We start from the raw sequence: 144,179 nt of genomic DNA, 5'->3' as shown, positions 1-144,179 counted from the left end.
AATAAGTGCAAAAAATTATGACCTGCACAGCTGCTTTTCTTTTGCTGTGCAATTCCTTGTTCCTTTTCCATCTAGCCTACTTCCATTATCTCCTTGTTTATTTATTTTTATGTTTTCTTTTTTATATGTATGTCTTTGGGTTCAGGTACTACATTTACCCTGTGACTGCACAGCACCTAACACATCAGGGTACTGACCTAGTGAGTATGTCTTGTAATTTAAATGCATTATCACAGCAGTTGTTGTGGTTATTGTTGCTCTTATTAAGACAGAAATGCTCTTTGGCAATTATATTCATTTGATAGATTATTTTTTTTTAGTCATTGTATAATGGATTCATGAGTAATGATTTTCATTACCCTGGTCCCCAGCCCACTGAAACATTAAACAGACATTTTTCCTTTAAGAGTATAGTTTGGTAAGCAACCAACTCCTAATACATGAACTAGAGGAAATGTAGTCAAGAGAGCAGAAGCTCCTGTATGGCTGGCAGCTATAGATATACCTTTGAAACTGGATTTGCAGTTGGACTAAATAATCCATGCAGTTTGCTGTAGCCTCAGGCCCAGTTTTTCATCTAAATCATGGTGCTTACTCAGCATTTACAATAGAGCACCTGTATGTGGGATTTCATCAGAAATATGCCAAAGATCTCATTCAACCAGTAGGTGTCAAACTGGATTCAGCCTAAAAGGAAATCAAAGTTTGTCATTTTAGCTTTTAAAATGGCAGTGGAGTAGAAAACATATCAGGATATGTGTCATGTTAATATTTGTTAGAGGCTGGCTCATTACAGACCAACATTAAGTAATGAGCATCAGATGCTAACCTGAACTATGGCTTAGTCAAAAGCACAGATGGCAAAAGGCAGTCAATGCTATTATCCTTAGTCACCATTACCATCATCATTTCATCACCACTACCAGCCATAGGGAAGAATGACCTTGTGAGGGAGGAACTGGTCTGGGATTGACTCTGGGTTCAGTGCCCAGTTCTGCCGCAGGGGCTGCATGTGACAGGATTAGATGCTAATATCCTGGTTCACAATGGCAGGGGATTTTTCTGAAAGAAACAGGAAATAAACAGGTACTGAATAGCAATTCAGTGTAAGCAGGGCTGATTGTGTGTGAAATGAGATGCTGGAATAGTTATTCAGTATATGCAAAACCAGCCTTGGCCCCAAATGAACCTGCATGAATGAAAAGCATTAACAGTGGTATTAAAAACAAGACCTTCAGCTCTCTACATACTTCAGGTCTTCATTTGCAAAATAAGACTAATATACTGCTTTAAATAATTATTATGTCTTCTGTCTTGTCAACTTGGAAACTTTGGATAGAGTGTCTTTTCCAGTTGTATAAGAAGAGGCGATGGACAAGATGTCCCAATATCAGCTGGGAAATCTAAGCACTGCTTCCATACAGATAGGATAGAACAGAAGAGAGCAGAAGAGGTTGGTTTCAAGTGAAAGGGACCTACAATGATCATTCAGTCCAACTTCCTAACCACTTAGCACAGAATTTCACTTCTTTTTGTTTCTGCCCATTGGTTCCTGTCTTGTCAGGGCCTGGCATTACTCCATCCTAGGTGCAGAATTTGACCGTGTTATATTTCATTCCACTAACCACTGCCCAATGCTCTGATCTATCCAGATCCCTCTGAAAGGCATTTTGTCCCTTGAGAGAGTCAACAGCACCTTCCTGTTTCATATAATGAGAAAATTTCCTAATGGTGTGCTCCACTACAGCATCAAGATCATTGATAGATGTATTGAACAGAATTGGCCCTTGAATCGAGCCCTAAGGCACACTGACAGTGACCAGTATAACCCCAGTCACTAAAACCCCTGGAGCTCTGTCCTAAGTCAGTTCTTCACCCAGCACACTGCAAACCTGCTCATCCCACAGTTATCAGATCCACTAAACCTGACTTTCCCTTTTGGAACCCATGACGACTGTGCATTCTTTAAGTACCTTTCAGTAGTACCTGCTATAATCTTCTCCATAACTTTCCAGGAACTGAGGTTAGACTTACAGAGCTGTAGCTCCCTGGGTCTTCCCACATGCCCTTCTTGTAACTTCAGTAATGCTGCCTACATTCCAGGCAGTAGGGACCTCCCCAGACTCCCAAGACCTTGGGTAGGTCAAAAGAAGTCCTGCCATAATGCCCACCAACTCCTTCAGTATGACGGCTGCTTGAATCCTGTCAGGCCCCCTGGATCTGTGAACATTCGGCTGATATATCTCATCCCTTACGATTTCTTTGTCCTCAGATGGAAAATCACTGCCCCCACACTCATGGTCCTCCAACTCAGGGGATCAGGCAGCCCAAGGTCTATCAGTATTATTAAAGACTGAGGCAAAAAGAAGAATCGAATGCTTCCATTCTTAATTCATCCCTATTAGTCAGGTGACCATCTTCAACATGAAGAATTGGTCCCATGCTTTCTTTAGACATCCTCTTGCTATTAGATGTACTTAAAAATGCCCTTCTTGGTATCTGACACAAGACTGGCCAGTTTCAACTCTAACTGAGCTTTGGCCTTTCATATCTTCTCCCTGCATATACAAACCACAATTTTGTAATCTTTCTGCAAAGCCTGACTTCCAGAGGTCATACAGTTTCTTTTTCCTCAAGCTCCACGAGCAGTTCCCTGTTCAGTCAAGCTGGTCTCTGCCCTGCTTGCTTGACTTCTGACACAATGGATTGCCTGTTCCCATGCTCTGAAAGGGTGGTTCTTAAAAACTGACCAGCACTTATGAATTCCTAAACCCTCCAAAGCAGATTTCAGGGTACTCTTTGAACAGCTCAAAGTCTGATCTCCTGAAGTCCAGAGCAGCAACTCTGCTGTCCTTTTCTCTTCATCTTAAATAGCCCCACAGTGGATCAACTCTTTCCAGCAGTGCAAGTGGTCCCATCCTGTTACAAGTGGTAACAGAGGCCTCAGATGCAATGGCTGCACTACAAAAACAGTATAAACTCGGCAGGCTGTTGCTGGGCTGCTGGAGAAAGCACAAAGCATCCCCAGGAGCCACCACTCCAGTACCACTTGGACACTGGTGGCCCTGCAGTGCCCAGCTCCAGGCTGAAAGAGTGCCTAGGGGGTGGCCACAGGAACACAAGCAGGAAGTAGGCAATGCTGCTCTTGTGGACACTCCAGGTTTCACAGGTGCCATCAATCCCAACAGCCGGGTGCATTTGCAGCTTGAAATTCACCTTGAAAAGCACTCAGCAGACACCAAGGAGGTCACCCACTGGTTCCTTCAGCACCTTGTATATGTTGGGCAGGTCCTGCATTGGCGGTGGGGTGGGCACAGACAAAGACTTGACACCATTGTGAGCACCACTGAAACATTCCTTCTCCCCCATCTGATACTCCTTATTGCCACTGTTCCTGTCAGACCAAAGCTTCTTTTTTCTGGCCAGCCTGCAGACGTAAGTGAGCAGGACCAGGGCATCCCTACCCATGGCAAAGGGGGTGGAACTAGAGGAATTACATGATCCTAAGGTCCTTTCCAACCCTAACCATTCTATGATTCTGTGATTCTATACCACAACAATGTAAAGCCACAGCTGCAACACAGAAAGGAGCGTGGCTTCCTCCATGGCCCTGATGTGCTCAATGTCCTGCAGCAGCCGAGTGATATCCTGATGTAAATATTCCTGATGCTGCTGCATCCTTTCAGCCATGGTCAATTCTATCCTGGAATCAATATTCAGTCTGTGCTCGAGAGCCAGCACAGCCAAGTCAAGGGCAATTACCGCAGCCATAGACTGGAGGAGTGGGAGAAAAGGTGGCTCATCAGGGCTGTGTGGAAGGGAGCATGGGGCTGGAAGGCCCCATGATGACTATGTCTGATGATTGCAGTATTTTATAAATGGCTTTCCACAGTACCCACTAAAATCTTCTCCATAACTTTTCCAAGATCTGAAGTTACACTTACAGGGCTGTAGTCCCCTGGGTCTTCGTGCAGACCCTTCTTGTAACTTGCAGTAACACTGGCAGGGACCTCTCCAGACTCCCAAGACCTTGGGTAGATGAATCATTGGCCATAAACTTTAATAATCATCAGTGTAGTGCTGAATCCATGTGACATACCAAATCTGCAGCTAATGTGGGTGAAGCTTTAACTGAGTTTGAACAGCACATCTCACCTGGCCTCCCTTTATTGTTTTTGTGACATTTACTTTGGTGTACTCAGCAGGGTGTAATGGAGGCATTGTTCCGGAGGTGCAGATGCTCCCCTTCTTCCCCAGAAAGGCAAAGGAGAAGTGTCTGGTCCCACCGGTGGTCGCTCGCTGCGAAAATGGATCCAGGCTGGGGCAACAGTGGAAACAGTGGAAAGCATGCGAGCCATCTTGGGCACATGCTCAATACAGGCACCACGCTCCAATGATTACTGTGGATGAGCAGGAAGGAATCAGCTGAAGCAGCAGTTGGAGATAGACTGCTGAAAAGAATTGAAAAGAGAGCAAACAGGAGTCCTCCCACAGCGCTGGGAGGGGGTTATCTGTGGGGATTCTGATGAGGGTAGTTCTAAAGGGGTGAAGGAGGAGCTGGAAGAAAACGGCTGCTCTTAAAACGCGAATGCAGGGAGCCCAGTCCCGTCCGCTTGGCTCCGGGACAGGACAAGACCCAAGCGCGCCCCCTCCCTTCACTTTTTGGCTATGGCGGGGACACGACACAAGTCAGTCACCCCCGCACGCTGGGCTGGGTCGGCGCGGGAGGGTCCGAGGGGCTGGTCCTAAACCCCTCCACGGCCAGGCCCTGCCGCCGCTACCTGGAACCTTCCCTGGGCAGAGCTGGCTTGGCTGCGGTGGGGACAGAAATGCCCTTTGGGGAACAGCACCGGTAACAGGGCTGCCCCGAGCGAGGTCAAGGACAGCCCACCGGTCACTCCCAGAAGCTGGTGGGGTGGCCGGGAGGAAGGGTCAGGGTCCCCGAAGGACACAAAGGCGGGCGCCCCCCCAGCGGCGGTGGTGTTCACCCTCTCACAGGACCCAGTGGGCTCCTGAGACCAGAAGCCACGGTTTGGGGCAGGGGCTGCCGGCTCCGCCTGGTGAACACATCCCCTAGGCTCAGAGTGAGTAAACCTGGAATGTGTAACTGACCCCGGGGCCCACATGAGTGTTTTAAACAAAGAGCAGGCAGAGGAGTTAGGAATTAACTCGTCACGGAAAGCTGTAGATACGGTGGGGGTAACGGGTGTAGCAGAATGGCCTGTAGCTCCAACTCAGCTCTGGGTAGCTGGGGAGAAAGGAATGGTAGCCGTGGGGTGGTTCTGAGCTCTCACAAGGAAAATCCATGAGGATTTGACATACTGTCAGGCAAGCCATGGTATCTAACACCCGGGCCTGGCAGCAGCGAGCTACTAGCGGCTCTCTTGACAAAGTGGGCTGAGACCCACCAAACCCATAACTGCAATGAAAGCAGGGCCTGTGGTGGATGTCCCTAAGTTACGCAGGGAGGTGCAGAATCCAGCATTAGGACTTGTTAAATTTCGTCCCATTATTCATTACCAATTACTCCAATCTATCTAGACCCATGAAATCTCAGAAGAAGAATCCTTCCTCCATAAGTTCCAGCCTGACGTGCCAGAACTGGGAGCTTCAGATGACTCAGTAAACATTTCAGGAATCAGGAACTTTTGGGGGGATAACTGTTCTGTTTCCCCTGTCCTCCATTCCATGACCACAAAGCAAGAACATCTCCTGGTGAATTTATGGGGTTTCTTTTCTTCACAGAAAAGTCCTAATCTTTTAAGACCTTAATTTAACTTGAATCTGAATGCTAGACTTTGAGCATTCTTTTAATTATTTATAGGCAGAAACAGTCTTTCCTCACTGGCAACATCCTAAGACTTCAGGGTATTATTTGTGATCATTCCTATTATTGTCTGGAACTCATCAGAACTGTTAGCAAACTTACAGAACTCGACTTCACACCTAATATAAATAAATGTAATTTGTCTGTAGACTAATGAAACTAGCTCTCTACACTTTATACATTAAAGTTTAAACAAACACCCTTTGGCATGTTGTAAGCATTTTTACCTGAAGAACAATTCCTTTGATTAAAGCTAAGCCATCTTACAGATCATTGATTAATAGGAAGAAGAGCGTGTCAGGAATCTCAGGGGAGAGTGCATATTGAATAGATCTCAGATATTGCAAAACACTCAAATTTTTCTTTTTTAAACAGGTACAGTTTTCTGAAAGATGGAAATTAATCAGGTTTTTTCAAATAAATGTTCTTTCACTCACTTGGCTATCTCAGTAGTGCTACGTGGCCTTTGAAGACACAGCCCTTGTTTGCCTAGAGCTCTTTTAAACTGACTCACAGGTAAGCAGGCACTAGGCTACAGGTATTATGCTGACCTACTGGCAGCAACAGGAGGTGCTAATTTTTCATCTTTTCAAATAGTTGGCTGTTATTCAGCTGCTGAAAGAGAACCTGGTGTTTCTTGCTGTTTCTACAAAAAGCTCCTCTTGGTTGTTCAGGGTGCTTCATTTCTTGGTTGTATTGCATACAGCCCTTTTATACTCTTTTGTGGCTAAGATACACTTTTTTCAGTACTGCATGCATGGGAATGCTTTTAAAATCATCTAGAGATTCGTTACATTTCAAGCCAGAAAGGACCATTAGATTGTCTAGTCTTCACATCACAGGCAAACTATGTCACACTTACATGGAGCCTAAAGACTTGTTTCTGACAAAAGTATAGCTTCTACAAAGCTATTAAAGGTTGATGAACATTCTAAGCAATGAGAGAAAATCCACCTCTCCCATGAATAATCTGCTGTAATGGAAATCACTACTAAAAATCTGTGTTGTATTTTTCAGATTAATGTATCAGCTTTCTGCTTCCAGACATTGATTCCAGAGCAGTCCTTTAGAAAACCAGATTTTTGTTCTTTATTAAGATATTTGTACACTGCCACCAAGTCTTGTTGGTGAGTTTTTCTTTGTGAAGCATTTCCTCCAGGTCTCCCATAATTTCTGTGTTTCCCTGTAAGTGTCTCCAATGTCTAAACAACTTTTTAAAATGAAGGTGCTGTTAATCTTAACTCTAGCATGTGGAAGTTAAAATCAGTTCCTCATTTCTTCATCAGTGATTTCAAGTGTAAGAAATAAAAGGAGTTTTGGAATAAGGACTTTATAACCCTTAAGCCCATAGAAGAATCCCATTCAGTGACATTTCCCTCTGTGCATTTATTCCTTGAGATCTATCATTTAGCCAATGCTTAATCCCTTTTCAGGTATTCAATACTGATATTATGGGAAGCAACTTTTAAAATAAGGGTCAAATGCAGTGCTAAGTCAGATGTCATAGAAATCTAACCCTTTATAAATAATTTCATAAATCTAAATTAAAAATCAAAAAATGCATCAGGTATTTCAAATATTTGCCATAAAAACATATTGTTTGATTTTATATATTTCACTCCTTTTATTTATTTTCAGATTTAATCCTTCATCGGTTTTTCAGATGTTCCACCTTGTACAGATGGCAGGATAGCCGTTCTCTATGTAATCTGTGTTATTCCTCTGTTTTTTGGAGTATTAGCATAAATGGTATTCTTCCAGACATCTGTCATTTCCCTGGGTTTCCTTAATACATTGCTAGCCAGCTCCTCTGGAGATCTTAGGAAAGTTCTCCAATTTTTAAATAGTTCTCTTTTACAGACACTGTTGTCTCCCTTAGTCTCTAATGCTAAGGCATACTGGACAGTAATTCCTCACACTTAATGCAATGAAGTACCTCTTGTCCCTTTCCATATTCTCCAGAGCCCATTTGCCTTTAGCAGCCAGCAAAAGTGTCAAGATACTTTCTAGGCCATCTGCACATCTTGTCAAAATTCTTTACCCGTGGTTCTTTTTGTTGCTGGTGGTTTTGGGCAAATACAGACTTCAGTGGTTCAGTCTGCTGCCAGAACATGATGCAAGGGTCTTACATTCCTGTTTATTAACTAGGTTTATTAACCAAAAAACATTTCACCAAACATTGACTTTTTTGCTTTGGAGAAGAAAAATCACACACTATGTGACCTGAACTATAATCTCAGACTTCTTTTTCCCACATCCTCCTGAGATTTTCATCTCTGTCAGATGTCCTTGGACTCACCCAAGGGTTCAGAATTACTGGGAGGTTATACAGAAGTGTATGCACTGCAGGGGCCACACATTGCAGTTTATTCCTGCTTCAGGTAAAGGCAAACCCAGTCATGGGACTGGATGCAGGGGCAACGCTGTCAGATTTACTACAGATAGAACCATCCATTGTGCTGTTGGGCAGGGAGCTGAGATGAACCAAACAAGAAGAGACATGAGATTGTGGCTTGATTTGCATTGGCAAAATAAAGTCTCAAATGAAATTTCATAATACTGCATTTAATAAATGCATCCTGGGAGATGGGCCAGTATGTCTGAAGGAGAAAAGCTAGTCAAAGTAGCAGTGTTGATACCAGCATAAATGGGTAGCCAGAAATAGACATAAGCTGAAGTCCCTGATGTGAGAGGGCACACTGCAGTATCCTTGCCCTGGCCATCATCCTCAGCACTTCCTCTCTGTGCTGTGTCCTGCATAACCTGCATACCTTTTGGTACGCAAAAAACACACCTTGAGACTTAACATCGGTCTACACCAGTCTCTGTCATCCTTGAAGAAATAGCCTCAGTTGCAAAGGACCACTTTTTGTTTATTTCTCAAATGACATTGAAAGTGTTTGGGCAGAAGACAGTTTCTGAAAGAGCACACAATAGACTGTCTTGAGTGCTTATGCAATGCAAATAAGGATTTATGTGGGGAGGGAATCAGGTTTGTTTTTCATATTATTTAGTTTTGTTTGCTTGTTTGTTTTATTTTCTTGTTAAACCAAAAATATTTTCCCTCTCATTTGAATAATCATGATTACTGCAGTACCACCTCTGACAGCTGGAACCATTGTTTAATAACAAAATAAATAGAAGGTAGAAATAATGTGAAACTGCTGTTGCAAGTATAAAGAAAAAGAAGGTTCTTTTACACTAGATGAGTGAAATGAGTAAATGGGTATTTATTGTTTAGACACATAGTACTCTTCATGCATATTGGAAGTGACCTCCTTCCAGATCTGTACCTTTTTTCATGGTGTCCACCAAGTGTCTTATACTGAACCAATTAAAGTGTGTGAACATCCAGAAGGCAATATAAAAAAAAAAATAGCTACAGTAAAATAAAATGTGTTTACAAGCAAACAGGAAAAAGCAGTCAGGTTTGAAATACATCTCCCTCTTACTAAACTAGGCAGCAAAAGCTGTATAACACAATTAGATTATCACAAAGCTGTTTATCATTAGAGTGGGAAGGGAAAGGAAGAAATTTTGAGATAACTTTGCAAGCGGATTTTAACTTTTTATAATATATATGCCATTCTTCATCATTCATGGACTAAATTTCTATTCTACTTCACTTGGAAGATGTTAGCTACAAGATTAGAGGACTTCTGATGAGAAACAAGCCTCGCATTGTGAATAAGAGGAACAGAGTCCTTAAAATTAAAACAACTAAAAATACCACTCTGGTATGAATGATTATGACTTGTAGGTTGATAATTTTTTGGCATTTATCCTCTACATTTACTTTCTCAGGTCTGACTCTGTTTTCTGTGTTTGCAACAGATTAAACTTATCTTGCTGCCGTGATCAGAATGGTTCTGTAGTCATCAGCAGCATATATGAGTTTCCCAGCACTTCTCCAGGCAAGAAGCAGGACATCATACTGGGACTTCGCTGTCCATGCAGGTAATTGTACTGGTACACCTGAAGTCCTGTTTTGATCACTGCTGGTGTGCATAGTCAGTGTGAGATCTTCACTTCACTAGTCACCTGTTCGATGACTGCAGAAAAACAAAGGCTTTGTAGTAGCCTTTGTATGGCTGAACTTCACTTTCAAAGCAAAGAGCCCAGTAAGGAAATACAACATCACTTTTTATCTCAAAATAATTGCACAATAAGTTAGAAGATGTTGAGGATGTGTCACAGCTCTAAGTAAATCTGAGATTCTTTTGGTGTTCCCTTTCTTCTGCCTATAGCAAGACCCTGGCCGTTACTGTTACTTTTCAGAAAGAACCATATTTCCAAGGTGTGGATATCCCCATACGTTTAACATTTTAGATCCTATACCCCCCAAATGCAGTCAGATCATCATGACTTTTTAATTTAATGGCAATGGCCTTAGATGAGATCATCCACTAGATAATTAAGCTGCCACAAAATAAAAATGTGAACACAGAGGGAAAAATCCTGCTTGCAGTGCATCCAGCACTGCATTGTTCTTGGATTCAGTCTCCAGCCTGGTTTCATGTACCCCTGCTTCCCTTGACAAGGCTGTGAAGCACTACAAAAGCAAGTTAAATATTCACTAACCATCCCAGTCACCAAATATCCTAGGGCTCTATAGATATTCTGTCAGGGGAACATACAAATGAAAAACCGACCAAGCTGCAGTGCAGCTCAGTAGCAAAGTGCTTACAAATTTGTCATACATACTCTCATTTATTTTGGCCATCAAAACTTTCTCAGCTAGTTAAGTGGTTCAACTATTTGTCAATTTTAACACCAGAAGGTATTTACCTGTTCATGTAGTTGACATCTACAATGTTGATGAGGTCAGAGGGCCTAATACTACAACATCTGTATAGAAGTTGTAATTTCCAGGTGACTTTTAGCTATAGCACATCATCTGTAAGGACATCTTGCTCTCTTGAAAGACTTCAAATGGGGAAGTCCATCTACCACAGACCAGTTTAAGGTTTTCAAATATGTAAATAAAATACTACACTGCATACACTGACTCTGCAGACAGACTAAGAAAAAGAATGAACCATACTGTATATAATTTGCCTTGGTTAATACGAAGGAAGGTCCATTGAGCACTGAACGGTCTTCTGAACAGAGAGACACAGCAAGCTCCAGCAGAAAACCTAAGTGAAATACATTGGTGCTCACATAGGAGCAGGCCTTTGGTCTTAAGCTTTCCACTGCCTGTGTCCATCTGACAGATTTACCTTGGGTACCTATGTACCTATGTGTAGAGTTACTTTGAGAATAGCATGCGATCTAGCAGCAACATGGAGTTAAAATATACCATCATTGTCAAAGGATTCTGTCTTCCTTATGACTTCTGACTTGTCTAATACCCACAATTTTTGTTTCTTCTCCTGAGACAATGTGTACTGACATTCAGTGCTCAATCATTCCTCTCTCAATAGGCACAATAATTATGAGTCTTTTCCTACCCAATGTATAGGGTTATGTTCATGTCTTTGAAAGTTCTCACCTGTTCAAACACAAATGGGTAGAATACTGAACACCATAGCACAAGACACAAAAGTCGCTAATATATTTTCCGTTTTTACACATTCCTCCCTGCCTTCCTAAATCTTACATTCATCAACTTGCAGGTAGTAGAATTTAATTACTGAAAAGCATCAATCACTGGTTTTAGGTCCATTGTGAAAAGTAAATTAGATGTCCTTATATATTACAAAGGCCTTTCCTTTGTTTTGCAATACAAATGAGAGCACAGACATGAAAAGCACAAATAGAAAAAAAGACAAGAGAAGACTTGGACTGTGAACATAAATGTCATAGTTATACTGGCGGACACAATACCACCTCTGGAATTTGAACTTTACTAGTCTGACATATAAAGGCACATGAGTTAGTACATAGGTCAACAGGAGCTGAATGCAGTCTAGCAATCTCATTAATGTAAAAAGAATAGAAAGGCCAAGAATCACAGAATCATAGAATCATTTAGGTTGGGAAAGACCTTTAAGATCATCATGACCAGCTGTTTTAACCTAGCACTGCCAAGTCCACCACACTTGAAAAATCCCCCCTTTGCCAGGGCATTGCTACTCAGTGAATATAAGAATAGCTGAACTGGTGAGACCCAAGATCAACAGGAGACAGGGTCTGAGGTTACAGATGCAATAAGGGGGTAACCTAGGGAGGACTAAGCAAACGGCAAGAATAGACTATACTTGTCCATGATACTTTCCCAGCCACCACCTATTTTTCAGCTCAGGGAGTTCATCAGCCAAGTCTGATGTCTGCATAGTTGGTATCTCCCAATGTATTTTTCTTCCATTAATGTGCCCAGTTTCTCCTTGGTCCCGCCTAATCCTTTAGTATTCACTGAATTCTTTGGCAGGCAGTATCACTGACATATGAAGAATATGAAGACGTATTACTGACATATGAAGAATATGAAAACGTATTACTGACATACAAAGATGTATCACTGACATGAAAAATAACCTACTTGGTTGTTTTGAAACTTGTTCTTACTATTTTGCTTTGATGATCCCCAGTACTTCTAGTGGAAAAGACAGGGAACCATCAAGCTCCATCCATCCTCTCCACCTCACTCCTGATTTTATAGCCCTCCAGCATGTCCCCTGTAATTTGTCTCTTTTCCAGAAAGAAGAATCTTAGCTTACTTAGTTATTCCTTACACAGCACACGTCCCATATATTGATAGCCCTTGACAATCAAGGACAATTGAACCTTTTCCCAGTTTTACTATGTTCTTTCTGAGATGAAAAGAACAGAACAGTATAAAGACGCAGACATGCCATACATTTTTATAAAGGCATAATCATGAGCTCTGTTTTTTTCTCTATTGTTTAACCAATAGTTCCTAACATTTGCAATTTTGTTGTTGTTGTTGTTCAGTGCTGGGCACTGGGCTGTCATTTTCATGGAATTTTCAGTTATATCCCCAAATCCTCTCTCTAAACTGGTAAAGCTTAGCTTAGAACCCTTTTTTTACAAATGAAATCAGTGTGATGTCTTTCCTACGTGCATCACGTTATTTTGTCACACATTTAATTTCACCATCTATGCAGGTTGTGCACATTTTCATTCAGATCTGTCTTTTCAGTTATGTTCTGTTCTTAGCAATGTTTCAACAGCTGCTAAGAGCATAGCACACCAAAGCCTTAACACAGAAACTAGTATATCCATTGCTAGGTTCACTAGGACACCTCCCAACCAAGAGGTCCTACTGAAACATCAATGTGGTCAGAGAGGAGACATGGAGCTCCAAGAAAAAAACCGGACAGGGAGATAAAAGAATGAAGCTGAAAGAGCTTTCTGTCTCTTGGTGATTAATAATATTCCTCTTTTGGGGAGTCTAAACTGTAACTTGTTCAGTCATTTTATAAAGGAGAAAGTGAAATTCAGCCACGGTGTGCACATGGAAGTCCTGTCTCAGGTCTGGGAATCAAAAAGAGGAAAAACCATTTAAAGGTTTAGGGTCCTTATGATGAAGTTTCCCTCTGGGCATATCTAGCTTGTGCCACTGCTTTCCTTGTAAAACTTGATAGTGTTTTTTACTGAGGTTATAGGAAGTGTTTACTATACCATTATATATTGGAATTTTTTGCAGCTATGATAAACAAAGGCCAGAAGTTCACGAGGGAAACTCTACCAGTAAGACACAGAACAGAGATCTCGAGCTTGTATATTGTGCGTTTAGTGAAGAGACATGGTTATATACAGTTTTATAAGTTTGTGCGCACTCACAGCACTTTGCTGATCACAGTAATGCAGACCTATGCTATGATGTGTGAAAGCATGATCTGGTTTCTAGTCCTAGTTTAGGTGTTGTCTGCAAGGGACACTTATATGTTTTTACTCCTTTTTTTTTGCTCATATCCATTAAAATATCTCACCCAAAAGACCTGAGAAGGGTATGTTCTAAGTTTATTTTCCACAGTTGTAGGTATTCTTATTTCCCTATTTCGGCTCCAGATGAAGAACTTCCACCATAGAATTCTGCCAGACAGCTCTGTGAGAGGGTTTAAACGTTGACGGTTCATGCAAAGAGAACTACTTTTCAGCAACTGTTGCAAAACTATTTTTTTACCCAATATGGCTGCCCATAGCTAAATTCCACTGGGCTTCTCTAAATGCCTTCCTCCCTTTGTCCCATCCCCACATGCTTCAGAGCGTCGCTTAACATTTCATTTTCCCTGAACTACTGAATACCACTGCCCACTGTCACAATTACTGCTTTTCATCTTTCTCTGCAGCTTTGCTGAACTCTCTTTTCTGTTAACACAAGTAGAAGCATTTGCAAAGTGCTTAGGGATTCATCTGCTTAGCAGAGTATACATGTAGGATCATTGCCACTGTTAATAACCTTCTCCATTCTTGGGGAAAAACCTGTATTTATTTTGTCTAGAGCCCATCTTCAGGAAATAAGATGACACAATTCATCATGATCCAAGCTTGCATTGTGTTCTTAGGTCAGGGAAAAAAAGTGATGTAGTCTGGGAAGTCATCCTAAAAGCTTCTTAAATACAAATGATGTCAGGGCTTCAGGAGAATTTCGCCGGGGCAGGGTCTTGCCAGCTGTGCCCCATCCCTTTGCCTCAACAGGAACTAGGGGAGCAGCCAAGGGCACAACCAGCTCAGGGCATCAAGCACCTTCCTGGGCACAGGGTTACAGCCACACTGGGATGGGGGTCAGCGGGGCTGGAATGGGGTCCTGGGCCAGACACAGGGTTGGGAACACCCCAGGAGACTCTGGCAGGCACAGTCCATCCCATTGGTGCCCTCAGGACATGGCAATGTGCCCTTGGGTGAACTCCAGCTAAACTCATCTTCTACTCTCTTCATTCTTCATCCACTCTGCCTCTATTAAAACTCCTGAAAACTAGTACCAACAGGTCATAGCATACTAATATTCCTCCTGGTGTGTTGGCAGGCCAAGCTTTAACTGGTGCGTGACTGAGTGTTTCAGTCCTGGCTGCGTGTCCTGATATTAACTGGGTTTGTCATGCTACGTAAGGGACGTGATCAGCAGCTGGCCTCAGGCAAAGGGAAAATAATCAGTCTTTTGGAGAACTTTTCCAGTGGCTGCCAAGAATTTTCTGCATGAGGAAGCCTATTAACAAGCATCATGTGAGAGAATGTTTACAAAAAGTCAGAAAATGCTGACCCAGGATAAGGAAAATGTCCCCTCTATGTAGTTTCACAGCTGAATAACTCTCAGATATTTCATTGAAGGGATTTATAGATAAGATTTACAAAATAACTGGAAAAAAGTGCTTTTAGAACATTTACTCCAACAACAGCCCCGTCCTATATGGTAATTTTTGAGCAACAAAGGAACGTTCCTGGAGTGTAATATGTGTGCAAAGTGAGATCTCAAAGGTCAGATGAAGCATCTGACCCCAGGAGCTGCTTACTCACTGCCTCACCTTGTGACTGAGCCAGCGTAACGATAGGCTTGTGAAAGCCTTGTGCACAAGTTAACTTGATGTGATCCTAAAGGAAACTCAATAAAACTTCAAGTTGTGTAATGAAAATAAACTACACAATTACCAATGGCAGCTATTCTATTATTTATAATCCACAAGGAAAAGGGCATTTTAAAATTCCTTTCCAGGAGCTTTGCCAGAGAAGCAAATATTCTCATCAACTATATCTTAATTCTGTTACAGTTTTGCTTTTTTAGGCTATAAGATTATGTTCAGAGCTGAAACATGGAATTTAAGTATTTAGGCTGACAAAGTCATTCTCCTCACAAAAATATATATCAGAGATTTTTTCTAAGACCAAACTTTTGCTAATTATATCAGTTCAACAATTGCCTTGTACTCGCCTCCAAGCTTTGACATGACTGAAGCAAAGCAAGTTCTCAAGTGCTTGCAGGTTGCCTGCCCTAAGCCTGTCACCAGGAATTTACCAGACCCTTGGCAGAGCAGTGCCGATGACCTGTCATCTGATGCTGATGCACTTCTGTCACCCATGTGATTCCTTTCTTGTCACTGAGCTGGAGGAGGGGGAACAAGCTTAGAGACTCATCTGCTGCTATTTGTGCTCAACTGCTGAGATTTTTATTGGCCTCATTTAAATCCAGATGAAAAAAAGAAGAACTGAACCAGTTGCGACAGAAGAGATTAGTCCAACTTGTTGCCACATGACATGCCTGAAGTTAATACTCAGCATCACTGCTTTGAAATAGTGACATTTCCATTAAAAAAGCTGGTAATCAAATCACCCTGAACTAAACCATCTGCCTTTGTAACTGAGATTCTATCTTCAGTGGCATTTAACATAAACTGTAAACCCAGAAAATGATTTTTCCTTTTATGTATTACCTTATGCTCATAGCAGATAGATTTCAAAAAGTGGTATGTTTTACCTCACTTTCAAACTTCTCCGCCTTCTGCCTGTCTGTGCCTATGGACACTGATGCATGTGTCCTTAGGTTCTCTGTATGCATACAGTGGTGATACTATAAACAAAGTTTCAGAGCAATTTGATACACATCCTTCAGGTGAGCTCTGCTAACTAATTGTGCCTGCCTCTCCTAATGTACCCAGTTTTCAGTCCGGCAGCTGACAGAAATAAAAGACTCCTGATAAATATTCCTGCTTTTCTCAAAAGTACCCAATCTGAAATTTCCTCCACAAATTATACTGGACTGAATTTTGAGGAATGTTGCTTGGTTTAGGTAAGAAAAATACCGAAATCAGTGCTTTATGGCAAGGGAAATAAATAATGAAACTGCACAGAATCATGTTTTCATGACCTTTCTGGTGCATCTACTGATGAAAAACAGTATAAATGGTCTATACCTCACACTGGTCACACAGACACTGAGCAGTGTTTCAGTAGGTAAGCAGCCACATGCTACCACAGCTGCTCTTGGAGCTGTGGGTACAGAGATGACAGAGCTGGTGGGAATGTGCCCTCAGTGGAAGATGCATCCTTTACCACCTCCTGAAGAAAGGTGTCCGCTGAGCAAGAGGATATATCCCCTGGGTCTGCACACCCAGGGATGCTCCACTTAGAGAGTCCAAGGCAAAGCTGAGGTAATGTTTGACATGGTGTTGGACATGGATTGAGAAGGTGAAGAACTCTGCCCCAAGAGGTGGTGTGAATTCCCTCATGTGGGTTTGCAGGGGTGGTAGGCTGCCCCCCCCAGAGAGCTGCTGTTGTGAAATATTAATGATTAACACTGCTAATGACAGGGAGGAGGCCACAGGAGCAATTCTAAGTGACCTGGTGAGGTCAAAAATATTGGCAGGAAGTATCAGCCCCGAATGGAGGAAACTCAAAGAGCAGCTTCAGAACTGCACCTGGAACAGCAAGCTTTAAACTGTGAAATGGCAGCAACAAATGCAGAAAAATAATTTAGGATATCACAATTGTATGGTGGTGCCTGTTGCCCACTGACTTCTAGAGATTTTCATGTACACAACCAAGGTACAGCAATTCTGCACTCTTTCTATATATGCAACACATATATGAAGCAATTGGAGCTTAATGGCAATAATTAATGGTTTTGTGAGAAAGTTTGAAACATATTCAGTGAAAACTTGTGCAGATTAATTATTCTTACAATACTAATTTTAAACTGCAAACTTAAATAATTTTCAAAAGTATTTTACTTTCTTCATAAACATGAAATCATAACTCCCACATCTCTACTGTTACATAATGCTCTTCATGACAAAAGCTTTGCTTCTGTGAAAACAAAATAGTCTTCTTCCAGGAAATCTGGTTCAATCAGAATTAAAAAGCAGTTGAACACACACCTGGTTCCTACAAAATATTTTAACAGAAATCTCCTGACAGCTCTCAGACTCCTACATGGCATATTATAAAACTAGCTTATTTTGCTTGTTCTGACCAACAAACACCTGAATGTAGCATCAGACAATATAATGTCTGTGTTATCATTATCTCGATGAGCACAAAAGATTTAAATTAAAAAGAAAATAAAACAATATTGGCATGAATGTCTATCTTAAAAGTTACACGAGTGGTTATTCCTAACAACTGTAAGTTTTCCATCTGAGCCTTATTCTTCAAAGCAAGTTCCACACACACGTTTGAATCTGTGAACAAGTCATGGCCAACACTGGCCAACAGAACCCTGGCCCAGCTTGGCATCGGAGTAACGCAAAGCATTCCTGCCATCACCAAGGTCAATAAGCTTGGTAGTCACACTGAAATGTGTTTGCCTGGGAGCCTTCTCAGGGACTGCTCTGGCCATGCCAAACACAATCTGGTGTTTGCAGGCTCTGCATGGAATTAACATAGAAGAGATTCCAGGCTCTTGGCAGAGACATGCTGGAATCTGGGATGTGCCACCTCATTCCATCACTTGCTTTTTTACCTTATAGAGGACATCATTTTTCCATTTAAGAATGCAGCAAAAGCAGTCTGCAACATTTGACTGGCTGATAGAAGCAGCTTTTCCAGAGTGCAGCATGGCTGAGGCCTCAGCACAAAGCTCATCATCCCCCTTGCTCCCTATTGTATTTCTCACTCTGTACCAAAGCACTTTTTTTGCTCCTGCTTCCTACCCACTTCCCACACATTTCTGATACCCTGATATAAATATGTACAGTTTCATGGGCTGAAAGGATAACATGGGCTAGGAGGCCTAAAGCCCAACCTGCTGCTCAAAGCAGGATAAGATGGCAGATCAGACCAAGTTGCTCGGGACTTGACCCATCTGGTTCTCAAAAATCTCTGATGGAGACCACACAGCCTCTCTAGTCAACCTGTGTCCCACTGCTTGCTATCCACTGCTTGCTATCCACATAGAGAAAAAGTGCCTAAAACGCAGGGGTTTGTGACAGTGGCTTTCCCTCAGAACTAGATAAGCATATATAGATAGAAGCTGCACTCTCCTTTCCATCCAGTGCCCCAAAGATCACTACTAAACAGCCCATTTGGTATCCTCTGGACTGAGCTCATGGCAGTGTGAACCCTGTGTGGCAGCCTTGGGGGATCTGTGGCCAAGAGCAGAGCTGTGTCAAACCTCTGCACACCCTGTGCCATGCTGTTTCTACCTGACACCTTAATACGTCCATTTAGAAGACAAAACTCTGTGTCTTCTTCTCTTGCTTCTCTGTTTGTCTTTGCTACACTGAAGGTAAATGGGAACCAAGACAATGGTCACGTTCAACAAAATCTCTGGGATTTTGGTGCAAAAGCAGTTAAATGAGCAATGTCAAGATAATTCTCAACTTAAGAAGCATGGAAGACACAAACAGGTGGTTTTTAAGGACAGCAGTTATAAGAGTGATAGAAATTCACAGGCCACAAGGCTCAGCGCAGTAGGTATATTTTCTCTACTTTGGAACAACAGTTTAGCACTGTAAGAAGAGAGGATTTCCACAACTATTTGTCACAGGGTTGGCAAGAGACAACTGAAGGAGGTGCACAAGAATCTGACTGACCTTTTGCAACCAAGACCACACAAATGCATTCAATGCAATTACCCTGTGTTATTGTGATGAGAGAAAATTTAATTTTATCTCTGGACACAGACAACAAGTGTTCCAATACCTTTTTTTTTCCCAGTAATAATGTCTGAGGGAAACTCTGAGTCATCCAGAGAGGGAAGAGATAAATAATATCCACCTTGAACTCCAGAGATAGATGAGAGCTTTCCAACTTGATGTTGGGAACGAAAAGTCCGTTTTCTTCCTATAAAAGAAGGGTAGTATTTTGTGAAAAAGAGTGAAACAGGGGGATACAGAAGCCACTCAATACCTAACTTGTCAGTTATTGCAGTTATGCCTTCCAGCATCTTCCAGAGCAACTGGTTGCAGCCACTGTCAGAACATTGGACTAGTAAATCCTCAGCCTGATTCAGTATAGCATCAATCTTGCATTAGAGACGTGCTGCAGGGCAGGCAGATTCATATGAATGTTGGTAATGGTTAGCAATATTTTGCTGTGCATGTACTCTGTCACAGGGACTTGAAAGAGAACCACAAAACAGGACACTGACTTGTTTGCCAATATGGGAGCAATTCTACAGGCAACTTTGCTGGCTATACAAGCCTCTCCTACAGATTAAGAGCACTGCTATCAGGCACACATTGTGCAGCATAATGGGTTTGAGCCGAGAGTTTGCATAGGTCTTTTTGTTATTTAGCTTCCCTCTGATTCTTAGAAGCAAGAAAAATCTCAGGAAAGGTGGATTGCTTTAGTTGTTAGAGCACGGAGTAAACCACAGTTGCTTGAGGTCATTTCCCACAGTCTGTCTGGCTTACCAGTGAATGCCTGACAGTTGCCAGTGAAACAGCTGAATTTGTTGTATTTTTTAAATGGTTGAAGACAGGAGCTTCAGCACAGAGAGATCAATTAGCCTGTGGGAATGACATTTGCAACATCCTAGATCAATTTGAGCTTTTGCATGTGTGCAAAAGATCTGAAAATGTGCAGCAGGCATTTTTTGAAGGGCTTGGATTTCTAAACCCAGAAGTAGCAGTTCCAAGGAAAACACAGATCCAGCAAACTATCAACATAAAAGTCTGAGCTATTTGTGATATTGGAAAGGAAAATAAAAATGAAGAAGGCTTCCCCAGTTAAAATCTCTAGACTACTTCTAGAGTAAAAGTCATACCCAGCTGAATGCAAAAACAGAAATGCCAAATGGTCTGCATTTTAGGATCAGAAAATCAATCTTGGCCTGTGGAGGGGACTCCGGGGAGCCTCCCAGGGTGTTAGGGGTGCCCAGCCCTGGGCCTGAGCCTGAACTTTGTGGCTACAGTACTCCCTTCTGCATCAGCATGCCCAAAGCAAAAGGAAGGGTTTGAGCAAAAAGAGAGGTTACCAGAAAACCTGCAATTTAGGAGCTCTCGCTGTCTTCATCAGCCTAATTCCTGAAGATCCTGGAGTCTAATAGTCTTCAGCACATGCTCAAAGTCTGGTTTGAGGCTGTCCCTGTAATTTGTCCCCACAAATCCTACCAAGATATGATCTGGGTAAGTCCTTAGTGGCCTCCCTTTGGTCACATCATCTGTTACCCCAGTGCAAACTGCAATCTCAAGCTTAAGTTGAGATATTTAGAAGTGGCTGCATTCTTTATATGACACACTAATTATAGGAAAGCATCAGTCTACCCTGTATGGTCTCTGGGTTAAACTGATCCAATCCAAATTACATTTAAACAGATTCAAATGCACAGCTTTTGGCTCCAGTACAAATGAACAAAATTGAAATAATGCCTCCTATAAAGGCAACTGCTCTTGCCAGTTTCTTTAACAAGGCCCTTGTTGGTTGGTCCTGATTTCAACCTCAAATTTCACACCAGTGTGCGTTTATAGGAATTTAATGAAAAAAAAAATGCTTTGGGCTTTGAGCGGATTAAGTACAAGAGACTTGCACCATCAGAGTGCAAGAAACATCAATGATTTGACCTTTCTAACCATTGCACCATCTTGAAGAATTTGTAACCTTGGCTAAGTCAGCAAGCTGGGCCAGGAGCATTTTAGACTAGCCAGCTGGAAACGCCACAGAGAGACATAGTGTCTATGCCTGTGTAGTAGAGACAGCAATAAGATGGAGAAGCAGCATGAGGAGGTGATGACAGTGCTAGAGAAGAGAGAAAAAACGACTCCCCCCATGGCAACCATTCGTGGCTGGTAGAGACCAAGTCATGATATTTCTTACAGTAACAGTTATTACTCTGCCTATGTACAGATAAACTAGTCCCAGTTAAAAATTGAGAACTCTGTTTGTTTGGTCTTTGACTTTGTGAAACACTTCGTCCTTTTCCTGACTCTGAAAAACAATTAAATAGGATTTACACCTTGGCAGATGTGGAGCGAAGCCGTTTCCAAATCATGGGAAGGGTGCAAAATTATTCTACGGGCTTTGATGAGTGAAAGTAGAAAACCAAGAGGCTGGAAAAGGTTTACACACTGATGAATATGGGGCAGAATTAAAGGGAATGAAGAAAATTCCTGGAAAAGTCAATGCACTCTCCCCAGACTATCAGATATTTTGGTTCACTTAAGCCATGTGTTTATATTACTATTATTTCCTAAGTTCACCTTGGTAAAAACTAACTGACTGTCTTGGTACAGTGAGAAACAATTGAGCAGGATAAAATGAAAGAGAATGAACAATGACCTTTCCTTCTGCAGAGCCCATTGCTGAGAGAGGCAGGAAGAGATCTATCTGGTAATGTTTATCTGACTAAGGCAATTTACTGGATGATAGCTTTCCCCAGAAGATCTAAGGACAAAAATGGCATAATATCAACTCACAAGGGACCCACTAATATGAGTCCTAAAATGAAGCCCTCCGTGCTGAACCAACTGTATATTTCACATATAAGCCATGCCATTGGGATGTTTAATGTTCATCTGGAGAGCAATAGACCAGTGACAAGAAAAATAAACAAGAGCTAAAGATGAAGATGTCCTTCAACTGAGAGTGCTTCACTTTAGGAAACCCAATAAAGTGAGTGAGAAACTGTGAAGCATGATTGCATTAAAATAGGCAATATTTTCTGTCTCTTCAGTGGGATGACTTGGGTATTTTATGCCATAGGTTTCCATGTAATTACGAGAACAATGGTTTCAGCTTGCTGTGTACTACTGATGACAAAATCTCATTTCAGGGGGAGTGGAGGCTTAATCTGTAGCCTCCTATATATGTCCAGGTATCCTCACTACTGTGCTGTAGTGCCCCTCTGTCCTTTCCTCCTCATGCATGCATTTCCTGACATTTCAGCATATCAATAAAAGTGTTGCTGAATCTGGCTTTTTCCTTTAGAACGTTTGATTTTTAACCAACAATTGCTTTGTCAGAAAAACCCTTGCAAGCACCACCTGAAATGTATTAACAATTGGGTTAATCTAATAAATACCTTTATTCTCATGCAGCTCATGGACACAATATGCCAAGCTAAACAATCCAAAAATACACACAAAGGTTTGTCGACCTTGTTTTCAAGCCCCTGCCTAAATGCATCAAGCCACTAGCTCTGGAGTAAATATAATTAAGCGAGCAGAGGTGGAAGGCTATGGCTGGTTTCATAAGGCATGTACACACATAAACACCTATAATGGTAAATAATCTTTTCCTAGGGTGAAGTAGGAAGCACAAAATGTCTGGAGGCATAAAATGATACAGTTTATGTAACTCCAAGGTTTTCAGAGTAACTGGTTCCTTTGAGGTCACTTGCACAGTTGCTTTTCCTGTAAGTTTTCACTTTTCCATAAGTATTTCAGCATTTCTTATCCCAAATTGTTAGATTCCTATTCTGTGAGGTAAAATATATTTCCATCTGTCCTCTTTACTTAAAAGTTAACCAGAAGTCAAAGTGTCAAGAGTAGCTCGAGGGGTAGAAAATTCAAATATTTTTCTGTTCTAATTTTAAACTTGGAACTTGTGGCCATTCTTAAAATTAAGGTATTGATCATTATTTCCAATCAGTCATGCTACAGTCCTTATTTTCATGCCAAGGACTTTTTTTAAGCGTGTCGAAAAGTAATCTGCACTATTACTTTCAATTACAGTTTAATAATTTATGAAATTACTTAGTATCATACCTGCAATATGTCAGTCAGGCTTCATTACATTGCAATGAGGTCTGATTTAACACAGTCATTATTGCTGCTGTTAAGGGTTTGTGGGGGAAAGATTCCTGCAACTGTATTAATTTTAGCCATTTTAGACTAAAATAAGCAGCTACAGATAAATGACAGTATGCATTGGGGTACTTACGCATACCTAAGACTATGATGTCTCCTAATTGCAAATACTTGCCTTTTGGAATAGCTCCATGTTTTGCACTCCATTAGGGAAATGTTCTCCTACTTTCTTACAGCAGTTTGTTTTACAAGCAAGGATGAGCTATGGAAACTCATGAGGAAGGCAAAGACTTGCATAGCATTCCCTGGCAGCTAGCATGCAGGCAGCTTAACCAGCACAAAGACTCTTTGCAAGTGTTGATAATGACATCATCTTCATACAAAGCATTCTCAGGTCCGTTCTTGGCTTTAGGCTGGCCCCTGTGTTGTGGTTATACTAACAGTGGGTTTGAGTTTATACCCCTCATGTATGGTATCATTGGTGGCACAAGGTGAAACAGTGTGCCAAATAATAAGGAAAATGTTTATTCAGTTCAAAGAAAGTTTGAATGAAACAACATTTGGGAAGGAAGATTATGAGGCTTTTTCCTTGGCATTAGTTCTCCAATTTACCTTTAGGTGGCCAGAACTAAAGCTTTGCCAACTTTGAGATCAGGGGTTATTCCAAACTTTGAAATTAACATAATAAAACAGGGTTTCTCAGGGCATGTTCTGTTTTGTATCGAAGCATGAAATCCTGCAAACATGTAATTCAGGCAAAGCATCATGCAGTATGCAGAAAGTTGCACTTCTTTTTCACTGGTAATATGAAAAGCTACTTTCTCATGTCTCAGTCTTTTCACAAAAAGGAATCTAATTTTCCTGATCATGTGCATAATGCCAGGCCAGAACAAGGACTGCTGCCTTGCCCTGCATGTACCCCAGACCAAGGTAAAGTAGAGGGAAAAAAGCAAACCAAAAATGCTCTTATTTACCCAGGATTTCATCAGGAACAGAATTAAACCAAAATTTAACTCCCCCAAATAATTGGAAACAGCTTTTACTCCAAGGTTAATGCTTCTGACTGCAAGCCCCCAAGGCAATATTGTCTTCAGTTTGTATTTGATACAGCTCCAAGAGCAGCACATTGAAGAAATAATCAGTGTAATTCTTTGCTGTTGCTTTCAGCTCATTAGGTGCTTTTTTTCTGACTCAAGCGCCGGTGGCTGAAGATGATTTGAGGCATCAATCAGAGGGGCTGTTCGGGTGCTGTGCTGCTCAGGAGTCACAGCAGCCTGGCAAGATAGGAAGAGTTAACTGAAGCTTCTGCTGGGGAGAGAGATGGCAGACTGGCGTGCAGAATTAGAGTAGGAGCAAATATAAGGGGGAAAATGAATCATAGTATTGATGTCTGAAAAGAACAATATTATGACTATATGGATTTAATGACTGTTGATATCTAGTTCAGTGACAGGTACTCTCATCCACAGGGACAAAAGTACACTGTGTGCTTCGAGGAGACCTGGAGGCAATCCTTCAACTCAAATCCCATGAGAGGATAATATGCTATGGCTCCTTTTATGCTGGAGGTGGCATCCTTTCTAGATCCCTTCTGAGTATGTCAGTTGATGATAACAGCATAATTTGCCTTAGAAATTTTAATTCCCCACACACGCCCTTTTCCTTACAAAGAAGAAAAGCGTGAATGTTCCCTTTGAGCTGTCCTGAATAAATACTTTAACAATATTAAAAATGAGAAGTGTATTAAAGCTTTCTGAGTGAATTCAAAACCATGTAGGGCACTTAACTAATTTTAAAAGGAGGGATGTTATAACGTTCAGTGCACACACTGCGTGACAGACAGGCATCATCAGTGTTTAAAACAGGCAGAGTCTATCTGTGGCTACAGCCAGATATATAATCTCTCTTGGAACAACACCTGTCTGCCTCTACCCTGTCACAGAGGAAATTTAGTGAGGAGCAGGTAGAGCAGTCCTGTGACATCATGGTTCTTCTACAGGAACTCCTGGATGTCATTAACTGTTGCACTTTGTTTGCCCGTATTTTATATTCAGCATGCATTAGCGGTTGCTTGTTTTGAAGTTCTCCAGGGTATTCTACAACGAAGTTGCCTGGTAGCAGAACAATCTGTGCTCCTCAGATATGCAAGTGACTAATTTTCCATCAATCAGAGATGAGACTTAAATAAATAAAGGTACTTCATGGGGCTGCTGTGCCTAATGATAAGCAATTATATAAAGTCAAATTAAGGCAGTTCTTTGTGAAGGTCCTGTGAAATTGGTTAAGCAAAAAGAATAACTGCACCATTTCAGTGATTCATCCTATTGCTCATTTCAGTGGGAGCATTATCTCAGTTAACTGATGCAATTAATATGAAAATGAGGAAATCATTGTTTAAGGAGATGAGGAGAGAGAGGGGGTCTTAATGCGGCAGCAGTGAAGAAAAAGAGTCACAGAGATGGAAATTTGCATAGGTCAATGGTAATGTAATGCATTTAGCACATATTCAAAGCTTAACTTGCATAGTAATACAGATCCATTAAATTCTCATTATGATGACCTGTGTCCAACACAATTCAATTTTTCTGAATCTTAATGATAAAAAGTTAATTACGTAAGGTGAAAACCTTTTGTACTTGGTCTTAAAATAAAGCATTGAAAGGGCATTGAGACTATCTTTTAGATATGGCAGGTAGTTTCACTTCTGCTTAATTCAATATTTTATTAAGCATGACAAGATCTGAAGTTTGGCTTCTGTGTGCAGTGCAGATTTTTAATGCAGTCAGTGGCAATAAATAAGCCTTTGTCTGCACAACTGCAGTTTAGCACTAGCCATTTTCTGCTTACAGGCTTCAGTTACAGATTGCATTCCTATTTTATCCTGGTTTTCTTATTTTTAGTAACCAGAAAGCCTGTCCAAATTTGGGAAAGAGGGGAAAAGACATCTTTCCCCTCTCAGCGCTGTATACGTATTCTAGCTTTTTTTCCCCAGACATGTCTAAGCCAACAACTCTTAACATGGTACAGTGCAAGGTCTCCAGCAGCTGTTTCTTGTCATTACCTGATTTTGATTCTCACCACAGCTACAGGTGGAAGATAAGTGCCTGAGTGCTGCTCAGCCTCACTCCATTTCCTTCCACTTATCCCATATTCACAGATAATGGTCATCCTTTGACTTACTCATCCAAGACAGGGAGCAAATGTGCCAGTTTCCTAGTGCTCTGAATCATACTTTGGATTAAGCAGAAGGTGTGGAGATACGTTATAATCAGATTCAACAAGGCAGGCTGCCATGTGGAACAGCTTGTTGTTCTTAAAAGAGGGCATGCCAGAGTGGCACCTTCCTTACTCCTTTACGTTAAAGCCACCATATATCATTCAGGCCATGTCAGGCTATTTTAAATGGTGATTAATATGCATTTAATAGATTTATAAGGCACCTTTATTAACATCTGCGTAATGTAAGTAAGGCTTAGTGCAAACGAAAGCCAAGTCCTGCACATATTATTCTCCTTGTCAGGGTCTTTTATCCTGAAATCTGCATTATACTCACTGCAGTACATGACTGGTGTTTGTGGAGGAGATCCAAGTGATGACTTTAGCTACCTATCACAGAGCCAGATCTCGGGATTCATTTGACAAAATGCAGATATCTGCAGAGCAGATGCCTGTACCTGAGCTAGACACGCAGGGCTATTCGTGCAGGAAGTGAAAATACCTAGGCACAACACATCACAGAGCAGACAGCCACATGTGGTCCTGGGCAACAGCCCAGCCCCAAATATGCAAAGCTACATGAAAAAAATATTACACTAATTCTCTAAACCCAAGCCTGATATCCAATCCTTGCCTCACTTTTAAGGCTACAATTCACAGTAGTTTAAATTGCCAAAGTCCCCTGAATACTCCGAAGTTCTGTTTTTAACTTCCTCTAGTGTTTATCTGAGTCCCTGAGCAGCTATTTGGCCTACCAGGGAGGCAGTTCAGCTCTCTCAGACAGCATAAAACTAATCCAGCCCCTGCCCATGCATACACACATGTACATGCACAAGTGGGCACTGGTTAGAGCATCACCAGTGCTGGTGCAAGGCAGGCCACAGGCGCGTCTCTTCCCAGCACTGCCCTATGCTCCCTGTCAGATCTCTCATCGCCCATGATTCAGTTTCTTAGCACCACACAGGAGCTGCACTTTTAAAACCATTTCAATGCTTTGGAATGCAGATAAGCTTCAACATCTAAAAGTATATAAGAGTTAGGTAGCTGAATATTTTGTTGGGCCAGAATCCTATCAGAAAATAATTGATCTCAGTAGGAGTTAAATGTCCATTGTGGCCCAGTCTTAGGCATCTAACTACCTTTACAGATTTAGGCATATGTGCTTCAAAGGTCTACATTTTTACAGACAGTTTTCAAACCACAGTTTTATGTTTTAGAAGAGGTAGAAGATAGATGCAGCACATAAGCTGCAAGGTTATTCAGTCATTCTGCCTGCTCCAGCTGTTTTCATCAGCCTTCTTTCTGGCAATTTGCTGACAGTTAGTTGCTGCCCCCCATGAGGTGTCTCCATGTGTGGCTGGTCAGTGAACAAAATCTAGCTGAAAAGTAACTCAGAAGAAAAAAAGTCACTCATTAATACCTTGCTTTTAATCTTTCCTGGTTTGTCATTTCGCAGCATGGGAAAAGCAAGCAACTCTGGATGAAGCCATGTGGTCAGTCGTGGAGTATGTGGAGAGCTGTAAGAAATGGTTATATAAAATTGTGATTAAACCTACAGGAGAAAACTTGTAGATCACACTAATCTTGCTTAAGGGCAGCATATTCACCAAACTACTTCACAAACAGCACTCTAATAAGCTTCAGTTAAAGAAGAAGAATCAATAAATACTGCTATTCATAGGAAATAGGTATTATGTGAGGAAGAAGACTGGATTTAGAATAGGTCAGTTTTCTCCAAGCACAAATGAAGATTCTTTTTGTGAAAAAAGAAACATCAGGTAGTGACAAATAGAGGAATAATCCAATTAAAATTTTACTGGTTTCATTGTTTATGAAGATCTGATGAAATCATTTTATCTCGAGCACTGATATTTACCAAAAGGGGAATTCTGTTTCTAATAATAGAGAAAATCCACTTTTCAACACAAACACCATTGCATATTGCTAAAAGAACCTCTAATGTGACATGTAAACAGAGCAACAAGCAAAAGCAATGCTAGGAAACCCTGATGACTATAAACAGATATCAAGAAATTCACAGTACGTGCTGTGTGATATAAAATCTTTGAGATTAGATTGATTTCCTTTATTGTCACTATAAAGCATCAGAAGAGTCTGTGGATCTTTTGCTTTTAGGATCTTTTTAGCTGTACACGTGTTTTGCAACAAACAGCAATAATTTGCCAACAGAAGAAAACTGGAACATGTTCTGTGATTCCCCACAAAAAGTTTTTCAGAGGACATATTTTTATAAACCATCAAAATCCTTTTCTTTGTGTCTTGTTTCTGTGAGCTGCTACTGTTTTGTGACAATATCGTGACACATTGCTGTCTAATTTCATCTGCAGCTTCCTTGTAGAGGGAGGCTCTAGAGCCAAGCACTTTGCTGGTATAGATGATCCACTGGGACCTAAGAAGCTATACTAGGGACATGAGAAGAGTCTTATGAGTGCTTTGGTATCGTGTTTGTAACCACAGTCTGTGGACAGGGTAGAATCTGTTAGGAAAGAAAAATCTTTGAAGTTTTCTTTCACAGATTTACAGGTTTCAAGTCCTTCTTGAACTGGACTCTGGCAGTGGACATCCAGTACAGTTAGTTTCATGCAAGAGTTGTGTGAATCTCCAGGAGTTAGTCTAATCTCTTTGTGAGACACTCTTTGCCCTTGCAACACCTGATAGCAAGAAGCTCCTCAGCATCTGTGTTTTAGGCTGTATGAATATGTCTCCCTTTCCACCTCTACTTTTATTCCTGTCCACTTTCTTTTGCACCAAAAGCTCTCCAGTGGTCTTCTCTAATGACCACTATGGTATCCAGGTCAGCTAAGGACAGTAAACTATTCCAATATGGCTGTTGGTTCTTCAATGCTCACCGGCTTCCACTATAATCTGCAGTTGTTCTTACATAGACTGGCATCCAGGTCCATCTGTGTTTACCACGCCTGTTAAATATCTTTGATCATCAATGACCCTGAATGGATTTGCCTTCCCTAACTTCAGAGGTCTGAAATTAAGCCTTTTGTCTACACTTCTTGTCTGTGCTCTGTCTTGTCAGATAGATCCCTCTAGAGGGGTATTCAGATCACTTATCTCAGGCACCTATTTTAGAATGAGATTAATTGCTGCTTGTGAACACATTTCCCTCTCCATTGATGAGGTGACTGACTTAGGCTAGATATACGGGTTTTTGATGGCTAAATTTAGAAGGGATGACTCTCATGCTGGGTGCCTTCCAAAAGTCAACAAAAAAAACCCACCCAAAATAGCCCAATCCGACCCTACCTTGCATTTCCACATTGTTACAAGTATTAGAAAATGATGTAAGTCATTGGCATGGGCTCACATTCCCCTGTTTCCTTAGCTACTGATTCTGCAGTGCTGAAATCAATATAGGCTCCATGCAGAATTTTCTAAAGCAAAAGATGCAGAATCATTATTTATGTTATAGGACTAATAGGACACACAGTCCCTAAGTGTGTAAGCAAACCCTCTGGAACAGCCTTCTGTCACTCCCTTCAGTATCTGCTCTCTGTTACCCTACCCCAGAGAACTCACTCGCCAGCATGTAGATGCAAAAAGCTTAATTCAGCCATTAGAACCACATTCAGATTTCAGAACTCCTCAGAGCTAAGAGGACAGATCCAGAGACTTAGGTGAGATCCATTTCTGTTTTAATGCCATCAGTAAAATAATGCTGAAAAACACTGTCTCCTGTTGCCACTCACCAAGGCCAGGCCGACCCTTGTGCAGCTCTGCTACCTGCTAATACCCACCCTGGGAAGTCAGAGCCCTTGCAAGCAACGTTTCTCAGGGCAGTGTCTTGCATGTCATAAATAGGATATCTGGGTTTCTAAAAAAGCTCAACTTGCTTCACTACTGAAGTCCTGGAAAATCAAGGAAGACAAAAAATGGCATCTTGCCAGACTGTCAGTTGCCTTCTCTGCTTGTTCCCAAGCTTTTGCTTTTGGCAAGAACACATCCCTCTTCTGCAGTGATCCCCGCATAAAATTTAAGTAATCATCCTGATTGTTTGCTAGACTAAATTTTGCTGGATATGCATACAAGAATGTGAAAAGCTATTTTTGTGCAACAAATCTTGCTCTGTTCTAGCTCAACAATAGAGAGGAGGCTAGAGCAATGGAAAAAAAGTTAGTGCTGTGGGAGAGGCAAGGGGTTTTATTATTTCACTTACACCAGTATAATGCATCTGTGTCCTTTGATGCAGCTCCTTCTAATTTACATTGGTGTAAGTGAAATCAAATAAAACCCATTATGTCCCTGAACCCCAGTAGGCGATCAATGTAATGCAGACTTTTACAAGCCCAGTTTCTTTCTGTAATAGCAAAGGAACAATATGGGTTTACAGAAGGGCCAATCTAAAGATAAACCTCCCCTCCCTTCTCTTTCTTAGGCTGCAATCAGAAGAATCTAAATGGCCATATGAGTATGAAGACTAAGGTCAAGAAGGACGGCAAAATATCAAGTGAAAGCCTGGAAGCTGCACCTGGAGATAATCTTGCAACTGAAAAATGCTCAGTGCACAGATCATCTACCAATTATGCAAAGATATGAAAAATCAGAACATTAATTAAGATTCTTTTATTACTTCATTAATAATGAAGTCAAATTGAGTTATAACAAGTTAGGATATGAAGATGATTTCTTTGTATTGTTAAACATACTTGTTTCAATTTTGCTGCCTCAGAATTGCAGTATAAAATGTATTTCAAAAATAATAGATACATTTGTAGTAATTATAGGATAGGGGCACACTCAAAACGTTTTTAAAATCATGAACTCCCCAGACTCCTTTCAGCATCTTTTGTCTCTGCTTATTTTTCTCTAGTTCTCCTTCCCTAACACTGTCATCTTCACTGTGAGTCGGCAAAACCCCCACCATGTCTGGTGCCAAAACCTCCTCTGCAGCTCTGCAAGTTAAAATAGTCAGTCTGTAACTCCTTATTTCAGCACTTTTCTGATCTCCTCAGGAAAAAAAAAAATAAATGGTACAATGGATTCTTTCCTGGGATACCTCCAGGGTACCTCCAGGGGCTTCAGTGCAGCTGAACATCAGTTTGCCTCAGATGAAAACTGCCATTCTCCATTCTCTTTTTTCTCATTTGTTCCTTCTTTGGTCATTTTTCACTCTGCTGCTCTGTTTAATGCAAGACATGTTGTAGGGACACTGGTTGTATGAAATACATGATGTTAAACAAATTATATGCTAAACAGTCAAGAGAGTGACAATGCCCTTCCTTGCAAACATCCTCCTGAGTCAGTGGAAGTGGCTATCATACAGAATATTCAGAAGTCAGCTCTCTAATGCAATGGCAGTTCACTTGTGTTGACAGCCAAAGATCCAGCTTTCTGGAGCTGGGAGTGACTTGTCTTACATTATGAATTGAAATGAGGTGAAGGCATCTTAAAAGTAGTGACTTCTACAGACAGCTTGGATGTGCTTTCTGACAATGCAGCACAGGAACCTCCCAGATGAACTGCTCTGCCCCAGCACAACAGCCTAGGACACAAGTAAGGGAAGAAGCTATCTCTGACAAAGAAAGGGTGGTGGTATTGCCTATGGTCCCCTCAGTCCACAATTTCACCTGCACAAACAGAGGGAGATAAAAACCCAGCTGCCCAACGATGAGGCACAAGTACTCCTAGGAAAGAGATTTCCTGATTCCCAGTCTTGAATTTCTTCTGAAATGAAATACTGTCTGCTCCCACAGTCTCCTGCTTCAACCTTTGCTTTTCATTGCAGATATTGAAATCACCATTCTGTCTTGACACTCAAAGATGCTCTAATCAATACCACTGGAAATGTCATTTAACTTTTCACTTGGGCGAAAGGTGATGCTGACATTCTACTTTTCCTGAGTTTCCCGGGAGAATATTTAATCTCTCTGACCTTGCAGATATTTAAGGAACCATTCACAAGATAACATTGCATCGTGGCAGCCAGCAGGGACTTTCTCACAGACAGCATTTTGCCTACAGGGACCACAGACAATATATGGATTCAGATAGAAAATAATAATAAAAGGGAACACATTACTGTTCTTCATCAGTATCACTCAGGGATGTATTTTTATTTCTGCCCATTAGAAACAATGCTGTTGTGTTTTTAAAGCAAAATGACTGTGACCTATGAATCTGACGATGAGAAACTGTGGTGGTAAAAGCAAATGAATACGATTTACGGTTGCTGAATGCAGACTAGCCCCTGCCATCAGTAATACTTCATGTTTCTTATCCCTTTGGAGGGGATGTGAATGCATTCTATGGATATGCTATCAGATTTGGGGGTCAACAGGGATGGCAGTCACTGGCAGGTATATCTAAAGAGCTCTGGCATAGGCCTCAGAGGAAAGCTGTTTGCTTTGCAAAGCAACAGGAAGAGATACAGGGGTTAAATAGCAGAGAGCAGTGGGACCCTAGTGGAGCTGGTCAGGTGTGGGCACAGCAGAAAGCAAAATAAATTAAACTCCTCCAGCTGGAAAATAAATATGAAGCAGCAAGTGAATTTGTGCACTTCATGACTGAGCGAGTAAAGCTTAATTCTCTAATTATTACCTCTATTCTACCCACTGAGATAAAGAGCAAGTTAGGAGAGATAATCAGGTTCTAAAATACTGTGCCCTCTTGAATTCAGCCCAAATGTAACAGTCAGCAATCATTCCAAAACTGATGCAGTCTCTTGAAAGATCTATAATAATATAATATTTGCTATTTTGTAATTTTAAGTCAGTAGCAAGTGAAGAAAAGCTTCATTCTTTATTTTTTTTAACCCACTTTTCATTGCTGATTCAAATGGTTGAAGTGCAGGTATTGCACAAAGGTCTGGTTAAAGCATTCTACATTACATTACTCTAAATATTCATATTCTTCTAATTTAATCTAAATTCTGGTAATACCACCCAGATGTAATCTTGCATTCACAGTCTTTAGTTACGTCAATGACATATTGTTTTAGGATTGATCATAAAATTCCCTGGTTTCACAAAGGCACTCTGTGCATGTAGCTACTCTACAACAAAAAAGAAGGAGGTGAAGTTCTTTTTAGTTTTTGCAATATGAAAAGAATAAAAGATATCAATAGAATAATTCAAAATGCTACTTGCAGTCACATTATGCGTTAATTATCCCGTGACCCTTAAGAGTGCCTGATAGCTAAATAGCACTCTAATCATTTGTTTCAGCACTTCAAGATTAAATTTTATTCATTCAATACCTGCAGTAGATAAAAGAAAAAATGGAAGAGATTTGATTTGGGTCTATACAATTAAGAAGAGTATCAAGGAAGCTGATCAGTTCCTCCTTCTTATCTCATCCCTTTCTTCATGAAAAAGAGCAGTTAAGAAGTAAAGGTCTGACTGAATAGCATTGAAACTGAACACAAAGAGGAAGACATGCAAGCTCACATAGGAGGAAGTCAGCCAGAGGTAGCTACTGTAAGGCAGTAAGTCAGCCGGCAGAGCTTCAGTTTTGAAGAGGTGACACAATTCTCATCACAAACAAAATTGTTACCACAGGAGACCCTTTTGCAGAAATTGTTACCATGTGTTTTATGCAGGGAAAGGGAACAATTGTATCGCCTCAATAGCCGTAGGTGACTGGAAGAACTATCGCCACTCTTCTGAGCGATGGCCATATAAAGAGGCAAGGGTCGCAGCTTCCTTAGCAAAGCCATGCCAATTAATGGTGCTTAGAGAAGCACGAGATGCTTCTTGGTGAGGTGGCTGTAGGAAGAAAGAAGTCTGAAATCGTTTTTTGATCACAACAGAAGTGGATCTGCAGAGCAAATTGCTCCGTGCTGCACAGTGCACATCTCTGTAGTTGACTTTAACAAGCTCTAGGCTGAGCTTGTAGGTTTGGCTCTAGCATGAGAACGGTCAAGGTGTGCTTCTGGAGAGCACCTTCCAGTTCAGTTTCATTTCAAAGGACCCCATTTTTATGCCTCCAAGTTGTCCTGTGATACTAATTGAAGTGGATGAAATAGGAACAACTGGGTAATGCAAGGTGAAAAGATGCACAGGTTCCAGGATAAGCATCTTTTAAATTATTTTAAATATTAATTAATCTGAACAGCCAAATACATGGCCATGAGTTACTCGGTGCAGTGTTCCAGAGGAGGTATCATATGTCCTCCTCAGCACAGTAAGAAAGCTTTTTTTCATTTCATCTTCTCGTTGATTCATGCTGCTTTCCAGACTGGTAAGTCTGAAGCCTGTACTTGCTCTTTGCTCAGTACTTACTTTGTCAAATTCCTCAGGGTTTTCCTGAGCAAAAGCTGAAGCAGTGTTCCCCAACCTGTCCCCACTTGGTATGCAACATGCTGGCCAGGGGCCTTCAGCTCTGAGCTACAGGCACTGCTGTGGGGAGAAACAGGCATTTTCAGAGCAACCTACCAAACAGGGAGTCAGACGTAAAACACAGAGGCAAACAGCCCGATGCTGACCATCAGCTACAAGTGATAGGTGAGGAGGGTTCTCCTGCTGCAATTCGTAAACCTGGAGCTAAATGTTTCTACCCCATTTGCAAAGCATTAAAAAAAGCAAGGGAGTTTCCATCTCACAGGATCCAATAATCCAATTAAAGCATCCTGGCAATGTAAAAGAGCCAGGTTCAAACCACTCTTCTGGATGATTTGATTTTTGTCTCTTCTGTGCTGGGGATCCCTCCCATGGGAGCTATTCATTGTGCACACAGCATTAAACATTTAGCAAAGACTGAGACCTCGGCTTCCTAGATCTCAGCTGAGTGCACTTACCAGAGGGGCATAGACTCAGACCAATATAGTATTTAACTTAGAATTGTCCTGCATTGAAGATAGCCGAAGCGCTCCAGCAGGAGGAATACCCATGGAGAGTGGCTGGTATCACTTTTCTGGCACATGAGACACCAAAGCCTGCTTCAAAAGCAGAAATATGAGTCAGGACTTCCCCTGTTCCAGAACGCATAAGCTCATTTTGGGAGCCAAGGACTGTAACCTACAGGTTACAAGTGATCTTGCATCCCTTTGCCTCAGGTCATGTTGTTAAAAATCGTGTGAGAATGGCTATTCTGACAAAACAACTCTGCTCCTGCATGGGCAGTGTGATAGAGTACGTGCAGCCTAGTGCACTTTCCCCTTCCACATTTTGGGTGAATGTAGCTCTGCTGTGCAGTCCAGACCAGTCCATTGCTTGACAAATAAATAGAGAAAATGAATTGGACAAAAATTGAATTCTTTTCTCAGTAATTATACAGTTCCCCAAGGTTTGTGATGCTGTCAGTCACTGCAGGATTACAGGTTTTCAGGACAAAGCAGGTGAATGAATATGACATCAGTGTAAAAACACCAGGACCCACTCCCTGCTGCATTGTTGCAGTGACAGGTATGCATTTCTGCCATAAGAAGAGTTACATAGACAGGTTGTGCTGACAGGACAATACATATATTTTGTGGAGGAAGCTAAAGCTTCCAAAAAAAAAAAAATGGTCCTTCTATTTCTTTAAATGTAAGTGATTACACAGATAATCTCGTGTCTCTTTGAATCACAGTTTACAGGTCCTCACTGAATTATTTAATCTCAGCAGGCACTGTGTTGTTCTAGTATCCTGATGGGCATGTTCTCCCTGGCATATGTTGAAATTCAAATTCACTCCCTGCCCTGTGCCAAAAAAAATTATCTAGATTGTGAACTGGAGCTGTGTATTTGTTACTATCAGCTGACATTTGAGGCATGCTAAGAATTCTCATTATAGGGGCTTTAACCCATGCACTCACATGTCAGGTCTACAGTACAGGCAAAACAGTTCTGAAAAAATACAAATTCTCCAATGATTTGCCCTAAAAAAATAAACTTTATGTTAAATTTGCATTTTGTTATTTTAAGATTGTATTTTACTCTTCTAACTTTTAAGAGAAAATCACAGAAGGCTGCTTTAGAGATCAGGAAATCTCAGCAGCTTAAAGAAGGCTTTGCTGGGTGAGGTAGTGAGCTTCACTTTTAGATCAAGTCTGACACAGAATGGAATTTGTCTGGACTTCTGAGTGCTGCACATAAAAACTTAGTATAAACTTTGTCCTATTTGAGATCTTTCTGTGTTAATGCTGACTGAGGCATTAACCAGTTGTAAATCTGCCGCATAAAGTTTTCAGTAATATAAACTACTAGAATATAGAAACTCACATTAATGTAAAATTCAGGTTACAAACAATAATGCTTAAAAATTAGGAAACAGCAAATTTATGGCAAAGTCAGCCATTAACTCTCTTCCACTTGCTCCATTATATAGATTATAACAGGATTTTTCTGCCTGTTATTTTATTCCATCTTTATTCCCATTGATTGCTATAAAATAAGAACATTACAGCAAATTATCTTTAATCATAAGACTTACCTATTTTTTGTTCAAATAAAATAGTATAATCCCATAAATACAGCTGGGCATGCACCATATTTCTCTTATACAGAAAACCTTTGATTAAAAGAATCCTAATCCAAGATAGAATGAAAACCAAAACAATAAGAGGAATTAAATCCCGAAAGAAAATCAAATGGAATGGGCATTTTGATATTAAAATTAAATAATTTTATCTGGAGTCTGACTTGCTGCAGGATGTGGCAGTAACTAGAAGTTCATGTGAGTGCAAAATACATTTCAATACATTCACAGAAGAATCTGGTGAGGTCCAGTGAACACAGAGATGCCTGCTCTGCCTCACAAAGTTTCCGAACAGAAAATTGCTACAGGCTGATAAAATGCTCTGTGAAAGCACACCAAAGTGCTTCCTGAAAGCAGAGCAGTTAAATTTTACCCTGGACACCTGACATTACTGCTGTCAGAGACAAGACACAAAGTTCTGGCATCTGTGGGTGGGATTGGTGTGCTGTCCCCTTGAACCACAGCATCACAGAACGGCTGGGTTGGAATGGACTTCCAGAGGTCATCTGGTCCAACCTGCCTCCACACCAAAGCAGGTTCACCTGTAACAGTTTGCAGAGGATCATGTCCAGGCGGATTTTGAGTATCTCAAGAGTAGGAGTCTCCAGAACCTCTCTGGACAGCCTTTTCCAGAGCTCTGCCACCCTCACAGTGAAGAAGTTCTTCCTCATATTCAGATGGAACTTCCTGTGTTTCAGTTTGTGCCCGTTACCCCTTACCCTGTCGCTGGGCACCACTGAAAAGAGTCTGGCACCATTCTCTTGACAGTGGCCATTAAGGTATTTGTACACACTGATAACATCCCCTCTCAGTTATCTGCTCTCCAGTCTAAACAGGCCCAGCTCTCTCAGACTTCCCTCATGAGAGAGATGCTGCAGTCCCCTAATCATCTTTGTAGCCCTCTGGTGGACCCTCTCTAGTAGTTCCTTGTCTTTCTTCAAATGGGGAGCCCAGAACTGCAGCCTCACCAGGGCAGAGTAGAGGGGAAGGATAACCTCCCCTTGCCTGTTGGACACACACTTCCAAATGAGCTCCAGCATACCACTGGCCTCCTTGGCTACTAGGGCATGTTGCTGCTCATGGTTATCTTGTCCACCAGGACACCCAGGTCCTTCTTTCACAGAGATGCTTCCCAGCAGGTCAACACCTGACCTGTACTGGTGCATGGGTTTATTAATTTCTAGGTGCAGGACCCTGCACTCACCTTTGTTGAACTCCATTAAGTTCCTCTCTGTGCAGCTCTCTAGCATGTGCAGGTCCAACTGAATGGCAACACAGCCTTCTGGTGTATCAGCCACTCCTCCCAGCTTTGCATCATCAGAAAATATGCTAAGGGTACTCTCTGTGCCTTCATCCAGGTCATCAGCCAATAAAGTTGAACAAGACCAGACCCAGACCCATACTGACCTGGGGAACACCACCAGCCACAGTCCTCCAATGGGACTCTGCACCACTGATCACAGCCCTCTGAGCTCTGACATTCAGTCAATTTTCAAGTGCTGATCTAATTTCCATTAATTGCATTTTATTAAATTAGAACAATATGGAGGGCAGGAAGCAATCAAAACATAGAAGTGAGTTATTCCATGCTGAAAAGACCAGGACACTCCATTTTCAGTTAGCTTTCTAGAGGAGGATAACTCATCACTTTCCAAAGTAAAAGGGTTACATGAGGAAACATCTTACACCCAATGTTCTCTATCAATCAGCTTTGATTCATAGGTCTAGCAATTAGCAATACAGAAACTCTTGGAGTGAGACAAAAATTAACATTTTTGGTTTTACAAGACTGGATTTCCTTTGATCAATGTTTGTAAATGTGGAAATTACATAGAAATGAAAGCAAACTGTAAAACTTCACAAATAAATTTACATGCCAGTGACAAACGTCAAAATAATTGTAGGTCTTTCAAGAAAAGAATGTCCAAATTTAAGACTCTACTTTCATAGTTAGACTCCCAAAGACATGGCCTTGTTTTGCTTAAGGTCCTGTACTTTCCACATCCATTCTGAAAGGTGAAACTAGAGGCCATGGATAGACGTACATGCGTACAAATGTGTACATTTTGCAGTAGCTGTTTCAGTCAGTATCTATTAGGAAGAAACAATGTGCTTAATACATTTAAAAAAATGGAAACAAGACATATCCAGAAAGTCTTAGAGCATTAAAACTAAGGTGCGTGAAGTATCCTAAATGGAGAAGCAATCTGGAGTGTTTTCATTTCATTCTTATTACTTTTAGGCTTGTGGGCTGTATGGAAGGTCTCAGTGTTTAGGGGTCTCTGGCATTATGCGTTAGTCATTATTGATAAGTGTTTACAGTTCTCCAGGTGGAAATAAAATGTTAAACAATATTCAGCACTATTGTCACATCACTGGATAAGATATTTTCCATCTCCAGAAGTTGAAAGCACTACAAGTGGATAACAGCCCAACTTTCCACAGGCAGGAATTTAAGAGCTTGCAAAATACGCAGGGTTTTCTCATTGAAGAATCATACCATTACAGCTAATGGAGAAGCAGAATGATCTGTTAGAGCTATTGCAAAAATGATTTCAGCTATAAATGTTGAAGGCAAAGAACAGGAACTCATGAATGTAAAACTGTCTGTGCAACCATAGAGACATGCCTCTTAGTGCTATTGGCTTGGCCCCAGAAAACGCCATCTTCAGGACAGAAATTTATACTCTGTTGCCCAACTATTTTCCTCCAGAAGATGATGATGAATGAACAGAAATGACTCAAGTTGCAATAAAAACATTATTCAGTTGACCACCTTAAAGAGTTCCAATTGCAAAATAAAAGAACAAAGCAAAATAAAATGGCTTTCCATTTCAGCCCTTGCTGCCAGGCTGATTCTGGGCTTGCTCTACAGGTTGTTTCAGATAAAATGTATTTTTAAAAGCCTTAAAAGCCTTTGAAAGAGAAACAGGTATACAGAATTCCTTTCCCTCATGTGAGCACCTCTGACCATGCTGGTGCAGCTCTTCCATTTCTGACCTAAATAATGTTCAATTAATTTCTGTAGCTTTAAAGATGAGGGTGGAGAAGGGTTTCTTCATCTCTAACATTGAGATGGAGTACTCATCCCCACTCCCCACTGCTCTCCAAATCCAAAAGGGTACCAGGGGTATGGTCTCTCTGGACAGGAGACTGGTCTCCTCACTGGTTCTCCTGCTGAGTTCTGTGTGAATGCTGAGCCCAAGCCTGGGACATACATGGGAACTGATGATGAAGAAAGTTTGTCAGCTTCAGCGAAAGACCATACCATGACTGTGAGCAATTGAAAAGGTGGTGATTTACTTTCACAGAAGGCAGGTAAAATAGAAATAAAAATCAGAAACCAGGATGATCTCAGGATTTTGTGCTCTGGAGATATTTGACAAGTCTAAACCTGAAGGACATGGTGTATGCCTCGTATAGTAAGTAGTTGAGAAGGAAATGCTTTTTCAGACTTAAAAAAAACCAACTGGTACTCTAAAGAGGGGCAAAAATGGTCCATTTATGCAGCCAAGCCTTATGCATCAACAGGAAAACAAACTAGATGTTGACATTTAACACTTTTGTTGGTGAACCCCCACATATGAAGCACCCACAAATAAAAGCTTCACATCCATTTTTAACTTCACTTTTTTAGGTGATGAAACTTACTGAAGCAAAAATAAAGCAATGAACTAAAGTAGAAGGCAGCAGACTGAAGTTGTTAACAGGCTAACAGCATGGCCACTGCCTAAAGCCAGAAATAGCTGATGGATGATACAACAACAGTCAACAGACAAATCCTCATTACAATTGTAAATTTTGCATCCCAAACAATTTACTCTCTTCACTATCATCCCTACACTCACTTTTCGCAGCAGACGCACTACCACCTTTCAGTGCTGGCATGGCAAGCTTATTTTGCATCCCTGGCACATACTGTAAACTGAGGTTGCCACTGTCAAAGTAGAATGATGGTTCTGGAGGAGCATCATGGCAGAGGGACCAGAGGCAATGTCCAGGTGTGTACTGGCCAGCCTACAGCATGCTGACAAGAAAGGCTGCCTAGTGGGGGGTTTTACAGGCAAAATAAATAGGGGAAGGGAGCACTACAGGTGCAGTCTGTAACACATGGCAGAGAGAATGCGCAACTACAGCATGTCTGGATGAACTGTACTCTCAATCCTCGGTTCACAGGGAAAAGAATTCTTCAAAAGAATACAATAGTATCTCAGCAGAAAACTGATGGAAAAATGAGGCATTCAGAACATTCAGACACAATGAAGTTTAACACCAAAAAAATCCTCTTGTCCGTTGATGCATATAAATACGTGGTGTCATCTTCTTTTCCACCTAGCACTCTTTTGCATACAGTCACATAATTATAGTCTATGTAAAGGTGCCTGGGCAATCTTTACTCTTCCTTCCCTAAGCATCCAGGGGTTCTATTTGCAAACTACAGAATGCTTTTGATATGTAGGATTGGTGTTGCTCACATTACAAATAGATGAAATGGAATATAACATGCAGAGCTAACTTCCAGTCTGCTGTAAACTCGCTGGAATCACTAGAGTAACACAAGTTGCAAACGTGGTCTGCATATAAACAAAGAATTTTTTTTCTCAACTCGTGTATTCTGGTTGGGCACTGAGAGTGGCTTTATAGCAGAAACTTAACTTACCTTCCTTTAAAAGTAAAGTGGTGAAAGTAACTCTCTAGCTGCTTGATTAATGAAAACAGTCTTCAGCGTGAAGCCTATGACTAACATGTTCAATAGGTCTCTCTTTATTGATAAATTACCATATATCTCCAAGCATGCTATAATTAGGTAATAGCACAGAGTTGTAAATCTAATTCAATTTTTATTGATGTACCTCAGCTCTGTAGCCCATCCTGTGGGACTGAGAAAACCAAACAGTTGTTTTTATACCTTTCTAATTTCAGAGAAATACATCCCCTGCACTCATAGAAATCTTCCAGCTACAAGGTATTGCCAAGTGCACCAGACAGGGAACTCATTACTCTCGCACCATTTTTTATTACTTCTTCACCTATTTCTGTTTGTTCCTGACTTCTAAGCTCACAGGAAAAAATGGGAAGGTACTTTCGCACTGCTTAGATGTTGCTGCCTGAGCTTCTGTTTTCCATTTCATTTGAGCTTGGATTCAGCTCACCTATAAATTCATTGACATGTTGAATCTGCTTGAAACACAAAGTGCCTGTGGAAGAATGGACCGTCTCAACTTATTAAGGTCCTAAACAAAAAAGGTATCAACCTCCCTATTCCAGCTGGAAGGACTGAGCTTCCTTTTTTTTGGTTTGGGTTATTAGCCTTTGCTTTATAAGAAGTTTGCTCATGTGCTCAGCAAGGTAGCCTGAAAGGAATTAAAATTCACCGCTGGGATCTAATTATCTCCTCCTGCATGTCATTTTGTACAGTGCAGAAGAAGAAAAAATAAATAAAAAAAAGATTATAAAAATCTACACATTGGAATAGAAAAATTACTGATCCAGATACCCCTCCATTTATTTCACATGGAAGAAGTAATAACCTGAATCATTTTAAAGGTGAAATTCAAAGATGAAGCAAACTTTTGACTAATCCTAGCTTTACATATTGCCCCAACCCATGAACCAAAGCGTGTTCGCCAGTCAGGTTCCCCTCCCAGTGGCAGAGTTTCAGCTAACAAACCTTTTCTTCATTACCCTGCATAGTTCTTTTGCCTTTCTCTGTGTTGCCTCTGCCCGTAACCTAATTGTCTCCCCAAGTTGCTCTGCAGCTAATTAGGGTCAGACATTTGGATAATGTAAAGCAATTTATTCTGTGGACTTGCAAGAAGCCAGGACGTTGCTACACACAAGTTGAGAACATGGGCACTCTGTGTTTCTATTTTTCTCAAGCACTGGGCTCCGTAGCACACCAGGATTCTTGGGTAATAGGTTCCAAGGGAAACATCAAAAAAGTAGTTTGACTGGATTAGCTTCTCAAATGTTACAGTACATTGATATATCCTTACAAAGGCAGATTTCAACATTTAATTTCTGCATGTCTAAGTTCCCTCTGAGAATTGGAATTCATTTTCATCTCTTGCATGAATGCAGAGGGATGTTTACTAAGGTTTATAATGCCAAATATTTAACTATTCCTTCTTATGACAGTGAGCAAGCTAAAGACTCTGATAAAACTATGGATTTCTTCAACAGTCTATACTTAGTCTGCTACTATTTCACTTCAAATATTGATTTATTTATTTTTCTGAGTTGTCTGTGGCCTCTCCATTATTCCTTGCCTATTACTCTTTGGAAATCTGGCATATTTTTCCACCAACTGGCCAAGTTTAAGGGCTGATTTACAGATAAGTCAGACTCTTCAAAAGCTGTGGCTGTTGGCCGTCAAACTGTCTTCCTCAAAGCCACTAAAACTGTGTTCCCTTCTGTTGCTATATCTAACTGCTTGTGCATAAAAATATATGTTCCTTAAGTTATGGGGTGTCAGAAGGCATCAAAGAAAAGGATTGTAGTAGGTATTAATAAGAAGCTGCTGACAAGATGGCCATTGGCAGAAAACATCACCCTTTTGTATAAGACAGAGGAAGCTGGGATTTTACTTGCTGAATAGAAAGACATAGATAAGAAATAATTTTTATTTGCCATTTTATTATCTGAACTCTGTTATTTCAAGACCTGTATCCTGATAAACAGTAGCAATAAGACAGGACTGGGTATTTTGAATATTACTGCAGGGCTTATGTTATGACTTTCTTAGTATGCAGAACTATATCTTATACTTTCATCACTAGGCAAATCTCAGCCTTTGCCTAATTTATGGAAAGATAAAAACATCACTGGTTAGAACCAGCAGCTTTTTTAGAGGGGAATGCAATAAATCCACAAAACTACATACTTTTCAATTGGCAATAGTAGATCATTTGAAAAAATAATGGCTGTTTACATCTGGTCAGCATCTGTTAAGCTCCATGTCACTACAGAATGTGTAAGATCTTTTTCTGCTAGTGTTTGCTAAACTTGATGTGATTTAATTTCAAAATCAAGCAATGCACATCTTAAAAAAGAAGAGAAAGAAAGAGATAATCTTCTTTATACCTGCCCTCGGAGGTACCTGTACCAATCATCTCTTGTATTAAATACAGATGAATTACTTGACCCTTTCTACATGATTATCCAAACTCTATTTCAGTTCTCAGGGACACTGTCCTTTAATGAAAACCACTATGGACCAGAATATATTTTATATCCTTTATTTATTATTAGCTGATTTCATTGGGTAGAGACTGTGCAAAATATATAACAATTTCTTTGGTCAAGGGCAGCTTCTGAAACTTACGAGACTAACAAGAGATGACATGGGAAAACTGGCATGCCCAGGATCCCATGCTAGGTCAGTAGCAGCTCTAACTCAGTCAGTCCCTATGCCCCAGATCAGTTCTCTGTCATCCAGGATCTCTGTTCATGGTGAGGTTCAAGTAAGTGGCTGACTTACAAGCAGTGGTTACAGATCTTTTATCTCTCACAACAATCATGAGTCCGTTCTCTAATTTACTTGATTCTCTTCACGTGAAAGCTAATTACAGTGATGAAAAAGGCCACCATTCTACCCATTAGCATCATCTGATTTTCATACTTGCTAAACAACCAGCTTAATCTTTTGTCACTTCAAGTATTGTAAAATTTCCCCTTTGATAAAGTACAGGTGGCAGAAATAGATATGAAATATATGTCTGCTGCATTAGCAGCCATAGCATATTTTTTTGACATCAGTGGCTTCTCAGCATGGCAAAGCAATAAATCCTTTGTTTATATGAAACATTTTCATCCAAAATGCCTTATTATCATGTTTATTGGGTCACTTTCACCTATTTTATATCATTGTTATTCCACTTCCCGCAGGGAATCACTGCTGATTTGAAGCACTATTAGATAAAGATGAGCCCATACCATACCTCAGCATAACTTCAAGTTTCCTTTATTTTGTGAAAGGTTGATTTAGCATTAGATCAAGCATCTCTTGAGACCTTTTCATAAAATTGAAGTTCTATTGAAATACCATGTTTTGAGATAATCACATGCCTTAGAAGTCATGGATTATGTGTATCATGTAAGATATTAAACCTGTCAAGATGTTGGTTTTAATATGCCTTTTAGTTAAGACCATATCTTGACATGAATTATTCCTAGCATAGTTTCTCACACACTGGTTCAGCAAGCAATCATCCACTACATCCATCATTTCTGTTGCTGTCTCACCATATGTCTCAGACAGGGTGGAGGGGGGAAGTTTCCAGTTAATCTTTCTCTTTTTTTGCATTTGTTATGCAAATCACTTAAAATTGAATGATGTGGCAATTTCAATCAGCATTGTCCTAAGGAAGATGGAAGCTTTAGGACCGAGTGAAGTTTGATCGGTTTACTGGGTGTCTTGGCGGTGGGTTTTCTTTTCTTTTGCTTGCATCTTTACAAAATCTTACAGCTAATACAAGCTCTCATGATAATCTCTCGCCTATTTCCTCCTCAGAGATGTGTTTGCAGAAATCGGTTTTCTATTATCTTAGTGAGAGGCTTCTGCTTCTGTAATATTTCAAACCTTCATCTGTCCTTGGCTGCCATGACATTCATCCATCTGATATAAATGGAGGGAAAAAGTGCCTGCCAATGAGTGAATGCTCCTTTTAGTTAATTTGTTAACCAGGCATAAAGGGTACTGTGCTCACTGGAGCTGCATTGGCAGCTACATCCTCAAAGGTTTTCTGTCTCCTACAGGCAATGAGTAATACAGGGTGGCAGGACTCATGACTGGACATTCGAATGGTAGTGCTTTTGCTTTTAAGAACAATCTGTTTCCATCAGCTGTGAATTAATCCACAGAACAGTGGCACTGCATAGGTTGCTCTTGGCTCTCTGAAGATGCATATAATGAGATAAACAATGGTTTGTTAAGTTTTGGATTACTTTTCTGACCTCATGAAAAGTTCCACATACTGCGTCCCAGCACTGGGAATTGTCCAGCTGTAAATGCACATCAGAAAGCACAGAAGGCTCAAATTTAGGAAGCAGAGCCTTTAGGAGCCTGAATAAAACCTTTGCACAAAACCATCAAGGCAATGACACCTGAGTTTCTCAGCTTTATAAGCCAGGATGCCTGTGCAGTCAGGCTTCATCTGGACACAGAACAACAAAGGCACAGGGAGAAGGGACATCATGAGGTTTTATCCTTGTAAAGAGTCCGTGCTGTGCACAGGATCCCAGATAGTCTCTTAGGCTGCCCGCACTTTTTTTCTCTGTAGACAGCAGCAGGGATCCATGGAAGCTATCATCACCAGCAACAACTGGTTTTGATCTCATACTTTCTCTGCAATTAAGACATGTTTTATAAGCAGCTCTTTGTTTTGAGGGATCATGAGGTCAGCTTGGAGCTTAGCTGATAAGACAGATATAGCAGCTTACTGAGCATGTTTCCATCTTTTCATTTAGCAAGAAAAGCTTCCTACTTCTGATAAGGGTTCCTCCTACACAGAGCACTTACACACAATCCAATTAAACAAAAAGTGGATACAAAGAACATAGGGTCAGGGTGGTTTTTTTATGCATCCAGTGTTTTTTCCATATAAAAGCATGCAGATATGTGTAGGAGCAGGGATGGTATGAAGATTTCCTTCTGCCAGGTGACTGTACAAACTGCAAGGTGATACAGTCGTATTTCCTCTTGGTCCCTCTTTGATCTACTGACTTATGAAGGTTTTTCTTTGAGTGTAACAGCTTCAGTCAGAGGCACAACAGATGCTCTCTACTCCCTGAAGCTCCACTCCAGTTCCTGTACCAGTATCGTAGTGGTTGGGCCTTTCATATGGAGAGGTAAGAGATTTGGGTTTGAACCATCCCCAGTAAGGCAGGAAGCTAAGATGGCGTCTCTAAGACTCTTCACAAGTGATCCAGCTTTCACTGTAAAACAGACAAATAAACAAAAAATGTAATGTCAGGCAGCTGTGGAGTTTAGGTTTCTCAATATGTAAGTAAGAGCTGAGAAAATTACTTCAAAATTACAGTTTTCAGTATATGCGCTTCCATTTTGCCAGTTTTAGGCATCTACACTATTTTTCCAGGAGATCCCTCTACTGTGTCCTGGAAAGCAGTCCCATTAGTTCCTTAGCAGAAGAGTCACAAACAGTGCATTCTTCACTGTCGACAGAGAAGTGGCTGTTTCTCAAGCTGCCTGGATATTACCAGTGACGAGATTTTGCAGCTAAGAGTATTTCTGTTATTCACTTGTGGTTTAGTGCCTGTGAGGGCAATTTTATCCAGCATAAAGTAGTTCTTTGGAACTAAACTGTGCCACTGCACCCAGCAATTACTAAGGTATTTTCCTTGCACATCTGTACTTTGAAGCTTTGCCTGAAATGCTCCTGAGTCACATGTGGGGCTCCAAACCCCTGAGTCTTCATTAAAATACAGCCTTGTATTTCACACAAAGAATATTGGGCTGTTGAACATGTAGTCAATAGCCTCCACAAATACCTGCCTACATCCTCCCACCTCCAGTCACTGAGCCACTGAGAGTCACATTAGTGGACTGCAGCTCAGAAACTGTTGACCAAAACCTCTGTGGGTCATGCTGGTATTTGGGTCTCAAAGTATTTACCTTTCAGGCATAGAGCAGGTAGGTGCAGAGCAGCCTGAGGCAGAGGGGTTGTCTCCCACAGCAATCCTGTGCAATATGGAGGAGGATGCACCATCTTTGTCCTAGATCAGTCAGAAAATTACTATCTCCCTTCACTAAAAATATGGGGGGGGGGGGAAAGCAGGGGGTATTTTACTGTTAAAGTAGGGCCTGCGGATATGACCCAACCTTGATTCATCTCTTACGAAAGATAAAAAGAACCAGATGCGAAAGGAAAATGTAGAATAGTCTTTGGCCAGGAACCTCAGCTGAGGACAGCCTATGGAGGACTGCATTTTACACCACTCCTAAGGGGAAAGGACACTCCTTTAGCCGAAAAAATAATGACCAGTCTCTGAAAACCATATATTTTATTTTCCCTGGGTATCTCACAGATGTTTTACAATGGCAATAAAGTTTTAATTTAAAGCATCAATGATGCAATCTTTCAAGATGTAATGCTTGGTTTAGTCTCTGGCAGCTCTTTGGTCCAAATCTCTTGGTCTTCGCTTTTCATGGGCCATTAATGAATAGATGAACTGCAGAAATGAAACTTGATGTATTAAATCCATGCCATTCTTTTGTCCTCTTTATCAGCTCTGTCCAGACCCAGGTAGTAACCGGAATTTTCCATAAACACCTATTGCTTGTTCCGTATTTCTTTCCTCTTTGGGCAGTTGTTATTTTAGTCTATGGATAACTTCTGCCTACAAGACCTCTTGCATGGAGAGGAAACTTGCTATGAATACTGATGTTATATTGACTCATTTTATTTCTCAAAAAATGCTATGACTTTGCATAACTCGTGATCTGGAATGTATTGTTTTGTTGCCTAAGGAAATATTAATCACACATTCAAGAAAGACAGGGGAACAGAAATAACAAAGATGAAACTGGAACAAGAAATGCATAAAGCATTGGAAAGATGTAAATAAATTAACCAAACATGCCTGTTAAATCCTAAGAATAGCAACAATTTTACAGAAATAATTGCATACATGCTAAAGCAAAATGTTTCTGATCATGACTGTTGTGTTCTGTTTTGATAGCCTAAGATATTCCACTGTCTGAAGCATCTGAAGCATTGAAGTAATTTTCCTTTCAAAGTGAAAAGAAATATCAGATGCATAAATAGAACTCATAATAGAAGTTTTTTCTACAAAAAAATAAAAAACAAACTAGAACAAAACTAAAACTTGGGTAACTTCTTTTAAAGAAGATCATGAAACCAGATTTTGTTTTAATCAGAAAAAAATGCTATGAACATTTTTAGCAAAAATAGATATTATTTTAAAAATCTCTTTACTTGACAAGCTATTTTCTTTGAAATATGAACCCAGAAATTTCTCAACCATTTCAGTATCTGATATCATAAAAGGCAATAACTTTTGCTTGGTGGCAATGTCTCTGTGACAGCCATTTTGCTGTGTGAGTTTCTTAGACTCGCTTATCACCTTAGAATTTGGAAGTCATTTAACAATATTAAGGAAACACAAAACTTGTCTTCCAAACACAAGAAGGGACACTAAAACAGACAGACATAGTTAAGCCAAAGCTTCAAAAACATCTACTCTGTTTTGGATGGTGAGTTTGAATTCTTCCAAGCTAAGCACAGGAAAGACAGAGGATCTGAAATTAATGGGCCTGTATTAATAGCTTAATCAAGGACACTCTGAGGAGAAAACTACAGAAACATACACAAATTCACTCGCAGTACTGTTCCCCATTGAGGCTGCCTTCCCCTTCCCATCAGTGTGGTGGGAGAGTCAGTCAAAGCTGGCACTTGTCCTTCACCACCCTGACAGAGGGTAATTTACCATACCAATGTCAGGAGGAACCACCAGCTGCTAAAAAGGACTGGGCAAAATATCTCCAATCTTGTAAAAACTGCCCGATCAAGGAATCTCTGTATAACCACATGGAGGTATGATTTCTGTTGAAACAGCAGTCAGAGGTTGTAACCAGGGACATGTTCCTACTTCCCTGTGATGGTCCCCTTCCTTCCCTTCTGGGGCAAGAGATTCCAGGCATAGAGCTGGAAGAAGCAAGACACAATAGCTTGCAGACCTGTCTGAACACCCTGGCAACCCACTGTGTGGTCAAGGTCACACAGAATCACAGCATCACAGAATGGCTGGGGTTGGTAGGGACTTCCAGAGATCATTCAGTGAAACCCCACCACCACCAAAGCAGGTTCACCTAGAGAAGTCTGCACAGGATCAGGTTCAGGAGGGTTTTGAATAGCTCCAGAGAAGGAGACTACACAGCTTCTCTGGGCTGCCTGTTCCAGTGCTTTGTAACCCTCAATGTAAAGTTCACCCTCATATTCAGATGGAATTTCCTGTGCTTCAGTTTGTGTCCACTGTCCCTTATCCTGTCACGAGGCACCACTGAAAAGAGTCTGACACCATCCTCTTGACACCCATTCTTGAGATATCTGTATGCACAAATAAGATCCCCTTTCAGTCATTCCTTCTTCAGGATGAACAGGATCAGCTGTCTCAGACTTTCCTCATAAGAAGACTTTCCTTATCTTCACAGCCCTCTGCTAGACCCTCTCCAGTAGTTCCTTGTCTTTCTTCAACTGGGGAGCCCAGAACTGGACACATACTCCAGGTGCAGGCTCACCAGGGCAGAGCTGAACTCCATTAGGTTCCTTTCCACTAACTCTCCAGCCTGTGCAGGTCCAACTGAATGGCAGCACAGCCTTTGGGTGTATCAGCCACTCCTCCCAGCTTTGCTTCATCAGAAAATGTGGTGAGGGTACTCTCTGTCCCTTCATCCAGGTCATCAGCCAGTAAAGTTGAGCAAGACCAGATGCAATACTGACCTGGGAACACCACTAGTTACCCACCTTCAACAGGACTCTGCACCGCTGATCACAACCCTCTGAGCTCTGCCATTCAGCCAGTTCTAAATCCACCTAAGTGTCCACTCATCTTACCCACACCTCCTCAGCTTACCTATGAGGATTTATGGCAGACAGTGTCAAAAGCCTTGCTGAAGTCAAGGTAGACAACATCCACTGTTCTCCTGTCATGTACCCAGCCAATCGTTCCATCATAGATGGCTATCAGATTGATCAGGCATGATTTCCCCTTTGTGAATCCATCTTGACTACTCCTGATAACCTTCTTTTTCTCCACATAATTAGAGATAATATCCAGGATGAGTGGACCTATCTCCTTTCCAGGAACTGAAGTCAGGCTAACTGGCCCTCATTCTTGCCTTTTTTGAAGGCTGGAGTGACATTTGCTTTTCTCCAGATGGCACAAAGAGGCATAGTTTCAATTCAGATAACACAATCAACCTCTTATTTCCCTACGTTATACAGCAGCACCAGAGGCACACGTTGTCTCAGTTTGACATGTAGCTTACCTGCTTCCGTGCTTCATCCAACACTCTTCGTCTATAGGAATTTGAACTTACAGTCTTCGTCAGCATACAGATGTTCTTCGTCTTCCCCGAGGCTGCTAACATCTCATCAGTTAAGTCAGGATGCCAACCAAAAAACAAGATTTTTTTTTGTTTTCTGAAGCTAAAGGGAAAAAAAACCAGCAGCAATGAAACTTAAATTATGCATTTTATCCCACTTATTAGCCACTAAATTTCATTGTGCAGAAGCTTCTAGTGTATATCACTGTTTCGCTGTCTTCTTTCTTCCTTCCTTACAAAGATATGAGCAATTCACATCCTAGCTAATATGGTGCTGACCTGTAAAAAACACAAAGAACATGCTTAACAGAAAGGAGAGAAACACTAAATCAATGTACATTTATTTTGTTTGTCTCAGAACACACAGACAAATACACACAGACAAATACACACACACAGAGGTTTCAATGCTGTTTTACTAAAACAAATCTTTAGACCCCCATCAACAAACAGCCGGTCACTTATTAGTAGGAATCCAAATGGATATCACAGAGCCTGACTACTTGTGCTTTTGAGATGTAAATATCAAAATTGCTTTTGGGAGAAGTAAAATGTAAAAGCAGTTAAAGTTCAGGATTCAATTTTTTCCTCTTCTTTTGATAAATGCATTTACATTTTAATTTTCAGTGTTTTCAATTTTCATCAGTGAAAGGCTGCATCTCCGAATGAAAAGTACAATAATAAAAATGTTCTCCACTCCATAATTTTCTTGTAATTCACGGAAATGATCTGAGGGCATATAGCTCACGACAATATATATGATAGTGTTCGGTGCAGAGAACTCAATTGTTAGGGCTGCAATTTCAAACATATGTATATTAATGAACTGGCTGTGGCTTCATTTTAAATTCCTATAGACTTTTTTGCTGACATAGAATCATCACTGCTGTAATCTTACAAATCTGCAAAGATTGTCAGAACTGTGCATGTTATTTCATTTATTCGATCAATATAAGTGTCAACGCAAATTACACTGCAGAAATCCATGTAATAGTCCTATTTTTTTAAGTCCATATGGCACCACAGATTATGAAAGGAATGGAACAATGCAACATGCTATGTCTCACATAATTTGGCAAAGCAGCATGGCTTTATTTATAAGAAGAATATACTATAAATCCTTTTCTGCTTTTACTGCAATCAGTTCCCTTTCTGCGCTCGAAATGCCAAAGATTTTGCCAATGTAACAAAAAATGTCCAACCAAACACTGGAAACTTTATTGGTCTTCATTCATACCATGGGATAGATTTTAGCTACACACTTTAATCAGTCTGGCTACTAGAAGCCAAAGAAAAAATTATTGTAACTTGCCAAACAGACAACAGCAGCTACAGTTAACAACTGTTCAATGCAGTACCCATTGTAAAATGTAAGATTGGTGTACAGAGCTACAAAAAACATAGAGGCTCTATTCTCAGAAAAGCTGGTACATCAATAAATAAGTTGAGAAACCGGAGAATAAGGCAAAATACGTAGGAGGTCAACAAAAGTCTGGTAGATAAAGCTCAGAAGTGAGGCTGAAAAACAGCACGGGATGGAGAACACATTCAGCACACTGCTGAAGAATAGAGACAGGCTGCAAGTAATAACAGGCTTCCTTGGGGGAGCTGTGATTTCATCTCAGCACGGAGAGCTTGCCGCTGTAGGGAAGTGTCCCTCTGCCCATGCTAAGGAAGCCCAGGGAGCTGTTTGAAGGCTTGCTCTTTGGGGAGACTGCATCCTTCTTTATTGCACATACTGCAATAGGGTTTTCTTTCTGCTTGCAGCAGACCCCTTTCCCTGCTCACGTTCTTTCTTCATTCACTTTCATTCTTCACTCTTTCCCTCTCTAAAGCTTTATTTCTCCCTGCCCAGGTTTGCAGATGATCCCACCAGCACTCCTTGCACTGATTTATGTCTTCTGATCAAGTTTCATTGTTTACAATTGATCAGCATTCTCCTCTACCCACGACTGTCTGGTTTGTTCTCTTTTAATGCGGAGAGGTGGAACTGAGAGAGACCTATAGCCCTCCCTCCTTCAGCTCTGGTGCTTGTGAAGGCAATTCCCATAGGCTTTCTCCTCCATCTCCACATCATCCCATCTGGACAGAAGAGAGTATCTTTTAGAATAGGAGGTGAAAATGTCTGGCCTTAGCAATCCAGTGACTGAGAGCTGGCTGCTTTCTGGAAATACATCTAAGGATAAACATCAGGAAGATCTGTTTAAACCAGAAGTTAGTACTGGCATTAGCATGGTTGGAAAGGAGGCATGAAAAACATAAGACTGGAAACAAACACACACTAATAATTTGGTCTAGGAGTCTAACTTCTTTTGAAGGAATAGTCAATAAACATAAATAATATACATAAGAGTATGCAGCATAATGCTTGCTTGCTCAAATCTAGTGTCCTCAGCCCTGATACCATTTCAGACATGAAAATCATATGATCAGTAAACTACTTTAAAAATGGGAAGAAAGCATATTCACTCCTGCAATAATTATTCCTCATTATATTTACATCATTACACACTTTATTCTAAACATATGTGTATTTATTCACATAGTGATATTGTCAATATTGTTTTCCTGAGAAAGCATCTACTAAAATAGTGCTGAAACCTGAGTATTTTGGTGGAATTGCATACATAGCACTTGTTCACTCACAAGATTAAGTCCTTTGGAAACTTAGTCAAGATTGTTGTGTTCACTCATCCTAAATTTATTTGACCTTAATCCATGCCTGATGATGCACTGAAGAAGCCAGAAGGGACACAGCAGACATAATAAGAGATGTGCCTCATGGCAGGGAACAGTTTATTCTAATGATTATTTATAAACCCCTTCAGTTCCCCAAGATGTGCTTTAGCAGTTGATTATGGTGTTTTTTTTTCAGTGTCTTAGAAGCTGTTCCTAATAATATAGGAGATTTTTCTAGGTGTTAGAATTGTTTACGTTTCTGATTAATTTTGTACCAGCTGTGATACTAAGAAGAGATACTTGCCCCTAGTCACAGCCTGTACAGCCAGAGATAACTTCACTGCTAAACACCTACCCTAGTACAAGCAGGCAGTTGAGAGGGTTTCAAAGATGAAACTCCCTTTGATTGCTCCAGATACTTTTTTTCCCCAAGTTAAGGCTGCAGGACTTGGCTGTGAGTTTGCAAGTGCCAGGGAGCTGAACCAAGTTTTACTACTCCATTACTCATGTGTCTCTATTTTTCCCCAAACCCTCTATATAGCTGCCACAGTTCCACTGCACCTTGCAAGAGATGGATGAGCCAAGAAACACCTCTTTAACAATACATGTAGCACTTCCCAAGTGCCAAGTCATCTATTTTACGTAGGATATAAGCAGTAGCTCTGTGTGCTACACTGCAGGCCAACTGTCCTGTAAATAAATCCTGGTCTTTCCAAGCTCACTCTCTGCGCACATTTAAACACATCATCCTGCAGGACTCGGGGCTGCATCATCATGCACAGCAGCTAGAAGATGGAGCCTGCAGTCACAGGCAGCCTGCAGTAAACTACTGGGGGCATCAGCATAGACAGCTTCCCAGAGAAGTTAATTACCAAAGTCAGGATTAGAATCTGACCACTTCTGCCTCAGATCAGGACATTGCTGCTCTCTCTTCTCGCACAGGTTTGACCCTGGGATTACAGGAGCTGAGGTTTCCCTTACCATCCCTGGCAGCTAGCCGTAATGGGCAGTGAGTCCACAGTGGGGTTGAGAGGACAAGGGAAATGAACACTGGTGTTAGCCAAGGCTTGCTGTTACCTGTATATTGCATTCTCCACTGCAAATGCTTGGCAGAGATGTTTGTTTCTTAGGAACCATTGAAGCTATTTGCAAGCTGCTTGTACCACAAAATGACTGATTGTTCCTATTCATAGGCAGGGCTAATTTACCTTTCTGCCAAAGCAATTTTCATGGAAAACAGAGTTTTAGACAACAACTGCAAAAGATACCTTCTTTGTAGAAAGACACAACTGATGAGCAGTGACCTCCCTGACCCCAGCCCAAAGATGTAGCTTTTATTCAGGAGTCAGAAAAAAATCTATAACGGGTGATGAGGGAAATCACTGCATCCTTTCAGGGTTATTATGTGCTCTTCCAGCACCTACTTCTCCGAAGGGCTGGATCCTGCAGCATGACAGCAGTCACTGTGGTTCTGTGCATGATGCAATGTCACTGCTGGCCTGACAAGGTGAGATAAGCTACGTTGTGCTGACTCGCAGTCCCACACACTTGCTGTGACCATTACATGCACAAAGACACCGAGCATTCAACTCACTAAATCCTGCGGGTTTTATAATACTGTTTCATTAGTGGCCATGCAGCGGCATTCTTCCAAAATCAGGTTCTCCCACACTTGGGCAAAGCTATGCCACAGTAAACTGCAGGAATGGGTTTATAGCATGGAAATAGCTACCACAGTCCTGCTCCCACTGCAGTCAACTGCAAAACTACCTGACTTGAGTACATGGGCATACGTGAGGCTGAATTAAGCCCATTCCCTCTTCTGCAGCACAGCTTCTTCCCCAGTATCCCCCCTTCCCATTTAAGCACAAGCAGAGAAGCTTCTCACTGTCTCCTCAACCTGCAGCCTGTGCAGAGCATCTCAGCTATGAATACCTGTCCCCTCCATGACCTTCTGCAACCCACAGTACGTCAGTACCATGCCCTGGCTTATCCCAGGTAAGAAGTGGAAAAAAAACCTACTTAGAGGGGACTTTGGTTTTGTTAGTCCATAGCCTCTGGATTTGGTGGGGTTTTCTGGTTGCCATTGAGCTGACTCTCACAGCAAACAGCATAGATTAAGTTATGCGCTCTGAGCAGGGATTTCTCATTTCATACACCATTTATAATTTTCTGCAGCGATTCCACAAAGTCAGTATCTCTCCATAACACAAGGATGAGAAGGATGGAAAATACAGCTGAAAAAGTGACAAACCTGCAAATTGCATTTACGCAGAGTTCTGGTGCCACAAAGCTTCCACAGCAATTTTATGGAAACCTAGCAAATTCAGTATAAATAAATTTGCAGTTTAGGAAAGTTATGCATTTATGGATTTCAGCACAGTGCTATATTACACTTAGCCGAGATGCTAAGTATCTTCACACAGAATGGAAATGAAATCTGCTGTTCTATTTTGTCAGATCAGGGCTTTGCCTATGGTACACTGGGCACAGATTTCACTGCTCTTCTCTCACAGAAGTTGCAGTAGCAGTGAAAAATCACACAAACAAAGCCCACTTTTGCAAAGGTTGCAGACACCAAGTACATCCGATTGCTCCGTAACTGGCAAGTGAAGTCTTTTTTCAGTTTCTCTGGGGTATTCCATCCGTTGCTCATTACCAGAAAGTGAACAGAGGCAATTATAGGAGAACCCCAGTATATTTTGGTGGCATCCCGATTCCAGTGAAGTAAGCAGCAAAAATCCCACAGGTTTTATTAGAGCCACAAACTGCTCCTTTGTACTCAGTGACTGTTTTTATAGCCAGAGCCAGTTGCCAAAATGCTGGTCCTGATCCCACTTCCATAGCTGGACATTCAGGATTTACAGTGACCTAAATGAGTGAAGTCAGGATGGTGTAAACAAGAGTGGAACTGTGGCCATCTGCTGTAAATTTCCAGACACCAGAAAGCAACTGAAGGAGAGATTTTTTTTACCAGCCTTTAATTCCTAATGGGCAAAGGTTTACAAAGAAAAGTCTTATCGTGCCTGTCACCCGTACCTTAAGTCAGTAGGAAATAACGTCAGGAGTATACACACACTCACAAACACACACATATGAAAACATATAATTGAATTCAGGTTGAAATGATTTTCATTTCAGTACAGCATATTGCTATCAGATAATATATATATATTATTCTCTGTCTAGCTCTTCCAAAGGAAATAATACCAAAGGTTTAAGAACATGCATTGGCTTCCTTCCTGATAGGATTTAAAATGTTCTTTTCCAATGTAAGTGCAAAACCAAACATTAAGGTTGAAAATCAAGCACACTACTCACGCACATTCAAAACTGATGTGAAAAATCTGGACCTGCTGAAGCCAGTGGCACAACTCCCATTGACTTCTATGGGGCCAAGATTCCATCCAGTGCTCCTAGGAGAACATTCAATTGGCCACATTGTGTGTCTCATTTAATGAGCTACACAAACAGACATGATTTATTAAGATTTACATCCAACAAAGAAATCAGTTGAATTGTAGAAAGTATTTAAATTAATGTATCCATAACAATAGGACCTCTAAATTAAAGTACCATTCCAAATCTTATATTTGGTACTGCCTGACTTCTTGCTTTCCAAAGAGGCATTGCAGTAAGGGAATTTTGAACTTGGTTTCCCACTTTTCCCAGCAGCAAAGGGATCAGCTAACATGCAAATTTTATCAAAAGCTTCCTTAATAAATAAATAAACCCTTCAAATCAGAACATATTAAGGCACAAAATGCACAGAGACATGGGTAAATTATTTTGCTCTTATTTTTCTCAAACCAATTCCCTGCTTATTTTTAACCCGATTACAAATGTACTGGCTGCCAGTAAAATTTGGATCCAAATTTTTCTGCTAACCAAGTGAAATCATTTGGATAGCAAACTCAGAATTTATAACATCTTAATCAGGTTGCTTTCTGACTTTTTAATAGCAAAAGTAATTGGGTACATTAAAACTGCTATTCCTTAAAGTCAAGACAAACATCATAATAAAATCCCCATTTCTTTGGGGAAAATCCTAATATGAGAATGAAACCAATAGGATTTTGTTGAAATTACTTCAGTTAGCAGTTAACAGATTAATCTACTTTCTGTGAGTTTTGTTGCATCTTAGGTAGTTTCATAGGAGGACTGGAATTACATATTCTATTACACAGCCACTACACATCTTAAAAGGCTATGAATTTCTTCTGACTTCATGGTGGCCAGATCAGACAAGCAGATCATTCCTATATGGCAAAGTTGGAATATTCTACTCATTTTGCTTTATGCAGTATTTGGCCTCAAGCATCTCAGTAAGCAAGAGACTAAGCTGTCGTGCCCTGCCAGTCACCACAGGCTGGTCACATTCTCCTGTGCCCTGCAAGAGCAGTGCATTGACTGGCAAGGGAAAGGCAGGCAATACCAGCACCCTTTGTGCTACAAATGGTGGGAGAAAGCAGCCGAATCACAACACAAACCCTTCTTACTCCCAGCATGGGCACCCACTGATGTGCAGGCAGGCTCTGTGCCACACTATGGGTCAGAGGCAATGCTTCTGAGTGCAGCCAGGGGCCCAAAGATGGCCATCGGGCAGATCCTGAGCATATAGAAAGCATACACAAAACAACCACTGACAATTATTGTAACTTCCAAGAGCAAATAATTGCCACCCCCACCCAGCCCCAGACAAAATATTTCCAGGCAAATTTGTACTGAAAGGGAATAAAGTCTGACTACTGCAGGCAACTGTCAGAAACTCTAAATAATGAGATTTGGTTATAGGCATTTCTTAATGCAGAACAGCAGTAGCAATGAATATGCTGGGACAAAGCACGGGTTTTTGTTCGCTTTCTGTGGAAGAAAATAAATGGGGAACTTCATATATTCACTGGTTCCAAAGCCAAGAAAAAATAATCACAACCACCCAGCATAACCCATTGCACAAGCAAGTTGTATAACTTCTCCTGAGTGCTTGATTAAATAGCCTCCTTACTTTTGCCATAAACACATAAAGAGATGCTGAATTTACCACATTCCTTGATAAATTATTCTTTTTCTCCCTGCTAAGAAACTGCATCTTTTTTTCAAGATTCATTTTATCCAACTTCAATTTGCAGCCATCTTGTTATGCTTTTCTCAGCAAGACTGAAAAATCCTCAGTAAAGAGCCTCGCTGAAGAACTGTGCTGCATTTTGCTATTCATTACACATCCTTCCTTCAAGCCATCTCTCAAGTTTCCCTTTGATAAGGAGTTCAATCTGTTTGCAGCTTTTCACATCATGACACTTCACGTCCAGCCACTGGATCTTGTTTGCAGCCCCTCTGTGCTTCATAGCCCTTCCAGTCCTGACCTTTAAATAATATTCCTGTCTGTCTTGCATATGCTCTCTCATTTGTGTTGCAAACTTCACAAACCCAGAGCCTCCCAAACACCCTATCAGTATACTGTAACCAGCAAAACTCTCACTGAAACTCACCTGTTAACCACCAAAATGGGGTTTTTGCTGTGTTTCTACAATAACAAGAAACTTTTACAGCAATTAAATCACATCAACTTGTGGACATACAATGCCCTGGATCTCCCCTTGGAGTACCATGAAAAATACAGCCCATCACCATAATTACTTATATTCCCTTTCTGTTACTCTTCCCAACCATGACAGCTTCCCATCAGCATGGTGCAAGGGACAGTTTGTCAGCAGAGCTGGACAGGTGCTGCTCTCCCATCTTCACCCATCTCCTCCTACCTTCCACAGCTTCACCTGGCCGCAGATACCTAATACCGTGCCTCACACTGTAATTTTTCTTCATCTGTTGGGGGTTTTTTTCACAGTGGAAAGAGAATACAGTTTATGAGTTGGATTCTGTGGGGTTTTCTAAATATCACTAGAGGAAGCCAATATTTTACCGACTGAAGGAAATTTATAAACAGCCAATTTCTACATGAAACAGATGGCTTATTAAAAATGAGCAGTCACTTCTCTAGCACACACAAAACCAGTTTTAACTTTTTTTGTATTATAGTATTACTGGCTTTGTGTACGTTACAAGAAGAGTAACAGTTCTCATAGACCCATCACATTAAGCAACAAATTAAAAAAAATCAGATGTTTTTGTTACAAATTGTAAAGATCCTATTACCTTCACTTAAATGTGTGTAACAGAACTAAGGAAAACATCAAGCTAGTGCTGAGTTCATGAACAACTGCATTCATTTATTGCCAGACATTTGCAAAATTGACCCAGACCTGCTAGACAGAAAAATCACCACACTGGACTTCAGAAATGACTGCTGATGCCATGGCACCCCTTTTTCACCTAACTCAGGGTTTAGATCGTTCACCCACGATGTGGGTAACCTAAGTTAGCCGGAGATGTAGGGACTTCTTTTCTTCTTAGAAAGTGAATAAAACCTCATAGCACATGAACAAAAACCTCAGTAATTCAGACTGCCCACAGATGTAGCCTAAACAAATAATCATGTATGAGACAGTCTTAACTTCATAATTGCAAAAATGAATAAAGACATTTTCCTGCTCAGCTGGACAAAAACCTAAAGGACTTTCACTTTTCATCAAAACTTTCCACATAAAGCTTCACACAAGCTTCATATATACATATATATGGACATATATGTATTACATATACACTATAGGTGTGTCATTTGAATACAGCTTTAATTTCTGAGAAGTTAGGGAACTGGAACTTGTTTTCCCTCCATTTATCACATCTAATCAGAACACTGGAAACAGCACACCAGTCTGAGGCAAAACCTCACATGCCCAAGATTTCCTAAGACATGAAAACAAATTAAAAGACAAACTTGCGTGTTCCTTAGCCAAAGACTGTGGCTGTTCATCTGAGTGAAACTCCTGAGCTAAATCCTGAAACTTGTAAGATTTCCTTTTCTTCATCAGTGTACGTATGGAACAAGCAGCTTTGAATATATTTGTTTGAAACTGAAGAATACTGCTCCCTAAGGATATCAATAAACCTAAAGAATATTAATACATCTATACCTAGGTGAAAGGTATGACAATTCATCATCGGAAATCGCTGTTTGGATTTTCTTCACAGACACAGAGCAAGCAAGCATTGAACTCTAGAACTGCTTTCAGCAGAAAAAGGGAATCATTGCAAAACCTGTATACACACCAGCAAGGTAAGATTTTTTGCAGCCAAAGATTTGCATGTTTGTTGATTATCTAGTGTGTAGGGCTTCCAGAAGCTTTAATCAAGCACCCTCCATGACTGAGGAAAAAGTTGTCACCTTAGTCATAAATGTACTTCCGTAATGGATAGCTTCCCCGATCTTCCCAAATGAGCCTACACTCTACTTTTCTAGAATCACGTTGCTAACACTATCGTAAGATATTGGTATATTTAAGCTAAGTCTAACGTATGCTGCAGTGCAGACGTTCAAAGAAAGTAACCTCATTACTTTCTAGAACTGGGTCTCTGTCTTGATGCTTATGAATAATGAATTTGCAGTAATTTCATTTAGAGAGAAGCATAGAAAGGTCACTTCAAACATGGGAAATCAGGCAATGTGATTCTATCAGAAATCATGTTGAAAGGATTCATTTCTTCAAAAATAAAATAAAAGAGCAACTAGAAATATTAATCTTGTTCCAAAGAAGTTTGATAGAAAAGAACACATAAAAGACACCCCCAGCCTGTAACAGATACACTGCCACATTCAGTCTGAGATTCAATTAGACAAATAAAACACATATATATAGGCTGCATTTTATTTCAGTTGTTGCTTCCCTTCCATTGGATATTACGTGTTGAAAACTGCAGCTGTTCAGTGCCATGCTAAAGGAAACGGCACACGCTCCCACTGCTGCAGGATGTTGTCCAGAATACCTCAGGACACCGTGGCATTATCTCACCATCTTTTCTGGGCGTTAGGAGAAGAGTACAGGGAAACAAAGTACCAGCAATCCTGATTTTTGAAGTGCCTGTAGCCAGTGGGATAGCAACTGAGGGCATTTCTAACATCCATGTTTTATCAGATCATCCTCTTTAACCAATAGTAGTTTTAGATGCTGATGTGTGCTGCACATCTTTCAGTAGCTTGCCTTTCCTGTGATAAAACATGGTATTTTCTACCTTATAGCTACTCCCCACTCTAAGAGGTTGTCATTTTTGCATTGGCCGTACCAGATAACATTTATACAGAGTAACAGTGATTGATATTTTTCAGTCTTAAAATATTAGCAATATGGCAAGCATCTAATTGCTCTGCTTAGTCTAAAACCAGAAATAATATCCAGTCTGAGCTCAATTAAAAGCCAGACAGTGACAAAACCAAGAGGATTTGTGTGTGTGACAGTGCACTTGATTTATTGCCTCAGATTGCAAGTAGTAAAAAGCAATGTCAGTACTCATTTTCAGGTGACAAAAGATATAAAGAGGTTATTGTAAGGACTCCAACAAATTTCTACAGGTCTGATTTGAGAGAAGATAGTAACATTAGCTGTTATATAGGGGTGCAGCAGAAACACAAGAGACTCAGAATAACTGTCCATGGAGAAGCTTCTCTGTAAGCAGCTGAGGGTTTCAACCCTCAAGAACTGTATACACTCAAAACACAGATTTTCAAAGCTTTTATCTAGTCCTGAGGCATTCAAGCTGCTAACAAACAGTGAAGTCCCCAAGGCATGTAGTATTTTGCTTCTAGATGAGAAACTATGATCAGAAATTAAGAGCTCAGCACTGAGCTCATGCTTAATTCCCAGCAGGACTGGCACAGTGAGGTCCCTTGTCTCTCCGTGGTTTAGCCCCACAAGGTCATGCACACTTGCAATATGTACCCCAATCAGAGCAGACAGCATACCCTTTGGATCATTTAGAGGGGCTGTCAAGGGAAACATACTCAAACCCCTGATGCTTACACAACCCATTTCTCAGAGCAGGACCCCAGCATCCAGCTCCAGGGTACTCAGAGGTGAGCCACTGGTAATAAAAATCAATGGCAAAACCTCAGCAGAGTCACATATTTCACACTTGTCTCTTTTATGCTTTCACTAGGCAACTGAAAAACACAGTTAAGTCAGTTAGGGTGGGTTTCACCTTGTCTAATTTCAGCTGCCTGAAAGTTAAGTGACTGTTCAAGGGGATATTGTCAACGCAGAAAGACACAAGCAGGGAGCAATTTATCCCATGGATCTCAGACACTGACCTTAGGATCAGACAGCTCGCTGTCTGGAGGTGTCTCTTTCTGTTAGGGATTGAGGTATGTCTGTGCTGCAGGACACTGCAATCCTGTAGTCCAGCTCGCTCTGTAATGAGCCCAGAGAAATACTGGGGCTCTTGGGGCTCCCCACCCAGCCCCTGGGCTCAGGTTTTCCTGCAGAAACAGGCAGGGCATGCAGAGGGACAGCAAAAACTCCAATTTTACCCAAAAATACAGTTGGGTTACAGCTTCATCTGAGGATGAAGACCATTGAGGGTATTGCAGTACTATACATTGTAATATAAACACAGCCCTGATTCATAGCTTAGGTGAGGACCATTTTAGACAGGTAATGAGAGGAGATGGATCCAAAACTTAATTATACATACATTAATGACACTTTTAATGCTACTTATGAAACAAATGACACCAGAATAAACCTTCGACACACACTCTCTCACTGTCTTTTAGATTGAACCCATGCTAATGGGTTTTAATAATTATAACAAATCTGGTACTTGATTTGAAATAACCATGTTGCAAAGAAATATTCATTGAAATGTCACTTAAAGAGAACTTTACATAAATAAGAAGCAAGCTGGTCATATTTTGTCAATTTTTTTCTTCTTTTTTCAACTAGAATTGGCCAAATCAGAGATGAAAAGAAATTTCTTTCCCATACTGTTTTACTGTCTTCTGAAAATAAGGTCTTAACTGGTGTTACTTTTCAGAACTGTTACATGAAATTGTGTCAGAACTAGAAGTAAATACATTCTGCCTGCACATACGTACTATTAACATGGTCACATCAGTGTTGAGGTGCCTCTACTAGTGCTTTACTTGCCACAATTAAATCTTTAACACTGTGCTACCCCAAGTGTTTTGTGGATCCTACACAAAATGATTGGTATTTTGCATGTTACTTCCTTTAGTGAGCATCACAAAAAGGTGGACTACATGAAGACTGCTCTATTAAGTACACATTCCCAGTTGTTACAGTTTTCTTTTGAATTGTCTCAAGTTTCTGCAGGATTTATGAGCTTAGGCACGGAACTATCTGCATAACATAGGGTAGGTGAGAGAGGAGATGTGAACTATCAAAAAGCATTAATTTCACTTTCAAATGCTTGCTAAATAAAATGCTTCAGAAGGTACTAGAATAGCTACTCTATTGGAAAACAGGAATTTAGCTAATGTGTTTTGGTTTATAAGATAAAACTAACAAATGTCTGACATACAGCAAACAACGAAATACGGGCTGAATACCAGTTATTCTCAGCAAATAAAAAACACTCTCCTAGACCTGTCTTCTGTAATCCCAATTTATCTTAGTAAAGCAAGTCAGGACCTTCAAGTGATAAATGCTCCATCCCTGGCAGTGTTCAAGGCCAGGCTGGACAAAGCCTTGGGTGACCTGGTCTAGTGTGAGGTGTCCCTGCCCATAGCAGGGGGATTGGAACTTGGTGATCTTAAGGTCCTTTCCAACCCAGACCATTCTATGCTTCTATGGACTCCTAGAGAACAGAAATACTTTTGCAGCCCCCTCATCCAGCCCAGTTCATAGGTACAGTGCTGTCACTGAGCTCTTGATCTCATATAACCTCCATGTCTGTACCACCAAAATAATACCCTAGCAGCCTTTTGTCTAACAGCTACAGGAGTTTCGTGCCAGGTTAGCCAACAGAATAAATGAGCTTGAAGATCTTTGGTTTTCAGTTACTACCAAAATTTGCTTTTTGAGAGAAAAGGGGCAACAGTGGGAAATTCTCTCCCTTATTCCTGCCCTTTCCCTGATTATTTGGGGTCTAATGACACATTTGGACTGCACAGAAAGCTTGACACTATGGCTTTGCTCTTATATCCACTGTCTTTGCTGCACTGGACATCCAGCACACATACCTGTTACACACATACAGTGTTACTGTTCTTAACACATCAACAGATGTAAAACTTTGCTGATAAACCTTGCAATAAACATTGTGTGTACGGCCCATACTCACAGAGGTTTGCTGAGGAGAAAAAGAGCCCAGCTTCTGTGGAGCTGCACCCCTTAGAAAATACTGACTAAGAAACAATCAGGTAGGAAGGCAATTGGTTTTAGAGCTTAAGGAAAGAAGAAAAATAGGTGCATATGCTGCCATTACAGCTTTAAGAGAACATTCTCTCTTCTGGGGATGCAAATAGAACAGAGCCCTGCAGGCCTGCACCTGGACTGGCCCTGCTATCAGTTCGTCCCTTTGAACCTTTGTCTGGCAGATGCTGTATGGAAAAAAAATAGGTTTGTACCATCTACCTACAGCATGTGCCATTGAGGGTTCACTAGAGCAGTTCTGATTTACCGTGCCTGGTCAGTGAACGGTACACTGAGCCAGGCAAGTCTTTGCAGCCAGGCGCGAAGCAGGACAGACAGGAACCTGGTGAGGCAGATCATTCTCAACAATAGTCTCTAATTCAGAATGAAGTGGCAGAAACAGTACATTATGGATATTATCACCATTATCTCTTGCTACCTCTAATAGGTTTTTATATCATTTTTGCTCATTTTTATAGCTTGCTGGCTCAGAACCGACATTCTTCGTAATTCAGTGGAAGAAATACTTGATTTCAGATCCCCTTGTTCTAGCCATCCACAGAATGGATGAAATGGGGATGTCACTGCTGAGGTAGAACAACTCGTTCTTGCACGATTCAAACTAAGACATTTCTAAGGCACAGTATTTTTATACACAAAGGGATAAAGGAAATTTCCTTTCCCATTTCTTTTGGTCCGGATTTTGTTGTTGGGTTGGAGTGTTTTTCATTTCTTTGTGCTCATGGAAACAAATATAGAAAGGAGCAAACTGGGCAAAGCGCAGTGTTCTTGAGGCTGCAAGGAGGGATTCAACAGTGAAAAATCTCTGAGGACAACATAAAATGGTTATACAAACCCCTGAACCAGGATCTGTAGGATTTTCCCAGATGACAATTGATAGTCTGCCTCTTTCAAACTGTCTCAGGACACGGAGCACAATGATACCTCATTATGGAAATATCACAAGTTGTCCCTGTGTTTTTATCATCTGAAATTGAAACCTCCTCTGTAAGAAGGCTAACAGCAGGTTAGCAATCCGTGTTTCGATAGAAACCCTGCTGTAAATACACAATAGTTTTAAATCACCATTATCCTGGGGGTGTGCCAAGAGCCTGCACTGGGGCAGCTCTTGGGCAGCAGGTGCTGCCTTCTACTTCTTCTTTCAGCAGCTTATTGTTCTTCTCATGTGTTTGCTGCTATAAGCAATGCCCTCCATTTCTGCATGTTCTGCAGGGATGCACACCCCAAGGAGAGAGCACAGGGAAAGAAGAGAACAAGGGCCAACAGGCATTGTAGAGCATGGGTGGGGAAAAGCAGAAGCTCAGGGGCAGAGTGGCAGCTGGACTGGGAGGAACATGACAGTAGAGAGGCATGAACAGGGTCCTGGGGAAAGAAAGCCAAGTTTGGAAATATGGTGCAAACACAGGAGTTCAGTGGGAAAATGGGATTGTGCACAAAGCATCTAGCACAGATATAGGAGAAAAGCAGGGATACAGCCACCAGCAGCACACTGCAGTGCTGATGGACACCTGCAGCATGGGGATTAGGAGCTCACAAAATAAAGTAAAATATACATACCGAATGTCATTACTGACAGAGGCAGTTTCAGGTGTCACATCCCCTGCTGTTTCACACCGCTAAGTCTTTATTAACCTGCCCACACATTTGCCTTGCATACCCCACTCTTACCTCTGAGTATTCTGCTGGCACTGTTCTTATTTCATTCAGTATTTATCAAAATGGTGGGTGTTTGATCTGTTGTGGGAAAAGAACAAGAACTCACTGGGGAATGCAGGTGAGTTTTCTGCCTCAGTTTCTCTGTATTCTTTGCTAGACAATGCATTATTCTCTTAATGTCTTTTCTATTTTTTAAGGTAAGTACAGTTAATTCCTTGCAGTATCTCTTTTCTTATGCTGTTTATTGCAGATAGTGTTCTTGCTAACACCCTCAGTACTGCTTCCAGCTGGGCTGGGCCCATATTGCTTTGTATACCTCCTGTATTGCTCCATCTCTTCTAGATGAGGTCTAACCAGAAGCAATTCTGGGTGATGTGACTGACGGTAGTCACACATGCCCTGAAAGACTGTACTCACATACACATGTTCAGTTTTGGTAGGAGTTTATATATCATCTCTAAATGTTATTATGCTACTTAGACAACTGCAAAGACTTGTGCTTGAGGAGGAAGATAGTAGGTTTGGGATTAGCCTCATTTACTGTGGGTGTTCTGTCTGATCTTAGACAGGCTGTCAAGAAATCTCTATTCCCAACACAGTCAAATGTAACCTTTATCTGTAGGAAGTTCTGTTATGCCAGAGACATAGAAACCTTGAGCACAGTCTTTATCACAAAGCTTTAGCCAACACTATATGCAAACTGACCCCCAGCTATCAGAGGTCTGAAACATGAGGTCCAAAGCCTTGGACTTATCCTGGGGATCTGCAGGTTGGTTTGGGGAATAGAAAAGGTACAGGTTGTGTGGGCATATGTTGTTTTCCACAACTTGCTGCGATGGTCAGTGCCAAGCCTTTCCATACATTCCCCATAGGGGATTGCCACTGCCTGCAGGAAAATGGAGTCACAGGGAATGAGTTGATGTTTCTGAGATGGAGCTAGGGTCCTCAGGATAGCTGGAGACAGTAGAAATAATTCCATGCTGCTATACTGCTGTACAAGAGCTTGTTTGAAATCTACATATCTGACTGGCAGTCAGGTGCCTATTGTGTAACCTCTTACGTAGTGTTTGAAAATGTAAGTTAAATAAGGCAGGGTAAAAAAGATTTTATCCTGCAAGGACTCTACAAATGAAAGAGTCTCATAGGAAACACTGACAGGTCCTAGATATAGTCCTTAGGGCTTACACTGCTAAATTCTGTATGTAATACATGCTCACACTCTGCTGTTTTCTAAGGAGAACTGAAACACATACAGGTTTTTAGCCCCTTTGGGCAAGTGGTGTCACTCTAATGCTTCCTGTATATTTCTCAGAGATAACATCCTACTACACTATGCTGCATTTCCTCTGGATTGCCTGTATGTAAATAAAACCATCAGCACCAAGGAAGAAACAGATGTATCAGCCAAATACTGTTTTCTTCTCCAAGTTCTGGAAAAAGTTGTTTTATATGAATAAATATTAATCTGATTATTACTTTAAGATTATTTATTTCATCTCAGATCTGTAAGCTTATGTAAGAGTGTGTTTAAGATCCATTGCTGACTGCTTTTTTTCTGCACGCAACCATGTTTTGCAAAAAGAAATAATGAAATTCTCATCATTGTTCCTATTAAAGTGGACGTTGAAGGTTTGGTTTCATCTGTTGAAACTGTTATTGACATTACCTTAAGGCCACACACCACTGGTAGTTTGCTTACAGATCCCACAAAAACAGTACAAGCACATTTTTAAACTGGTGGCTTCTCACACCACTGGTTTTCTCTTCTAAACGTAAGACTAAACTCTGATGAAAGGGATGTACATGTGCAGTTGCTAGAAAAGAGCTCACATCTGGACAAAGCAATGGACCTGTGCCCATAGATTTCTTCCAGGTGCCAGTAAATGCACCAGTCTATGTGTATTTTTCTTATAGAGTTACTACCATACCATTTTTCATAAATCAAAATACGTATGAATCCTGTCCCTAAATCAATCAGCTATAATTTTCAGCCCCAATAGTGGCACAGTGTAATAGATACAATTTGTTGCCAATCTAATTTCTTGATCACAGTTGACTGTCTTGGACAATGCTGTGAGTCGTAACAAAACAAAGCATTTCTATTTCATAGTAATGCCATGGTACTTTACTGACAGTGAAGATTGTTGCTGAGAATCCCGATTATAAAACTGACTTCATACAGTTCCATCCTAGGATATGTTTTTCAAGTTATAATTATCTACTCATGCATTCATTCAACAAGAACTTTGTCTTCACATGAAAAGATATATTATTATACAGTTTAAAATAAAATGTGGAACTGCATCCATGTATTTTAGTTTTTCTTGCAATGCCAGAATAAACACAGACATGCTAGCTCTCGAGAGGAAGCACAGATTAAAAATGTGTGTTATGAAATGTATTTCATGTGAATAGATGTCAAAATGTGACACAGTTTCACCCCTTGACTAAGCTAAAGAATTCATTTAACATATTAAAATGAAACTAGATAGATTTCAATGGGTAAAATATTAGCAGAGTATGAAATTCAGATTATTATTACCTGCTATCCTACAGAGACTGTCTTGTTTTCTACTTCAACCCACCATCCATCCTGCTCACTTTTAAAAATCATATAGTTTGAGAAATCTATACTGGAGTGGCAGATATAGCCTGCACATGCGTTTGGGTGAGCTAGTAATGCAGAGCTGTTAAATCAAGAGAGCAAATCTTAGGAGCAACACTGCGCATTACAACCTCTGCATCACGCAGCCCAGTGCCGTGACTGCAGGGATACTGCAGGGTGAGAGCACACCAAAGGTACAGTACAGCCCTGTTTACAAGCTCTTCACAGTACTTGGATAATAAAAATTATGGTTAGATAGAAAGGAAAAAGAAAACATTGTTACCCTGTGCCGACATTTCCTACAGCAGTGTTTTCTTTCAAGGATAAGCAGAATGTGATGTACTTTTTAAAGAAAAGGAGAAAGAGCTAAGACATCTGCACACATACAGCAGGTAGCTTATTTGGGAGTTCTCTACCTGTGCATGGAAAAGACAAACATAAGTGCTTACAGTAGAAGCCCCATTTTGGAAGCATTTTCCACCAGAAGGAAGTATGTCACAATACTATCTCATGGACACTAACCCCACATATGACATGTGAAGAAGCTAGAGAAAAGTTTGATAATAGGAAAGCATACTGAGTGTAGCTGTTCCCTTCATGAACCTGAATCCCATTCAATCTATTAGGTAAGGGCACAGATAGTTAAAAAATAGCACTTACTGGAGACTCAGGTGCTCAGCTTGCTCAACAGTGATAGAGGAGAAACTCTCTAGCCAGCGGCCATTTATGCCTTCCTCCTGATTTACTTACTGAAATGTTTTTCCCCACCGATTAAGGTAGTTAGGCATGGTTTTCCATGCACCTGCTTTGGGGACTTGCACAGCCCTGTAACCAGTTCAGCTGCACAGGGGAAGGCTACAGGAAACTTGGGTTTCACTGTATAAATTTTTTAAGCATTCATTGGGGTTAGTGGCATCAGACTACATTCTAAGAGAGAACGAGGCCAAACAATGGTTTCTAAAAGATAGGAGTATTTAGGAAGAACAGACTTCTTCTTTACAAAGAGGAAATGATAGAGACAGAAACTGCTTTCTGCTGGGAAAAAATGTACCACATATGCAAAACTGGAAGATGCCTAGGGGAAAAGACAAAGTTGATATCAACGTGAGTGGCATCTTGGGGAAAACCCCAGCTGACAGAAGGAGGCTGCATAGAGGGAAGAGTGCTGGGAACTACTAGACGACTGACTGGCACATATGTGGTTTCTGGTGATTAAAATAAGCCATTTAAAAACAGACCTGCTTGAAAAGCAAAAAAGTAAATTACATTATACTGGATGGAGCAGCTACCAGATGGTCCAGTTACCAGAAGCTACTAGATTTTGTCTGGGGGGGAGGGTGTTGTTGGTTTTGTGGGGTATTTTAATACACACATGCGCTCACACGAGCAAACGCTCATGGGCCAAACTGGACTGTAAAAGCCATCTGGCACTGCCTGTGTAAGTTTACTACATTGCTAAACCTCATTCTCTGTGACATTATTTATGGTTAGAGGACTAATTCCAGTTTCAGCCAGGCAACTAGGCTGCAGTCTGGAGCTCGAAAATCAGAGGGCATGGAAAAAAAGCAGTGAGCCATAGGGTGGATTCTCAGCTGTGAAGAGACAATTTCCAAAAGGAAAATGAACTTCACTTTCTCTATTCCTAACATGAGTAATGGGATGGTAAAAAGAAAATTCCCCTCATTCTTTGCTATAATTCAAGACCTGTAAAAACCTCCCCCCACCCTTTACACACAGCCGGGCTCCACAATCCTTTTCCAACCAGGATTTATTTTTTTACAGTCACACATTGCTTTTGTCTGTCTTCTCCAATTCCTGTCCTTCAGGACTTCATAGCATTTGGTAAGTTTCTGTTCTCCATTCACTCATCTTCTTCCAGCCCAATTCCACTTCCCTGCTCTGGCATATTAAGGGGGTTGTGATCATCTCCAGATGTATCCAAAAAATCATAGAATCATAGAACGGTTGGGGTTGGAAGAGACCTTAATGACCTACCACCATGCACAAATGGCATCTCTCACCACAAAGCATTTATAAAATACACTTATATCACTCACTATATTACATCTCCTGTACATCTTTTTCTTAACGTCTAAGGAAGAAGTTTAACAATGTTGGCTTGAAATGAAAGGCTTCAGTAACAACAATAAGATCCTAAAGGATCTTATTCTGGTAGTAACTGGGCATTATTTTTATAGAACAATCAAGGCATTCAAAAGAAAGCTGAACTTTCACTGATGAAAGAATCTATCATTGTACTAGAGACAATGTCCTTGCCATGGGGTCTAATTTGGCAAGTGGCTCAATACAGTCAGAATTCAGTTTAGTTTCATTAAATACTCCCCTTGGCTGCAATGCAGAACTGGAGGGGGAAAGGGGGCTGTGTAGAGAAGGAGAAATAAACAGATCTACGAATGTGCAGCAGCAATCTGTATAGAGTTAATTTTCTAGCATATTAAAAGCTACTGTATCATGTATGTTAGGTACCTCTTCCCTCCCAGCTGAGACTGGGATATAAGGATGCAACAACAGTGTTTCAACACTGTTCCTAGACCAAAGTCCACAATCCAAAATAAGACTTAACACAGGGTACAAACATAGCCCAGAGTAAACACTTGACCCATATTTACCTTACAGTCCCTAAAATTCACTCGCAAAGCTTTGAGTTTTGTGAATGTGAACTAGCTCTGATCTACAGAGCATCTTGACAAAGCTTAAAGCACTGCACTTAACATCCAGGCTACTAACATACACCTGTAAGGGCAGAGAGGCCCAGGTTTATTGAATTTATCTATTTAGACTTGTCTTTCTGTACTTCAAGAAAATTGAAGTCACTTAAATTGTGGCTGAGGGCATTTACACAGGGACTGGATGTGGTTCAGTTTGTTTTCAATATTCTGAGATGAAAATTTAGAACTCTGAATTAGAAGGTAATGAAATTTAAAATACAACAGGAAAAATACTTGAGAAGGCAATAGTGGAAGTTGCAGGCTCCCTTGGGTAAGGCTGCTAATACTTTGTAACCAATTCAACCCAAAATGTTCCTAGGAGAGTAGCAAGTCAGGGAAAATACTATAAAGAACCAATAACTCATTCTAAAATTAATTCAAGTCACAGATAAAACCCAGAAACGCTCTGATCACAAAAGATGACACCTGCAATGCTTCTTAGCTATTTTCCCCACAGAAACACTCATGAAAAGTAAACCAAATAAACTAATGTGAAAGCTAGGATAGTTCACTGTGATTTTCATAATCCCTTTTCCTCTCTCCCCCATCTTAAATGCAGATCTTATGCTTGAAAACACTGTTGAGGAGGTTGATCCAAAGAGATTCAGCCCAATTCTCTGCAGAGGTCAGGGCCAATAGCTCCACGCCACCTCTGCTTACTGGCCATACATTTCAGACTAACTTCTACATGCAGAAGTATCAGTACTTTCATTATAGTCATTTGATTGATTATAATCAGGCTGTCAGAGTTTCATTTTACAGTTGTAGAAACACTAAGCTCCTGTTATGATAATTCTGTGGAATTTATAGAGAAAGATCCATCCCCCAAGGACATGTGTATCTCTCCACCAAATGTTAGGGCAGACCTCTGAACTCTACGGGACAACCTGAAACCTGCAAAGGCTTTACACGTACCTACCATGCCTTTAATGGAATTTCACTGATTAAAGATAGCTCTTATAAACTTCTTGCTATAGGACTAGAAGATGACAAATATATTTATTTCCCCTAATTCCCAAGAAGCTGTGTACAAAAACATTCATGAGTCAGACCAGAATTTTTCATCCCTTTCCTAATTGCATTGCAAACAAAAGATAGGCTGAAGGTCTCACTTCTTCTACATGTAATAACCATGCTACTTTGAAACAGTTGCACTGTAAAAGTACATCTTGTATCACATTTGGTGCATTTTAATGACTTCTGGTTCATCTGAACTCAGATGGCAAATGCATCTTTGCTGATGGTATTGTTGCAGATAGATCACACAAACTAACAGGCATTCCTTCAGATTTAAGTGTTGGACAAAACTAACCACTGCGGTGCATAGCTACATATCATTGTCAAGCCATACCAAAAGACGAGATCTGTGAGGCTCTCCCCAGGGAGGACGTAACCAGATGGAGCACTGCATGCTCTGTTCCTCTGCTCCTGGAATCCCAGGTTACTCAGTATCTCACCTCCTATTTACAACCAAGTTCTCCCACTAAAAGAAAATACATACATGCAGTTACCCCTACTTTTCTGCAGGCTCCTGCCTTGCCTTCTCTACTTGCAGGGCATTTTCTGGAAAGGGAAGAAAGGGTTAAAAGAAAAACAGCCTAATCTCTACACACACATTTGTCACCTTCCCCAAAATAGCTGCAGAATTTGAACACAGTATGCCATTTTCTTCCCTGACAGGTTAATCCGTTTATTATTCATCCATTTAATGAAAATACTGTGCCTCTACACTAAGAACAAAACAAAACCTCCATCAACACTGGTTCTCTTTAAATCATATTCATAATCTTCCACAATTTGATTTGTCTTTGAATTCAGCCTTATTTTTTTAACTATAAATTCAAAGCAGGAAACCTGTTTCTTCAGATTTCACATTGTTGCCTCTAGCCATGTTTATGGAATGTTTTCTGGGTTTTGCAAAATTATCAGCATTTCATTACCTGCTTCTGCAACAGCCATGTATCTACTGTGAAAAGGTCACCCAGAAGTTAATGAACCTCATGCTTAGCCAAACTGCTCTGCTCCTGTGGGACAGAAATTGTCATGAAACTCTGCAAGGCTCATCTTGCAAAGTTTCCTGAATATGCTCCAAAAAAAGAATAGTTAGAAAGTCATGGTGCAAATCTATCCTCTTTTCACAGGCAACTGGCTCCATTAAGATCTCTGCAAAAACATGGGGCTCAAGTTCTCAATGGCACAATTTCCAAAGGAAAACTACTGCAGTGCTTTCAACCTGTCACAGAAGTATTAGGGCCATGTAGCTACACATAACAATCATATTCCCTTCCAGGTTTTAATTCTAAAGAATTTCCTGTCTCTCCTGGAAGCACCTCTTTTGATGCACTAGATACTTTTTTTCTCTCAGATTCATCACATTAGAAGACTGAATCCATTCAGGTGGTATGCCTAGATTTTTCTCTTCCTCAGGCCTTTCCTCATGATAACTATGTTGAGTACAGAAGAATTATATATTTCATTTTGAACTACCGAATTTCACCCAAGTCGTCTTACTCCAGTCCTTCCATCTTATATCCTAGCCTTTTTCTGCATGAACAGTGCCTCCTAACTCCAGCCAGCCAGCATGCTCCCCTGTGTTACAAAGGAAGTGCTAACAAAGACATAAAATAGGAAAAGCCCCATGAACAATATTTGAGTCTCTCTCTGATATTTCCTTTCCCAGCACTGACGACTGTTGCCATGTTTTCTGCTTTCCAGTTCCTTCAGGCAGCCTCTACCCCAGCAGCTTCCACTTTGGGACCATACCTAAAGTCTGCTCTTACCAAGGAGAGACATCAGAGAAGTCCAGCATAATCTACTCTTCGTGAGCCTGTGCTGTTGTACCCCACTTTGCCTTTCTTAGGTCTGAACATCAGAAAAAAATCTGTGGCCATTTAATTGCACGTTAATTGGAGCTCACAACATCCTGAAACACTTTTGTGGACCCTGGACGTGGTCTCAAAAGTGACACACTGCAGTTAGCTAGATTTTTAATCTGACCTACTACTTAGGCAGAATAACTGCATGAAGATGCAGGAAAAAGGTGACTGGATGGTTATTGTTGTGTAATTCTTTTGAGGGAATGTTCTTGCATCAGGGAATACATTCAAAAGGAAAACATAAAAAAAAAGGGGGGGGGAATAAAAGGAAAAAATGTGTAAAAGACAAGGGCAGTTGTTCTGTAGTTGTTCTGCTTTGCACTACAGGCAAATCACTCCAACAAGAAAAGGGATATTTTGTCTTTTTATTCTTAGAGGAAATCATTACAGCATTAAATGTCTGTAGGCGAAGCAGAAATAGAGCAGGACTTGAATTTAAGGGATGTTAATTCGACTGAATGCAAACTCTGCTAGATTCTGTGGTCTCTGGATCTCATTCACTGATAACCAAGAGGTGCTAGTTCAAGTGAACTGTGTTTTCCACCTACATCAGCCTCTTAGTTCAAACAATGCCATTCCCAATTGAAAGAAACTATGTTGTCTAATGTTGTGAGCTCATGATTAGGAGTGGGGGTTTCCCAAATACATAAATCAGATTAACAGCAAGGTAAAAAATTAATGGGACTATATTGTGAGGGGGGAGAAACCCAAAGAAGTTTGTAGAAGCTGTAAAAACTTCTGGCAACCACTAGAAAAAGTCTAGGCAACCCCAAACTACTGAAAGGTTAAAGATCTGCGATATGCCTCACTGGCCTAGAGATGTTAACCTCACCTCTTATATGTCCCATAAGTGCCCTTTCCAGTTACTGATTATTCTTGGCTCTGAAAAAAAGTCTTCATCTTTCCTTTGAGATGTCCTGGTTTCACCCAAGTACAAAACAGGAAAGGAATTTGGGGTTAGAAAACAGTTCCTTCTCTAGCTGCATTACCAAATCCTAATCCCCACCCTTAAGAAGGCCTCCTCCCTGGGGCTTCAGCCATGGTCACCTTTTCCATGTTTTCCCCAACAGTACTATGAGATAGTTCTGTGAGATAACAGCTCACAGAGCTACTGAAGGTTAACTGTTGTTCAAAGCACTCCTTGGAAATTAATAGTATGTGCAGAGGTATAACTCTCAGGACCAGGACTTGTAGAGGCACAACAGGGGTTGACCAGGTTCGAGCCTTAAGGCACTGCAGCAGTCCATGTGCACACCACCACCACTCAGGCTGGAAGGGACCTCCAGAGGGCTCTGGTCCAACCTGCTTATCAGAGCTGGGTCAGCTGTGAGATCAGACTGGGTTGCTCAGGGATTTTTCTAGCTGGGTCTCAAAAACCTCTGAGGACAGAGACTGCAGAAACCCTCCAGCCAAAATGTGTATTTTAAAACATCTGTTGTTCAAGTGCTGCCTCAGAACAGCAGTTTTTTCAGGCCTGAATATCCCACTGGTTTTAAGTCAGCAACTGTTCCTACTTATCTGTCTTGACAGAAGTCATCACCATGGCATTGAAGCACCTGGAAAAATTGCCTAAGGGACAATATGGAAATTGCAAGGCAGCTCCCAGCACAGCTATGAGGACTCGAGGACAACACAGTGCCCAGTGTGTCTGCAGGCTGCCAGGAGCTAACCACATGCTCTTATTTCACCCAAAACCTGCGTGACTCCACTCCAGCATGAAACCTCCAGCTGCCTGCCTGCAGTGAAAGCAGACAGCGCTTCCCAAGCTGTCAGCAGATGCACAGGTACCATCAGAAATTATGAGCAGCAGCACAGAAATACACCTGGGCGTAGGTGGAGCAATGAGGCAGGTCATAAACAAAGTAGATGAGGTTCTTAAAAACAGCAGCTCTCTTTGAGAAGTTATGCTTGAAGATGTAATGACCCTCACTTTTTATGTTTATTCCTGAGATTACACAAACTCCACACAACCATCACTGTATTTCCTTAAGTGAACAAAAATAATGTTTCATACTCTGTTTTTTTGACCAACAGATATAATGAACCTGTGCAGGTTCATTTGTTCTGGGGGACTGCATGCCCTTAGCGTAATTATTTAACTTAGCTGTAACTTACTTAATTTCCTACTAATCCTCAACAAATTTCCTCAGTACAGACTGTATTGAAATAGCAGATTATACGTATTAATAGGCCAGAGCAAATGGCAGTTAAACAATGAAACATTTTTTTTCTTGCCACTGCCAATAGGCAAGCGACCAACAAGGCATTTTAGCTTGCTTGTGTACCTCAGACAGCAAGGCTAAAATCAAAATACCTGTTGTGAAAATACATATGCCTCTCCCAATTTTAAAGAGAAATTCAAATTTCCCACAAAGCTTAGGAAAAAAAAAAGTCACTATTCATTCATTTTCCTATGAAACCATGGACTGCTGTGCATTTTGGTATGCAAAAGAGGTCTCAGAATGGAGCAGGTAGGGGGCATGTCAATACTGAACTATACTGAAACAGCCTTAGATACAATTGCTTTGCAACACTGGCACTTACACAGCAGAGAGCCCAAGGACTTGCTGACTTTGGATATGTTTTTGGCCAATTGTTCCACAAGGAAAGGACATTAGATTGCTTAGATCTAATAACAACAGGCATGGAAATACCTGTATTTTTTTTCTTATTCTGTTTGCAAGATTCACTTGAAATATTAGTAAGTGATATTAGGCCCCGATGCTAGAACATGCTAGTTTATGAGGTCTGAGTACTGGCGTGTTAAGTAATGTCTATGGCTCATAGTAAAAGATATGATACACACAGCTCCATTTATATGGCTCCGTTTTGAGTTGTGGGAGTTTCTGAGAGATGGGGATGGGAAAGGAACGAGCATGACTTGTAAAGCAGTAGGCTTTCCAAGTTTTGCTTTTAAAAATACTTTGATGACTAAGTAAGCGTTTAAATATTAAGAAAGATTTGGAATGAGATTTCACCCAGCTCCCGGTCAGAATACCCGACGCAAAGCAGAAACAGCTACTTGAATAAAGAGTTTGTGTTGTGCAAGCAGAACTTTTCAGACCAGATGAAAAGTAGAGATTGCCACCTGCTGACCAAACGGAGGGTAGCAACGAGGACGAGGAAAACAAGCACTTGCTGTGAATTCCAGGTTCTGCCGAAACTGCGGGAATTCTGCGCTGTTTTCAGCAGAGCCCTCATCCCACCCTTGCTCTTAATTTTTGTCGCCAGCCAAACCAAGAAGTGTACTCATAAAGCCCCAAAGCTGTCTACTCTGTGTGCAGAAGGAAACAGCTTGACAGAACAATAGAGATATTCAGGCAGAAGGTCCCTGGTTCTGTTGGCTTCAGCTGATGAGCTCATATTATCATAGAATCACAGAGAATCTAAGCATCTGTCCTAGGTTCAGCAGTAGCAGTCATTTTTGTCCTTCTTGGTAGCTGGTGCAGCGCTGTGTTTTGACTTTCAGCCTGCGAACAGAGCTGGTAACAGTTATGTTTTTGTCTGACCAAGGACTTTCTGAGCCTTATGCTCTGCCAGGGAGGCGGGGAAGACGGAAGGAGAGACAGGACACCTGACCCAAACTGACCAAAGAGGTATTCCATACCACAGCACATCATGCCCAGGATGTAACAGACAGTGACCTGGAAGGGCTAGTTAACTGCAGGGTTGGATGAGATATCCGTCAGTGCCTGGTCAGGCTGGGGGGGCGAGTTATCGTTTGGCAGGTCCTGAGGTGTTGTATTCTCTTCCCTTGTTATTTCCTTTATCATTATTATTATTGGTGGCAGCAGTAGTGATTTGTGTTATACCTTAGTTACTAAACTGTTCTTATCTCAACCTGGGGGAGTTACATTCTTTTGATTCTCCTTCCCATCCCTCCAGGAGCAGGGGGAGGGAAAGAAGGGGGGGGGGGGGGGGGAGTGAGTGAACGAGCTGCCTGACTGGTCTTAAACCACGACAGCATCATACCATGGAATTAAAGATCACCCTACTCCAACCCTCCTGCCATGGACAGGGACATCTTAGATAAGGTTGCTCAAAGCCCCAGCCAACTTGAACTCTTCCAGGGATGGGGCATCGACAACTTCTCCGAGAAACTGGTTCCAAAATCTCACCATCCTCATTGTAAAAAAATTCTGTCTTATGTCTAAGTCTCACGTCTTTCAGTTTAAAGCCATTGTCCCTTTTCCTGATGCTACAGGCCTTGGCAAAAAGTCTTTCTCTGTCTTTCTTACAAGCCTCCTTCATATGTTGAAAGGCTATACTAAGGTCTCCCCAGAGCCTTCTCTTCCCCAGGCTGGCCTCCAACACTCTCAAACTTTATCCAAAGAAGAGATGTTCCTCTGACCATTTCCATTGCCCTTCTCTAACAGGTCCATGTCTGTCTTGTACTGGGACCCCAGACCTTGATGTAGTTCTCCAGGTGGGGTCTCACGAAAGTGAGGGAAAAGGGGAAAACCGACTTCCTTGATGCTCTTTTAATGCAGCCCAGGATACTTGGCTGTCTGGACTGCAAGAGCACGTTGCTGGCTCATGTCCAATCTTTCATCTGACAATTGATCAAACGAGGAGGAACATCTGATCAATAGGATTCCGCAGCACCCCGAGAGCCCCATAGGAGATGACTGGTGGAGACAGGAGACAGCACTGGATCACAGTCAGGGGCATGTTGCTGCTCTCTCAGACAAGTGTGGAGGCTCCTCACCACACCAGAAAGAGGGCTACAAATGCACTTGGCATTGCTGAAGCACCAGGAAATGCATGGCCTGAAATGCACTGTATTTCCCAATGAATAGAGGACAAGAAGGAGGAGAAGGGGACCCACCCCCCTTTGTACTGTGAGAGATTATGACCCCTCAGGAGCTACCAGAGCATACACATAGAATGGGGACCTTAAAAATGCCTCAACAACAGAAGAAGCTTCAAACCAGAGCTCATATGCTTTTAAACACCAAACCTCATCACTTTTGGATAAATCTAGAGGAAATCAAACTATATCTGAGCAGTGCCTCTTACTTTACCAGGGAGACCAGGCATCATTTTGTGGCTATTTCCTTTCCCTACTGACATGAGAGAATAAATAATAAAGGAAATATTTGCTTTCTTTCTGCAACACCGTAGTCTATTTCAACAAGACATACATTGCAAACACCATGAGAAACATGTAAAAATATAACCCTCATATATGAATTTAAGTGTGTTCTTTTTTTTTCTCAGATTTTGGAAATGTATTTTTCATTCTGGGTTTAATTAAAGGCAAAACATGATGGTTTTTAACAAAACTGAACATCCACCCTGTGATCTATGAACTGTGAATCTGTGAACAAAACTGAACATCAGAGGTAATTGCAAGAGGACACAGGACTGAGGCCATATGAGTTTACCTGGCTCCTAGCACACAGCCAAAGGCACACAAAGAAACCTAGAGAACATCAGGAGAGAGATTACTTTTGTACAGCCCCTAATGACTTCCTTGTGTGGACCATTACTATGTCATTAGCACCTAACCTCTGCATTAAACCATGCTGAAGGAACTATGCAAAACTCCTAACTGTCCTAAGGAGTCCTTCCCTTTCCCCCACATCTCAGCAGTAGGCTCCTATAGTACGATACAGCCCTATGTGCCTGCAGCACAATGCAGTTTTGCGTGGTGCAGACACATGCCTTAAACTGATTCAATAAACTGATCCAGGCTTCTTTTCTGCAGAGAAGACAGAGATAATTTTTCAGCCTGTTCAGTTCAGTGATTTGGCCGACACCAAAGACCCAGTAGCAGTTATGTGCTGGCAGGTAAAACAGTGATGCAAATACAAGAATGGGCAGTCTGAGCTGGCATAGACTCCTTAAATTCTTTAACTCAGCTTCAGTACTCAAGTCAGAACACCATGGAACCTCAGGATCAAAAAGTTGTGGCTGGTGACCAACAATCTGGAGCAATAGCAGCAGATTTGACCAGCACTTCAATTAGGAGTGCACTGAGGTAAAGCTTATCAACAAATTCTTTCAGCAGAATGCTTTTAGACTGCATTTAAGGTAAATTGGATTGAGTTTATATCAGTTACATTAAAATACACATCTCAAATCCAAAGCAAAGTGAACTAGGCTTTGTAATGCCATGAACTTCACACATAGGCAGCACCTCTCTTAATACAAGGGAAGACCAAGGAAACTACAGCCCTATAAGTTCAACCTCAGTTACTGGAAAAGTTACAGAGAAGATTGTATCACGTACTATGAGAGGCGTTTACTGAATACTGCAGTCATCAGGCACAGGGCACAGTTATCATGGGTTCACAAAGCACAAGTCCTGTTTAACAAACTTGATAACCACCCGGCCCAGAAACCAGGCCTGGCACCTCCCTGCATAACTCAGGGACATCCACCACAGTCCCTTTTTTCATTGCAGTTACAAGTTTGAGGGAGTCTCTGCCCACTTTATCAAGACAACCCTTGGGAGCTTGCTCCTGCTGGGCCAGCATGTACTTGGTGTGATGCTCAAGTGCCTACCTGAGCCTTGAGTAGGCAGCGGCCAGCTCTACCAGCAGCACACTATAGCTGGAGAGTTGTGCTGTTGTCAAGATGCTGCTTTTCAGATTCACTGTGAGGCAGAGCCAGCAGGACAATTTCTACCTCAAAGGTCATCAGCTCTGCACGCATATCCTGGTGGTCACAGGCTTTTCCACCCATGCCTGTGACCCTGGAGGACCTGCTTTCCTCCTCTTAGTTACAAAAGGGACAAGACTTCAACACAGCCTCTGGGAGAAGACCATAACGGAACTATCATCCTGGAAAAAAACAAACAATGGCCATTGTTACAAACCAGAAGAAATGGAATTATATCGTCCCTGTTTGGAAAATCAAGATTTTAGATAGAAAAGGACTAGTTTAGATAGAAGACTAGGTGTTAGATACAGATACAGATGGCAGAAATAGATAGACTTACAATAAATAGACATGTAGAGACTGTTGGTACAGGCCGTAGTATATCTGCAGTGTTTAAAAACTGTTACTTTATGTCAAAATGAGGGAACTACAAGAGGGGGGTTAATGACAAAGCAGAAGGAAATAAATAATTGTAAAGTTTTAATGAGTTTTGCAGTCCTTTAAAAAAGATGAAAGGCCATTGGAGATTTAACAACAAAGGCAAGATAGAAAAGAAAATCAGGTGCATGTTTGTGGAGATAAGAGCAGCATGCAGCCAAATAGCACATACTTAACAAAAATTTCCACTTCATTATATTTAAAACTTGAAGAAAAACTTTGCTCTTTTACACTATCACAATATGAAGCCTAGAAGTAAAACTGTGCTTTGAGGCTTTAAATAGATTGTGTCTCCCTGGCAAGTTTAATTAGCATGCTTCTGTTTATACAAATGTGTCCATAGGGAGCTGGTTTGAAGAATGGAAGAATAAGCCTAGATAAGTATACAGAATAATTTTAGTATCCATAACTTAAGTTTCTGCCCATGAGCAAAATGATCAAAAAAACCCATAAAATTAATATTTTTAGATTATCCCAAACCCCTGTTAATTTAATACCCGATTTTCCTAGCTTGCTCATATGCTAGTGCAAATAACCATCTTCAACAGAATCACCATTACACAGAGCAGTATTTCAATAAAATGAGATTGTGAGAAGGAAGTTCTAACTGCAGCTAAACTGGAGCTAATGGGGGGGGGGGGGAAGAGAGAGAGAAAAAAGAAGAAAAGAGAGCACAAGAAATGGGAAGGGAAGGGCAATTGCTCGTTGTGTCTCAGTGAAGGGAGAGAGACTTCAAACTTCTGTTTTCTCACAACATTTAACAGTCCTGGGAAAGGACTTCAGTCTTATGGAGAGTCAAAGAAATAAATTTCCATCTATACTCGACATTCAGATTGACAGAACCATAACCACTTTAGATCATTTCCTTTGAAGCCAGCAGTCCTGGAAGGACTGGAATATTGTGTTATCAGTAATAAACACTGCAAAACATTTCACTGCATGCATCACTTGAGGGCAGCAGAGCAGTCTGAGGTCCAAGGAGTATTCCTTGTTTCTCTGGCTAGGCGCCCCAGCTACCAACCTCTGAACCTGACGCACATGCTTTCAGCAGGCCAAAAACCCCCTTGTCTCCCTGCAGCATGCAGAAGCATTTCTTTCCCTCTACAAAAAGTCTGTTGGCACGAGCTGAAAACACTGGTGTTACTGCAATGGCAAAGGACAGAGATGGAGAGTGGGTTCATGCTCAAGAGGCTTTTAGTGCAGAGAAGCACGTAAAGCTTAGGAGGATGTAAAGCTTAGGAGCACGTAAAGCTTAGGCTGAGGAGAACAGCAAGCAGAGAGCAACTGGCATGCAGTTTGTATTTTCATTCTCTAAGCCTTTCATTGTTTTTTTAAACCTGTCTTTTTTGAAGTTTGAGCTGCTAAGCCCTTTTGGAGAAGTCTGAGCAGGCAGGTACTTTGGGCTCAGGTTTCCTTCCATTGATCCACTGTCACAACACACAGGAGAGGAGGGCATTGCTCAAAATGCTCCCAGCACCTTACTGATAAAAGTGAAGAATATGCCTTTTAATTCAGTGTATAATGGGAAAGAAATTAGAACTGCCTTTATATAAAGCATACCATAGAGACGGTTAAAAGAGCCTGCAGTAAATGGAGACAACTTTAAGATATTTCCAACTGCAAAATAAATCTGCTGAAGTGCAATGCTGCACTCTTTAAGAATTACTTTTACAAAACAAGCTGCATGACATTAACAAAGCCAGTCAGGTGATGATCATTAACACACAGCAACAAAGACCACGGGGTAAAACAAAGAAAGGACAGGTTTCTGATTCCTGAGGCAACGTCTGCAAAGAGGCTGCAGACAAAGCAGTCCTGCCCTTTGTGCTCAGAACGGGCTGCAGACAAGCCTGCTGGATTCAGCGGCTCTGTAACTTCAGCGGCTTTGTAACACAGTAGTGCTGCGCCTCAGCAGCCCGTCATCCTTCCAGCCAGCACGCTCTAAAATCAGGAGAAAAAGACTCTTGAAAAGTTGTTCTCCTCCTTTTCAGCCTAAATAGCTTCTTTTTACTAAGCACAAAAAGATGTTCAATGTTTTTTACTAATTGCTAATTACTAATTTGCTGGAGCAAACATGATGCTTCTCCATTTCAGGATGGGTGCAAACCTTGCTCGGAGCAAATAAAAGCTAAAATCACCAATCCATTCAGATTTCTTACTGTCATAGAGACTAATTTTTTAAAATGCTCATTTTCCTGCTGTAGGATCAAACTTGGGGTGCTTGAATGTTTGGGGTTAGCGTTAGTAATAGTATTAACACTTTTCCCTGATTGTCCTTCAGGTAAACCAATGACACACAAAACCTTGCATTTCTCCACTCCCCAGCATGAGTGCACCAGTCTCGGACTGCTTCCCCTTGTCTGACTCCTACATCAGTTCCTACTCAGAAAGCAGCTTGTCTCTGGATATATTCTCTGGATATATTATCTGAAGGGGGCCTACAGGGATGCTGGGGAGGGACTGTAGTGATAGGACAAGGGGTAATGGGTTAAAACTTAAACAGGGGAAGTTCAGATTGGATATAAGAAATTATTTCCTGTTAGGGTGGTGAGGCACTGGAATGGGTTGCCCAGGGAGGTTGTGAGTGCTCCATCCCTGGCAGTGTTCAAGGCCAGGTTGGACAAGGCCTTGGGTGATATGGTAAGAGCAAGGTGTCCCTGCCCATGGCAGGGGGGGTGGAACTTGATGATCTTAAGGTCCTTTCCAACCCTAACTATTCTATGATTCTATGATTCAGAGCAGGCTATCTCCATGTGCAATGTATCATAGTGGATCTAGGGTTCTTGGTTGGATTTTTATTTTTTTTTCTTCCGGCAGGAAACAAGTCTGTCAGTCTTTCTCCAGCCCCTACCCTATAGCTTGAAATGCTTGGACAACTTTAATGAAATCTGGTGGAAAAGCATGAATCTTAAAGACATTAAATTCCTGTCATCTTTTGCAAATCAACAGGTGAGGAGGAAAGACTCTGAGCAAGCATTATTATTTCTGCTGTTTGACTGAAGATCTTTTTTAATTCCATGTTCCACCTTCTTCCGAACAAGTCCCAAGGGCTGCCTTGAAGTGCAATAGTTTGGGTACTCTTCTGAGTAGGCAAAAAGTCTCCAGGCTCCTATTCAGGCATAGCACCTGAATTTACAGTGGGACCAGCCTCAGGTGGCCAACACTCCTCTAGCCCAGATTGATGGACAGCCATTCAAGGATGCCAGGTATGCTCCTGGGGTATCCAGTGGGATCTGCACAGACTGGGAACAGGGGAACAACGTTGGCTGTACTTGACCCATTGCCTCCACTCACAGCCACACCCAGCAGGGTGGCATGTTTTACCTACACCTCCTTAACACCTGCCCTTTCTCTCCATGCTCCCGCTTTACCAATGACTTCAGCTAGAGTTGGCCTAATTGCCCAGCACTAAGGAGAGCCAAGCACAGAAAGTAGGTCAACAGCAACAAAATGACCCATCTCCTTCCCTCCCTCCCCTCCACCTCTCCTGAAAGAATGCTGTCCAAAGGTGACTCACCATTCCTCTTCCTTTGAACATGTAGCACCCCCAACACAAAAGAAGTCAAAACCCCAAGTTAATTTTTTTTCTTTTAAAATTTTATTTTCCTAAGCAAGAGATTCCTATGTTACCAGATACAGAAACTCTTCTTTTTACTTAAGGATTACAACTAAGGTTGCAAAAATTATGGCATGAGCAATTCTGAGCACCCTATTATTTAGCAGCGAAGTCCTGCTTTGATCCATCTCCCTGCTGACTTCAATGGAACTGTACTAAGTATAAATTAAAGCAAAATTCAGTCCATCACCTCTACTTTAGGCTTCATGCATCCCATTTAAGCAATGCCTCCACCTTGATTTCACCTTGCTGTAGTCAGCAAAGAATGCTGATATAAATGGTGTTGTGCTTTCATGGATCTACTCACTTTGCTTTCATGTTTAAGCTGTACCATTTTACCTTACCATTAAAATTACATTTAGGCAAAACTGAAAAGAGTGCAGAAAGAGTGTATAATCTCTTGTGCTCTCTCTGGAGAGCAAGCCTCCATTAAGATTTTTCTGTCTCCCTGTACACAAATAGCAAAAACATGTATTTTCCAGTGAAAAACAATGAGCAAAGTAAAAGGTGTATTAAAGAAAGCACAGTCACTCATTCTAACGTTTTTCATCTCAATGGAGAAATAAAGTGTTATTTCTTTAGGAGGCAGGAACCTACACTTCAAAAACCAAAAAAAAAAAAAAATGTGCTGAGATGATAAACCATGTTAGTGGGAATTAGACATCCAATCCCTCAGATACCAGCAACAATCCCAACCATATTGCATCAATTAGCCATTGATTGCTTGTGAAGAGGTAAGAAAGCTTTAGTGCTTCTCTCATTTCCCTCATTATCATGGAAAAGTGCAGCACAAAGAGCGGTACCATAAGTCCATCGAAGCCATGGCCACATAGATGGGCTTTCCTCTCATGGGCAAGTCAAGGTGCCATTTGCCCTTGAAGATTCCTTTCTGGTTTCAGGGGAAAAAAAATAATCAAATAAGTCTGTGTATTAAAGTTATCTGTGACAGTAATTTTATTTTGTTCTCAAATGCCATCTGCTGAGAAGGCTCTACCCATCTACTCACAAAACTTGGGGATTGAAGAACTAATTCCTTGGTCTTGGCAGAAACATAAAATAAGAGAAAAGAAAAAAGAGACATAGCTGTACCTTCCTTCAAAATAACGCACTTTAAAAACATCATGTGCAAATTGGGTGTCACACAAGTTCTGAAACTGGAAAAATAATCCTAACCATTAAGATAAAGTTATACTCAGAAGTGTAACTTTAAACCCTTTTACATATTAAAGCTAGATAAAAAAGACAAGTCCACTTCCCTGCATATCAATGAAAAGTCACTAAAAAAAAATACCGTTTTGTTGAAATGAGACTTACAAGACTTACAAGTGGTTTTCAAACTTTAACCAGACAGTCTGGTTAAATACAACCAGCAAATACAACCAGTAGTACTAGCTGCTGAACATGAAAACCTTAGCATTTTTAAAAATCACTTCAGTCTATTTATTTGACTAGTCACTTTGAAGAGCCACCACGTGCTTTCGCCATTGAACTAAGGCATCACTGACAGCAATCCCCCCATTGCTCAGCTCCAGTGCAAGAATCAGGATCCCACAGCAGGCTTAGTTTTGCTCAAGGAATCTCTTTAGAAGTGCCAAATAAAAAGAATATACATATCTTTATACAGGCTTGAACAAATAAAACCACTGCTAAACATGGAAAGAAGCATGGCTGTAAAGCCAGGAAGAGCACCTCAAGCATGCTTTATTAAACAACAAAGAGTTTACCCAAATGTTCCTTATTTACCTGAAAAAAAAAAAAAAAAGATGTTAAGATCATATTCCCCAGATTTGGAAGTCCAAGGGAATTTCACCCACTACGACTATTCCCATGTAAGAATATGGACATGATCATATCACAGCTGAAGATATAGTCCATATCTTGACTACATTTTAGTCTCACAACTAGAGCATTTCATGCCACACCTCAGCTGAAGCCACATTTGCTGTTATTAATGAAGCATAAAACCTCAGCAATGTTGGCACCATTTCTCTGCTGTTTCAAAACAAGGTGAACTAGATTGTGACCACTGGTGTTGCTCCTAGGCAGAATAATTTTGCCTTTTTCGGAAAAAAGGTCCTGTATCAGCAAGCATCAAAAAATCTGAGACTTTATTTAACCAGAGATGATCATAAAATACACTGTTTATGCTGTTTATGCACAGGGAGAAGCAAATGTGAAATATGCATGAGGAGATGCACATTTATATGACAAATCGATTCATCACCAACAGTTCTGGGTTTTATTGTGCTATGATAAAAAACATATAAGCTACACACCAAAAGAAAATAAACCCCAAAGAATGGAGCAACAGCAGTAACACAGATGGTGCAAGGCACAGACATGTTACCACATATGTAGAGCAAGAACTGAGCAATTCATCCGGGACAGATCTCTAGCTGGTTTTGGGTAGCTATAGCATTTTTACTATCCAAGAACCTGCTCTGGCATTTCAGTCATTCCTGGTGAAAAGTCTTTATTTTCCTAGAAAACTGAAATTTCTTTTAAACAGCCCTCCTTTCTGTATACCCTCATCTGCAAAAGACTACAGAGATTTAAGAGGAACATTAATTACCCTTGTAAGCTTAATGCTACCAGCAACACTTACTTTAGAGAGTGTACAACTTTGCAATAGAGTTTATCGCTGAGGAAGGGCATCTCTTATCACAACCAAACCTGTTCAGAATGGTACTTCACTCCTAAGCAAATGAAGAATTTTTACTTTCTTTTTGCTTTCTTAATCCATCTTAATTCAAATTCATGTTTTGCTTATTTTCAGGAGACTTCCAGTTTCCTTTACAGCATTGTCCCATAGGACAATGTACAGTTAGGCCAAGATAACAAAAGACCCATTTTCAGCCAGCATTTAGGATAAAGGTATTTTATTTTATCAATATCTGATAAGCCTTCAACACTCAATAAGTTGCATGAAACATGGGATGGTACATCATTCAGAGTACAGAACAATCTTGTACATTCAGCTGTTGAATCAGAGTACAGATTATTTGTTGCAATAGTTTCAGACCACTAGGCAGAAATCTCTGACTGCCCTTAAATTCCCAGACCTCATCCCTGCTCTCTAGTATGTATCCTTCACAGTGCCATAGGCCACAGATATTCCAGATGGTCCATGGCACCCTGTGTATGGTAAAGTCTGAAGTTTTTGCTCACTATTACAGTAAATCACAAGGCCTACAAATAGTAGGGAACTGGCTGTAAGCTTTACACTTCTAAGCTGCTTTTAAGTCTGGAGGAACAATCCTGACAGTCTTGCCTTTACAATCAAGCTGATTTTTAAAGATTATTGCAGAGGGAAATTCCTAACATTTGTAGCTTGATTTGTATACAAAATTTGTATAGCCAACCCACTATTACTGCCAAGTCCCTTTTCTTTTGCTGTAAGCCAGTCACTCTTTCTAAGTACATTCTCATACTTTCTTTCATCCTTACCCAGGATAAGATTGGAGCTCAGCCACCAACGCAGGAAGAGGCTGGAGAGCCAAACCACACATAAGGAGGATGGTCCCTCAGCTACCGTCCCAAGTACAGTAAGATTAACTTCTCTATTTTCAGATTTTGTTTATTCCCTCTGGCATCCTGTTTTTAACAGGTCAGCCTGGGAATTACCACCGAATTCAGCCTGTGGAACCACAGGACGCTCAGAGAAGTAACAAAAGCGGTTAGAGCAGCTGACAGGACTTCAAGGAAGCATACTGAATAGTTGTGACCAAAACAGGAAGATAAGTGAAAGGCGTACAAAGTGGCAAACAAGAGACAACCTGGAAATATCTTAGAAAGTCAGCATTCTGTGAGAATGCACAGAAATCTAAAGGAAACATGCTTAAACTCGTGTTATTTCGAGTATCACCTCCCAGCTGCCTCACCCCACGGCCCGGAGAGGCTGAAGACGTAAGACACAGGATGCCGTATAAAGATCACAGTCTCCTGTTACTCTTGGGGGCAGCTGCCGGGCAGCAGCGGCCCCTGAGGCAGAGAAAGGCGAGTCCGACGGCGAATTGCCCGCCAACAGCCCCTAACTGACCCCGGCTCCTCGGCGTGAGCACCCTAACCCTCGGCGGCCCCGCCCCTCCGTCAGCTCCTCGCAGGTCCCGCCCCCGGCAGCAGGCCCCGCCCCGCGCCTCAGGGAGGAAGCGCGCGGCGCTGCCCCCACCATGATGGCGGCCAGCGCAGGAAGGGGCGGGCCGCGGGGTGGAGCCGCGAGGGCACCGCCGGGGAGCGCGGCAGCGGAGCGGCGCCGGGCGCTGGTGGGAGCGGGTGCGGGAGGCCCTGCGCTGCCCATCCGCGGCCGCACGGCGCGGGGGGGCTGCCAGAGAGGCGGGCGAGGGCTGAGGGCCACTACGGCCGCCAACCCGCCCCCCCTCCCGACACTGCACCCCCCCCGCGTCGCCTGAACGGGGGGCCGCTCTGGAGCGGGCCGCGGGCGGCTCCGCCCCCTCCGTCCCCTTAAAGGGCCCCCGGCTTTTGCGCACGGCCTCCGCCAGTACTCGCCTGGCGCCGATGGCGCCGCTCCCGGCGGCCCTGTTCCCCTTCCCGTCGCGCGCCGCTTCCTCCCTCCGTTCCCTTTCGCTTCCGGGGTCAGCGCCGCCGCGGCCGCTGCTCGGTAACAAGCCCCGTCCTGGGGTCCGGCCGGGAACGCCGGCAGCCGCGCCCCGCGCAGGCCTCGCCGCCTCGCCGTCCCCATGGCCAGCAACCCCCAGCCGCAGCCCCCGCCGCCGCCGCCCCCACCGCCGCCCCCTCAGCAGCCGCCGCCGCCGCCGGGGGCTGGGGCCGCCGTCGGGGCTGGCACGGCCGAACCCGAGCTGGTCTCCATGATCGTCAACCACCTCAAGAGCCAGGGGCTCTTCGACCAGTTCCGTCGCGACTGCCTGGCCGATGTGGACACCAAGGTGCGGGCGGGCGGGCCCGGCTGCCGGCGCCTCGGGAAGAAGGGTGTCCCGGCTCCCCGCCGGTGGCCCTCCCCGGGTTCCGGCACGTCGGAGGCAGGTCGGGCCTCTCCAAGAGCGCCGGGGCCCGGCCCAGGGAAGGCGGCGGGTTGCGGGGCAGCGTGCTCTGTATTCGGGGGTGAGGAGCGAGCGCTTGGGCCCGCGCGGGCCTCCGGCGCGGCCCGTGGCCCCGGGTCTCTTCCCGACGGCTCTGGGGGCAAAGCTGGAGCCGCTGTTTTCGGAGGGGAGCGCGGGCTCGTTGGCGGTACAGGCACGGCGTGTTTTGTGGAGTGTTTTCAGCGATACCCGCGTGTGCAACACGCCGCGATCGCCGCGAGGGAGCGGGAGCGGCTGCGCCTTCAGTGTGTTGAGGGGGTTCGGCGGTGCTGCTGGCTCTTCAAGCCCGTCGTCCGGGAGGGTAACTGCTTACCCACACGCTCCTGTCCAACCTCTCTGTTGTTGCTTTCTAGCCAGCCTACCAGAATTTGAGACAGCGTGTTGACAACTTTGTTTCCAATCATTTGGCGACTCATACCTGGAGTCCTCATCTCAACAAGAACCAGCTGAGAAATAGCATTAGGCAGCAGGTTCTCAAGTAAGTGATGGTTTGAGAGTTTTCTGAATGTTCTCGTGTACCGGAGTAGGTCAAGTGTAAAGTGGCTACTTTCTTCAAAGGAACTTCTGAAGTAGCTTTTCTTTCTGTCATGTTTAAAATGTGGTATTATTTCTGTCAGCAGCTTGCCATCAGCGTTAGTCAGAACGAGACTGCAGATACTACTTTGGCTTGTTCCAGACTTGGGATGTGACACCCTAGCTAAAGTCTGTCTTTACTGTTGCTTTGAGCTAAGGAAGATTAAAAGCATTTGATAAACTAAACTCTACGGGGTACAAAGCTGAATTCACAGAACAAAAAAAAAGGATGCAGATCTAGTTAGGAGGTTTTTCAGAACTGCTGTTATGTCAAAATGATGTGAAACACTTGTCTGATGTTATGTAATTTCACGAGGGTCCCTATAGTTTTTAATCTCAGGACCTAGAGTAATAAAAAATATTAGGAAATTTCTTCAGAGTAGCATGTGTTTGTTCACTAAATTGGGTTAAACAAGGGATTTGGGAACAAATTTATCTGTTGCGCTCTAGTGGTACCACTAATAACTTGTACTGAGAAGCTATTTTGTCTGGGGAAAGGTAGCGGTTGTTTGGAATTTATTTAGTTGTTTTTAACGAAGCAGTGAGGACAAGCGGCAATACATGCCCCACAAAGGATTACAGGGGTCTAAAGAGAGCCACGGAAAGTTTTCTATTGCCATTTATTTGATTTCACTGAAGATTGAGGGGGTTCTCTAAAGCTGCAGAATTATAAGGTGTCACCTGTCTTGAATAACTTAAGGTAGTAATGATTAGTTGACTAGTTGTCCCTCATGCCTTCTGTAATTCATCTGTTTTATGCTATGGGATTGATAACATCAGGCTCCTTTTTTTTGACAACTCTCCCTTTTACGGTTAGATAACATTTGTAGCTATAACCAGTGATGATATAACAGGCTGTTTGTTGTGTTAATTTCATCTGGCTGATTTGCATTGTTTCTCTGGAATTTTTTTTTATTGATTCATGAGGTGTAGAGAGAGCTGTTGAAATTCAGGCATCTGACTAAATAGCTGCAGTGATGCTCAGAAAATGCTAATGCTTCATTGGAGGCTCTTAAGAGTGTTTACATCACATGTAAATGAGCTTTTTCATTAAGATGCTTTTGAAAAGTAATTTTTCATATTAAGTATTCATGTAACTTTGTTCCAGGTCTGGAATGTTGGAATCTGGAATTGACAGAATTATTTCTCAGGTTGTGGACCCAAAGATCAACCACACATTCAGACCTCAGGTGGAAAAAGCTGTCCATGAATTTTTAGCCACATTGAATCACAAAGAGGAGGCAGGCCCCAGTACATCTCCGAGTGAGGAGAAAACAGATGCTTCTATTACAGTACAAGGTATTCTGCGATTTCTCTGGGCAGTCTAACAAAAGTTTGGTTTTTGAAAGAGCAGAAACATTGAATAGGTTTTCTGCTAGCACAAAATTGTTAGCATCAGTATTAACAAGGTGAGTTCCAGGCAGCATACTATAGTAGTTGGTTCTTACTGTATGTATAAAGGTAGAAGAGAAGAGAGATGTCACCATGTTACTGCCATGTCTGTCACTTCTGCTTGACATTACAAGGGATCAGTTGGCCTCTAAGTATTATAGGATCAGATAAGGCATGGATTTAAGAGAAGTGTGATTCTTTTTTTTATGCATTGGTAGACTGGAAAAAAATAACCCATTAGACACTTACCTGTCTTAGTGCAGTAGTTGTGTGCAGTAAAATTTGAATGGCTAAGGTCCTCTCAGAAGCCTAAGTTCTGCTATAAATCATCCAGTCTTTAGTTTGTTTATAAACACAGCACTTTTGCTGCATGGTTTTCATTTATGTTGCCTGGTATTGACTTCTAAACACTCCTGTGGGTAACTGTCCATTTTTTCCCTTCCTAACAGACTCCACAGCAGTCCATCTATTTGTAACCAGACCCTTTATTTAAATCCCAGCCCTTTTCCTGTGAGGCCCACTTCCTTTAAAATAAGTGGGTTAACAAGGCAGCTGCAGCTCTCAGTTCTAGTCCAGTTAACCCTTTCCCATCCATCTTCAGAGCTGTTCCTAAGAGGATGGGAAAGTGAGAACGTATTTCTGATAGTCCTGTTGTTATAGAATCAATATGCTGCTGCTGAGTCAGTTTTCCATGTTGTTTATGGAGATACCAGAGGTATAACATAAGAGACTCTCTGCAGTATTCTATATGGTGGTTCTCTGGAATCATCCTACTTGGGATGATGATAAAATTGAACAGGGCTTGTGTTCAGAACAGCTTTTCCATTGACAACCCCTGCTTTCTTTGGCTGATCTTAGGAACAGCGGCATGTCACAGAGCAAAATGAATCTCTGGTAGTCAGATAATTGCTCCAAGAATGCAGCTTCTTGTTTGGTTTGGGGTTTTTTTTTTTTGCCTTATTTTGAACCAAAATTTCTAAATGCAGAATTAGTCAAACCTTTTAGAAGATTTTACTTTTTAAAATAATTTTTTTTCTTCCTTTCACTTTCTTAACATTGTGTCTGAACAGAATTACAATGGAGAAGGTGAACTAAAAATATTTTCTTTTCAAGGTGTCTCTGCTACAACTCCTGGTGGCAACGTAGCTAGTGATGCAATGTCCATTTTGGAAACAATAACTTCTCTTAACCAAGAAGCAAGTGCTGCCAGGGCTTCATCAGAGAACTCAAATCCCAAAAGCAATGACAGAGTTTCAAAAAGACTCTCATCTCAGCAGAGTGTGGATGGTAGCACTGACAGGGAGAGAAATGCAGAGGATGTGACAGACAGAGAGAAAGCGGTTTGTGATCTTTCTGTAGAAGGGACTGAAACATTTGCAAAGTGCGAAGATTTAAATGACCTTCCCTGCCAAAGTGAAGAAATAAAGAATTCAGCAAAGGATACTAATAATTTAAGTAAAGATATAAGTAAAGAAATTCAACAGGAAAGTGAAGATCAAAAGAGTAAATTGTTAGATAAATGTGACAAGAAACCAGACAGCAGTGAAAAAGTTGAAAGAAGAAAAGAAAAGAAGGAGAAGCTTGACAGGAAGTCTGACCATTTAAAGAAAAGTGAAGATACTACAAAGTCAAAAGAAGAAAAGCAAGCAAGAGATTCAGAACCAGTGAAACAGTTAGTTCCAGAAAAAAATAGCAATAAGCATAAAACAAGTGAAAGCAGTAAAGAAACTAAGGAAGGTATGGTGTTGGCAATGCTCTTCCTTAAAATGGGGGGAAAGGTGGAGGGTTAAGTGTATTCAGGATTTGAATTGGAAATATGTTTGGTATGTAGGTTCTCTGCTAGTTCTGGCAAATTTGTCTAGCTAGCCACAGGTGTGTCTTGATTCATCTGCTTCAACTGAGGTACCCATGTTAGGAATCAGATGAATTTTGATTCCTCAAGTGTACGATTAGTCATTTGCCTTACTCTGGCAAGTTCTCTAAATGGCTTCAGTCTGCATTTAAAGTTTGAGTTGTACCTCAGGTTTGGGTTTCGTTTTGAGTAAGCATTACTAAGCTAACACACGTTTCATTAAGGTGTTACTTTTTTTTTTTTCCTCCTTTTTCTGGTTCTGAAGATGACTTTGTTTTCAGTGGCAAAAGTTTCTCGGATACAGTGTGCTGCATTACAGCCTTTTCTTTTATTTTTTCCTTTGCAAGAAAATACATCAGTGGATTCAGATATGGATGTGCTCAGTGACATCACTGTCAGCTCCGTCCACACCAGTGACCTTTCTTCCTTTGAAGAGGAGAGTGAAGAGGAGACTGTAATTTCTGACAGCACTGAAGAGGGGGAGATCACATCAGATGGTAAAATACTTAGATTGTTAAGTAACAAGAAAGAATGTGAAATGCTTTTGTTGAGTGTATTGTATCATAAATCTGAGGGTTTGCAGCATGTTTTATTGTATTTATTTATGACAAAATAATTTGAGTGTGGAATGGATAGTATTTGTGCAGTTACGAAAGACAAGTAGTGGACATACTTCTTGGATTCTTTTTTTTAAATGGCTTGATATATTCTAAACATTGTAAATCTTATTTGTACTAGAATATTTCATAGGCAACAAAAACATTTTTAATGGTGATGGATATGTCACTCTCTTGGGTTTTTGTTTTGTTTTTGTTGGTTTTTTTCTTCCATCCTTTCTGCCATGAATTTGGTATAACATTGGAATACTTTGTGCCCCCAAGGTAGTGGTTGTAGCTGACCTTGCACATCAGGTCAGGTTTAGAAGTTTAGGGTTGCAGGAATTTCCAGAGGCTATGTGGCCACAGTGGAAGGAACCAGAATGGATCTAGCTTTAAGAGTTTGGAAACGCAAAATCTTTTCACTGACTGAGTTCCCTTTTTATGTTCTCCTTGTGTAGAACAGACCGTAGACTTTGATTTCTACAAATAATGTGGCTTTTGCAGTTAATAAGACTTCCCACGTCATAGTAGAAAGTGCCTTAGTACCTGAATTGATTGTCTCTAGTATGATGTGAGCTTATCTTTTTTGCCCTAAGAGTATTATTTAGAAGCACTTAATTACTCACATATTCTCTGGCTTTGGTTTGAAACATGTCAGATAGTGTTCAGTTGTAAGTAAATGTTCGTCAAGTGAAAGCAAGCCTGAAATATCTTTCAGGGATACAAATAGTTCACACAGTATGGAACACAAGTGGTTTTGCTCCATTTCTAATCATTCTGATAAAATTGAAGTAGGTTTATTTTTACTTGAATAATACTTATGTGAGTGTAAACATGGTTTTGTGTATGTTCCAGTAAGCCTGTCTGCTTTCTACCTACTGAAATGTTGGACAATTTTTTTGATGTAGGGAAGAAGCTTTATTTAAACATAGCAGAAAGTAAATTCTGACTTCTTGTGTGATGTTAATTACTAAATACTGTATGTAGAAAGACAGTGTGATTGCGAGCAAGAGGATAGGCCTAGTCGTTGTATCCCAGTTTATTCTGGGTTTTGTAGCTTGCAATTTTTTGGCTGAATGGTGTGCGCAAACATATGAATATACCCATCAAGTTTTCATAATCTAGTGCTATTTTGATGCTGAGGGGGTATTTTTTTTCAGCTGTTTACATTTTTAGAATAAGTAATTGTTAATACTTTTTTAGTAGCTTTACCTCCTCAAAAGTTATGTCAAAACCACTAATTTGTCACTGTATCTCTATATTTCACTAACCTTTCTTCAGATGAAGAGGAGAAAAACAGTCAAAGTAAGACAAAGCCTCACGCTAATGAGCTGAGTGATGGGAAAGCCAAGCCTGTTCGTCACGCTTATGTTCGCAAGCCTTTCTTGTACTCCAAGTACTTCAGTGATTCCGATGATGAACGAACTGTAGAACAACGCCGTCAGTCCATTGTAAGTGTGGATTTTGTTACTGCTCCATGCATTCTGGCTCCTTGAACTTTCCAGCACAGAAATTCCACTTCTTATGAGGTGGTGGTTTGTGAGGGGGAGTCTTGCTTTTTCTCACTACAGTTTTAAGTTGTTTTTTCCCCCCTTGTGTTACAACTGCCTCTCTTTCAGACTTCTGCCATTACTGCTGTATATAGTTTGAAGGCTTCTGGTGGTGAAAGCAGTGACACTCTATTCAGTCTTTTTTCCCCTACTCTAAGATGAGGGGGTTTTGGGTGTTGACAGAGGATTTACAATTACATGCAACATCTTCACAGAATCATGCTAATAAGTGGATCCTTACCTGAGTGATTTAGTGGTTAGAGTAAGAGCTGTTGCACATGTGAGAAAACAATTCTTCAATAGATTTAATGTATATCATGGCAATTCTGGGTGGAAAAAGACAGCCCCATGCAGCCTGTCTTCAATGGGGTTTTGTGTAGTTCCGGTTTGTTGACTGCTGCAGGCTATTTCATCACACCATCTCTTTACAAATGTAGTTCTTGTTGTCCAAGAAATCAGTAGTTTGTGGCACATCTGCAGCCATTGAGAATGGAAAGAAAGGTTTAAGCATATTCGCTGTGTTCTGTAGAAGAAGGACCAGCATACAGAAGAGGGAGCAGCAGTTATTTTAGATCTTTTGACTAGATATATTATTTTATAATTAGATGCATTTTATATATATAATAAATGTAACTATATATTATATATATTATGTGTGAATAAAAAATAAGAGATACTCTTCAAGAAGGCCTCATAGCCTTGGTCTGCAATGTTGAGCAGCAGTTGGACTGTGGAACTCAGCTAACTTCTCAGAAGTATTAGAGGACTCCATTAACTTTCATATGATGATTTCTAAGGACTGTATATATTTTATTTTTTTTCTTCATTTCTCTCAAGCTACAATATTACGGGTTTTGTGGGTTTTAGACTTACATTTGTAGTTGAAGAATACTCTTTGACCTAATGCTAAATTAATTGTTTTCCTTGTTTTATATCTCCAGGCCAAAGAAAAAGAAGAGAGGCTCTTAAGACGACAAATTAACAGGGAGAGACTTGAAGAAAAACGTAAACAGAAGGCTGCAGAAAAAACAAAATCCCTAAAAACTGGAAATCAAAATGCTAAAGGTGTGAGAAGTATAACATTTGCCTCTGCTGCCCTGCTTTCCCTCACTCTCTGGAGAAAAAACAAATCAACTTGAAATCTTGGTAATAGGTCTCTAGTCGTTTTCCCTTAAAACTGCAACATCTCAACAGTGATGTAAGAGGAAAAGTGCATAGTGTGAATTATTAATAACAAATTTAATATCTTCACTTTTCCATATATCCATATACCCTTTCGTGTGTGATTACATTGCTTAATTGAAATGGCTACCTGTATGCACTAGTATTTTCTGCTACACATAAGTACTTTCTGTACTGCTTTCAGTCGCGTTTAAACAGTAATATATTAGCATGCATATTTCACCATTTGCTTATTATTTTAGGAAAAAGTGGCTTGAACTTGGAAGAACCTTCATCAAGAAGTCTTGAGTCAAAAGCTACTGGTACCAGCATTAAGGATGTGCTTAAGGAACAAAAATTTTTAGAAAAAAAAGTAGCCTTGAGCAGAAAAAGAAAGAGAGATTCAAGGTATTCCTATGTTTGCTCAAAAGGAATTAAGTTTTTCAATATTAATTTTTGCAGATTGAAAATGTTCTCTTCAACTTTGCAGTTAGCCTTACACATTTTAACATTTTCCTCTTAATATATTCACACAATTGTGTTATTAGTATGTATGAAGTTCAGAGAGAAAATCAAGTTATAGTTGCTTTAAATATATTGCAGTTCAGATTGTGGTAGCAGACTTTACACAGCTTTTTGCAGACAGAATGGTAACAAAGGCATGAGAATTGAGAGCTTTTAGATATTTGTGCATCTAATATGCAGGTTATTCAATGCACAAATTAAAGGCTTGGCTATTAAAGACTTGGTCTTTAAATTGATGTTTTACGTAGGTACGTGCACGTGTCCGTATCTGTCTACATACGGGTATATGTGGGGCAAGTTATCCATTTTACAGGGACAACTGTAGTACTAATATTATTATACTAATATTCTCTGCTTTAAAGCACTGATGTCCAGAGGACATGGTACACATAATTTTCCAAGAGAAAAAAGCTTGGGCAAGTTGGCTAGACAGAATTTGTGTGATGATGCTCTATTTCAGGATTTTTAGTGTGCATTTCTCTCTCATTCGCTGTAAAAGTAGAAGGTCTACAAACTAATGTTAGGCTGATACTGATTTTTCTATTTTTATTTATCCAAATACCTCTTTCAGGCGTGCTGAAGATGGGTGCAGAAAGAAATATGAGCCATCTGAAGAAGATTCTAAAGAAACGCAAAAGACAAATGAGGTATGTGTCTCTCAAATATAAAGCTTATGATCTTCCTTTTTAATTGTAGTAGTACTTGTTCATAATTCAGTACTAAATTGCATTTGATCATATGTATTATTCATTTCCTGCCAGTTCTTTCAGTTGTTAGTGATCTGACATTGCTGTAATAACGTCTTCTGAATTCCAGTAGCTGCTAGAATACCCAATCGATGAATTCAGTTCCGATATATGTTGTAGTCGAACATGAGCTATAGCTAAGCCCTGTTCTGTGAAGCATGTTGGGTTTTTTAAAACGACCAAGTGTGTCCTATGTACAAAGACTCAAGGAGCGTGATCTATTTAAACTCCTCACTGAGAAGTTAAGGAAAAACTGAATGTAGTCCAAACACTAAAGGAAAGAGAATTCTTATGGCAAGAATTTTTACCAACAACATAATTAACAAAAAAAAACAATGATAGTTGACATTCATATGGAAGTCTTTGTCTTTTGTGGGCTTGGGGCTGTTATTCGGTTTGGTTTGGGGATGGAGAGTTGTGTTGAATTTTTAAGAGACAGCATAGTAGCTGTTCCTAGTAATGTATGCAGAACTCAAAATTGTAATTGTCCATTTAAAATCCATTTAAATAATTTTAGAAAGAAAAAACACATTATAAAGAAAAGATACTCAAGTTCAAATGGATTGCTTAACATTAACTTCTGTTTCTTTGGTTTCTCCCACAATAGCAGCTGAAATGAAAATGGCAAGTTTCATTTTCTTGCTGACCATATTTTAGGTGAATTTTTATTACAATGTATTCCCTAGTGTATTGTTTTTTAAGAGAGTTTGCCCTTACCAGTTCTGTTTGGTCACATAGTGAAGGAACTGTGTAACATTTGTTTATATAAAAACTTTTCTTTTGTAGACTTCTGAAAAAAATTCTTTGAAAGAATTAAAGCATAATCATGGGAAAAGTGAAATCACTAAACAGCTTAGAAGACTTTCAGAATCGCTGCATTCAACTGAGGAAAGCAAAAGTGATTCTAAAGCAGAAAAAGAACATAAAAGAAAAACCTCCACTTCTTTTCAGGCTGAAGGAGCCCAGCAGGACAGTGAAAAGGATTCCAAAAGACAAGGGGATAGAGCAGAAGTCATTACTGAAGAACTACAGAAGCAAAAATCCATGCTTAAAAATGAAAAACATCCCAAAAAAGATAGTGACATAGAAATTCAGCATATGAGAAATGCTGCCAAAAAAGAAGCCAAGTCTTACAGAGATAAAAATGACAAGGAAAGAGCTGCTTTAGAAGATAAACTTTCTTTAAAGCACAAATATAAAGGAGATAGTGTTCACAAATCAAGTGAAGATGTTGAACTCCACTCATTTGAGAAAAGTTTGAAAGGAGAGGATGGCGGTCAGAAACACAATCAGCAAATAAAGGTTGCCTCGGATGACAAACCTGAAAGAAAAAGTAAACACCGAAGTGAACGGAAAGTATCAGTAACAGGAAAAGAGGGAAAAAATGCTTCTGAGTCAACCTTAAAAGCTGAAGAATTGCTGCGTAAGGAAAATAAAAAGGACAGACATCTCTCAACAGAAAAATCAAGAGCAGAATACAAGACTAAAAGGTCCCTGAGTGATTCTAGGCCACAAAAGGATTCCCTAAGTGCCTCAAAGCAACTTGCTTCTGCATCACACAGAAGGAGTGAAAGCTACTCAGAAGATAAACATGAAACAGAATCAACTAACTCTGATTGTAACTTGAAACAAGATGATGGTGTTCATAAAGATAGACGAAGATCTAAGAGCTTAGTGGAAGACAGGATTTTGTTAAAGTCTAAGTCAAAGAGTCATAGTAAACAGTTCAAAGCATCTGAAACAGAATTACAGGAAATTATAACAAAGCAAGAGACTAGTCAGAAGCTAGACAAAGATAAGACAATGGAAGAGAATGATTCAGATAAGCAACACAAATTCAAGAATGAAGACAAAGTTTTTGAAGAGAGTAGTGCTGAGTTTGAGCTTGTAAGTGGCACACAGTCAAATCAGGGATCACAAAAAGACTTCAGTCACAGGGTTAAGTTACATTCCGGAGAAAAAGGATCTATGAAAGAAAAATATAGAGGTGATAAAGATTTAAGCAATTCCAAACTAGAAAGAAAGTTCTCTGCTGAAGGTCACAAAATCAGAGTCGTAAAGCACAGCAACAAGGAAATAAGGAAGAAGGAAGAGAGTATCAAATTGGAAGGTAAAGGTACTAAAGAAATGGATAGTGGTCATGAAAAAGTATTGAGCATCACAGTGGCAATGGAAAAGAAACAAAGTAAGAAGATACCCAGTGAAAATAGAAAAAGCAGCATATCAAACCAAGATTTACTCGGAGAGGAAAAGCAGCCAGCAAGCACAACTGAAAGCAGCCATGCGCCAGCCCCTGAAAAGTCAAGTATGAATAGTGATGACTTGCATTCTGGTCATGAGGAAGAGCTGATGGAACTTGATTTGAAACAAACAAAAGTACAGGAAGCATCTGATACTGAAGGAAAAAGCATTAAAAACTCATTCCAAGCCACAGATGCCAAGAATGCAACCAAAGAAAAAATACATCTCTCCCTTTCAAATAAGGAATTAAATCACAGCTTGGCAGATCCTGAAGCTTGTGAATTGGAGTTTCTGCCTGCAGCTGAAAAAAATGTTAAACAAGAAGATATTCCTAATAAACAAGTTGGTGCCTTAGACACTTTTTCCAGGCAAGCTTCCATGGATCAAGGACCCAATAAACAAGGGCTTTATAAAACACGCATTGCATACAAAACAAGTGGTAGACTCTTACGGAATGTTCCCAGTAAGGATCAAGCTTCAGAAGACAGCAGAAGACCAAAGAATTTAAAAACTGTGATAAATTCTAATTTAGATGATGTTCCTTTACCAGTTAATTCTCCCAGAGGAGATGCTGCTGATGCAAAGTCTATGGATATGGATATCTCAGATTTTAGAGATTCCTTGAGTAGTATGTCTAAAGAATGCTATAATTCAGATGGGACTTTATTTGAAGATACTTTCATTTTGAAGAATGATGCAGCACCGATCGTACACATGGAACAAGATAATGCAGTGCCGAGTTCTGTCATGAAAGATGAAGGTGACCACACCACTATGACAAACTGTATAGAAAAAGATAACAAGGTGCCCCAACCTGATGAAGAGGCAATGGAAGACAGTACAGCTGGGTTACCTAGTCAAGAAGATTACAGTGGAGCAGCAAAGTTAGAAAGCACTCAGGAGAGCAAGTTGAAAATAAAAGAGGAAGATTTAATATCTGACATAACTGAAGATTGTGGAAGTGTACCAACAAAAGAACTTCTGAAAACAAAAGAAAGAGAGTGCTTTAATACAGATCCTTCCACAAAGGAGGGCAGAAGCACAATGATGGATAATGTGGAAAAGGACGAGATCCATGATATTGATGATATGATACAATCTTCCTCTGTCTTAGTGCCCGAAAGAGTTCCTGAGGAAACAGTCAAAGGCTCTCTTACAGCCAGTGGGCAAGAAGAGAATAGCGTGATTGTCATGGAAGATAAAAATGAAAGCAACGCAGTAGATACCAGTGCAGGAAGTAGTAAACTTAGTTTGTTGTGCAGCCGCCTGCAAAGAACTCCAGCCACTGTGATAGGAACTAGCACAGAAAAGATCATTGAGAGCACTGTAATGGCCACTAGTACAGGGGAAGAAAGAGCTGAAGGTGCATCACATTCTACAAAGGACAGTGATGCTACAACCACTTGCGCAGAAGAAGAAAGTGAGGTGACAGTAATCTGCACAAGCATAGAAGCTGATGAAGGTTTCACAACAGGCATGTGGGTAAAAAGAAATGAGGGTAGCAGTTTCATTACAGGAGCAGATATTGGTGAGTGTACTGTTGCAGCAGCTGAAGAAGGTGGTGGCAGTGTTGTCACCGAAGGATTAGCAGAGAGTGAAAGTTTCCTAACAAGTACAGAAGAAGAAAATCGTGACTGTACCATGGTTGATGCAGAAGAAAGTGGTAAGGATTCAGTCAATGCAAGTGGAGTAGAAATTGAAGAGAGCGTGAATAGTGCTGGGGCAGAAGAAAAAGATGATGCTGTGACTAGTGCAGGCTCTGAAGAAAAACGAAATACTTCAGCTTGTGTAGATACAGGCAAATTTGAAAGTTCTGTATCCTGTTTAGGTGAAGTAGAGGGCGATGGAGCTGTAACTAGTGCAGGGACAGAAACAGGTGAAGGATCGACAAGTGATAACAGTTCAGGTGAATTTAGGGGCAGTGTGAGAGCTAGCCAAGTTAAAGAAAATGAAGGTACTGTGACTTGCACAGGTGCAGAAGAAAGAAGCCACAACTTCGTCATCTGCTCAGTGACTGGTACAGACACCCAAGGAGAAAGCACTGTAACTGGTGCATGTATTGCTGTGGTCACAAACAACAGTGCCACAACTGGAACTAGTGGTGATAAATCTGAGGATACAGTAAATGGTGAAAGTGCAGTGACCAGCACAGGCATAACTCCAGAAGACGATGCTGAAATTTCAGTTGTCTGCACAGGGCTAGAAGACAGCAATGAGGGGTTTGCAGTTTGTTTAGCTGAAAAATGTGAGAGTCTAATGGACAGTACAAGGGCAAAGGAAGAAGCCAATATCGCTACAGTCAGTGTAGGTCTGTGTGATGATGAAGGTTTTGTGACTAGTACAGGCTCAAAAGAAGAGGATGAAGAGGGTGAGGGCATTGTGACCAGTACAGGAAGAGGAAATGAAGAAAATGAGCATGCTTCTACTTGTACAGGAATGGAAAGTGAAAATGCACTAATTTGTATAGGTGCAGAAGAAGGTGAAAGTTCCATTATCTGCATCGTTGCTGAGCAAATGGAAGCAGAGTCAGGAGTGGCTGGCACAAATACAAATAAGCTTACTGTTGACAGCATGATGAGTGCAGAGAAAGAAGCTAATTCTGGCACAATTTGCAAAAACGATAAAGGGATTGTTGAAAGCAGTGTAACCAGTGCAAGTGCTGCAGATGAGGGTGCCGTGACTGCACATACAGGAAAGAATGGAGGTACCTTGATTCCCTTAGATGCTGAGGAATTTGAGGGTCCCATGACTAGTGCTGTGGCAGTGCAAGAGAAGAGTCACTCTGGTGCCAAAGACAAACATGAGAATGCCATGACTTCCTTTGACAACAGAGAACTTGATACCTCTATAAGTAGTGCAGTTCCAAAAGAAGATGAGACTTCTCTTACTCCTGCTGATAGAGAAGAAAAAGTAAAAGGTGATGTCATCTCTACCAGTACAGTAGAAGAAAGTGATGCTCCCTTACATTCAGCTGTGGATGATGAGGAAGGTCCACTTGCTGTTGCAAGAACGACTGAAAGTGGGGAAAGCTCTATGATCTTAGTAGACACTGAAGACACAGAGGTGCCTATGCCCAGTACAGCTTCAGAGTTTAAAGAGTGTGTGCATACTCTAAGCAGTAAGCAGGAGAAGGATGAGTGCACTATGATTTCCACCAGTATTGTGGAAGAATTTGAGGCTCCTATGTCAAGTGCAGCTGTTGAATATGATGATCAGCTCCCCTCCATGAAAACAGAAGAAACAAATGAGAATGCTGCAGTTTCTATAGATACAGAAATATATGAGGTTCCCATGCCCAGTGAATCCAGTGCAGGAGGAGATGATGATGGTGATGATGATGAAAGACACCCAACTGCTAGCGGTAAGGAAGAAAAAGATGAGTGTGCTATGATTTCCACAAGTGTTGTGGAAGAACACATAATTCTAATGTCAGGTGAGGTCACAGAAGAGGCAGTTCAACATGTGTCTGACACAGAGTCAAAAAACGAAACAGTAATGATCTCTACAAGTACAGCAGAGTGTTTTGAAGCTCCTATGTCTAGTGTATCTATACAAGATGGAAACAAACTCACTGCTTCAGAAACAGAAGGAAGGTATGAAGCTGCTATGATCACTACAAGCATGACAGAAGAATGTGAGATAGTCCTGATCACTGCAGCACCACAAGCTGAAAGTCAGCTCATTGTGGCAGAAAGAGACGATGAAGATGCCATTATTTCTCCAAATGCATCAGAGGAATGTAAGATTGTGGAGACCACTGCAACTGTAGATGAACAGTTTGGACTAGCCACTTTCACTGCCGATGCAAAGAGCAAAGGTTCTGTGATTTTTGTGGGAGAATGTGGAGCTCCTGTGCTGAGGGTTGCTACTGACAGTGAAGATCAACAAGCTGCTTCAAGTATAGGAGATAAGGAGGAGGGTTCAGTGATCACTCTGAGCACAATGGAAGAATGTGATAGTCTCTTCACCTTTACAGTCATAGAAGAAAGTCAGCTTGCTGATGAGAGTACAGAAGTAAAAGACAAAAATGAAGAAATTTTTAATACTGCTAACCAGATTGAATGCATCCTATCAACTACAGGCCCAGAAAAAAACAGTAATTCTTTGCTTGTGGTTGGTAGAGGCAAAGAGACCGATGAGAGTGGCGAGAGGGGAAAATCAGCAACATCTCAGCCTTTAGCAGACAGTGAAATCACAGAAACGGAAGAAAACTCAGTGAATCTCATGAGTGTAGATGAAGCCCTTTGTGTTGAGATTCGTACAGAGACAGCTGTGAGTCCAAGTCCTTCCTCAGAGGCAGGTGAGGATGATGAGCAAGCTGAAGATGTTTTGCATGAGGATGTTACATCAGAACTCTCTTGTACTATTTCAGAAGCAGAGGGAGAGAGTGAAACTCTAAGGAATGTAAATTACAAATTTAACTCTGTTTTAGAAAGTGACTTTTCTGAAATAAGGACTCCCCTGCCTAGGGCACAAGCTCTTTCGTTAGTTTCTGCAAATGAAGTGACTGTAAATACCAACCATAGTGAAGTGCCAATAGAAGCAGAATTGGGGGGGAAAAATGACTTCCCTTTGTTGCATGTAGAAGAGCTATACAGCAGTGATGACAAAGCGAACTTGGTCAAAATAGATGATATTGGAATTGAAGTTACTATTCAAAAAAGTAACACAACTCTTAATTCAGGTGAGGATTTCTTCTTCCTTTTTTTTAACTCCAGTTTACAAGCTGTCATAAATAGATCTGTTGTGCCGTTATTATGGTTAGAAATAACTTACACTGTTCAAATATACTGGATTTCTTTTTTGGTTGCAAAATAATATATTTGAGATTTGGTAACAAATATTTAAGCATGTGCTTCTGGGAGTATAAGAGTGACTATACACAATTATCTGGGGTATGCTGGAAATAAATTGTTAATAGAGTACAAAAAAGCCATTAAAATTAGCTCGTTTTAAGTCAATGTATATGGAGTAGTTTTTAAGAGGTAGTTATTGTGGAGCTACAGATGGGTTTTGCTGTTAATGTGTTTTGAAATTCAAAAATGCCCTTATAGAAAAGAGGATGTGTTTCGTTTAGACATACTTTCAACATTTTTAAAAGGCAACTTCTTAATAATTTTGAAGGTTAGGAATAGCCGTCCTTAATCATAACTGCAGATTTTCACTGGATTATTATTTAATGGTCGTATTCAGATTCACTCCCACTGGATTTTGTGTTGTGAATATACTTGAAATGGTCCTCCTTTGTGTTACAAAGGAATCAGTCATCCTAAATAAGCTAGTATTTTTAAGCAATGACAGGTGTTTATTTTAAATACAAAACTTATGATAGTTATGATAGTATATGACATTAAGGGTATCCTGTTTTATTTCCAGATCCATTTTTCTGGTAGATACTATTTGAAATGAATTTGCATGGTTGCTAGTTCCTAACATACTGTGTAGTGAACATCCTGCTTGTTTTCAGCTTTCTCCTCTTTGACCCTCCAAAGTAGTTGAAGCACCAAGTTTATGAAAATGGATATATTCTCTAGATATCATACTGAAGTGAGGATTGACTTTATTTTAAATTTGGAGCAATTAAACTGTAGAAAAGTAGTAAAGAAATGTGATCCTTTTTCTTTATACAGAAGGATGTGAAATGATGCTCATCAAGGACTACTTTTAAAACCTTTCTCATGTCTTGTCTTTTGCTGTTGATTAAAAAAAATATTTTATAATGTGAATTAGGTCTAGTTTCTCAAAGATTGACTCCATTCTCTAATTTTATTGATATTTGGGGTGAAAAAACTCACTCTACAGATTTTTGGGATCTTGGGAATTTTTCAGGGAAAGATACCAATCTAGTAAACTTGAAAAATGTTATTCAGTATTTATACAGGAGACAAACATGAGCCATGAAAATGTAAACTGCTACACTAAGATACTTCTGTCTTGGTGCTTTGCTCAGTCCTTGTTGTCCATTGATGTAGCCTCTTTAAGTGCCAGTGGTAATGGTAGTCTTATTCTGTGGACCACAATTTAATCACTTCCAATGCATCATAGATGAATTATCATGTTACAGCAATTTCTTTTTGTTTAGGAAAAGCTGTATAAACAAGCTTCTGGAATAGGTGTCCAAAAAGGCTGTAGAAGTCATATGATGTCTGCATAGCCTTGTTTTTCAGATGTTATAAGCATACAGCTCTTCCCATGGATAAAATAGATGAGAGGTTAAGATTTTCTCAGATTACATTGTCACTTACAGGAGGTAATGAGCTTTCAGTCTCTGTAGAAATTGGGTAACTTCAGTGGTTACGGTTCTAGGGCGTATGGATTTGGATCTAATTGTCAGTACTAAGGATAACATTTTTCCTTAACTCTTAGCTCTGCATTCATTAATACAGAGGTGATTTGCTGTTTGGAATTTGCTATGAAAATCTGCTGGTGGGTTTTTTTGCTTTGTTTTTTGTTTTTTTTTTTTTTTTTGAAAGAAAGGCAAGGGAAAAAAAAAGCCAAAGTCAGAATTCATAAATAAGCTGCAGTAAATCCTGAAAGAGCCTATATTGCCAATCCTTTCGTGATTAAGGGGAACATAGCAGTACTTGAGTTCTTGCAGATGCCAAGTTAGGGTTTTTTCGAGCTGCTTTGCTACGGACAGACTTGCTATTGTTTCTGTTGCCTACAGGAAAGGATTAAATTCATGTGCTGTGTTCATAAGGTGGTACTGAGAAACAGCATCCTACTGTAGATGAGATAATACAGCATAATGTAATTAATAATTTTAACATATTTGTATTTCATTAGGCAATAATGCAGCTTTACCAAAGTTGGCAGAAGAACTAGAATTTGAAAGTAACTTGAGAACTGACGAGGTATTTATATTTTGAAAATTTTGACTATACTGTTTGTTGTATAACTATACATCTTGCTAGGGTTTCTTACTATATCTTTTGATTTTTGTGCAGCAAAAATGGCATTTGAACTTCAAAACTTTGGAAGAGTCACTTTTCAGATTATTCAGCTGTGCTTTTCTAAGCAGCTGGCATTTAAATTGTGGGCTGTCCATGTTATTCTGTGGTAGAACCAATTCTTTCCCTCAGCCATGCTCCTTTTGTGACCCTGACATCCAAGTTTGCTTATTTTAGAATTGGTCATGCTGTATGCATGTTGCTTGTGATAGTACTTATAAAATAGTCATACATGCATTAGTTCTTTCACTTAGCAATTGTTAGTATAGTTCTTTGAAATAGTAAACATGCACTGCTGTTCATTTCCTTGTATCATTTCCTTGCCAGTCTTCAGATGCACCCATTCTCTGTGTTGAGGAACACTTGTTCCTGGTGTCTACTGTTATAAGATACCTCTTAGCCTGTTATCTGCTGTAACAGAGGAGTAGGGCATGCTGGATAACCCAGGGTACTGGGGCTCATAACCACCTATAGCTTGTGTAAGAGCAAGACGTGCTTGTCTCTGTGTGTCTGTGCTGTGACCTGTGATAGCCAGGATTCTAGATGAGTTAATTCTTCATTCAGATGCAGGACTGGATCCATGTATTCGTATCTTGCCGAACTCTGATAATAAGCATTTTGATGGTGAACATGGGCCAGAGACTCCCAAGCATCTGTGGAAGGGTGGATCTGCATGGAGCTCCTGGCTGCAGCTCCAGGGCAGGCCAGCTGAGTAGTTCTAAACCATGGTTTTGATGCCTGGGATGCACTTCAGGAAAATCCAAGTTTGGTGGGATGTATTGATTTGAGTTCCACCTGCAAAAAGATGTACTGTTTACCAGCATAAGATGGTCCTAGAGTCAGTATAGGCATGTTCATGTGGTACTGTAGCTGAGTATACAATGTCCAGATATGACCCAAGTACACTTCACTCCATACAGCACTATCTATGCATTAGTAACATATACCTGATCTGCAACTTTAATGAAAAAATAAAAGTAAAAATTCAAAAAAACACAAAAAACCCCAAAACATGTGAGTTTTAAGAATTCATAATACCTTGTTGCACACTGCAGGTACATATCTTTCTTGAATATCGCTCAGAGTAGGATTTCTGAGATTTCACTTGAGACCTCTTTTTTTAAACTGTTAACTCTAAGGTCAAGGTTGGGTACTGTACTGCTCACAGTAATTTAACTTAGCCCAGCTATTGTTCCTTATTAATATTTTTACTGCTCTTTTAATAAAGCTTTTTAAGACTATTATAAATCATTATAAGACAATGTTCATCATGACATGAGAGAAAGGAGTAAGGCATACTTATTTTGGATGTCAGCAATATTTTTGTTTCTTTTGATTTTGTATTTAGCCACAACAGCCTGAAAGTCCAAGAAGTGAAGAGGAACATGCGGATCTTCATACTAAAGAGTTTCACAAAGGTGATTTTAACTTGATAGCAGCTTACTTTTCATACCCGCTTTACTATTACTTATGATGTGAGGGTTGTAGATTTGATATATGTGTGTAGATGGACTGAAGCACAGCCTGCAGAAATCTTGAAGTATTTCTAGGAGCTCACGTGGCTTTGCATTTGCTTTGTAGGAAGGGAGGGTCAGCCTTTTCTTCCAATATGATATGCTGAAAGAAAAGTAGAAAGCATTTAAGATTTTAAAAAGTAGACTGCTAAGATTCTGTTTAAAATCAGTAAATATAGAAGAACATCTGCCCAGGAAAGGTACAGAAACTTCCCCAAAGAATGGCTTTCTTCTTTATAACCTTAGAACATCCTGAGTTTGGGTGTTGTAGCAGGCCCTATGAGAATATAACAAGAGTAAGTACTATCTGACTAAAGCCACAGAGACTTCAGGGAAAGTATTTTATTTTTTACTTTCTGGCTGTCCAGAAGATTGAAATATTTCTGACCATCTACTGAAATTGAAGAGCACATTTAAGTAGGTAATCACCTAGCTGAAAATCTCTGTTAGTCAACTTGGATCTGTGCTAAGTAGTTCCTTTTCCATGTATGAAGTTAGCCTTTGATAAGACAAAAAAAGAAAAATTCTCCATTTCCCCAAACCACATATTTTAAAATGTGTTGCAATCATTTGGCTTTCCTGCTAAAGCAGAAACAAACCCCCCTGCTTTGTTCCCATCTTGATGGATTTTGTGCTCCAGATGGATGACAAAGTTGTTTACAGCTCTACCAGATGAGAGTTAATCCTCAGTTATGGAGTAACAAGCAAAACTAAAGCAAATTCCAGGAGGTACCAGAGATACTGCTGCATATAGAGTCCAAAGAGGTTAAAGATGCATTTCCTCTTATGGAAAGTTGCAGCTGAAATGCTATGAAAGGACAGAGTGTTAAGATCCTTCCAAGTTTTTAGCTGTGCATACCAGAATAACCGTTTATCGACTAGAAAACAAAAATAGGGGTGAGATATAAGCATTGGTATAAAACCTTGAGTTCCTTTTTATCCTTGGGGTAGGTCAGATTCACATACCTGGTTTAATGGTGGTGACTATTCATGTAAGTGATAAGAGACATGCTCTGCTCACAAGAAAGAAAATGTAAACCCCGAGAATCGGTTAGAAGAATGTGGTTTTCAGGACAGCAGAGCCAAAACTTGCACTAGTTTTTCTGTACTGTGAGATTTCTTTGAAGTGCCTGAAAAACTGCATCACTCCACATCACTCAGTCACCCAGACAGACAGTACTTAAACTTTAAAATGCGCAGATTGAACTAGCTGTGATAATCTTGTTCCATGTAAAATGTTTAACAAAAATCCATTTGTTGTGTAAATCATGTTGGATATGGCATGCACTGAAGAATAATGCTTTGTAACTCTGTACAGAGCTTTTTCTTTTTCTCTCCCACCACACAATAATCTCTCTTTATATGTATATACATGCATATATACATATAACTCAACGTACGTAAAAGGAAGTTGTTTAAAAGACAAATGTGTGTCCTGTCATGAGTATGAACAGCAGACACAGTAGTTGAGTAGTCCAAGATTCCTTGGAATGTAAACAAATCATTGCTGTTTGAGTGGGTAGGATGTAGCTCTTCATTTGACACTGCTTTAAAAGTTGAAAGATGTGCAACTGAGCAGTATAGCTGGGGAAAAACTGTTGCTAAAACATGTTGATTTAAGAAATGAGATGCAAATTATATAAAATTTTATGTAGAGTGGTTTTCGTGAATCATAGGCGTATGTTCTTACTGTAGCTGAAAAGTGCTTGGAATGTTTTAGCAGCCTTTTTTCATTAAAATATTCATAGCCTTTATGAATCAGATTTTAAGGGGTTTGTAGAGCACTCAGTGGAGCAACTTCTTTGTGTTCCTCTTTATTGAAATGGCTTTGAAAGTTGTCAGGTTCTTTCAGAAGTGAAGGGTATTCATCAGCTCCCATAATCCGTAATTATTTTCCATGTTTTTGGGATATGGAAGGCAAAGGCTGTATTTCATCAGTTAAAACACAGTAGGATCTAGCAATTGAACAATTACCTTGTGTGTACTATATCAGCTACAGGTCTCAGTAGTACAATTACACAAACTTTCATTGTCTGGAAATGTAATATTACAGCATAGATTTCATTGTGTTTTACTTCATTCCATGATCCAGCATCTAGTGTTGTGATGGATCAAATTCTGATTCATTCAAATGCTAGAACTATATTTGAAATGTCAAAGTTGCCATATATTTCAGAGATGGCAGTCCCACAATTGTGTGTCTTCTAGCCATAAAGTAATTCTCGGTTATCCTATACTTTAGAAATCCATATTCTTTATTTTTATTTTGTTTTTTTTTTTCAAATGCTGTTAATGAGAAGATTGGATACCTTTTACTTCCAATATTGAAAGTAAGTTTTATATAGTTTCAGGTACTCTGGAATCCTTTCAGAGAGGTGAAGTAGAGGATACTATGACACTTCGCTCTTGCTCAGCTTTTCTGATCATATTTGTAATTATTTTTTAATAGATTTGCTGCTGAGGAATGTTGCTTTAGAAAAAGAAACTTTTCATGTAAGTTCTCAGGTTTTAAACTTCCTCTCTAATTCTGTGATTATTTTTTTTCTTACTTGCATTTCCTTCTATTTACATTAAATATTCTCAAAAGGAAAATCCTATTTTTGTGTGTTAAGAGTTTATGTATATGAGACTGTGCAGCTGTGTAGGTTGATGTCTAATTTGCCAGGATATAAATCTTGTATTGTTGTTCCACAGTCTGTGACTATTTCAAGACTGTTACTGGTGGAAAAGAGAAGCTTGATTGTCCTCCTTGAGAATACAGGACAAAAATAGGGAGTCTCCTTGGGGCTTTTGATAAGGACTATAAATCTGTTATTTGAAAGCAGTCTACTATGATTTCACAAGAACTTGGAGCTTATAAGTGTAAAAGGATGACTAGGAAAGTTGCAAACATGAAGTGTTTCTTATGGAGCAGAAACAAGACATTTAACACATAGATAACAAGATAATGTGTGCTTTCTTAAATTTGGGTAATAAATTTATTTATTACTTTGTTGTAAAGCTGATGGGACACTGATGCTAGTGAGATACTTTGTTTCTGCATATCAGAGAGTGTCTTAAATTCAAAAATATTTTGTGTGAATTGATGGTAAACTGCTTTTAAAGCACATGGTAGGGTGCTTAATTAAAACTCACTTTTTCTCATTAAAAATATCAATTAGAAATTCTGAAAATAGAGTAAGTCAGAAGTTCTTTCATGATGTTATCCTATAGTAGGATTGCTTGAGTAGCATTGCTTGAGCTCTAGGAATAAATTGCTTTCATAATACTGCTGCTTTCATTCTAATGTGTGTTGTGCTTGAAAGTAGTAAGTAGAAAAAACTTTCTCCCTTCTATGTTTAGAAACTTTGTGGGAGAAAAAAGAAGGTAAGGAGTTACCTTTCATCGTGTTTTATATGTAGGTGGAAAACTTGGATACCCAAATAACTGAAGAACATAGATCTAGAGGAATACAGTGTAAATCTTCAGGATCAACGGATAAAGAAAAATGTGAGTGATGCAGAACTGTACCAATTTGTGTAACACTCTTCTGTTGAAAAGCAAAGTTCTGTTGTGATTAGGCCATAAAATGGTATTTTGGAGGAAGGAATGGAACATCCGGATTCCAAACTCCAAAACAATTGTCCTTCCCAAAACAACTTCAATGTTTCAATTAATATATTTGACAAAAAATACCATAACAAGTTTAATATGCACAGAAGAGTATTACAGTAGCTTTTTTGCTCTTCAGTGAACAAACTTTTTTTATTTAATCATTAAAATCATAAAACACAAGGACTATAAAGCTGAGGAGACCTGATCATAAGAGGAAAATCTACTCCATTCTGGCTGGACGCTTCTGTCTGTTAGATTGGAAAGAACTAAGTTTTAATGTAACATTTTGTCTGTCTAGAAGCCAAAAGTAAGAAGGAAGTCAGTCTACTGAATGGCATAAATATTTTTAGCTTAAAGTCAGGTAAAGTTAACTCATTGCTAATGAGACATTTTGTTGACATAATACTTATGTGGTTGGCTGTGTAGTGCCTATTCAAGCTCTGCCCTCAACTGCTTTTGTCCTTTCAGGACAAGAATAGTTTAAAATAAAAAATAAGGAAAATTAGTATCTTTTTTTGGTAATAGATTTATTCTGTTTCTAAGAATTTTGATTTGCTTAAGTGAATAATTAGAAGCCATGCTGTATTCATTCTAGTGTCCCATATAGCATTAGCTGCTTTCTTTGGGCGAGTTGAAGTTAGTTAAAGTTGATGTTTCATTTCTTGATGTGGTACCTGACACATTTCAATTTTGATCTTATATTTAAAAACAAACAGAAAACCCACCCGTAAAGTACAAGAAACATGGAATTCTTTTTTGTGATTGTTTTGCCTTCACTTTTTGGAGAGGGGTTAGTAGAAGTTTCTGTTCTTGTAAATAAGGTGCTACTATTCAGAATCTTTTGAATCACGGTAATGAGCTGATATGAAAGTGGTATTAAAATCTGACAAACACAGAAGGCACTTCTCTAACAGTTGAACTGTTGTTTCTGTTTACAGGCAACCAGCTGATTGCTCAGGATGTGAGAAAAGACGATGAAGAAAGTCAGTGTTCCAGAACAGAACCTGATAACATAAAGGTATCTTCAAGAACATTTTCGTAATGTTCCACAGTTGTCATGTAAATAAGATGGAAGTTGTAAGGTTTATTTCTCTAGCAGGTTATTTTGGGAGATATTTTCATTAACTATAAACTGCTTCTGCATTGCCTGTTGAATACAAAATAACTGGCTATAGAACTAACACACTTTTCAAGGGGGAGACAATTAAAAAAAGGCAGGGGTCTGTTTTGCTGTGCACAGCAGCTGAATCTCCTTGAGGTGTGATGGACAGATTTGCATATCATTAAGGAGCTTGGGATCGTGTGAACCGTTGCTGGATCCTGGCTGTCCAGTCAGTTCAGCATCAGTTCAGTCAGTTCAGTAGTCATACTGACCTGAGATCTGCAAGAGGGGTTTGAACTTTACCTGAATTCTGGCTTTGCACTGATCCTTCTAAGTCAAAACAGGAATTCAGGTCAAAGCAGATGTTTCTTTTAAAAGCACACATGGAATATTCCTAACCCACTAATTTTGATGAAGCTTCTCAGCATCAAAATTTTTGAGAGACATTACACAATCTTGATGAATAAAATAATTACTCATGTATTGGGATGTCGTTTGGTTTGGGGGCTTGGGTTTTTTTTTGGTGTAAGTAACTGACAATGACAGAATTTGTAGTAAGACACTTTTTCCTTTATTGTTTCAAAATAATCTAGGAAGTTATTTCAGATGATACAGCAGAAGTGTCCAGAGAAATTGATGTAGTGCATACACCTCCTAAAAGTACTACGGAAGAAAAAGGTAATGAAACAGACTGTTTTGGGCAATTTTCTGAACCCATACTGAATGATAGTTTCTTTGCATTTGAATGGTTCTGTGAGAAATTAGGAACTTGAGCCCAGGAAATACTTGAGGTATTCTCTAGTGGTTGTCTGTTCTAGTACTGCTATCCAATAATGCATTAGTCCCAGTTCCTTTAACAGTGAGAGCAGATTTGATGTTTATGCTATGCTGTCACCACTTCATTATTACTTCAGCATGTGCCCTGGGTAGGAAAGCTGATTGCAGATAATGGATAGGGAAATGGCAAAATTCAGGTATGTGACAAGAACTGTTCCTAACTGACCACAAATAAGATATGTCCTTCCACTTGGGGGATATATATATGTATGTTATATATTACCTATATTTTATAATATTATAAATTATTATAATTTATATATATGTGTGTGTGTTTATGTATGCATGTGTATATGTACACACAAATAAATATATTCACCTTCAAAATCAGTCCTGTTTGTTTCTGTAGAGAAACTAAGCAGGAAAGAGCAAGCAAGTTGTGCTGTCATATTTAACTTACTAATTGCACTAAAATATTTAATAAAATGTGGTGTGTCCGCAGTGTTAATACTGGCTTTGATATAACTTCAGTCTGCAGTGGGCATATATCAGCTTCCTGTTTTGCGGAATGTGGGACACAATTGAATAGTGGACTGTGTTTCTCTTACCATTTCATGGCAGGTCATGCTCTTGAGCTTTTGTTTTTGCCTTAAATTAGGAGACCTGTAACTCATCTAGTGTTAGGGAAGCATTCTGGCAGACCAGTGTACTGTTGCTGAAAGGTAAATAGTGTTTATTTCTGATGGGTGTTTTTTAGGGGACTTCAGAATACAGAACGAAATAATGCTTTTAGTGCAGAGGTTGTGGCTTGTACCTCTTTGCATAATAAACCAAAGGTGTACAGTTTCTCTCTTCTTGTTTTTTTTTTTGTATGTGTGAAGATGAATTTATCAGTGAACAGGAAATGTCTGAAAAGGAAAAGCACGATCTAGAATCAAATGAAAATTCTCCAGAGGTGAGTTCTTGTTCATGGTATCAAACTGAGATAATGCAGGTCCACACTGAAAGTAAATACTTTGGATTTTGTTAACAGCAATATTAAAACTTTGACTAGACCAGCATAGTTGTGAATATTTGTGTTTGGTACTGTAAATTAATGAAGACTCATGTAATTCTGTGTCACAAAGCATAAACTTACAGACCGTAAGATGTCAGTGGCTGATTATTGAAGTAGAATTAAATCCCGTCCTACATTTAATAGTACTTATAAATTGTATAGAAAGAAATTCTATAGAGCTGTCTTGTATAGAAATCATGTTTTCTGAATACCCCGTAGTTAAGATGTGGACAGTTTAGGCACTAGCAAATATGACCTGGCTTTACCAAAATATTATCACTCAACAAATTTAATGTTCTTCATGTTATCTCTTAAGCATATACTTGTGACATTCTACAGTGGTGGCTGTAAACAAATGTCTGAACCCTACAGATAAATTTGTTGCTGACCCCTAGAAATGGACACAGTTCTCATAAGGATGTTGGGTTGTCGTTTGGGGTTTTTTTGCCTCTAATTTGGAAGTGGAAGAAAACTTAAAGAATAAATTGTTACATTTGTTCCCTCAAAGCTTGGGTTGCTAAGATCTGTTGTGGGAGGAGACATCACTAGACTTCAGTTAATGCTAAATGAGGGACTTCATGTTCTTTCCTTGTAAACAAGAGAAAGTCTTGGGATTTTGTGGTCTGAACATCTGATCATATTCAGTGCTTAAAGTTATCTTTCAGAGCTTAAACTTGAAAGTAAGGGGCATTTTTTACTAAAGGCCTTGTTTTTATAGAGAATGTCACTAATCCGTATATTGGGATAGCTAGGATGTTGGCTGTTTCATTGCACTTACTCAACTGTTATAAGATGTAACCTCTGCCATGTACTATTTTGTTAAGGTCTCACAATGTGTAAAGTTTGTTGTTCTTGTAAGACTGGAAAGATGTGGTTGTAGGTATATAGAGTAAGCTAGCAGTATTTGTGAGATCAAGTGATAGAGTTGGGGGAAAGGAGGCAGAAGGCGCTGTCTTGTCAGGCATGCTTTGTGCCTGAGGCCAGCCATGGAGAATTTGGTATAACTGGGTGTTGTTTTGTTTCTTTTCAGCTCCATCAGTGAATTTCGTAACAGGCAGTCTCTTCCTGCCTCATCTGTGTTTTTCAACTGACAGTCACTACTTCTGCCATTATTCCATTATGAAGTCAGCAGCAATCTTTGTATTATATTGCTCAAATGCTAAATGACAGTTACAGTAACTAGAATATTTTTGTCCTATACTTTTAATAGGAAAATCAGCCTGTAGTAGTGAAACGGAAAAGGGGAAGGCCTCGTAAATATCCTCTTGAAGCTGTACAGCCTGGTGGTAAGTAGTTCATAATGTCTGTATGTCAGAACAAGGAAAATAACGACATTCAAGTTCTGAATTCATATTTCTTCCCTCAGGTGGGGAGTCAAAAGCTGATATGAGCACTGGGAATGTAAGTGCCTTTATTTTATTTGGGTGCATTTAAACACAGTAATTCAAGAGCCATTTATTTGTTTCACAGTTAACAGTATTTCAGAAGTATCTTATGGAAAACTTGGTAACTGAGTTCAGTCCAAGCAAACAAGGACTATTAATAGTATCTCCTAATACAACTGAACTTTGTAAGTAATATTAAGTTGGAACATAGCAAATAACAGGATCAAATTTAGTACAACATACTTAATAAAAATTCAGGTGTTCAAATGGCTTGCAGTATACTTGTACACAGGGTGAAATTCTGATTCTTTTAATTTGGGCTGAGAGTAATTTTGGCCTGAAGGGCAAGGATGACTTGATTTAAAAAACTTGAGGTATTTTTCTGTACTGAACCTATCATATAATAGCTCTTAATATCTGTAAAATAAAGTATTGTGTAATGCAGTTTTATTACCTATATTGACATGTGTACAGCTCATTGAAAGGATAGAGATGTGAGTGGTAGTAACTTAAGAAGAGCTCATAAAACATACCTCTTTGTTTTAAAACTCAGCAATACTTTAATTCCTTAACCCCTGTGAAGTACATTCCCTGCTAAGGAGGTACTCTGTTGGGATTGTTTCTGGAATCCAGTTGGATTACAGTGCAGGGTAGTAATGGATTAGCCATATTTGCATTGTATAACTAGTTGATCTATTCTGGTGGAAGGCTTCTCTGCTGGGAATTCCTCTATGTCAGAATTAATGTTATTGCATAGAAAAGATGTGATTTTAAAAATGAAGCTGTAATGGAACTTGAGTGTTCTGTCTGCCTGCCCAGTGAGGCATCAGGTATGGCTGTTGGAAGTTTGGGTAGTCACCTAAGCTACAGATAGCAGGAGTTCTCTCTCATCCCTGCTTGTTCCATCCCCGCAGCATTTCAGGCAGCCCTTTGAGTCCTGTCCCTTCTGTGGGTCTGGTGGAGCTTTGTTTCACAATTCCTAATCTTTCCTAATCAGTTCTTCTTCCTATCCCTCTTCCCCCCAGTATTAATTTAATTAAATGTAATTTGGATTGGTGTGGGGTTTGGGGTTTTTGTTTTGTTTTATTCAGGGAAGGGGAGGCTTGTTGGGATTGGTGTTTGTTTTTTCCAAATAGGAATGGAAACTATTTTAAAGTCCTCCTCAGAAATAGATATACCTTGGCATCCTCAGTACTGGAACAAAATCATCTTGTTCTAGTTAGACTATTTTAAAGCTCTTGTACTTCTCAGTGATGACTGATTGGTGTGTCAGTCAGTTACAGGCTGGCTCCAAGAGGAGCGATATCTGCCCTCCATCTGAGACAGTGGTTCTGTAAGGTGAGATACTATCTTTGCATGACAGTTTCCCCTAGGCTGCTTTGATAACATGTTGCTACTTCAAAGGAAGTATAGACATCCCAGTGTAGTTGTTCAGTGATGAAAGCACCTGGATTTTTTGGACTGTCATCATAGGAGGTTATGCAATTACACATAGTTCTTTCTGCATTCTGTATAAATGCAATATTCTGGTGATACGTAACTCTGCAAATGTGTATGTGTCACATAAAGTGACTGCACTAAAGTATTTTTGTATTGCTGATAATTACATTTTTAGAAATGTAGATGATTCAAACTGCTCTGAACTTTGTCTTTTATTGCAGCGACTATAGTGTCAGTTAGGTTACTGCAGCTGCTATGTTTTCTTTGGTTTATGGGCTGATTTGACCCACTGCAAATTTTGATCATAAATGGAAAAATGCATGCTGCTGTTAAGAAACTCAGTGCAAACTTTCTGTATGCTTACTAGAATGATCATGGGTTCTAGATATGCAGATATGTCCTGCTATGAATGGGAACAAGTTTCTGTGTTTGTGTAATATAATCCTAGGTTTTTCTGATTTTTTTTTCTTTTTTTTTTAATAAAATTTTTTTTTTTTTTTATTTCAGCTGCAGTTTCCTATCTTGGCGAATAGAGTTCAAACACCTCAAACAGGTAAGCAAATGATATCTGCTTTAATAAATAAAATAAGCGTGAAAGAAATAGAAAAGCATACACGTTCTTTGTAAACATCATCTCTGGCAGTCAGTATTATCAATGTGGAAAAACAGAGCAGTGAAGATTTGTCCTTAATTCCTACTGAGTTTTTAATTGTAAAAATGAGCAGCTTTTGGTAGCAGCTAATTTCAAAGATGCAGCTGCACTGTTAAGTGCTAAATAATGCATTGCAGAATATACTAAGTAATTATTTTATGTGGATAAGCATATGGCAGAGCTTGAGGAAGGTAGGTACCCCATCAGACTGGTTCCCATTTCTGCTTGGTTTCTTTCATACAGCAGTTATCAATCACACTTAATACATTAACTGCTTCAAAATTTGGAATTCTGTCAGTCAATTGACTTATCTGTAGATATGTATCTGAAGAGCTTAGTGATAGTTTGAGGGACATTTTTTTCCTTTTTCACAACTGCTCTAAGATCTTCAGATCATTGCTTAACTTTAGGCAGAAATGTACTTTCAGTGCTTCAAACTGCTACCAAGTAAAGTGAGATACTTTTCTAGTTCTCTTCCTGTTCAGACATCTGTGATTTGTGAGAGGTCAAACTGTGGTGAATTTTAGGTGGCAGTCAATTCTTTGTGTGTATGGAGTCTGAACTGCACTGGTTGAATATTTAAATGTGCCTGTCTTTATTATGGCCATTCATAAAATAGCCTTGAAAATCCATTCAGGAAGCAGACAGACTTGAAAGGCAGGTTAAAAAATGGCTTGTAAACAAATACAAACATTCGTGCAACAAATCTGGAAAAAAAGTCTTCAAATCTTCTGCGAGTTTCCAAAAGTTCAGGTTTCTACAGAGAAAATAACCTGGCAGCACCTCACATATGGACTATTTCCCATTTTCTCAGCATCTGTTAAAATGTCAGCTTTAATCCATATGCTTCAGAATTGTCTCTGGAGAGTTAGCTGGTTGTGTGATTCTTGGTTTCTGTCATCTGCAAAGGGAACAGACAAGAATGTGAGAAAGGTGTAGAAGTGCGTTCTGTTTTGCTTTTTGTTCCAAAGGATGGACACCTGACTGTGTACATAAAGCTTAATGTAGCATGTTAAGTAACATTTAATTTTCCAGGTAAAAGGCTGCTGATGTCACAGCAATTTTAAGAAGAGTGTATAAAGTGGATGAAATGTCTTATTAAATTTTTCATCATATGTTAGTATTCATGTGAGAACAGGGGTTGAAAACCCCTGGCAGTGAAAAGAAAACAAAGTGGAATCTCTCTCTGCAGTTCACTTATTCTGGTAATTTCTGGATGTTCTGCATAGCAAACCCTTGTTTGCTATGGTGACAGACTTGCATGCAGAGTGGGAAGCAAAGAATTTCTTTTCAGTCAGTACAACTTGTGCAGTTAAGAGACATCTGGCTTCTGAAAGCAGCATCCTCCTGTAACACTGACACTGGAATTGAAACTAAAATTGTTTTGCACTAATTAGCAGTTGCTAAAGACTACTAAAAGACAGTAAGATTTTTAGATACTATAGCTTATTATTATTTCTTTATATATTTATCTTTATTTATGTATTATTTATCTTTATTATATTTATCTTGAAGCAAAGGTACTACATTTTCACAACCTAAAGAGACAGTTGTGTCTGTCAAGAAAGGTGTGTCTTCCAGTTACGTATTCTTCAATCAAAAACCTTTTTGCTGCAACTTTGCCAAAACATACTAGAATTTTGTTGTATGTCTTTTGAACATAATGGAACTACTAAATGCTGGTTATATGTTAGATTTACTTTGTGTAAAATACTTAATACATTTGTCAGTCCTGTTTTATTGCATTTCTGTATTGAACAGTTAAATCTCTGTGTTTTATTTCGTTTGCTTTCATGTAAGTTTTTCCCTATGGCCTTAAAAAGGGAACTCTAAAAACCATGTGTGAAATCAAGAATATCTCCCTGTTCTTTGAGATCTATTTTTGATCCATTACATTCATATTCTTCTATTTATTCTACCAGTCAGATTGGTGATGGATTTAGAGTTGGTGTCATCTTTTGTGTACCTTTCAGAAAACAAAAATAGGCAGCAATTTTATGGCAGGGAAAAGAGGTATAAAATTCACTTTCATTTAAGTTGCTTCTCTCCTTCTATTGCTAAAGATTTTTATACTTGCAGTGTTACACATAATTCAGCTTGACAAAGTTCAAAAGCTTTGAAAAATAATTCCTTTGTTATCAGAGACTTAGTAAAGGTAGAAGTGGGAAGCATCTAGTATGGAGAGAGATCAGGTTGAAACGTGGATCATAGGGTTTATAAATGTATTTTAACATGCACAGGCCAGTCTTTAAGAAGCACTGAACTGGAAGTAAGAAGTACTTCAGCAGCAAAAGTCATGCTTGGTAATTTGCATAGGAGGTATTAAACAGCATTTAAATATTGTCCTTTTGAGCTATAGCCATCTTGGTGCTTCACTACAGGCATAGTTAAGTACTAGAACAGATTGCCTGGAGGGACGGTGTTCTTGGAAACTTTTGGAATTGGATTGAACAAGATCTTGAGCAGTATGATCAGATCTGTTAATTTAGCCATGCTTTGAACAGGAGGTTGGACTAGATAAACTCCAGGAGCTCCTTCCAAACTAAAATTTTCTGTGATTAATAACAATCATAGAATGGTTAGGGTTGGAAAGGGCCTATCATCTAGTTCCAACCCCCCCCGCCACAGGCAGGGACACCTCACACTAGACCATGTTGCCCAAGGCTCTGTTCAGCTTGGCCTTGAACACTGCCAGGGATGGAGTATTTGCCACTTCTTTGGGCAACCTATGCCAGTGCCTCACAGTAGTTAAAAGGGGTAAGTAACTTTTGCTTTTCCATTAAAACAAAACAGCATATGCCACAAAGCAATAAATGTCAGCCGTATAAAGCCTTACTACTAAAAAAATAAAACATAAAATTGATCATTGTCCCAGTCTCTGTTATACAGCAAAATACAACAAAGCCATATTCTAAATTAGATAAAAACATTACGTGTTCTGTGATGTTTATATGAAGTTTTGTTCTTTCCTTCCTTTTTAGGTACAGACATATCTAATAAGAAAGAAACAACAAATGTAAGTGTACTCATCTTAATTTATAAGATTATAAGCAGCATGTAAGGAAAAGTGTCTGTCTTCTATTTAAATTAAACTGTTCTTGCCTTATGTGCTTCATTTTATTTTTTCAGGAAGAGGAAGCTGAGAAAGCAGAAATGATTGTGCGTAAAAGGGGAAGAAAGCCCAGGCGTTCTCTGGTTCCATCAGAGGAATCTGGTAAAGGAAAAAAAAGAAACTCTGCTATTCCTAACAGAATGAGAGGATATTACTGTGCCTTTCTGTTTACTAATAGCAACAAGATAAGCTTTACTCAATTTTCCTTTATTGAGGAAAAATCATTCAGTTACATCTAGTGTAAATATTATGTAAATATGTGTAAATTGCTGTAATTTCATGTCAGAATTGCTACATCCCAGATCTTCTATAAAGCCTCATGAATTTTCCATGAATTCTGGCTATGAGCTGCATAAGTAAACTCTGTTGAATGTGTTAGCAAGATTAAGTCAAACAAGTGTGAATTAAAAATGCTGAAGCATAAAGGAAATGGAAAAGTACTTACTTAAAGTGGGATTTGTGACTAGAATACCTTTTCTAAACTAAGCATCTATGTCCTTTTGGAGGACTTCTGGAAAATTATAGCACATGTGTAAAATTTTGCATGGACAGAAACAGTGGAGCCTGAAAGAAAACGTCGGAAATTAACATCTTCTGAAGATGAACTTAAAGAGCAGGAGGAAGGAGAGGAAGAAGATGCTGAGGAAGATGATGAAGCACATTCCGGGGCCACAACAAGATCAGCCACAAGATTAGAAGCTCAAAGGTAACTGTCTGTGTATAGATAACCAAAGTAACAAGCTTTTTCTACATTGTTCTCAGTTGTTGTGGGGGTGTTCAGGGGTTTGTTTGGTGCTTACTTTTTCTTAAGTTGATGAGAGCTTCCCAAATAATTTTGGTTGTATTTCTAGTACCGCTCTTCTAGGTATGAAGAGACAAAAAAAGGGTAGTTGGAAAAACTGTTAGGGTTTCAGTAGAAAGACTTGGATATGTTAGTAGGTAAGAATTGATTCTGTTGTCAGTCTTCATCCTAGTGATGTCTTGGAACTTGAGCGTGAGGGCACTTAGTTCTGATAGGTTAAAGGGACTTCTGACTTGACTGCAATTCACCGTTTCATTTTTGGAGGTGCAACAAGGTGGAAAATATAATTATCCAGGTCTATTTGTTTTTCCAACTATTATCAAAGTTAAAAACATGAATCTACAGTACTAGAGGATTTAATTTCTAGTGGAGTGATCTGAATGCTCCTCGTACTGCAAAAGATTAGTGTGGTAGCAAGAGTTTTGTTTTCAAGAAGCTGTTTTTCATCTCCCTTAGCGTAACTCTGCCTTTCTTTAGGATATTTGTTGTGGAAGCGTAGCTCAGTATCAGCTTTGAGAAGTTCTAATTCATATTGCTGCTTTCCAGAAGAGGACTTCAGGCTTTTTTTTTTATATTCACAGTGTAAATTCATCAGACTTACTTCATACCTAATGAGATCATAATATATGTTGGCTGTGGGGCTTATTTGAATCACTGTCCACAGTATGCTCTTGAATTCATAATTTCAGAGCTAAATCGGAAAGTATTTAAGTAGTCTTCATTTGAATAAAAACTGTGAAGGTTTGCTACTGCCACTTAGTAAGCAACAGTTTTGTTTTGGTAAAGGCAAAGAGACTTCCTTTAGTCTCATGTAAAAGTTTAGATATTAGTGTTTTCATTCCAATGAAATGAATGTGGAAACATCAACTTTTTTATTTATAGATTTGTTTGGATTGCACCTCAGATTTCTAATACTGTTTTTCTAACGAAGCATCTCAAGGTGCTGTAAACAGTCTGCATTTTATAAGCAGCATTTGGGAATAATTCTGTGGAAGGGTCTGCATCTTCAGCATTGATGGATTATCAGTTTTTCTGACTTAAGTAACCTGTTTTACTAACTGTGAAGTTGATCTCCAGTAATGAGTTCTTCATATTTCTGAACTGGTGGATGCTGAAGTTAGTGAGTTTGTCCTTTACAGTCAGTAATCAGGTTCTCTTTGCTGCTGCTGCCATTGCTGCTTTTGTTTTCCTCCTGGCACTGCAAGCTATTTTTTTAAAATATGGATAGTTATGTACCAGAATTACTGCAGTTTGCAACTAGGTTTTTTATTTAGTTAAATATTGTCTGTAAAGTAGCCTTTTGATTCAACATTTGTTATGAAAATGGATGTTCAGTGTTGCAGTTTGTTGTCTCAAAGCATTGCAGATGGTTTGGGTTTTTCTATTTCCCTGTTTCTTTTGGCAACTTTGATTTACTTGTTACAAATACTGTGCAATCTATATTTTCTGCACTTGGAATGCAAAAAGAAAGTGACTTAGTAAAAGTATTTTGTTATATATACATTCATCATTCTTTTGTATTACAGAAAGCAGCCCAGCAAGCCAACCACACGTGCAACTTCTAAAAGCAGCAGTCCAAGTTCAGTTTCTCCTAAAACCCGACAGAACCTAGCAGCAAAAAAAAGATCTCCAAGTGACTCAAAAATGAATAAATATCCTCTGTTGACACAGTAAGTATTGAAGTTGAATCCTCTTATATTACTTATTTTGGAAGCCACTACATTGATCCTTTCTTCATATGTAATGTACTGCTTCAAGAATCTGAACAGCACTATAGTTTTGCTCTGTTCTGTTATTTTGAGATGCGTAAAAGCTGTTAAAGGATTTTCTTCTGTTTGCGTCTTTTTCTTGCTTTCTTTAACTTTTGAAAGACTTAGAATTTATTTTTTTTTTTTTTATTTATTTCATCCTCAGAAACCTCTTGGGAGAATCTTAAAATGCTGTTATGCAGCATTTTAACTTGAGCTGTCATTCTTTCCTGAATGAGAGGAAGAGCAGCTGTAGTTCAGGTTAAAGCAACATATGATGACATGATTCTAGCTTCAAAGGTCTTTCTAAGATAAGCTGATAAAAGACTCTGAGAGGTTTTTATATCAAGTTTTGAAAATATTCCCCTTTCCCTCTTTTCCACAGTGTAAAATCCCAAGGGAGTAATAAGTGTGATTCACGGTCGCTGTTCATCTTGTAGTTTACCTGTAAAATGGGTTATATGTCAAACACATTTTGCTGTCATCCACTCTGAAGTGTGACAGTGTCTTCAAACTGAACCTCAGGAACATGTGTATCGTGCAGTCACTGATCGACTCTCACAGTTAACCTCATGTTAATTATTTTGCATGGTTATGAATAGCCAAGAGTTTAAGCCACATTTAACAGTTGATTGCAGCTGAAATATGGATGCTTAAATAGAGATGAGATGTATGGATGCTTAAATATATACGTGATGTTTGCCCTTTACTCCCCCTTGTGTATGCCACTATTGCTCTCTTTGTGAGACAGGGTTACAAGATAATGTATTTCATTATATTCCATTATAATCCACAAGTCTTTCCAAAAGAAAGTGGAGGAAGGAGAAGAGCTCCTTCTACACCCAGAGCACTCTCCAACATAAAAAATTAGTATCTTGCTAAGATATGATGCGGATGTGCAAGCTCTCCCTGTGGTCTCTACTGGTATATGATGTCTTAGTAGTAAACTTCTAAGTAACATGTACTCGTCATTCATCAGAGGTGGCCAGTTAAGTTCTGTCCTCCAGACATTTGTGCCCAACTACCCTTTCTGTTTTACATGTCCTACCATTGTTTAAATAATTATTAATATGTCTTTCAGGTTGAAGGCACAGTCCAACAAGCGTAAAAGGGAAGACAGCCCGACAGTGGTACGAAGAAAAAGCCAGCAGAAAACGGAGGAGACACCAGTGAAGAAAGCAAAACGATAATCTTTACCAGCTAGTACTGTTCATGGAAGAGTCAAAAGAAAAAACATCTGTGCTTCTATTCTTTTTAAAGCAAAGGGATTTGCACGTGCTTGTTTCAGAGCTCTAAGTTAATCAATGCAGTACTTTTAAGTTACATTTTAAACAGCTTTATAAACTATTGTTTATATGGAATATTATGTACATTTATTTCAGATGAAAAATAAGTTTACTTTGTATCTGAATTAAAAACAAAGTAGTTATATATTTTATCACTGACTTGGAAAGTTGGAGTTTCCCAATGTGACATGCTAATGCAGATGCTTCCAACTCATGAGGCACCCCTGGGCCTACTAATACACTTTGTACATAAACTTGTAAAAATAGGTTGTATTTTACTCTGTGTATGAATCTAATTGACGATGAACATTTTATTTATTATATGGAAAGCATTGGTCTGTAAACTTTAGTATATACCTTAGGTTTTTTTAATTATATATTTTACATTCTATGCAGACGTCAGTAGGAAACTTCCCTTCCACTTCCCCAGGGCTGTCTAGAACCTGAAGGTCTTTCAAATCTGCTCAGACAGTTGGTAAAGTATTCTTCTCGCATGCATTAAAGTGTAGTTTAGCATAGTGGAAGGGACCGGGCTCCTTTCTGTTCACACTTGTGACAAAGTATAAAATTTAAAATGTAATCTGAACTGGATTATATTTTCACTTGTGAATTTACTACCAACTGCAAGAAATGGAATAGTATTAGGTTAGGTTCATCCAGTCAGCCGACACTACCCTGAAATGAAACAGTTTTATTTTGCAACTAAACACCTGTTCTTTCAGTATTTGTCTTTTTCAACAAAGAGGGACCCATTGAAATCAAACGTCACTTCTTAACTGTAGAGCGTCAGCATTTTATGTTACATTTTATACGCAGGTATTAAAAAGAAAAACCTGGTATTATTGCCAGAATCTTTTTTTAATGTATATTAACTCTGGTAAGAGCAAATGTTCAAGTGAAATTGTATATAAAGTTAAACTTTTCTTATGATCAAATGTGTCTCTTGTTATGATGTGATGAGTTGCCAAACAATCTGAGATTACTTTAAGTGTTCTGTTGATATTCTGGTTTATAATTAAAAAGGTTTATGGGGGGTTGGGGTTTTACTTTTTTTTACATTTTTTTCTTTTATTTTCCTTTTTTTTTTTGTGAGGTTTTTTTTGAACTTGTAAGGCAGATGTTTCCGTCAGATATTCTGCTTGGTTTCTTACTGAGATTTTTATATAAAAACTATAAAATGTTTGCCAAAAAAACCTCTGAGTTGCCATATTTTATTATCCTTTCATTGTATTGCTGTGGACCTTGGATGGAGTCATATCTGTAAGTTTTACCTGATTAGTGTCTTTAAGGTGCTTATATTCTAGGTTATATGAACAGTAGGGTAAGGACCAAACTACCCAGCTTAGTACACTATAAAAGCAGGTGTATAAGTTTTTCCTAAACAAACTTAGTCTTAAAGAAAACCTCTTTGCTCTGAAAATTAACTCCTTTTTGTTTCTGCCTTAACTCTGGCACTATACTAATACATACCTTGCTAACATGCTGCTAATATATACCTATATATTACTAACACTAATGCTTCTGCACTTCTTATGCAGTTGTAGGATAACTTGAATCTTTTCCTTTAATTTTCATTTTCTGCACTTTGCCCCATGCAGCATGCATAGATCAAAACTAGGTTTCCTCTCCACCTTTCTTCTGTAAGGCTAAATAAGATGAACTGTTTGTTTTTTCAGTTGGTGCATTTCTAGACTGTCATCATATTTGGAGTCCCTCCCTGTCCCAGTAGAGATTGCTCAGGAGGTTCCTAAGGAAGCCCCCCACTGGACTGTATGTTGTTACCATTTATTTTTCTCTCTGCTGGTAGTACCTGTCCTCCCATGGTACAGTTTGTGTTTGCCTGTTTCACAGGCACATTTCTTCCAATGGACTATAACAATTGGCAGAGCTCCTACTTCTGTTGGATCCTCTTGAATCCTCTTGACTATCTGTTGTCTAATGATCTTGGTAGAGAAATACAACCCTAAAGATCAATGACAGTCTCTTGGATCTAACCTCCTTCCCCTTAGCAATGGATAACATTTAGGAAAATCCTGTTGTCTATGGAATGTATCTTTGATCATTCATTAAATTATTCCGTAATATGAAGGTGTTAAAGGAATTACCTTGCAGCAGGAGAGCCACTTGTACTTGAGGGGAGGGAAAAAATATGCCAGTTCCACAAACTTTCTAACTTGTGCACCCTTCACTCACTGCATGGTTATGAGAACAGCTTCTTGTTTCTTGTCAACAAAACATATTTCTGTCAGGCCACATCACTGTCAATCCATGTTTAGATTTGGGGTTTTTTTCTTTGCTTAGGAGTTTCAAGGGCCTGTCACCTGAGTTAGTATTACACTTTATAGGTACAGCAGTGGTCTGCTGTATTTAAACATTACTTTGGCATAGAAGCTGTAAACATTCAAAGTCTTTCATACACTCTGTCTCCCAGATCACTTCCTGAGCACAAGAAAAAAGATGGAGCAGAGAAATATTTTAACCTGGGATGCAGCAGGAGGCACATCCATCTTGTTCAGAAGATAGGTTTGTAGTCTAATTAGGACCTTGATAGCTGTATAAAGCAACGGTACTTTCCTTCCCCTATGCAGGAAAACACTATGGTTCTTCACTCTGATGAAACAATGCCATGAACGTTTTTAATGGAGCTATTTGCTTAAACCAGTTTCTTGCAGCCATTAGTGCAAGAATAGAGCTACCCTGCCACCCAGATAAATTTTGAACCCACTTGCCTGGGGTTTATTTATGTTATAGGGGCTGGTTTTAATTCGGTTCCTTCTCTTGGAACTGATTCTTTTCTCTGAATGTTAAAATATTGAGTGAACCGGAGCTATCCTGGTGGAAGATGGAGTTCAGATCCCCCTGCTGAGTTTTACAGAGAAGAACTGTGCCTAGCTGACTGTTGGCTAGTTCTCAGTATCTCTTTGTATATTCTCATGCATTCTACTTAAACCTTATTTACAGTTCCTCACACCTTCGGCCTGTAATACTCTGGGGTTATCTACTGTGTTGATTTTTAAAATGCATAAATGGATTTTGTTTGGTATGTTTTGTTTTTTTTTGTTGTGGGGTTTTTTTTTAAAACCAACTAAAGGGTCATCAGTGAAAAATCATTTGGAGTTTTCATTTTGGATGGGATCTGGCAAGCTCCGAACTCTTGCATCTGATCCAAAGTCAGTAGGTGCACTCAGCAGCTGGGGCAAAGTTTTTGCTGATGCTGGCAGATCTCTGAATACCTCAGTTTTCTGTTTCAACGGCTTCTCTAGTAACACATCTGCCTCTCAGGTGGTTTCAGTGGTGGTTCTGAGTCTGCTGCATCCATCCCAAATACACATGTCCACTGTTTCTCCTCTCACCCTGTTTTCCGAGAGCATCATGTACAGAACAATCTCTGGCCCCAATCCCTAGGAGGCTGTGTACTCTCCTGAGCTGCCTTCATCTGTCCAGTAAAAATCTGTACCATAAAACCTGGCAAGCAAGAGCTCCTGGTCACTCTGACAGTCAACAGGCATACACTTGTGATGCAAGTCCAATACAGGCTGAGGGGTCAACACTAAAGGTGGTCAAAGTCTGATACTGGTATCAGGTTCTGCAATGGGAAAAGATCATTTGCTAACACAAACTTTTGTCATTCCTTGTTTTGGAAGAGTTAGCAGAACCTCTGTGGTGCTGAGAGTCACTGGTGTGAAAAGAATTGCTGCCCTGAAGCTGGGATACAAAGCGTGATTTCCACACGTCCTTCCAAAGCAGTGTTTGATTTCCTTGAAGCTGTACCTGTTATATTGCAAAGAGTTAATTTACCTGGTAAAGTTTGAAGTCATTCCATGTGAGGTGCTTCAGTTTTAATGTGAACATCTTAACAAAGGTGACTGCACATTCATATGACATATGTTTACTCCCAGCTCTTGATAACTTAGGTGTTCTCAACATTGCCTGCTCGGTCATTTAACATACCAGCTCAGAAGAGTGTTACCTCCATGATTTCAGCAGCCTTCCATCTACTTCATTTGCTTGTAGCTTCAGTTCAGAGGAAATTGCCCGTGTCAGCCATCTGCAGGTTTTGGCAATTTGTTAGAGATGCTGTGCTTGCTCCTTCCAGTAGATTCCTTGTCCCAGCTATGTATGTCACACTCCATTACTTCCATCAGCTTCTCAAGAATCCTGGGCCTGTTTCAAGCAGGGTGTTTTTTTCTACATGGAGGTTCAAACACCAAGGAAATTCTATCTCCATTATAGTCTTTCTTTCCAATTCTGTTGTTTCACCAAAATTCCTTGAAAGGCTAGTTCTGATTTAAACCCCCCTTCCTCTTCCAAATATCAGCTTTATAGCTCTTACCCTTGCTGGCTTTGTGAATAGAGTCCAAAAGAAAGAAAAAACATATTAAACATAAATGTCTCTCTAGGAGTCCCTAGATAGCTGTATTTAAAGCTAGGAACATCACGCTCTTGCCAAACAACCAGGGAAGGAAAATATGGTTTAAAATGGCCGTAACTTAGCAGGGCAGGAATAGGGTTTTGGCACTGACTGTGCAATTAATTAGCCAAGGGTAGGGGTTTGTGGTCAGGCTGTGACTGCAAGGGCACCTTTCACTTCCCCTCTTCTTCTGCCCCTTGGCCAGTGTCTTCCTCCATTACAGTGTTGAGCTGTAGAGTCCCTGCTGGACCAGGGACCAGCCTCTACAAAACAACTGCAGATGAGTTTTTAATGTGGTTACTTTTCTGTTGATGAGGCTGTGCAAATACTGCTGCGTGCCATGCAGCACAGAGGGAATGTGGAATCACCCCTCCATTCTACCATGGATTTGGGTACACTTAAGTTCATCATGCAGGACCTCCAGCAACCCTCAAACGCATTTATAATAGCTCTGTATCAAGTAACTGGTGTGTAAGTGGACAGTGAGCTAATCTGTGGGCTTTAACTTTTCCTAGTGACAAAGCAAGGAGGCTTCTTGCAAGAAGCATGGGTTACCAACTACTCAGGGATTCTTGCTGTCTACTATGTCCCAAGGAGAGCTCATGCAGCTTTTGAAAGCTGAAGACAGACAAATTTAGATGAGAAAGTAGAGATGAAAAACAAGTGCTGAAAAATTATTAGAAGTATTGTGCTGGGACTGCTGACCATAATGCCACTCACCCCATGCTGCTGTTAGCTTAGCTTCTGGTTATGAAGTGTTCACAGGCACTGCCATAACTCTGCTTTAGAGTTAACTGTAAATGTGAGGCACAGGTGTACCGTGGTTGTGCATCTGTGTCCACATCATCAGCATCCCTTACCAGCAGGCTACGGTAATGCAAGAAACTGTCTGAGAGTTCTTGATCTCTAATGTCACCAAATACATTGAAAATAAATAGCTTTCCACCGAGGAAATATACACCTTTCTGTCAGTCATGAGTTCGGTTTGCAGATTACACACCTCCTGCATTCATGGTGAGCTCTGCTTTGGGCTTTTCCTTGTGGAGGAACAACATTTATATGTGGCTCCAACTAAGCCACACAAGAAGTGCAGCTCTTTCCTGGGAAATAGAGCTAAAGAATAAAAAGCTCTACTGCATATTTTAGAGTAATTTGGGCCCTCCCTCACTGGCAACCCACATGAACAGACTAAAATTCAGCTGTATTTTTAACATGGTCCCTTTGCTAATCAGACAGCCAGAGAGCAACGGGCACTGGCTGTGCCTCTGCGCACGTACTGAGAATGTAACTGAGAACAACAGAGCATATCAAAGCTATCAGTCCTATTGTCAGCTGGACAACTTAACCCTCTGAGGATGTCTCTTCCTTTTCTAGATTTTGATAGTAGCCATGATATGTAATGGTTTCTATAAGTCAACATATATTATGGTGAATGAATAAAGAGGAATACATAAGAAATACATTAATGATGTTCCAGCACCAGTTCTAGTATATAAATTTAAAAATGTTAAATAGTCATTCCTGCTGCAGTGCCCAAAGCAAGCAGAGATCTGGAATGTGACTTTCCTTTCAGACAATAATAGGTTCACTCTGCTCTTTTTATATAAACAAGAGCTAAGAATTGCTCAGTAATATAGTGCTTATTTAACTCTATTCAGCTAGGAGATTTCAGGCTAAGTAAATAGGTAATATAAGGCCACTTAAAAAAAGAAATTCAACTGATCATAAAGCTTATTTCAACTGATTCTGAACTTAGAACTCTATTCACCCCCCAAGCATGAGAAACAGCCATTTGGGGAAGCTTTAATAAAACAGAACTTCCACACTCCTGGGTGCAATTCCAGTGAGATGCCAGCTCCTTTTCTGCATCAGGGAAGGCTGGGACATGGAGGCTGAACATGAAAGTGGAAGAGGGAAGTCACCAGGGATGTGCACTGGGGGCTGCTGAGCCCGGGGCAGGCGCTGGGAGATTGTACCCTTCTTCCCTGCTCCCTATGTGGTAGGAGTGATGGGAGCGCCAAAGAGGGGGCTGGAGGTTGTAAGGAGTTGGTTCATTTCTTTATGAAGGTCCAGCACCAGCACTGCTGGAAGTCAGGTGCATGATAGCCACTCTCCCGGGGGAGGTAAGGAGTGGCTGACCCAGCGGGCAGGTTGCTTCAGGTAATCCAAATATGTGATGTCTAACCAGATCCTATAGATAATGTAGGATTAATGGCAACCCCCACATCACCTCTCCCTTGTTGCTTTTAATTTTTAAACACTTTTCCTAACCTGAAATTCTCTGTTGCAATTTATGCCTTTTGTTTCCTGTATAACCATATATCTTTACAGCAGCGAGCCACCTCCTTGAAGATAGCATTTTGCTTAATCTAGTTTCATTACTTTTCTGTATTCAAAACTCAAAGCTGTTTTTGTTCTCAGCTTTCAGTGTCTCATAGATTTACTTTCCTCACTGAAAAAAGAAAAAAAAAAAAAAAAGAAGAAAGAGAAGAAAGAAAAAGGAAAGGAAGAACTTAAAAGCCTCAATTTAAGAGGAAGCACAAAGCAAAGTTTTCTTCTGTTTTGAAATAAACACATAGAACAAGGAAAGTTCTGCATAAAAAAAATAAATAAAAATTAAAAGTGCTTGCTTTCCCCACTGTTAAGACATCTGTGATTGTTTTTCTGGCTTTTTCTCATACAAAGGCTTCAGATTCTTGCCCTTTGCAGGTATACGTTAGTTTGCCATAGCCTGGAGCTAACAGACCAAGGAGCCTCTTCAAGTGTAGCCAAGAAAGGGGAAAGGCAGCTGTGCCATATAACACATTCACAGAGCTTTACTGTTACATGTTGCTAGCTTCATTTTTCTGGCATGAACAAAACCCTGTCCAGTTACCATTATACCCTCATAGATGCTCAGACAATTTTCTTGCATTTTCAGAACTGGGGAAGTTTTGCTACTGAAAACAGTGATAGGCTCAGGGTGTAAATGTCGAGTACTTAACGTACAATTGGATATTTGCTGCTATGATTATATACTACAATGGCAAAAATCTAAAGTGGAATAATCCCTCACAAGTGAACACAAAGAGAAGCAAATGTTACCACAGTACTGGATGTGGGGATGTGTTGTGTGGAGGCGCTCCATAAGACAGAGAAGGAAAATTCCTTCATTCCTTCATAGCAGTCTCCCTTTTAAGACAACAGCAAAATCTTGTCGGGGGGTTATATTTCACTTAATTCATTTAATCCTTCCCTTGGGGTTGGTCAGTTTGATTTCTTGAGATAATGGGATTGTCCAAAGACACCAGTGAATAAAGGGCATCCTTCCCAGATTTTATTCTGCTGCTCCTCTTCCTCTTTTCACAACTTTCTCAAATTTTCTTAGCTTTTATCACTTTGGAAATACTGGGGAAAGGACTGGCAGCTTTTAAAACAGGGAAAGAAGTTCAATTACTTTTGTTTTCACTCAAGGGCATCAGACTTGAAACAGCCCATCTGCACCAGCCTTTCAATTTTCATCGACCAGGGTAGAGAGATGGTGCAAAGCCAAAGTGCAGCGTATCCACTGGACCGATATTTGCTCTGTGCTCCCCCAGCAGCTGCAATAGTGTGTCTTGGTCTGGTTGGGATCTGGCAAGGGTGAATATACTAAAATATAATGAGAAAACTTTCAGCTTATTCCAAATCTGTTGGGGCTGGAATTGTTACAAATGAGAGGTGAAGATGCTGGTGGGGCTGAACTGCTTGGAAGTGTGGCTTCTTTCCCAGTAAGGAGCCAACCTTTTCTCAGGAGGGCTGATGTCCCACTCAGGTGGGTTTGAGACCTTCCCAATCTTCTCCCACAGCAAAATGCGCACCTAAAGGCAGGTGAGTAACTTGCCTGACTGCACAGCAAGGCCAAATTCTGCATGCTACAGAAAGGGAAGCCCATTCTCAACTACATGCATCAGCCCTATGCAAGCATATCAGCAGCCCCATCAGCATGCAGGTCACTCAGGAAGCTTTGGGGCAAATCGTGCAAATCTGCTCTAGAAAAGCAACTGCTGCGCTGCGGTTTGGTTGGAAAAATGTTTTCCACACAGAGATAGTCCTATAATAGCCACTAGATGGCAACTGGTGCCTGCCAGGTAGCACAGCGTGCGCCCTGCGCAGTACACAGCGCAGGCACGACCCCGGAGATGGATGGACGCGGAGCCTGTTCCAGGTGAGACCGGACCCGAAAGGGCTCGGCAGAGGAGCAAGGAGGCATGTCATCGTCTTGGGACCACGGCTGCTGGGCATCCTCACCTGTCCATCCACCAGCTCCTCCTGGGCAATGTGCTGCATCCATCAACACAGGCAGGATGCCACTGGCTTCAGCAGGGATGCCTTTGTTCAGCTCTATATATACTGTATAGCATACCACACGTAGGTCTAAATCCATCAAGTGTTACGTTTACAGATACAACATATGCATGTTAAATTCCATGTAACATGGGTCTCTGTTTATACATCAAACTGCTTGAGAAGCAATGTATTTAACATTTTTTTCTCACAAGTTAGATTTGGAGGCTTAATAGGATCCCAAACCAACCCCAGACCTCCTCCTTGCTCTCATTTTCCAGCCCCTTGCTCCTAGCACTTTTCCAGTGTAAATCCCTCGACCCTCACTTCTCATCTGACCTGTCCTTCACTGCTCAGTGCCCATTTGTTCCCATCCCATGCACTACAGTTCCTCACAAGGTCCGTGTCAGCTCTAGGTTCTCTGTGCCTTTCCTCTCCTGCTTTCCTTTTTCTTTCCCTCATCACTGTTGCATACTCCTGGATCAGACCAGACCCGAGGTCTCCCTCTGCCACTGTCTTTTATTTCTTTGGAAGTCTTTCCATCAGCTCTATTTTTGCCTCCTCTCAAACTTCTTGAAATGACCAAGAATTTTTGTGGATGGACGGACTGACATCAAACACGTCAGACTCAGGCTAGGGGGCCTTCATGTTTACTCTTACTAGTCACTAGGAATAAAGATGATAGGATAAGTTGTGAAAATACTGAGTAGAACAATTACAATCCCCTTTTCATAAGCCATTCTTATTCCTCTGTTTAGTTTCCTATTAACTCTGATGTGACTGGAATCAGGCTCCCAGGACCTAGCAAGCAAGAACTGGGACAGAGTCAATATCCAACACCAGCTGAGCCAGCAGGTGGGAAAATAAATCCCCTCTTGAAAGAAATCATCAAACACTCTTTGCATCTTGGAGAAAATGCTCAGGGGATTTCTCTGTGCAGGCTGGGGCCCAGATGCTAGGGCACATGGTAAGGGATGCTCATCAAAGCCAGCTACAGCCAATAATATCCCAGTATTTTCATGAGCTGGTCTTACTGTGAGGCTCAGAATCAACACTTCTTGAAAAGGAGTTTATTAAATGCAAGAGTTTGGGACTGTGTTGTTCATGAGAAATACCACAACCACATAACCATGTACAAAGATCTAGGGCTATTGAAATGAAGTGATGCACAGATTCCTGTCATGACATTGATTTGGAGGTGACAGGCTACTTTTCAGCTCCACAGCTGATAGCCTTGTATTGTCCTCCCTGAAAGGATCTCACTATTTCATTATCCAGGTGTTCTGACATTTAATATTCTCTCTGTAAAAGCAGCTGTTTGTTACCTTATACCAAGGCAGTTCCGTGATCTGCCCAGGCTTGCTTCTGAAGTCACCATGTATTAGAAAGTAGCTCCAGGAGCTGTAGTAGTGCTCCTGGCCATACGCAGACCAAGGAGCAAGGCACTTGGGGTTTGGAGGTGGGCACTGTTCCATAGCCCCCATGGACTGCAGGGATGTCAACTCTTGTCTCCAGCATGCTGCTGCTCTTCCCACAGTCTGCCAAGAGTTCTCAGGGTCAACACACCTTATAGCTGCAGAGGTTTCTTACTGTTAGCTATTGAGGAGCCACTAAAGCAGCTAAATTAAACTCTGTGAATGATATATGAAGCCTTTGGACAATTTTTATACCCTCCATGATAACTATGTGTAAATTCAGAGGTATGAATATCAACATGGGCATGACTGGTTGATGTGCATATATACCATTTGTGTTTGGGGTGTTCAGTCAACCAGACAGTCATCGGGTAGTACATGGATGCTAGACTAAAAGGGCTTTGTTGCATATTCTGCGAAGACCATACTGCACACAGTATTTTAAAGCTATGAAGTGTAACACTTTGTTTTACTAAGAGCTATATTTCCTGTTAAAGGAGCATATCTAATGCAAAACAATACATTGCCCTGCTCAACCCTTCTCAAAAGGAGCTCCTTTGACACAGAGGTGTTGCACAAAGTGTGATCTGTGTGAAAGAAATACAGCCACACCAGAAATCCTCCAGAGATACAGGAGGACAGTTGATAGCAACATTCTTGGCTGAAGGCTGGGTTTTAAAGCTCCCTACAGTCAGCAGTCTGCTGTGGTCCTGTAAGGGGCTGGAACACTGAGAGTACCTAGAGAAAAACGTGGGTGTTTTAATCAACTGTTATAAAATACAGACAATACTATGAAGCACCAGAAGGCCACACCACACACTACCCTCTTTCCAAAGCAAGGAGAGCAGAAAGTTCTCATTCCTCCTGCCAAAAATAACCTCATCCGTAGCACAGGAAATCACAACTTGCCATCTTGAAAGTATTACCAGAATGTCCTTCCAGCCAGCACTCCTCTGCCTTCCCATTTCACTTGCAGGCAGATTTCTGATCCCTTTGTTGCAAAAAAAACTCCTGGAGAAATAAAAGGACTTCCTCAATTTTCCAAGGGATTCATAACTGATGTTCTGTCTACCCTCATGTCTGGTCCCTCTCACTTTGCAAGTGTTCCACTAAGTCACAGGAGACCTTTAGTACTGGAGACTTCTTCACTCTATTCAAGCAGCAGTAGGTGCAAACTGCTTTTGTCATATTACACATATTTATTCTTTGCCATCTGTTACCTGCCTTAATATGTATTTCTGCTGTTAGGTAAATGCTAAGTGTGTCTGGCTAATAAATTGTAGAGAGAGCTACTTCTATGACACTGTCATAGAGCACTCCGAGAATGCACTCAGGTTGTGCTCACCTCAACACTGTAAAAATGCTCAGAAGGAGACAACCTATATCTCCTATTTTATTGACTTAATATATTACCTAATATTTACCTCATATATTTATTTACTTAAATTTAGGTAAAGACAATACTAACGAAGACAGGAATCCTGAGAGAGAACTGAGTGTCATAAGGACAAGGCAGGGCGCATATTTGAAGTCATCTATAACTTACATGTTCAAAGCCTCTATTCCCTAAAATGCACACAGAATATATGAACAATGTCTGTATCCACAGACAATTTGTACCATGTTTGCTAATTTTCAGGCAGCCAATTAAATTAGCATGTGAGGTGAACAAAACAGAGTCACTCATTTATTTGTGAAGTTTATGTTAAGTGTTTGTGTTCTCTCTGAGCAAGCCAAAAGCATTAATGATTCAATGTAAAAGCTCTGTTCAGATGAAATGTAAAGCCACTGCGCATACAAAATCACTGCCAGCAGAAACAATTCACACAGTGAACCTGCTAATTGCCCTAACTTCATAAATGCAGTGCTGGATCCAAGGTCTGCATGCTCAAACAGCTTGGCTTGGCTGCTCCACCACAGGTTATGGGGCATGGATCATGGTGAGGCCACCACCGTGGCCATTGAAGCAGCTGCAGGCGTGGAGTTCCCTGTCACACAGCATGTGGAACTGGGGCCTTGTTTTCCATCAGAGGTGTCAAAAAGCTCCCATAGATGCAGGGGTCCTTTCAGAGAATGGAGCTACCATGAGTGAGGTGCTCAGCATGGACTGCTTCTGTTCCTTCTCAGCTCAACAGAGGGGTGGATGCTCTCAGGAACACGACCAACCACCCTGTGCAATTACCTGGTGAACTCACACCTCTGATTTCTCTTCAAACACATGAAGTTGATCACATAGCCAAAACAGGATGGATGCACCGCGATTCTCATCTCTGCATCTGAGTCCAGCACCGAAGCTCCTCAGTCAGATCTGCTTCTCCGAGCAGCCCACCTCCTCACACTGAATAGGAAGCTTAACCCAAGGAGAATGTGAAACAAGTGAACCCTTGATCTCAGATTCTGGAATTTTGGGGTAATCAGTGATCTGTGTAAGTTTATAACAGGTAAGTCCCAAACACTCCCAGATATTACTTTTGATGGGTGCCTCCTCCTGATATGAATAATAAAGGCAGAGAAGAAAAATTAACATAAAAAGACTGTTGACTTGCTATCAGTAAAGATGTGACTCTTAGACAAAGGTGTGAAGTCACTTTGTAAATGTAAACAGCTCCAGTATCCTGAGAAGCCATCAGGGTTACCTGATTTACTTAAGTGTCAGAAGCAATAAAAATATTTGAATATTACCCCAGTGTAGCCATTGATTTAATTACCAAGTTAGTACATCACACGTGAAAAGTGAGCTCAACTGTATCAAACTAAAATTAGGAAAGGTTGTTACCTATTTATAGATTGAGGAGCAATGGTAAAGGAAACCTGGACTTCGTATGATGTTGTACCAAATAAACATCAAATGATTAATCTGTGCTACGAGTGTTCTTAAAACCCCAGAGACTTGTACAAGGCAAACGAATCTACTGTAATATGGCAAATGCTCATTTAAATGTTCTAGTAAATAATAAGGAAAAAATCAGAACAAGCTGATAGATCAGGTACTGTACAGATAGCTCACACATATATTACCCTGGCATAAGTCATTCAATCTGTTTCTACTTCCATTTTTCTATCAGAAAGTGAAAATTAAATAGACTGCCCTCTCCTTTAAAGATTGCTTGAAACAGATAAAAAGCTAAATACAGGGGCTAAATGTTACTCTAATTTTTTCACAGAAGAATTCAAAGCCTTTAATTAATGACTATAAAATGAATCTGGCCATTTGGATATGCTGGTTTGCTTTTCATTAGTAAATCAAGTTAATTTTGTCCAGATTGTATTTCTGTGCTACAGATAAATACATCATAAGATGAGGGTTATATTGCCATTTACTGGGGTAGTAGGAAATTGGGCATGAAAATAAGGGAAGAAGCAAAAAGAAAAATCCATTTCAAAGATGGTCTGGCCTGAAGGTGTTTGTGGGACGAGGCTCAGTGTGAATGCCGCTCATGGCTTCTTGGCACCATGCAGCAGAAACAAGTGCACAGCTTCAGTCTTTCTTTGGAGTGTGATGACTGAAGAGACCTTACATCCTTTCCTTTTTGGGTCTTTTGAGGAGGAATAATTCCAGAGAAAAACTGTCATGCAGTGAGTCAGATGTTAGTAGTTTTGTTTTCATGGTTGGTACTCTGTATGCCGATCCTGCACTTCTTATTGTAGTGATCAAGAAACAAGAGGGTGATTTGGATTGGTTTTCCCAGAAGTAGCATCTCTGAGCAATAAAACGGGGCCAAACTGTGTCACTGTGTATATGCAACCAGCAAGGTTCAAGTGTTCCTTTCAGTTTGGTTCTAAACTCCTATCAGAATGCTTGTGTTTCAGCCTCACAGCCTTAAAGGACATAGGCTTTTCCCCAAATAAGGAATATGAGCAGAGAAGGGGAGTGCAAACCAGCCATTAAAACCTACTGAACTAATTTGCTAAGAGGCTGCCAAGTTAATGAGATCAAAGTTCTCATTGTCAGTATTACATTTGCACATTCTCTGTGTTTAATATTCAGTTGGGTACTAAAAATCATTCAGCTTTTTCTCTCAATTGTAGGCAGTGTATCCCCCTCTCCCTGAAGTCTGGAAGCATCTTGGAGTTGATAGCAACAAAACAGGATCCTGATGTCAACAGCAAAAGCAACTTGAAGGCTGAGTGTTACAGCAGTTACTTACATGAGGTCCCTTGTGAAATGCAGGGAAAAATCCTGCTACTGACTTGTTTTAGAGATGCACAACCATCACCTCCTGTGTAGCTGTGGTTACATTTGCTTGGAAATATATTGTTGTTACCTGAGGAACAGAGTCAAAACCTGCTCAAGTACAGACGACCTGAGGTTCTCCTGCAAAGCCAGCAAGTTGTCCAGGACATATTCCTATACCTTGCTTCACAGCCAGAGGAGCAAAGCCGAGGTAAGTGCCATGAACTAAATCTTCCCCACCACCAACAGTCACAGGGGTTTGAAATTCCTTCTGGGAGAAAGCATTGTTTGTACCATTTGCTGTCTTCCACCTAAGCCCCTGGAAGACACAGTAGGAGACTGCAATGATTTGCATCCCTCTGTGTATATCAGGAGGCAAATTAGGAACAAGTCTGGAAGACAGCTTCTGTCTAGGAAAAAAAAATACCACCTCTAACTGGCTATGGCAGAGGTCTTGCCTACCACCACCACTGCAGGCTTTGGGAAGTGCTGCCAAGAGAGCAACAGCGTGGGGTAGCCCAGGGCCTGAGGAAGGAGAGCTCAGGGGACAGACAGTCGGGACAGAAATGGGAGTGAGCTGGCCTGGCTCTGCCTGGGAGTTGGCACATGGAACCTTCTTCCCGGAGTAATATCCCATACTGGGTTAATCCTATCCTGAAGGAAAGGCTGCACCATTCCCTTTTCCCAGTGCAAGCTGCTCCCACGCAGGAGCCCATCTGGGTCTTTTTCTATAACACTGTACAGTGTATAAAAATTGTGTGCTCTTTACGAATGCTTTTTTAAAGGTTTTGCAGCCACCTGCGCGTATATACCATCTTTCACATGTTTATCTTATACTTTCGTGAGATGCCCGTGAGCAGGGCACATCCTTCCGTGTTTCATCACCCTTTGCACTATATGCAGTGCTTCTGTGAGCCAGTTTCTCCCCAGCTGGAAAGAAAACGCCTCGGGTGACTGCAAGAAGCCCCCTCACTCACGCTGCAGCCACACGGGCTCAGCTCCCGCTCTCCCAGCCCACACCACAGTTTGTCACTGGATAGAGGACAGGGCACTGGGGCTGTGCCTGGGCACCGCTGGGTTCCCCCGGCCCTCGATGTAGCCACGGACCCGCCGGGCGCCCCGAGGCCGGGCAGTGCGGGCGGACCGCCTCTAGGTGGGGCAGCCCGCCCGCCGCAGCCGGGGCTCCCCGCGGGGAGCGGAGCTGATTGGGGGGCTGCCGGCGGGGCTCTAGGGGCTGCGGTTGTGGGGCACGGCGGGGTGGGTGCTCCCCGCTGCCGCGTGAACACGGCTGTAGAAGGGCGGATCCGCGCAGTATGTGGGGTTCAGCTGCTTCCAAACCGCGCAATGGCGGGAGCGGAGCCCTTGTCAGGGGTGCGGTAAAGGTGGAAGCTGTGCCTCCGCCTGCAAAACTTCAGGCGCTGCCCTGCCCGCCCTGCCGCCTCCTCCCGTGCCCCCCGACGCTTTCACTGCCCCGTTTCCACCACCACCACCCCCCCACACACACACTCGGAGGGGTGACCGTGCATGCCGCACGCAGTGTCTGGGGCCCTTGTCCTCCGGTGCTGCCCCAGCTGAGCGCGGCCGGGCGCTGGCTGCGATCCCCGCTCCGAGCGGGCAGCGGGGAGCAATGCCGGGCTCCCGCTCCCCCTTCCCTCCCTCCGCCGCTCCGTTCCGATGTCCATCTCCCCCGGAGGGGCTGGAGGGCGGGCTCGGAGGGACCACCCAGCTGGCCCCTGGCCGCCACAGCCCCGGGGCCGCCGGCCCTGCCCGGCCTCCCTGCACGCCTTACCCCCGCTGCTGCTCCCTCTCCTGCCGTCCTCGTCCCCAGGCATTTCCTTCCCTGAACAGTAGTTTTCTGATCGGGAAGAGGGCGCAGAGATAGCCCCGGGAGGCCGGAGAGAGGAAGAAAAAGAAAAGGGGTGGCAGGGAGTAAGCTGGGTAAATTAGCAAAGAATTACAGCCATTGTAAAGTAACCGCAGGTATTTCCAAGAGCTTCGGAGCGAAACCTTGTAAATCAGGGACTTCGCGGGCTGGAAGCTGCCTGGAAGCTCGGCAGGGGCTGCGCCGGGGAGAGCTCCTCTTCCGCCGCATCTCCAGCCCCAAAGGGCCGCCTGCTCGGCGGTCTGCGCACCTGAGCAGAGCCCCAGCACAGGAGCGGCCCTGCGCTGAGGTCCTATCCTCATTCGTGCCCGGAGACCAAACCACAGCTCCCACCACCCTCACCTCCAGCCTTTTCCCCTTGGAAGCATGGAGCCCTTCCTCTCCTCACGTCTAAGTTTACGCATCTCCTCCGATTCCCCAGATTTCACCTCTCGGCTCTTCAGCACCCCTTAAAACGCACGCACAGGGTACCCTTCCTGCACCTCTCGCACATCTCCGCTCAAGCGGATTTCTCACAGCTTCCCCGCATATCTTTTACTTTTCTCCACCTCTTAAAATAAATTCCCCTTTTACAGGAAATACACTGCAGGTATTTCCTGAGTGTATAGTGGCACCGAAGTCTTGGGTGGCAGAAGCGCTGGCTTTCCCGGGAAATACCTGGGTGGGGAAAAGGGATAACGAGTAAGCCCAAGCGGGGTTATTAAAACGGGCTGGATTGTTTGTAAGGTTGAAGCCTGCTCTGGCTCAGTCACGCAAAGGTGCTCTCCGGCGTCCCGACACAACCGTACTGTGAAAGCGGGATTGTTTATTTCGTTAATTTATTTTCCGGGTAAGAATAATGACCGAAAACATTTATTTGGTGCCGCACTCGTTGATAATCAATTGTGGTGGCTTCGCGGTCTGCTGAGAACAGACGCTCCTCTCTGAGAGTAGAAGGAGGGATGTGCTGGTGGGGAACACGTGCCAGGGAAGCAGCAGGTTGGCACAGGAAATGGGGTTTCAGAAAAAAAAGCTGAGTTTTGGGGTCTGAGGGTCAGCGTTCTGATACTGTCCACATCGTTATGCCGCCGCGTCACCCCAGCATCAAAAACGTGCGGTGGCAAAGCGCTGGTGTTTCGTTTCCCTTGTACCTGCTGGATACCCTGGCCGGGATTTTTCTATTAGCTCCGAGGATGCCAGTGTCTGAAACAAGGGGAGGCGAGGTGCTTGGGGAGCCCGGCAGTTTGGCAACGGGCCGCGTCG

General features: G+C 40.7%; 1 protein-coding gene and 1 long non-coding RNA gene across 6 annotated transcripts; one reads left to right on the top strand and one right to left on the bottom strand.

Moving 5' to 3' along the window:
• Positions 1–72,637: 72,637 nt before the first annotated feature.
• On the bottom strand, positions 72,638–78,364 carry LOC133226366 (uncharacterized). Its single transcript, XR_009729488.1, has 4 exons — positions 77,954–78,364; positions 74,040–74,123; positions 73,601–73,662; positions 72,638–73,122 (listed from the first exon to the last, which is right to left on the bottom strand). It is a non-coding gene; the product is annotated as an uncharacterized LOC133226366 (long non-coding RNA).
• Positions 78,365–90,054: 11,690 nt separating this feature from the next.
• Positions 90,055–127,743, top strand: BOD1L1 (biorientation of chromosomes in cell division 1 like 1). Of its 5 annotated transcripts, none has more exons than XM_061379762.1 (25): positions 90,057–90,539; positions 91,046–91,170; positions 92,374–92,564; positions 93,771–94,394; positions 94,857–95,006; positions 96,390–96,559; positions 97,600–97,723; positions 98,083–98,227; positions 98,916–98,991; positions 99,877–105,631; positions 108,118–108,185; positions 109,630–109,699; positions 112,245–112,288; positions 113,197–113,284; positions 114,328–114,407; positions 115,085–115,169; positions 116,150–116,223; positions 117,536–117,611; positions 117,692–117,726; positions 119,658–119,703; positions 122,784–122,818; positions 122,932–123,016; positions 123,467–123,620; positions 125,243–125,386; positions 126,546–127,743. In XM_061379762.1, exons 1-25 carry the CDS (start codon positions 90,333–90,335, stop codon positions 126,652–126,654), a joined length of 8,760 nt encoding a protein of 2,919 aa, XP_061235746.1. In that variant the 5' UTR covers positions 90,057–90,332; the 3' UTR covers positions 126,655–127,743. The 5 variants fall into 5 exon arrangements, 4 of the variants coding, with proteins under 4 accessions (XP_061235745.1, XP_061235746.1, XP_061235744.1 ...); XM_061379759.1 differs by having other exon boundaries at positions 90,058–90,539; positions 99,877–106,015; XM_061379761.1 differs by lacking the exons at positions 125,243–125,386; positions 126,546–127,743 and having other exon boundaries at positions 90,056–90,539; positions 99,877–106,015; positions 123,421–123,614.
• The last annotated feature ends 16,436 nt before the right edge of the window (positions 127,744–144,179 follow it).

This window comes from Neopsephotus bourkii, unplaced genomic scaffold (assembly GCF_033783945.1).
Source record: "Neopsephotus bourkii isolate Nb327-2 ecotype Australia unplaced genomic scaffold, CSIRO-AGI_Nbou_v1 NB_1780, whole genome shotgun sequence".
NCBI classification, from domain to species: domain Eukaryota; kingdom Metazoa; phylum Chordata; class Aves; order Psittaciformes; family Psittacidae; genus Neopsephotus; species Neopsephotus bourkii.
Note: the sequence above shows the minus strand (reverse complement) of the source record. Positions and strands in the feature narration are given on the sequence as shown.

What these genes read in the sequence shown, in the direction of transcription:
- BOD1L1 (XM_061379759.1), top strand. Translation starts at nt 90,333, where the DNA reads ATGGCCAGCAACCCCCAGCCGCAGCCCCCGCCGCCGCCGCCCCCACCG. An exon ending in ATCAACGGATAAAGAAAAAT is followed by an intron (nt 113,285 to 114,327) that starts GTGAGTGATGCA and finishes TTCTGTTTACAG; the next exon opens with GCAACCAGCTGATTGCTCAG. An exon ending in ACAAGATTAGAAGCTCAAAG is followed by an intron (nt 123,621 to 125,242) that starts GTAACTGTCTGT and finishes TTTGTATTACAG; the next exon opens with AAAGCAGCCCAGCAAGCCAA.